Here is a 140,668-nt window from a genome sequence, read left to right as displayed (position 1 = left end):
GTAAGAAAAATCACCTGGTCCCTTCTCCTGTCTCTGTAAGTAAGTTTAGTAACTAAATAATGATATGCCAAAGCAATCACATTTCAAGCTTCAGACGATCACAAAAAACAATAAAAAAATTTAAGCCCAAAGGTTCTGGCTCCTGCAGTAGATGGGGAGGCTGGAGAACAGCAGCTGTGGCGTGGACCCGGTTTAAAAAAAATAATAATAATACTTGTTAAGATGCCAAAGAAAATATACATTCAGGAACCCGTCCCCAGTTGACGTGGGAAGTTCTTTAGGCATAGAATCACCAAGAGAAAAAAAAAAAAAGATAATAAAAGAAGCATGTTCCAAAAAGCAGAGTTTCCTGACTGTATGGTCAATGAATATTCCTGCAAAAGCATCAGCGATTTAAGCCTTGAACTACTTGGAATAGGGTTAATATGTCATCATCAGCTTCAAGGGTTTCATTTCATTCATTGTCCTAAAATATTAGGGGGTATAGCACGCCAAGTAGACACTTCCTACTCTAAGCACCTGATATCAACAAAGCAGCGAATAGACAAATACACAACAGTAATCAACGGACTCCTAAAAAATTTGAAGATACACACAGACAAAACAATGCTCTGCCAGAACCAATATGCTTTACAGGAAAATAAAAAGAAAATTAAGATTATTATAGACAAAGCAACTATTGACTCGTGACTGCATAAAAAAATTGCAGATACTAACCTTACCAAGCAAGGAAGCATTTAATAAGGATCAGGAGCCAAGATTACTTTACTTATCCTACGGTGCTACACCAATCGACTTAACCGTGTAGAAAGCAATGAATCGGCGTACTGATAAGACGGTAAAGGCGATTCACGTACCCCAAGGTGGCAGGCGCGGCCATGACTGTGAAGAGGTGCTGGCCACCGACTCACCGCCGACCCCAACTTTAGCCTTACCATTAGGCTTGTTATATGAACAGCAACAGAAAATTGATTCTTTTTTACAGGCAATAGGGAAATTATTGAAAGAATCGTACGATGGAGATCTGATAATGTAAGAACGGAATCCAAACTATCAGATTTGCGGGCGAGTTAGCCAGACATTCAGCAAGCACTTAAATGAGGAATAGTTCTAAGGGTTTACTGAACGTGATGGTGGGGGGCTTGCCCATCCTTCTACCCTACCATCCATCATTTATAAAAAGTAAAGGCCAGGAGCAAAGAGCGAAAGAGCGAGAGAGATGACTGATAAACATCGTTTCCCAATGGAAACTGCGTGAAATGGAAAAGTAGAGCTCCCTTCAATCCAAAAAGGGGCCTGACATGAATGATGCAGCTCCTGAATCATGCAAGCCACAAGCCTATCCGAGTCCTGATGCCCCTTGGGTAGGACAGTGGAATCCATAATTCAGCAGCTCTATCCATTCAGCAAGAACCTCATTTGGACTCAAAGGAGCTCTACCCATCGTCTTCATCATGTCATCACCATCTCAAAAATTAAACCACCGCCAACAGAAGAAAATAAAACCAGAAAAGCGAGAATAAATCTACAAAACTGAACCAAGGAAGCAAACCACAGGCAAAAGGGAAACGAAGAAACTGCTGAAAAAGGCAATAGAATAGTTAAATGAACTACAAGAAATTTCATCACCACCACCAGAGCGTTGAGAAATAGAATACTTGAAACTAAACAACTATGTAACGTCACTGCATATTGAATAAAGATGTTGAAAAAGCATAGCAGTTAAGGTTGAAGTTGAACTCAATCATTTCTGCAACAAAAAACTCACACCCACGAAAGGTTGAAGATCTAGAGGAGCAAACGCCATTTTAACTTCACGAAGGACAAACCCCAACCACATCAACAAAGCTAAGGCCACATAGAAATATCTTTGGGGGTTGGGGTTGGGCTGGAGCCCGTAACGACCAATGGAGGTCCACGCAAATCTCAGCAGCCATCCTCGACCACAAAGACAGGGGGAAGAAGACGATGAGGACAAGCCAGCATGGAGCTAGAGGACAAGCGGACCACGAGGCTTGACAACATCACTCAGCCAAACAAAAGAAAGAAGCTCTAAAGAAGACACAAATTTAATTTGGAGGTCGGAAAAACTCCCCTCCCCACCACCCGAGTCCCATCCACGCCAGAAAGAAGAAAACGAAAATTGTTAGGCCTCAGGAACGGACGACCCAAAAATCCTGCAAGAACATCGAGCGAGACCCGTGAAAGCGTGAAACGGAACTAGCAGGAAGGGGCGGAGAGAGAAAGAGGTGATCGGTGGGGATGGAGATAAACGACGCGACGGGTGGGCGCAAAGTAGGCCGAGTTTCGTCTTGCCACCGTCGACAGGCCTCGAGAAACGCCTAGATTCCCGGAAGAGTTGATTGGTGTTCGCATGTGATGAGAGAGAGAGAGGAACAAGGCAAGCATCAGAGACGATTTACGAAGCATCTGTCGAGGCGAGGGAAAAGAACAAGGACAAGGAAGAGCAACGAGGGTCGACCGGGTTTAAAAGAAGGATCAGAGAAGGAGGGAGAGAGACACACACCAGATGCTACGGTGGTGGAGGAATGGAAAGAGGGAGAGACAATGGGGGAAGATTGTTTCAGACACGTGTCCGAAGGTGTGGGGGAGGTGAGCGGTCAGGAAGCCGAACGGAGAGGGATGAGTTAAAAGAAGGAAGGGCAATCATGGCGTTCATGTTTTCGGTATCTTAGGGTTTCCCTGAGGCGATCTGCTTTAATCAAATTTAATTATATTGAGAAATGAAGAGAGGGAGAGACGTTGACGTGACGGAGTACAGTGACGTTAGTCGGCCGGAAAAACAAGGAGACCTGAGTTTAAGAGAGAGAGAGAGACGTTGGCACTCAACCTGACCAGCGCTCCTCCTCATCCAACGCCTTTCTCTCTCTAACGCCACCAAGGACTATTATTATAAGACAGCAAAATCCAACAATAGATTTTGTTGCCGGTTGGTTCCTCTCTCTCCCCACATGGCCTTCTTTTGCTTTTCCCCGCCGGCCGGTGGAGGAGAGGGAGGAAGGCAGACAAACGAACCCAGCAAACAGTACGTGGAGAACCCACCGGGCTTTATTAGGTTCACTTAGATCCTGCAACAGTGGTGCACACTGGGATTCGAACCATGAACCTCCTTCCTCTTTGCTTGTGCCTAAAATCTTTCCATGACTTTTTAAGTTTGGCGATTGTCGTCGCTGGATTAGGGTGGGGGTTTTTTTTTCATTTGTTTAAAGAGAAGCAACGGAGGAGCAGTACTTACATTTCAGCCGACATAACATGAATAAGGCATGGATTACGTTTGAAATGAAAATTTTTTCTGGGCAAAAAGTCGGCCCGGGAGTCCAACCCTTTTGTTTCTTCCCTGAAACTTTACGTCCATCGTACGCCGAAGGAAAAAAAAAAGCACCTCAAAACTTATCTCAGAAAACAACAGCAACGACCCTTTTCTCTTCCCCCCCCCCCCCCTGCGATATGGGCAGTCTTTGGCAACATTACTAGCTGTGGCTTCATTTCTAAATTGACAAGAAGATCGATTATCATTTCGATGTAGGGATGTAAACAAATGCAATTCGCATCTGCTAAATAAGGTGGTGAATGAAATCTACATTGCACAACGTGAAGACTAAATAGCTCTTCCTCGAGGAGATCATGTCTTATACGTTTTTGTTTTCAATATTTTGCGTCAATCCTCGTTATTCAATTTGCTTGGATCAGCACGGATAAACTGAGTTGCAAGTATTTGTTGTCTGATATATTTTATTTTGAACATGAAGGTTTTCTGATAAATTTTGTGAGGAATTCATTTGTTCTAAAAGACATGAGCTTTTTTAAGAGAAGGGTGTGGGTTATACCGATTTGAGCTGAATTACAAGTGCACACGTTGGTGGCTTATACAACCAGCTTCGCTATAGTGTCATACTTCAATGGGTTTTCTGCTAATATCTTTTATACTTCAAGTTTTTTGCTTTTGATTTGCTTCTCAACTCAAAAGTTTCCAACTCCAACTCTGATTTGATGTCACGTATTTCCTTATCATCGATCAATTTGGTGCTCTTATAGATTCATAACTACATTATAAATGTAGAATCGAGCTTCTTAATTTAGAGAGAGAGAAAGAGGGGGTAAATTTAGGAAGCAGTTGGATGACACCCTCAACAATGCTGTTCTGTAAAAATGAAGCTTCGTTACAACCTGGTTTTTTAATCCATTTTTAAAATTAAATTTGCAAGTTTGAATGTAACATCCAAAAGTAGACGCTTTTTGTGAAAAACTTGGGGTATCGTGTTATATTTATTGCCTTTTGAAAACCCTTTAATTTGCAAAATTGATTTTTCACGAGCCTAGTTCCGACTAACACCCAAACATTCCTTAAATGGAGTTTTGGAAGATTTGGATGTGTCTTCCTTCCAAATATCCATTTTAAGGTTTCCAAAAGCAGCCTTAAACGTTTGAATTAATAGAATGAAACAACAACAGTACTATGAGAGAGAAAGAGGAGGGGTAACCACAATCCAAAGTCCACATTCATCCTTATCTTTTTCCTTTAACCGTCAATGCCCACAAGAATTGAACCTGTGACAAGATATTCTTACACTACACCAATGTGTAGGGCTGCACAAGTTCGAGCCTACAAATATACTCGAAATGATAAACGAGTCGAGTTTGAATTTCAGAAACTCGACTCCTTTATACTCAACTCGACTCGCACTGTTACTCTATATAATAGTGCCAAAACATGTTCATTGAATCACCGGTTTTAACTTTCAGATAAATGCAATTTTCACAAGTTACACGAGTTAATAGTTAAACAAGGTAAATGGGTTAAATGAGTTAAGTTTCAACTCGATTTTGTGTAGTCAAGTCGAGCTGGAGCTAGCTAAGCTCAGGCTCGACTCGACTCGTGTGCAGCCCACAAATTGGTTGAAAAGAAAGAATCTTCACTCTAAAATGTCTCAGAAGGTGTTCTGGTAATACCCTCATCAGCTAACCCAAATTTATGAAAACTTGGTTCTAAGAGCTTTAAAAACTCAGGTTATTAGTGTGGGTAATGCATCTAAACCCTCATTTAGTAACCTTAAGAGGTTAGGTTTTTTACTCCCTTCTATAAAATAATGTTTTCTCAAAGCTAGGTTTAGACAAAAACAGTCTTAATGGCACCTTCATGGCACCCAGTGACTCTAAATGAGTAAAATTTGCTTCCAACACTTGGTTTTGAGGTTTTAGGGTGTCATTCTAATGCCCCAAAGCTTGGGTGAAGAAGAAATACTGACAGTAAACACGGAAAATCGATATGAATCTGGTGATGATTTAAGTGGAACACGCACGATTCAAGCTGTCTCGGATCTCAAAAAAGGAGTACGAAGGGCGATAGATGTGCGAGAGTAACTGTGGCTCCTCGGTTTTGGAGAACATTGTTGCACGGACGCTGTGCTCTCACCTCAAAGCATTCATATTTTATAAACCTGCACCATCTTTCACTAATTCTTTATTTTCGGTGCCTCCTCTCCTCCTTCTTTTATTTTACTTTTTCCTGGTTCCCTCCTCCTTTTGATTTGTCTCAAAAAGAAAAAAAAATGATACTTATCTTTAGTACTTCTAAAGAGAAGCCTAATATCATTATAATAAAACTTTTACAACACATGATTATGTTGGAGTCCAATATCATCATAATAAAACTTTTACGTGGGGTGGTCAGTCACACCAGTTTCATGGTAGTTCAACTACTGGGTCTTTGAACCCCTTCATGTGCTTCAAGCACAAAGAACATCTTTGGGTGCTTAAAAGCATCGCTCTTTGCTTTTATTTTTTTTTGAGAAAGTATAGTGTGTTCATCAAATATTAAGCCACATTTTGAGTTTAATTATGAAATTTTTTTTCAGCAAGCCACTATGAATCGATTGATTAGTTAAATGAGACACTTTAATTGTGTATCATGATCTATGAAGGCCTTGAAACATACTCGAGCTTGGGAGTAGGGGGTAGTGGGGGAGAGCTTTAGCCCTTCTTGGGGTGGCTTCTGCTTTCCCGAATAAAACTGAATTTGAACCTCAATGTTTTGGACTCATTGCAGGCATGAAATGTTTAGATGAAAAAAAAAATAGTAGTTATAAGAGGAAAAGATATATAATCTCATTTAAACTATTTTCATTATATATTTTGCCAGAAAAACTCATTTTTATGTAAAGAGAAAAATGTGTGAAAGATATGCAAAAGAATTTAATTGGTCAGTAGCAGTTAGGTTTGATTACCATATTCATTGGATGAGCCTAAGGTGACACGGGCACTAGCCCTGTTAAGGAGAGGCAGTCCATGTGTCTAGCTTGACCATCTATCAATGTTTTCCTCCATTTCCCTCATAACAGATAGGTAGTTATTTTCTACTTAAACAACTAGTATCATGGTGGCTTCAAGTCAGATTTTTTTTAGGAAATGTTGTGTCCAATGCAATGTCAGTCAAGCTCTAGATAACGAGCTATCATCTCTTGTCGCTACAAATAAAGTTTTCTCCTAAAAAATTCAATCCTTACCCTCCCAAGTGAAATATAAAACTCTTGGGGGTGTTTGATCATCCCTTATTTTAAATTTTTAGGATTTCAGATTCATGGAGTTGAAACCAGACCCTCTTCCCATTTTAAATCATTATTTTGTCAATGCAAAAAGATAAAATAAAGATTTCAGGCTAGATCTAAAATCCTTAGTTCCATAACTATAGATCTTGTCATAGATTTTTTGCAATATCAGCAAAAGCATACCACGTCGAACCTACATCAGATTCATTAATTTTAAATATGAAGTAATCCAACAGCCCTTTAGAAGGTGTTCAACATGAAGTACATTGCATTATTGGAATGCATGTTCTTAAGATGCATATTCCAAGACCACCATGTTTTAATTTTGGAAAACTGTGATTATGAATGTTGTTCCTAAATCTCATTGAAAATTTAGGGTTCTTGGGATCATGGATATTGCGGCCCAACTGCTAAAAGCTTTATTTGAAGTCAGTTTGAAAGTAGGTAAATTATTGCTAAAAGCGAAGGGACGTGCCAGATTTGATCCATTGTATCCTCACCTAAGAGGCTAAACAAGATTTTGTTTAGGTAGATTAAATCGAATATGATTAAATGTTTGTATAAGTTCCCACCGAAAGAAGACCAAGAAAAAGCTCAAACAACAAATTGGCAAGGCTAGCTCATGGTTTACGTACATTTCAAGTCCTTGCCACCATTGCCACCAAGAAGGTTTTCGAAGGTATATAGGATGACAAACGGTAAGGCTTATTATGATATAGCCAAATGTTGAGATAGGGGGGCTCAATGAGCGCATTCTCTTAAAGTTTAATTTAATAGTCTTATCCGGATAAATTCTTTGGACCGTTTGGTCTGGTCGAACGACCGTTTAGCCTACCCATTCTCTTAAAGTTTAATTTAATAGTCCTACGCGGATAAATTCTTTGGACTGTTTGGCCCATTCGAACGACCGATTAGCCCGCCCTTGAAAGAAATCCTCACTCCGCCCCTGGATATGAGTCCAGTTATATAGAACAACCCGACTAAATCTCAGGTCACTGCCCACGGCTAATTGAAAATTTGTTAACTATATGCTTAGTGTCTCAAATTTTCGACTGATGTAAGACCCACAATTTCTTTTTCTTTATCCTTTTGAAACTGTCAAGTTTATCTTAAAAAAAATATTTGTGAAAAAAATAGAGATAATGGCATATCTAACCACATTTTACAACAATTAACCTTTCATTACTGCTTTCTTAGAGGAGAAGACTCAACTATGGAGAAATTGAGAGAGAGAGAGAGAGAGAATGTGAGAGAAACGTCTTCATTCTTGCTCTCTTGTTGGGATTGAGATTGGTGGCTGCTGAAAAGAAACCAGAGGCAAGGAGGCTGATGAGAAGCCATCTCAGATTTTTCACGGGTATGGTGATATTTAGTTATGATTGTAGCATGAAGCCGTGTATTTTGATTTGGTATAGATACATATACATGAAGATTTATGTATGCTATGCCTAGATGTGAAACCACCCATGATGTGTCATATGATTGAAAGGATATATGGTGTTCTTCGTTCTAAAAAGCTCTGATAAAGCATGTTTCATACAGACATGAAGTGTAAAGTATGTTAATCCTAGTTGAGTTTTGAAAACAAAATCAACATTTACATGCACAAATAAGAATGACATAGTGCGAAGAAAAAAAAAAGGGGTACAATTAATACCAAGAGGGTTAGACGAAAATCCATGTTCTGTCATCCCCTTTTGTGAAGAACTTAGCCTCGAAAGGGGGTTGATTTTGTTCTGTTTTTGTTGGAGAGCAAGGCGTCTCCTAGTCCCTCACATCGGGTGCATAGAGGGGCCCTGCTGCTGCAGCGCCGATCTGGAATATCTCAGGAGGCTTCACTGCAAGTTACCCTCGATCTGTTGGATCGCTTGGTGAAGATATGTTCTGTTCTGCCCGTTAGTGCCTACGAGGATTTTTGTTGTTGCTCGGCACCATGACCATACCCATTGTAATGATAAGTCACGAATGAAAGTCTACGAATATTTGGAGGTTGTGCACACCTCGCTTTTTATAATGTGATGTAACTCTAATATGTGTTGAGATTTGGAGTCTTACGGTTGTTGTTCATAAGGCCATTATATGAATTTGTTTTACAAAATCAAATATTATTTTGTTGGGTCATGTTCCATTCATGACTGGATTTTTTCATACTCAGAGGAATTCCGACTCTTCTTTTATCTCTACATGTAGTTCTTGATAGATTTTGGCTCTTGGAGTGACGACCTCAGTCTTGTGATGGACGGACATTGACAATCTGGACAGTGCGTTGGTTTTAGGATTTGTGTTTATTTTAATTGTTTGGGTCCAAGTGTTTTTACTTTTAAAATAAACCAATGTATTTAATTTGTTTAAGTTTTGATCATGACTCAATGTTACTTCCGCTATTATTTATATTTAAAAAAAATTAGTGTCAAAAATTGGGTCATGACATTACCTCTGGGTATAGTTTAAGTAAAGCCATACGAAACACCTATAAGTTGTTAACAAAGCTTTCTCTTGAAAAAAATCTACAGAAAACGTTGGACTAAGCTCTCTCTAGAGCAAGGATAAATAGACTTTCTTTTGTCTTTTTAATTAAAAATAGAATTGGTTCTCTATTATAAATAAAGAGATAATGTATTGCCTGTCTTAGAAATTTTATCACCCATTATCTAATTTTAGATGATCAAGAAATGATATGCCCATTTTCATGTTTGACATGCCTATAATAGATTGATTTGATTGGTACCAATCTATCCTCTAGTAGCTTCAATTTCAGCCCAAAAATGGTTGAGAACCAATACTCTTAAAGTTTTACAAGATTTATCACAATCTTAAATATAAGACCAAACTTTTGGAATGTTACCATCTTTCCCCCTTAAGGTACACCCATCTGTACCTAGTCCAAGTGTTGAATGGGCTCTAATACCACTCTAACAACTCATCTATCATATCCCAACCTTCACCCTCGTGACTTCGGTTTCAACTTGAAAAAAGTTAATAACCAAGACAACTAAGCCCTTAGAAATCCTATTTATAAGTCCCCCAAAATTCTTGACAATGATAGATACGAGACAAAACTTTTACAATGTTACATGCATAACCATGTTTCTTATTCAATTCAAAATTAACAAGTTATTTGAACTAAAAGATACACACATATATATATATATATATATATATATATATATATATATATATATATATATATATATATATATATATATATAATGTTACATGCATAACCATGTTTCTTATTCAATTCAAAATTAACAAGTTATTTGAACTAAAAGATACATACATATATATATATATATATAATTGTGGTGCATAATAGAATGCTTATAAGCATAATTTATGCATCCTACCGATCATTTGCTAAATAGATTAAATTAAAAATCAGTTTTTCACATCCGTGGCATGTTTCTTTGATATGATGGAATATGTTTATATTCTACTTCATAGGGATTGCTCTTTCCACAAATTGAAATTTGACTTGGCAAACGTGCTGAAAAATGCATGTTCTTTTCACGATCCGGTAAACATATTGTTTGCAAAATCAAGAAGAGTTCAGTAATGATAAAAGTTCATCAAGTAAATATTTCATGATGAAGTAGGAACCCAGGAAAATCGAAAACACATATAAGGATTTATGTGCTTGAGAGACCAAAGTTCTCCTCCATCCCTTAACATGGAGTTTAGGGCAAAACAACGTAATAACGGTAAAATTACAATAACACCCTTATAAAATTAGGAAAATTTTAAACTTATTAAATTGGGATCACACTCGATAGACCAACGGGTGCATGAGGACAGATTGAAACTGTCACACCGGCAGTCAAGGTTCGATTCCCATGAGCAACATTAATGATGTACAACTCATTTTGCAATGCTCATTATATGGTGCAGACACCTCCCCACCTTAAACATCTTATCCGAGCAAGCTTCGAGTCTTTAGGAAAGAAATCTGGTCACTAAAGTACAAGTGAGAAGCCCTACCGCTGCACAAAGGAGCTAAAATTTTCCTCTACATGTGTGAGGAGAAAGGAGGAAGAGAAAAGTTCGATCAATTTATCATTGACCAAAAAAAAAAAAAAGTTTAGAACCAACATTCATGAAGGAATATAAAGCTCAAAATGAGAGAAGAGACGGGTGCAGTCTGACATAGTTGGCTGACTCGTCGAGTTGGCTTGAGAATCGCTCAAATCATTTTGGGTTGTTAGAAAACCGAGCCACGAGTCAAGTTTAGCCCTAATTGCTCCTGACTCAGCTCAATTCGTCCCTAACTCATCCAATTCAGGTTATTTTAAAACTCAATCAAATCAACAAGTAAAGTCACCAAGTCGAGAAGTTAACTTGCTGACCCGATAGCCCAATCACTTATCCAAATTTGAATCACGAATTTGCCAACTATAAACTTAGTAGGTCAATGGCACCCACTAAGTTTGCCGGCCATGTCGACTTGTACATCTTGTTGACCTTCTCAACAAGTGTTACGATACTGAACACTCCAACGTCAAGCGGAATGGTACATGCTGCCAACTAACGAAAAAGGTTAGAATTGCGGACCTCTTGCCACGTGGCATGAAAGGACGACAACGGCTTCTTTTGAGAATGTTTTCGCAGATGTGAAACTCAATTGTTTTCCTCTTGTTCTTGCTGGGCAAGCAACTTATAAATGCCAATCTTTTTTCATATGTTTCCACCTCCTCTGTCTTTATCTCTCTCTGTTTCTGCAGTATCTTGGCTCCCAGAACCCCCTGGCCACCGAATTACGCTGGTGAGCCTTCTTTTTCTTTGTTGGGCTTACCGGCTTGTGTGCTTCCATCATTTGTTTTGGTAGAGACGAGGTTTGAGGTGTCTCCCTCGTTAGGGTTCCGGGCTCCGACTTCTCCTTCTCCTTAGTGGTTGTCTTTTTCAGAAACTCCTGCTGGTGATCGGGAATTTCTCTTTTGGGGGATTGGGCTTTCCTGTCTTATTTAGGCGCAGTTATTCACATTTGGTTTCCGTTAGAAGGCGCGAAGATGGTCGGGAGCGCGTCGGCGGTAGGCATGGAAGAGGCTTCCATTCAATTGAACCATTTGCAGGTGGACCAACATCCTGAAACGGCCGACAATGGCGCGGTATGTGAGCTTTCCGGTCATGTAGTAGCGTCTTCCTTTCTTTTCTTGAATTTGGTTTGGAGTCGCGTTTCGCGATCTTATTGTTTTTTTGTTCTTCGTGGCGATTAGAAAAGTGGAGCATCCTTTGCGTTTCTAGTATGTTACTTTATTGGTAGATCATTTTTGCTTTACTGTGCTCGTGGAATGTGATTGAATGTTCTTATCGGCTTGGAGAGTTAAGCCAATAATGTCCGGATAGGCCGATTTCATATGTTTTTGGTATGCCACCTAGCATGTGCGAATACTGGAAGTTGAAGATTTTTTAGAATCTTTCTTGTGATTATTGCGAAGTCCTGTGGAGTGACTTCTTTAGGGCAAAAATAAATTGCGAGAGACTTTCAACCTTCAAAATTTTCTACCATGTCAAAAATACTATCCAACCAATTGGGATCTCATTGCTTCTGGAACTGCATTTCTATTGCTTATACAGTATTATGATGCACCATTTGACGATTTTTATCGTTGGTGTCCTTCCATCACTTTGTCAATGCATCTTATTTCGCTGTTCAAATAGGTCTGCGTGTTGCTCTTCTTCTATTATCGCTTGTTATATCCTCTTAAATTCGACGCTTCATGTTCCCATTTTTTTCTTTTTTCTTTTTCTTTTTTGGCTTGTGTTCATTACGGCAAATATATTTTAAAAATAGTTGAGGAAACTTATCACGTTCTTTTATTTGCTAGTTGCATAAAGACTTCTGGTTCGAGTATAGTTGCAGGAGTTCTATTTGCAGACCTAATAAACTTAAAGATCACTGGTTTAATTAAGTTGAGCAGCACTGCAGCAGGATAAACTGTTTTATTCTGCACACTGTTACTGTCGCTAGTTGACAGTTGTATTTATTTGATTCTTGAATGCTACCGGGATATAGTTTATTGATACCTTATGCTGGTTCCATTATTTTGCTTATTCCAGATACGTACACTTTTATGGGATGTCTTTCTATTAGAATTGTCAATTTTTTCGATGTCCTAGGTTTGTATGTCATGTGGATGGTTTCTTGAATCCATTTTCCTGTTTTTTCTTTTCAAATAACTACCTAAGTAAAGAAAAAAGATAACTAAAATAATCAGACTGTTGATTTCACCTGTAGAGTGCAGCTACCAAGAAGAAGAAAAAGAAAAAGTCTGTAGCTCCAGTGGTGGGTACAGTGAATATTGAGCCCAAAGAAAGGGATCAAGAAGTTGTCGCCACTTCGATATCCTTGCAAGATGATGAAGAAGAGGTCCAAGGTGATGGTGCAGGTATGACGGATATTTACTTCCAGCCTTGTTAAACATGTCAAATTCTGTGTCAGTAACGTGAATATAACATTTCTATAGTGCCTCGGTCTTTGACAAAATAAATATAGGATAACAAATGAAATTCATGCACCTTTACGGGAATGCACATTTTAACTGCTGGCTATATGGGTGCTTAGACATGTTGGTGAGGAATGTTATATCACATACCCCAAAAAATGTAACAACTAAGAGGCAGGTTTTATGAATGTCATCTTTCTTATAACTAGTGTTGTAGCCTGTAGGTAAAATAGCATATCGTACAATACATTATATAATGTAGTTGCAAGAGATTTAACTGTATAAGATGTAAGTTATGATGCATCCCCATATCATATGTTATGGTAAGACAATATCTTGTGTAACTTATGTTACACAATGAGAACATAAAAAGTATCAAAGATGATTTCTTTTTTTCACTCAAGGTTGAACCGGTGTTTAAAATCTCCACTGAGCCGACTGAGTTGGCTTAATAACTTAGTTCTAATAAATAAATCAGGAACTGTTAAGACTCAGTAAGTTATGGGTTGACCAGGCTGAATCATGTGAATTTCAGCTGAGTCAATTGAGTTATTTGCCAAGACAGTCGAGTCACGGGTGGGCTTAAGAGTCATTCATGAATTCCATCTCATGTGCATACTACTCAACATTGAATAATATATATATGCACACATGCACACACTCTCTCTAGTCAGATGTTATGTATATATGCATATACATTATTATACGTATAATGTGTGATATATCAATGTTATGTTTAAATGGATTTTATGTGAAAAATTGAAGTCAAATCCAGGCTGAGTCACTGAGATGACCAGTGAGACACTAGTCAATTGTCTTTGAAGTTGAATCACTGGGTTTGTAAACCTAGGCCTGATGTCAAGTTCATCATGAAAGTCATTCCTACATATCTAAAGTAGAAAAATAAAATTAGGGATTTCCTGCCAAAAAGAAGTGCTTTCATGGTTTTTCTGTAAAAGCTTTTCTGATTTTCCAAAATAAAAGTACAAGTTGTATGGCCATTAAATTGTGTCAAGATTCCAAGGAGTAAATCATATGTAGTAAAAAATTATTTATTTGACTCTTGTTTAAGTCTTGAAAGTTGAAAGTAATTAAAGCGGTCAATTTTGATTATTCGTAGTGAAAGAATGGTTGTTATAGGTTGCTTGTACTTGTTATTTCTTTATGTTTATGAATTCATGTTTTTCCACAAGGAGATTTTTTTTTTCCTATTCTTCTATTTTTTTCTTACTATTTTGATCTTAATGGTTTTTTATTACTATAAAATTTAATTTGCGACTTTTATGTTAGGTTATGTTACATGTTGGTACGTCTTTGTTATTCATTTCACTGTATTACCTGTGACATTCTACCACGATAAGATAATATCCCATTTGGCTAATATGTTTAAACATTTGGATAACCACCTATTTGTGTGTGCTCCTTTATGCTGCAATTACGGATCTGACCGTCCCAAAGACAGTCAAAGTTGCACCCAGACAAACTGGGTTGATGATTCTACAAGGCTACAAATAAAACGTTATTTGTCATAAGAACAAAAACTTTCGTAAATGCTTCTTTATTGTTTTTTCATAAAAAATGCTGAAAACTACTGTGCTCAGTTGGATGTTCCCTTTAAGACTGCAAATGGGGACAGAACCTGACCTGTCCGTTACATGATGTATTGGGATTCCTGTAATTTTTATGTTGTAAAAATGGAAAGATTGATTTTATGAATTTGACTATACCTTTTCGGATGAAAATCATGTTAATCATTTTCGGTTATCCTTTAAATATGTATTTTTTTTATTTTTAATAAATATATTTTTTTTTTGTTTCAAAATTTTATATGGAAATTATTTTTGCACCGAAAATATTTGTTTGTACTTCATCATCTAAAGAGTTTGTTGTTTCTGAACGAGAAATGCCAAAAATGGTCATGTTATAAAATTTTAAGTATCTTAAATATCTTTTTTTTTTTTAATCCTGAATTCTCCAAGTACTATATCATATCATAAAAGAAAAGTCCCCCTTCACAAGAAATTGCTTAGAATGATATTGATGATGTCAAATCAGGTATTCATTAATAGTCATTTAGTATTTTTCTGGCAAACATATGAAGAAACACATACAAGTTTTGTCAATAATAAAACAAACATTACAAAATGGACCATAAAGTTGACAATTATAAGGAACTTTCGTTTTTTGTTTTTAATTTGGGATGATACTATGGCTTCAATTCTATTGATTTGAACTTTGAAGAGGTTGTGACTTTACATAAATGCTATTGTATTATGCAAAATGACGGCAATATCACGATGTTTCAAATGTTGTCACATTGGCAACTGTGCCATGTTGTGGGATTCTTCATATCATACTTCAAAAGGATAGCATTTCATGCAGATAATTGTTGCTTCTCTTTTATGTAGAAAGTTGTTCTTGTTTGCTGTGTATCTTGTATGAATGGATTATATTTTTTTTTATCTCAAATATTTGGTGGAATGGCTTATAATTCTCTATATCTCAAATATTTGGCTGGTTGTGCTCATACTGTGAAAATGCTTACCACAGAAACAACAAAAAAGAAGAAGAAAAAAAACAAAAGCAAGTGAGTGCCTGTTCTTAGTAACATTTTGTGTATCTTTTTTGAGCATGTGTTTTTGTGGGTCAATCTTTTTGCAAGTATTTGTGATGATTCAATTGGCATGTTTAGGAAAAAGAAAGAACAACTTGAGCAGACTGATCCACCATCAGTTCCTGTGGTTGATCTATTTTCGTCTGGCGACTTCCCTGAGGGTGAAATTCAGCAATATAAAGATGAGTAAGTAACTAAGTATAAATATTTTATCGTTTACGTAATTAAGAGGTAGACCCAGTAAAGAACTTGATATCTGCTACATTATGCTGTGTTTACAAATAAATTGTGTTTGAATCTTGTGTATTAGTGGGCACTGCAAGTTTGTTCTTATCCTTGTTTACTTGCGAATTTTCTCTTTGTTATACTGTTTGTTTTGAAGAAAGCATGTGGCAAGTGATGGTAAACGAGTATATCTATATGGACAATTAGTCATTACAGTCATATTGTCCATATAGATATACATCCATATAGATATCCATACTTTGTATATCTATATGGACAATATGACTGTAACAACTAATGAACCTATGAGCATCAAGTTGGCCAAAATTTTTATACCAGAATCGCCTTCTCAGATGATGAGATGGTGTTGATAATTTCAAACTTTTCATGGATCTTTCTGAGAATTGGTTGTGGGTGGATGTTTTTGTTAAATGGCGAGTAAGCTGGTTATGTTGGGAAATCCTTGTCACTTATCTTCCCCATCTTCTTTTCAGAAAATTCTCTGTGCATAACTTCTATAAAAAGAGAGGAAAAGGGACTTTGAAGGGCGTTATCATGAGAGGTCAAGCCTTATCCGTTTGTTTTATCTCTGAAACATAAGGGTCTTATGGTTTATGGTGATTAGTAATGGCTCTTTATTGCTTTGATGATAATGTAAAAACTAAAAAATCAGATGGATGATGGGTAAAAGTGTATACTGCAAGAGAGGGATTAAATGGAAGAAAATGCTCTATAAGGTCATGAGTGTTCAACTATTTATTCAAGGATTTATAGGGTTGTTGCAATTTAATTATGCCCATTCCTGAACACGATAATCAGGTTTCTCAAAAAAAAAGAAAAAAAAGAAAGATTTAATTGCTTCTTGCACAAACTATTTCATAGGTAGTTGAGGAGGCTCACATAGGTGGCTTTCTATGCCATCTGGTTTCCACTCATCAAATAAGTCGTGAAGAAAAAGGGCTTTTAGCTAATCTCCTTTTATTTGAAGTTGAAAGTACGATCAGGGGTACATCATGAATTCAAAACAACCTTCTCATGGACAGCTGATGGTAGTCTATAGGAACTGTTTTACAGCTCGCAATAGTGTCATCATAGCTGTCTTTCAAGAGTCCTATTCTAGGCCTTCAAAAGATTGCAAAATTTGCGCTTGTTAATATTAATAGATAACTAAAGTCGGGGGTAATATACATTTGGTTTGCTAATCCCGATAATCTATGTTATCGTTGACATTGTTGGCATTGTTGTCACACCTTGGATAAGCTTTTTCTATGCTATCTTATTTCTAACAATGACTTCTTTACTTCAGTAATCTCTGGCGAACAACTTCTGAAGAAAAGAGGGAAGTTGAGCGCCTGGAGAAGCCCATATACAATTCACTTCGACAAGCTGCTGAAGTTCATCGACAGGTTGAGATGTGACTCTCTCTTTCTCTCTCCCCCGCTCCCCACACATATGCATCTGCTGCTACTTCTGTCACTTTTTCCTTTACATTATTCCCATGCAATTGACTTCTTCATATCTTGTCATTAGGTGCGGAAATATATAAGGAGCATTTTAAAGCCAGGGATGTTAATGATTGACCTATGTGAAACTCTAGAAAATACAGTTCGTAAATTGATCTCAGAAAATGGTCTCCAAGCAGGCATCGCCTTTCCAACTGGATGCTCATTAAATTGGTAATATTTGTCTCCCCAGTAAAGCAATGCTAACTACATTGTTCCACTTCAATTACATATCTATTATCTGGCGTTACAAATTAGGGTTGCAGCTCATTGGACTCCTAATTCTGGTGATAAGACCGTACTTCAGTATGATGATGTCATGAAGTTGGATTTTGGTACACATATTGATGGTATAAACTCTCTCTCTCTCTCTCTCTCCCCCTCTTTCTCTTTATATATACATATATATATACACACACACTCTCTCTTGTGCTTGATGCTTGTAGTCACCCTTTTTGGAAAAAAATGTCACTTTGAAATTCTTCAAAGTTTTGGTTCTTATAGATCGTCCTATATCTCTGCTTCCTGCCTAATGACATAGGAATTGATTTTATAATCTTCCTTGATGGTCTTGTTCTGAACTTTCAGGGCATATAGTAGATTGTGCTTTCACTGTGGCGTTTAATCCCATGTTTAATCCACTGCTAGAAGCATCAAAGGAGGCTACAAATACTGGCATTAAAGTGAGTATTAACTCATGCATGAGCCTTTTTTAGCTTTAATCTGTTTCATGTAGGGGAAAAAATTTAGACCAATTTTAAGATCACACACCAGCTTTTCACTTTAACTGAATCTTATGCAGAAATTCTTGAATTTGTGAAGAATGAAGGTAATTGTTCTCATGTGGAAGATCTTATTCTTTGTCTCCCATATTTGAGAAAGAGGCCTAGTTGTTTGGTGTGAAAATGTTTAAATAAAGGTTGTAAGGAGTGCGTCATCATCCAAATGCTTTATCAGAATTCGGAAGTAAAATCGTGACTGTATCATCCATACAGTTCTATTTGAAATTCCAAAAAAAAAAAAAATTGAAATACAAAAACAGAAGTCAAACGATCAGAACTTGAGAGATAATGATATTAATTGCATTATTGCAGTTCAAAACATTGAGATCACAATCACAAGGCGCTGGAAATCCAATAATCAACATAGTGTGCCATCAAGGACATTCATATCTTAAAAAAAATGCTATTATTTGGACACAGGAAATAAGCTATCCATGCTAAACTACATGAATGACTCTCTCTCTCGCTCTCTCTCTCTTCTTGTAAAATATTTTCTCATGTAAAAAGTATGGTAATCTTTGCCTTCATGTAAGAGATCATCTCCATATCTCTCTCAATTGTAGGATACTGCTAATAACGATTCTCACAGGTCTCTTAAGGACTTTAATGTCTAGAAACGGTAAAATTCATGCAAGTTCCTTTAAATTAATATAAAATGGATAATTGCATGGTAGTCGTGATCATAACGTGCCTTGTTGAGGTTTTTTATCTTGTGTCCCCTGTTCCTTGTCAGGAAGCTGGAATAGATGTACGCTTGTGTGATGTTGGTGCTGCAATCCAAGAGGTAATGGAATCATATGAAGTAGAGATCAATGGGAAAACCTATCAAGGTATTGCAGTCTTGTTTTGGTCACAGTTCACATATAGAGATTATTTTCTTCATGAATTTATTCTGTTCATGTTGTAGAGCTGTAAGTTGCTGAAATTGCAAGTGTGTGTTAACATGGGACCGCTGGGCTGAATTGTCTTCTTTTATTTTGTGGCAGTCAAGAGTATACGGAACTTAAATGGGCATAGCATAGGTAGCTATCAAATTCATGCTGGAAAGTCTGTCCCAATTGTGAAAGGAGGAGAACAGACTAAGATGGAGGAGGGTGAATTTTATGCAATTGAGACCTTTGGGTCAACAGGTAGGAATATGCTTGTCATGTGCCTTGCATTGCATGGTCTTGACATTACGCTTGTTCTGGTCACCAGTTAAAGACAAATGTATGTCCAAGAGAAAGCAATCACTAATGGGGTCAAATATTTTTGATTTCTAGGAAAAGGATATGTGAGAGAAGACCTAGAGTGCAGCCATTACATGAAGAATTTTGATGTTGGGCACATACCTTTAAGGTTGCCCCGAGCAAAACAACTTCTTGGCACTATCAACAAGCACTTTTCCACATTGGCCTTCTGTAGGCGCTATTTAGATCGACTTGGGGAGACAAAGTACCTGATGGCACTTAAGAACCTTTCTGATGCTGGAATAGTTCAGGTATGTTTTTATTTTGTCCATGCCTTAAAGTGCTTGTTGACTGTGTTTATAACAGTCATTCTGGTCATCTGGTGTCATTTGGTTTCATTTGTTTATCTTATGTAATATATGCTTGTGCGAATCCTGAATCGGTTTTCCAGGAAGTTAAAATTAAAAATGTGTCTTCATTTCATGTGGATGTAGGATTCTTATATTTTCACACATATCAGCTTGTAGAGCCACTGGCGCATGTCAAAATGCAAGTTGCAGTTGTGTTTAGAAAGATTGTTTCCTAACGATAACTTCAGCTCATTTGTTTGCTTGTATGCTGTAGACTTTTGCCTATCAAGTTGCATGCCGAATTTTTGATACCATTTGTGTGAACGATATATGTATAGGTTCTTGCATTTATTGCTCTTTCAGTATATAGGAACCTTTCTTTTTCTGTCTCCATTTTGATAGCATGTATTTGCAATTTTTTGTTAGTATCTTCTAATTATGCAATTGGTGTTTTATTTTTTGTGGTTTATCATAAACAGATGATACATCTGTTTTGCACTCCATAAAATGGTCTTTACGGTTAACTTAAGAATATTTTGCAGCCATATCCACCCTTGTGCGATGTGAAAGGCAGCTATGTATCGCAGTTTGAGCACACTATCCTACTTCGACCAACTTGCAAGGAGGTTGTATCGAGAGGCGATGATTATTAACAAGTTTTTAACTGTATATCCTAGATAGAGCTTGGCGTTTATTTTCGTAAATCGTTTTTGTCATACTGTAAGAGCAAGAAAACGACGGCCTAATGTTGCCTACGTTTGTTTAATGCTTTGAAGTTTGGTATCAACGGACTTATTATTATTTGGAATCTCCTTATAGATCAGGAAGTTTCAAGGCCTTGTATTTTATATGATTGTGTAGCGAATAGATTGGATTGGTCCTAGAAATCAGGTTTGACTGTGAAATACATGCAATCCGAGTGTTATGAAGTGGTCTTCATCTTCATGCGAGCAAAATGCGATCTTTTTGCAGCTCAAGACTGAATCTATTGGTTTAAACGTCAACCCGAACAGAAATAATCTATCAAAATTTGATTAAAATTCTTACTCGTATATAATTAGATAAATATCTAAATCGATGTAAATTTTTATAACTTTTATTATTTGTAAATTCCACCGTGAAAATTGTGAGGCCAAGTGTTTCTGCATTCGGCGAGGTCCAGTCATGTTGATTCCAGTTGCAAGATTAAGGTATTTCCTTTCGAGCGTGCTTTCCCGATGTCTGATATCCTATATACTGTGTGTGATGTTCTGTCATTGTGGATACAAATACCAAAGTAACATGTTGGATGCTAAGTGGTATTTTCACGATATTTCAATCGAGTCTGTCGGTACGTACACCTGTCCAAGGATTTGCAACTTGAAAAAGTTAATATCCATCACACTTTCAAATCCAGGGTTGTGTAGGCATAATCTGGTTGGTCTGCGTAACAGCAGCATATCATTAGTATCATTGGTTTTCCGAATATTGGAGCATGATCAATATGTTTATTAAGGCAGTCCTGAACAGGGATATGTTGGGAACAAGTTTAAAGGATTTTGACGTACGTTTAATTCTTTCTGCAACAAATAAGCGTGAACTCAACTTAGAGCAACTAGGTTATACGTGCACTCGGGATGCTTGTTGATACAATAGAAGCAATAGAAGTTAGGCTTCAGACAGATCCACCTGCGGAACCCTGTGCAGAGTCGTATTTGGCGAGATATATCGTCATAAAAAAGAAGTGGGGAAATATATCGGTTCTTGGGGGTAATGAGTTTCTTCTGGACTGACTAGTGTCGTCGAGTTCGGTAATTATTTGTATTTAGATCGCCAAGTTTCTCTTTTCTAGTTTTTCTTTCCAACGCGAGTTCAGATAGATCTGAGCAATCTAAGAGCCCTTTTTGTGTGCCATCCTGGGATACACGGAGTTTAAACCATACGTATAACATCGGCTTGAGTATGGATTGATATGTGATTCGAACCACGGCTGCCAAAATAACAGCTGAGGCACATCCTGCTGCAGGTATACACACTCCATGTGTTTCGATGCAACCCAAGCCTGCTGGGAGACAGGCTCCTGTCCATTTTTTTAAGAACTCAAAAATTACGTATGTACAAATCTACTCCCTCCAAGTATTGATTAGCTCATTTCTATGCAGAAATTTTGGACGCTGAGCATGACACAAACCACGGGTAACTTCCTCCATTTTCCAGCTTCATGATGGGTACCAGGTCAATCGCTAGGGGTTGCATGGTCCAGCTGAATTCAGTTATATGACAGGAAGGTTCTGCAGGGTGCAGAGGGTGCTAATGTCAGATGGCCGAGGGAGGGGCCTTAGCAACAACGACGGTGCTGGTGCCAGTTGGGTTCACATTTATTAGATCTAGCTCCCCTTGGCTTGGTAAAGAAAGGGTGAAACGAAACACTATGTGAGTATCCCATGAATCTGCATCAAAGATTAGAGGCAGAATTCATAAAACATTAGAACTAGCATGACATGAATCCACTCAGTCTTTGATGGACAGTCAGTGTTCATACTGCCAAACAAACCCTTAATAATACAGAGAAAATATAGTTGACCGACAACCAATTTGAAGTAGAAACCCTATACCATTGGATAGGATTCATGGAAAAATAGGATTCCCAAAGTTGGTCTCATCTAGAACTGATACAGCTCGAATGTTGATGACACCATGTCAAAAACTAAACCAGGCAAACGTTGAGAACTCGAGTGGAGATGGGAAAGAACAGAAAAAAGAATGCATTATATGCTAAAAATATACAGATTAGCTTCTACCAAAATCAGTTAAGCTACAACTATTTTTTCCAGATAATCTAATATTTATGATTCTTCTAAAGCACCATTGGCAAGGTCTTTTCCACCCTTCTGATACTCCTCCGAGGCCATGCCAATCATTCCATTTGCTGTTCTACCGGTGGCTTGTAAGCCCATAGAACTGGAATATGCAGCGTATGCAGAGACAGGGCTACCACGAGACTGTCGTTGTACAGCTGATGTACTGCGTGTGGCCTTTAAGCGTGCCTTCCGACCCTGCATCTCAGCAAGAAAAAGCAAAATACAAATATCAGCATCAAGGGAACAAGAAATGACATGTAGACGATGCCTTCTATTTTCATAGACATCAACAGGTAGGAGAAAGAATACACAAACATTCAAGACAACATTAACTGCGTGCCTAACTTATATACCTACCTGATTATAGAAAGCCAAGTTTTTCCATGAGTGAACTTCTGAATAGTTTTTTTTCAAGACAAAATCCTGCAAATATGAAGCTGCAAAGACAAACCCACTTGGTTCTAGAAAGATGGTCTTCTTTTGATGGATGAGCTGATCATTGGATTTAGTAATTCCACAAACCATGCAAGTTGCTCAGCTTTTCCTTCACGATGTGTTTGCCTCATCTAAAGACTACGCAATCTGAATACATTATAAAGTTCATTTCTACGACAATGACAAAGGAGCATTTATGTCCTTTAGCAGTGGCTAGACTGTCCCAAACAAAGGCATACTAATCTTGTTCTTTTCACACAGGTGTCAGAGATTTGAATGTTCTACTTAAGTGATGGAACAGCAGCTTTAGAGCACAAAGCTTAGCTGTAGGAAACGCAATTAATGGATAATAAGACACTAGTTTAGGAATTAAAACTTCATGAGGCCTGATATCCTCAATGGAGGGATATGCTTAACCCTAGGAACTGATTGTTGATATCTTGCTCAGTCAAGAACCTCGTGTAGAGCTAGTACCTCTGTCAAGCTAGCGTGGTTTATAATTGAAAGACCTGCAACCATTGGTCTACAGACTAGTTTGCACAAGGTCAAACTTTCTTCTCTGGATTACAACAGATGTCTTTCGTGTCCATTTCCAGTGCCATTGGTGTATAGCATTGTCTGCACTCTCCAGAGCTAGCTTGTTTGTTATTCTGCAATAAACTACCGTCTCCGTTCCAAGGAACAACAATAAATTATAACTCATGATTACATCATATTACATTCTAGTCGCATGTTTGTGTTATGTTGATTCACCATATAAATGGACTAATGTAGAAAAAGTGTGATTCATATAACTCTCTCTATTCCTGCAGTAGATCATAGTCTCAAATTGTTTGTAGTGTGTTTGCATATCCAATGATCTCATGCTATTTCTTCTCCACTTGTGTAACATAAACATGAATCTACTCTAAATGGCAAACCTGATGCATCACTTGCATATTCTGTTGCTACAATCTACTCTCAGCTCCATCTTATGACCATACCAACATCTCAACATTAGCTCTTGAAAGTTTCCTTGGCTTGCTCTACACCTCAGGTTTTTACCATGTGAAACAAACTCCACATACATGAAAAAGTAGAATTACACGCTGTCTTCTTTTCATTGACGAGATTCTACAACATTTTCGTGACTCCAGCCATCCAAATACATGTAAAACTAGATTTGCATGTTGTCTTCTTTTCATTGATGGGATTTTACAGCATTTTCATGACTCCAGCCTTTGAAGCAATTTTTTTTTTTTAATATTTTGCTTAGGCATACCCCTTACAATACTGCTCTGACTCTGAGAAGGAAGGGCTGCAGATTCCAGTCTTGATTTCATGAGAATGGTGACTATCCTTAATATCTTTTCTACACGATTTAATGAAATTATGAAGCAAACAAGATGAGATTATAGACGAACATAAAGAGACTCACCTTTCCCATGCACTTCTCTAAATGAGGAGCAAACCTCCCTGCCATAATTGAACGCCCACAATTCATGCACTCAAATATCTCATTGGCAATAGCTGGATGTGTATGTCCAAATATGTCAGCAACATATTTCCCATTTGTTTCTCCACTATTACTAGGATCTGCAACCATTGCACGAGCTTGTGCTGAGAGTCTTAACTCCTCTTCTTCATCATCCAAATTGCGGTCAAGACCCAGTCTTGCCACTCTGTGGCATTCAGATGCAACGTCTATGATTACAGAATCAAGAAGCTCCCCAAAGAGATGGGAAGTGAGCTGTAACAGCAACAGAAGTCAGATGAAGTTAGAACAAATCGCAGAATAGAAAAAACATCAACAGAATGAGTTCCGGAGATGGGATAATAAAGTAACAATGAGCATTATGCCGAAGTGTTTTCTAAAAGTTTAAAGTGCATGAGGTGTACAACTATGGGTTGTTCTAAATAATAAAGGACAAAGGAGGTTGAGTTGCCTTCACAGAATTGAAACCAACTTAACAGATTCATCAGTTCATGATGCTGCACACTGGAAGTTATGCATGTGCAGTTCCTAAAACATGCAGAAAGCATGTGTTTTTGTTCACCAACACATGTTATACATCAAAATGTAATCGACAATGAGCAACAGTTTTAAAAGGGACGGAGTTTCAAAAGTAGTTACGAGGAATGAAATAATTACTAGAAAAGGCAACACATCAACAAACGTGCAAAGGATAGTGTTACACATATTACAACTCAGTGAACTCACCTGAGCATGGGGAGTTGCATTTTCATCGTTAGGAGCTGACATTTCTATCGCGAGAATGGTCCCTGGAAGTCCGATCTTGCTTTATGTCAATAGTTTCTTTGCTGAACAGCTGCAACAAATGATTGCATTTAATCATTAATTTTAACTTTCTCTCTGCAAACTTTAACTAATAAAATGAACATCCAACGAATAAGAGATGAACAAAAATTCAACCTCATAATCCCCTTCTACTATTACTGGTGTCCAATTTATGGAACCACTTTTGTGCAGGTATTAGAAAGTGGCTTTTCAGATTTTTTTCAATACACTTTTCTCACTCTTTCCTGTTTTAGTTTAATCCAGAAAGCTCTAACCTTTGAGTTCAAATGCTCTTTTGAGGAAGAAAATCTCCAAAATCTTTGCCCACTTTTTTACCCAAATTTCCATATCAAACACAATCATGCTTCAATCCTTTGTCCAACTCTGAAAGCAAAAACTAACACCTCAAGTTGACTGCACCGTTTTCATGAATTCCATCCATTTGTAATAGAAGGGTAACTGTTAATCACAAATCCTTCTCAAAGCACAGGCATCAACCGGGGTGGCAACGGGATGCTACCAAATTGATGGATTTTCACCAAATAATGCACCAAAATTAATTGGCCTCTAAATGCAGAGGGCACAAAGAGTCCAAGTTGATACATGTTCAATGATTCAATTTAAACCTATGTCATGGTAACTGTCAAAGGCACAAAACATTCTATAAAGTGTCATTTAGGAAAAGCTAAAATCCAGTATTTCTATATTAAAACACCATCGGAGGAAATGCTAATCTTTGTAACTGTGTGGTTCTTACCACCGTAAATGCCCCTAAACAGCCACCAGGGTTATATGCAAAGAAAGCAGAAGATAAAAACGTTGACAATAGATAGCTAAATGTTCAATTTGGAGATATACTAAAAGCACATTTTAACCAAGTGGTTAGAATTAGACACCACTTGATTGCAAGATATAAATTTGGTGGACAAATTTCGGTCGACAATTTTTCTTCATCACATTCTCAAGAAAGTTTTTTTTTTTCCTCCTTTCCCTTTTCTCTGTTTGCAAAAACTTCTTTTCTACTTGGTTAAGCAAAAAATGGAAAAACCGCCAGTACAACGCAACATTTAACCATTATCCCCTACCACTATTACCACCGCCTACAACCATCCTCTATCAAGACCATCTCCTACCACTACCACCATCCATCCTTCTCAAGCACCACCATATCACCTAGTCCCTACCACCACCACCCTCTACTGCCACAATCTACCACCTCTAGCCACAAAGACTGCGTCCCACATTATCAGCGAGCAACCAGAAGGACGCCGCAAGAATCAAAATGAGCCATTTCCTCTGCTTCTTTCAGCCATATATCGGCAATGCAAAGAAAGAAAATCCTGACTCTTATCAAGATTCAATAACCATCGAACCCTCAAGGATTCTAACAGTTTCAGTCGCCACATAAGTGAAACTGAAAGGAAAAGAAAAAGAATCGTATCAAGGAAGACCCCATTATAAACTACAGGAAATACATAAAACAGGATGGTCTGATCCCAAGGTAGAGGGGGCATCAAGGAAAACCAGACCTTCCACCAAAAAAAAAAATTGATACTATGGACTTGTTAGGGTTCGATTCAGGGTCGGAGTTGGAGATTTCTCAGGAGAAAGGATCACCCGTCTGCCATCGCCACTGAAAGCCACGAGAGAAAAAGAGAGAGAGAGAGAGATCTTACGTGTGGCGTTGGCGAAGCAACGGGCAAAGGGGAATGAAAACCCGAGATTGGCATAATGACTTTTGCCAGAGATGCTTGAGACGGGAACACCGAATTTTACATTGTTATCAAAAAAGCCACAACAACATAGAGAACACGTGAAAGACAGATGTTCAAGACCCGGAAGGCCAGAACTCATGACATACTACAGAGCAGAGTTGCTAACCAGAAGTGGGCAAAGATAAAACAATGGGATGGCAATGATCTGCCACTGTAGGTTCAGTACAGGAATCAGATCACATTTGTGATTGTGATATGTGAAAAACAACAGCGAATTCTCCTATTGAATGAAAAGCAGGAAATGAGGGATCGATCGTTAACGCTAAAGACGAAAAAATTGCAGAAAAGATGAGGAAGCCAGAGATGGCGGTTCGTACCTTTCTTGGGACCGTGAATTGTGTAGCACATAGACGATTAACGAGATGAGTTTGGCCGAATCATGTGAAGAAACGATTTGGAAAGCGAGACAAGATGACCAATGTTGTAGAAACGCCTGAACGGTCAGAGACGGAAAGAAATGAAGAGAACCGGCTTCTCTTCCCGAGTCAAACTGCGCCTTCGGAAGGCGAATACAGAAATCTGGTTTGTTCTCAAAAACTCGGCGGCAGGAAATCAAGAAATTGGCTTCGGTTGGTCCTCTAGATGATGGTGTTTCACAAGTAGTCAAAGACAAAGATTTTTCTTCTTGGAAAGCAACGATGTTTACGAGTCCGAATGCGTGTTGGCTAGATCACACGACGGTAGATGCATCCTTTTCATTAGGAATTCATTCTTGCATCATGTTTTTTTAATAAAAGGCTGCTAAGTTTGCAAACTTTTCAGTCCTTAAATTTTATAATCTCTCAAATGCCCTACTTGTATCTTCTAGATGTTAGTAGTTGGTTTCGACTGAACGTATGATTTGATATATCCTATGGGGAAAAATGCAGTAGAACTTTTTTATTTCATCCATCAATGGGTGAACTTTTCACATAGAACAATGGATATAAATCATTTCCATGAAACGTTGAGAAATGTTTTTGCCAAATTTTAGTGAAATCGAAGACATTGGATTTTTTGTCAATTCTATAAGTAAGACTATTGATCTTAAAGCAAAACCAGATAAGTACAAAATCCAACTGCTTGAATCAATTTTGAAACACACACACATACCCTTTCGGAAGGTCCCAACAATAACTCATCTGATAACTTCAATTTCTCGGAAATGTGGTCTTATGATGCACATCAACTAAATAACCGACAACAAGACCAATTTACATGCATCGCAGTTGCAGTACTTTGCATGACTCTTGTAGGTAGGACCGTCATATAGTTCACTTTACTTCTTTAGCACTGTGCCACCATAGCTTTCAATAGTAAATTTACCCCCAACAAAAATTGCATCGAACAATTATTACCATTTCATGTGTTAGCTTGAATGGTACAGTGTAACTGGTTGAGCTGGTAGATCGATGAAAATATAGTTATCAATTTTATTTTTATAGGTGTTACTCATTTGAACTGCAAACAATGGGTATATTGCACTTCAATTGGTGAAGCATCTCGCTTTTAACAAGTCTCCAAACAGCCATAAACCTTATGTATAGGAGGAAGGAGGATGCAGCTTCAACGTCGCATCGAATCGCTACTATTTCATGCCTTAAACTTGAGTCTCCCTTATTTAATTAGATTATTCTTTTATTTCATGATATGTGCCACATAACTAAAAAAAAATAATCTAATGTTAAAAAATTATCCTTACATGAGCATTAGTGATAGTTTATAATAGTGTTCAGCAAAGATGTTATGGTGGTTTAGATATAGATTCTAAATTTTTAATCATTCAACAACATAACATTCGACACACGATAGTATAAAATTCCCATATATATATACTTACTTATTTATTTATACATTTATATTTATATTTATATTTATATAGATACACGCACACTTCAAAAGCACTTCACGTAGAGTATGAGGTTGTCAAATGTTGAACAAACATAAGATTTGATGTGATCTCTAATGTATTTTATGCCAACCAAATTCATATTTTATCCGGGATCCAATTGGTTTAAATACCTAATCCAAATGAACATAAAAACCAGTATATTCGTGCCTTTGACATCCTGGCTTCTAAAATTAATGTTTTATCAACTCATGAGAATCCTATCTACATGTACCTGTAAGACCTTGGGCCTTTCATTATACTGTCATCAGCTGGTAGGACAATGCTAGGCGAGAAACAAAAGTTTCTATGTATATATGTCGAGAGAGAGAGAGAGTAGTAAAAACCCGAGGACGCTTAGGTTAGAGATAAAAAAACAAAATAATTATTTTTTGCTAAAATAATTATTTTAAATACAAGTTATGATGGCAAAGACCGAGATAACATGAGGTTGAGAAAAAGAAGGGATGCAGAAGAGGAGTTATATGCCCATCTCAGATTTATCAATTGGTAGAAAAGTATTCAAAGCGTTTGACCTATAGCTTAAACAAATGCAGAACAACTTAAACATGTGGTCTTTAAGTTCGTCAATCAAACACGAGACCAAAAATATGTTGGAGCCACCACCAGGCGTTATGGTATGGGGTAGCGAAACCGAAGCATTCCGTCCAAGCAGGCTCGTTTGTCACTTGTCGGTTTAAAATGGGACAACAAATCCCAACCTGGTTAGAATATCCACACGGATCTGTAAAGTCTAGGTCAATACCCTCCCAACTCTTGCAGTGCTTCCAAATGTGCGGCCTCACGAAACAAGCCGCAGCCTGCAGCGTTTGAGCATCCAAGTTAGGGCAAAACGAGGAAGTGCTCTTCTTCCCTCCATATCCTCTGCACAGCCGTTGCATCTTTCCATCATTGGTTGCAGGTGAGTCATTGTTTCCGCCGATCCTTTTCTGCCTCAAGCGTCGGCTTGGTGCATCGTCTTCGCATATTTGCTCGAGGTTCGCTCGGTTGCTTTCATCTTCTTCGGTAACTCTCTCTTTATCTCTCTCGCCCGATCGACCGATGCAGGGGCTGCCGGTGGCAGCCTCTTCCGCCATTTCTCATTCATTTTTTCTCCCAATCTCTCTCTCTCTCCCGTCGACCGGCCATCTACGGGCCGACGCAAGCAGGGGCTGGTGGTGGCAGCGCCTCTTTTGTTTCTCTCCAATGGCTTTGTACCTCTCTCTTTACTCTCTCTCTCGGCAGCCGGCCATCGCCCGGCCGGTGGCCCTTTCTGTTGTTTTTTTAACCTCTCTCTCTCTCACTCTCGCGATTTCTCTTTCCCTCTTCGGCCGAGTAATGGCTACTTATGGCAGCCCTTTGTAACCGTTGGGTTATGCTTCGGCAGAAGATCCACGAGCTCCCTCATATTCCGCTTGAATTCGGTTTTGTTTAGTTGGCGTGAGGCTTTGTTCAAGAGGTGGCTTCATTTTCCCCTCTGCCCAATATTCTGCTCTTTTGGGGGTTGTGCGTGTCATGGTTCTTTAGTTGTCCGACTCAAGCTTGCAGAAGAACAACTATTTATGACTGGCTTATTCAGTTGTGCGATGTGGAAGGATTGTTGAGAACGACCCTTTGAGTGGTTAACAGCATCTGAACAGAGTACTCTGTCTGTGGATCAAATGGCTGATTAGATTCAACCAGATAAGGAAAGCAAAGAGCATTCATCTCCGCCTCTCATTCATAGCTTTCCCTGGAATATGGTCGATCAGCAAGAGAGAGAGAGAGAGAGAGCGAGAGAGAGAGAGAGAGAGAGAGAGAGAGAGAGACCATTTAAGAGTTTGTTATTGTTGCTTTAATCATTATAATAAGTTTGTTAGACGAAGGTTCAGGAGATAAGGTAGATGGCAAGCATTGCAGTGGCACGATTCTTCCACAAATTACTTTTGGAAGTTAATGTGGCGAAAATTAATTGCCAGATTTTTGTTAATCGTAAGAAACAGTTTATGTAAACCTAATACGTGTTTGATTGAATTTCTAGGTCCTACAGGAAGAAGAGATGTTTTTGTTGAAAACCCTAAAATATGTGTGTGTGTGTGTTTTTTCTCGGGGGGAGGGGTTGGGTGGAAGGTTAAAAGTATGGCATGGGTTAAGGTTTTGAGCTTTTCTGCATTTTTTGCTTGCTACAAGCCCGGACTGATCCGGCTACACCTAAAGTATATCGACATCTGTATGAATAGATTGGTTGGTAAGTCTTTCTATTTTGTTTTGGGAGCATGCTAAGAGTCTAACATTCTCTTTTACTGTGCTTGTTTTTCTGCCAGATTGAGATAGTTGTGTTGATTGATCCCTGTGTGGTTCTAATACACATTTGGTGATGTGAGCTCTTCCTGTAACCATCAAGAGGAGCAGTTGGCTGGAGAGAGAATATTGCTTCTTATTGTTCTTCATTTGTTTAGATTGTTTTTTCGGTTTCAAATCTCGTCCTTCTGGTTATGGGGGATTACAATGATGCTTTCATGCGGGGGAAGGATGCAGCTGTTCAGGCTCGGACCAAGGCACAGAATAGAGCAACTGTCTTGCAGTTGAAGCTGGTATGTTGTCCTCAATCAGCAAGAATATTTTTTCTTCTCTTTTCCACTCTGTTATGTTTTTCTCTTTAATCCTTGTTTATTCTTCCTTGGGCATTAACCATTTTATTGGCCTCTTTATATGTTTCCTGTAGATTGGGCAAAGTCATCCAACAGGCCTCACTGCAAATCTTCTAAAGCTTTTTGAACCAAGGCCTCCTTTGGAGTATAAACCCCCGCCTGAGAAAAGGAAATGCCCTCCATATTCAGGCATGTGATTTGGATTATTGTCTTATGCTTGACCTTTGTTTACATCTGATTATCCTTCACTTAGCTGAATAATGATTTGATGGATTCTTGTCCATGAAGTGTATCCATTACTCCACTACTTGCATTGCTTCTCTGGTTCAGTCAATGGAATTTTGGTCCATTTGTTTTATTTGGATTGTGCTATGCTATTTTCTTATGGGTGATGAGAATATCTTGTTTCACTACCAGGCATTGCACAGTTTGTGAGTGAATTTGCTAAACCTGGGGACCCTGAATATGCCCCACCAGTGGTGAAGGGTGAAACACCGGTAAGATATGCTTACTTAAAGTAATGACTTGCGTATATAGAGCACTTCTACTGGATCAACTTTCATAGTGCTTGCAATGAGATTAGTTCATGTATTTTTCTTGGTATAATACTTTTGTGCCAGTAAGGTGGGTGCTTTGAACACTACAGTTGAATTTGTGACTATGTTGTTACAATTTGGTTGTTATTGCTTCATCTCCTGCATGGTTATGTTTCTTTGTTAGATGTTTTTTCCTGGGGGTGCTATCAATGGTTAACTGGAATATTCTTATATTGCTTTCTACATTGTTGTGCTTAGGGCTGCACAACGAGTTGAGCCAAGTCGGGCTCGACTCGAACTCGCTCGACAAAGCTCGGCTCGAGCTCGACTCGTTTATAAACGAGTCGAGTTCGAGCTTAAACTTAAACTCGAGTATGTTAATGAGTCGAGTTCGAGTTAGTCGAACTCGACTCGATTAAACTCAACTCGGCTCGATTTTAATCTCCTTTCACGTTTTCAAAATCTTCCCCCCCTTTTTTTTCTTTTAAATTACTTTTAAGTTTAAAAGTTTCCCTCTCCCATTATTATATTCTACTTTTCAATCGACGACTTTTTTCCCTCCCCTTTTTCTCTCTCCTCACCACGTTCATTTTTCTGTTTTCTTTTCCCAACACGCCGCCTTTCTTCCCCTCACGCCCTTTTCTTCTCTTTTCCCAACACGCCCATTTCTTCCCCCACTTCGTCTGCCCTTTTCCTCCTCTCCGCTTCGTCTGCCAGCCCTCGAATGCAGCGAAAAAGGAAAGCTGAACAGTCGAGCTGCTCGAGTCGAGCTCGAGCTAAACGGCAGTCGCTCGAGTCGAGCTCGAGCTGAAGTTTTGAAACTCGTAACGAGTTCGAGTCGAGCTCGAGCTGGCTAAATATGAGCCGAGCCGAGCTCGAGCCGGCTGAGCTCGAGCTCGACTCGGCTCGTGTGCAGCCCTAGTTGTGCTGTATGCTTAGGCTAGCCATATTGAGTTGAGGTGCTCATGCACTAGTCTGAATAGTACTTGCAAGGCATGACTTTTCTTGTTTTGTTTTCCTTGTTAGCCTCCATCCATTGAAACTTGTAAACTTCTGAACCAGTTTGCCTATTTTTTGGGGTGAATGCCTTTGGATTTTTTGCTGCATAAAGAAATCACATGCAAACAGTTACATTTTTGAGCCTGTTTGTTCAAACCATCTGCTTATTTTTTCTATTGACTATTTTGGCAATTCGGGGCAGCCTGTTTCTTTGGATTGCTCAGATGTGATCATTTTTTTATAACTATTATTTTCTTTATCTTATTGATTGGTGCTTCTGTGATACAGAGATTATCTGAAGCTGTAAGCCTGTGGGAGTTTTGTTTGTGTTATGTTTCAGTATTACCAAATTATATGTGTTTGTCCATTAGTATGCATCCTTCAGTGATGTGGGGCTGTCTAATGTTGAACTTCTATGAACAGGCACAAAGGAGAGCACGAATTCATAAACAGCGACTAGAAAATGGTGCTCTAAGGGCCTCTGAAGAGCTTCAAAAATGTAAAAAGATTCCTTCAATTCTTTATATAATTATATTTTTCTTTATATTTAACCCAAACTGAACATTTCAATGACATGATTTGTATTTGATCATCCCAATCTTCTTCCAATGTAGATGACCCATCAAACGATCCCAACGTATCAGGCGACCCTTACAAAACGCTTTTTGTGGCTAGGCTTGTGAGTTTTTTTCCTTTATATTGTTATTGGCTTATTGCTACTTAACTAATTCCCATTGACATGGGTTTTGGGTGAAATTTGAATGTTCTTTTTGGTGGTTCATATCCAGAGCTATGAGACAACTGAGCATCGTATCAAAAGGGAGTTTGAGGCCTATGGGCCAATTAAACGGGTAGGTATTATGAGCAACTCTGAGGGAATCGGTGTTTGCTCTTGAAGTTGGTAAGAGGTTCAGTCAATGTGCCATAGTTTTATTTTGGCCACTTTTAAGGATGTCGATCTTTCATCCTTTAAGCTCTGAAAAGAGGTTTAATTATCCTCCCATTTTAAAACTACTTGATGGTGGGTAAAGAAGGGGTAAGATAGCAGATTTTTCTTTTTCTTTTTGGCCACTAATGGCATTGTGGGTGATTTCTCAGTTCCTCATGCAAATTTCTATTTGATTTCCGAGGCAATAGAAATCTGTTTCCACTTCCAAAGGTATTGCTAAATTCTCGTCATATTTCCTTTTGCTTTTTTTAAGAAATATCCCTGGTAAGGGGGTGTGGTAATTTTGTTCAACATCTGGTAAATCGGTCTGCAAGCCTCGATAAATCTGCCAACTCAATTACAATGATGGTGACACGTCCTGCCTGGTGAAGCTGTACACCTTAAAAGGTGAGCACGGCCAGTGAGGCGTAGTGCCTGTCTGCCGTGCCATTTAGGTCTTAGAGGTTTGGACATGTTTTTTAGGTTGTGCAAGAAAAAAATTTTGATGAAAAAGAACTTCCTATTTCAGAGTCTTTTATTTTTTTTGGGTGGTCATTTATGAATATTGCGCATCTGCTGCCTCACTGTCTCAGGTCCGTTTGGTTACTGACAAAAATACAAACAAGCCTCGAGGCTATGCCTTCATTGAGTACATGCACACTAGAGACATGAAAAGTATGGGAAGTCTCTCTCTCTCTTTCTCTTTTGCACTGTAGGTTAATATAGTGTACCTTATGTCTTTTTCTGTTTCATGCAGCTGCATATAAACAAGCAGATGGACGAAAAATTGATAATAGGAGAGTCCTTGTGGACGTAGAACGTGGTAGAACAGTTCCAAATTGGCGTCCTCGCAGGCTTGGTGGTGGACTTGGGTCTACCAGGATTGGAGGCGAAGACTTGAATCAAAAGCATTCTGGCAGGTGATTCTATTTTCTAAACTTGTGTTTACTTGAAGTATCCCAATGGCAAGTGTGTTCAAGTACCTTGGAATCTTGGGGGAAGGAAAAACTGGAGCAATGGTATCCCCTTGAGTGGTTGAAACTACCTATAAATTTATCCTTGTGACTTGCAAATTAAAGTATCATGAAGCTGGGTTGCTTTGTAATTATTAAAAACAATGAGCTAGTTTTTAAATAAGGATTCTTAATGTGGCAAAACAAGCACAAAGATGCTTTTGGTATAGGTTCATAAGGTATGTCGCACAGACACTCCTGGAAAGGCACTGTACCCATTTCAAACACCGCTGGAGACGGTGCTGGTACGGGACACAGCTTGGACATTATGTATGTATGTATATATATATTATACACATATGTTTACATTTTATATAAATATATGTCCATCTGTGTCCCTGCACCCAAGATTTTTGAAAATGCCTTGCACCACTATCCACACCAGCACCCGTGTCGACAACCATACCCACAACCATGTGACCTAACCCAGAAGATGGCTACAATTCTATGCATATCTCACTCTATTTCAAAGAACTGCTCAGGATCACTCCCTCTTTGGGTTGTGACTTTTGCATGAGCTGGTTTTTTTTACAAGACAGACTCATAGGTGGTGTCACATTAAGCTTTCTGTTGTGGCCCGAATTCTTAGACAGTGTGGTGAAGTTAATTTAACATGACGGTTAATTTATTTCAAGTGTTTTCAGCCTCCAATAGTTTTTGAAGCTGTGCCTGTTGGATCATACTCTTGACATGTATATGTTGCTACAGAATGGAGATACACAAATAATTGAACATGATCTTCTAAATTGGAGATGAACCAAATGTCTCTTTTTTTGTTTAATCAAACAATTGCAAATTTATATACATGGAATTGGAGGTACATCTCAGTGTCACTAACAAGTGAAATTTGATTCCCATACTCTCAAATGTGGAATTATTCATCGTAATAATTGACTTTCATGCACTCTCAAATGTAACTATTAGATGTGATAATTAACTTGCATGCTCTCTCTCTCTCTCTATATATATATATATATATCTATATCTATCCACACACACACACACACAAAGCACAGTGGATGCATTCACATGCACAAAATACTGTAAGTTGTTATGGCCATGAAAATTGAAATCATGGGCCCCATGATTAACGTACATTTTAGCTGCTTAATGATTTTCTTTCCCATCATCTATTTCTTGAAGTTGGCATTCTGCTAATAAGTCGAACTTTATTGTTCTTGGTGGACGTATGATTGAATACCTTCTTCTAGTTTCCCTGGTTCTATCCAATTAATTTACAACTCAATTTTGGTTTAGTTGATTCAAGGGAAAAACACTGATTTATGATGTCTTCTCATAAATAGAGAGCCTCAGCAGATCTCAGCCGGAGGTGCTCGGCGGTCTGAGGAACCAAGAGTTAGAGAAGATCGGGTCTTAGATCGGTAAGCTATGAGCCTATGACTCCTTTTTTGCTTCTTGCAGTTTTTTTTCTCAATTTTCTTCAAGCTGCATTTTGATTGCTGATAATTTGGAAACAGTGACAGGGAAATGTCTCGTGAAAGGGGGAGGGATAGGGAGCGAGGAAGAGAGAAGTCCCGTGAACGCTCACATGAGAGAGGAAGAGATCGTGATGTCAAGGAAGATAGGCATCATCGAGACCGTGATCGAAACCGAGACAGGGAGAGAGAGAGGGATCGTGGCCGTGATCATGATCGTGACCGCGACCGTGACCGTTCCCATCGTGGTCGAGATCGTGATCGTGATCGTGATAGAGAGCGTGACCGTGACCGGGAGCATGACCGTGACCGAGACCGTGAACGTGAACATTATAGAGATAGAGATATGGATTATGAGCATGGCGAACTTGATCGGGATTATGAGCAGCCTAGGGAAATGAAAAATGATTATGGGCAACATGTGGTGCCTGAGCATGGGCATGATCGATTTGGGTCTATTCAACCAGCTGAGAAGTATGATGTTTCGAATGACCATGGACATGAACGCTATGCACGTGTTGAGCCCGGCCATGCTGATGAGCATTATGGTCATGATCTTGATCATGAAAGGTACGAGCAGGGGGAGTTTGGACAAGATGAGCGTGAGTGGTCTCCTGATAGGGATCGCAAATATGACCATGACGAGAGACCCGAGTGAGACTGCTGATTGTAAGCTGTGGCAAGGTTAAGCTGTCCCTCTCTCCCTCTTCCTGGAAACGTCCATCTCGTGCCTGCAGTCTAACTGTTTCCAGGTGTAGCTGAATGTATTTTGAGGATTCGGCCTCTCGAAAAGGCTGGTTATTTTCCTTGTCTGTGGTTGGTGATGTTAGGTGGGTAAACTAGATAATTTGCGTAATGGTTTTGTTATCTCTTTTGAGCACTGTAAGCAATACTATTGCTGTTTTGATGATGATATGGTACTATAAAATCACTATTGTCCTTGTGTTTTCCTCTTAAGGACGTATACCGGACTACCGGTTGCCCGTGGCCTTGTGGCAGAACGTTCAGGGTTCGACAGCTGGTATGTGGAGGCGAATGAAAAGGACTTGCGGGAAATTTGTTTTATGCCTAATAAACTCAAGTTATTGGTCTCCGCAGATTGTCGTGAGCCCGTAATCCTCTACCTGGAGATATCAGATGGTTATGGTAGCTGGGGTTTGTTACTCAGATTAGAACTGACCTGAGCATTTTCATAGTCAGGAGCTCAGATTTCTATCACGAGGTCGGTGGCTGAGTGTCCTCTCTTGCTTTACATGATTAATTTTTTTATTAAACAGCTGAAACAAATGTTTTTATCTAGTCATTGATTTTCTACTTTCTGCAAACGTGAACTAGTGAAATGAACATCCAACAAAAATAAGAAATAAAAAATCCAACCTCATATTCTCCGTTTATCACTGGGTACGATTTATGAAATCGTCATTGGCCAAGGTCTGGAAAGTGGGTTCTCAGATTTCTTTAATACTTCTTCCCACTCTTTCCTCTTTTAAATAAATCCAAATAGATAACGCTAGATATACTCTTTCCTTGGTGGAAGAAAATTCTGTGGAACTGTGGTTTCCTGCTTTTGCTCAACTTTAGAGATCAAAGAGATCATGCTCAGCCTGTCCACCTATGAAGACATCAACTAATAACTCAAGTTACTGCATAATTTTCAGGAATTCGACCCAAATCTTTCTCAAAAGACGCGTATATTGGTGGCAGCTACGCCAGTCCAACACAATATAGACAAGCTGCCTGATGCAGCGAATAACAGGCGATGGAGTTAAAGGTTGACCTCCAATCAACGAAATGCATACTTCCCATGACCCATCCATGTCTCAGTTGTTCATTGTCAGTATTCAGACGGTAACAGCAACATTAACATTGCAAATGGACTACATTTTTTAGTTTGCACACTATCGATATACCAACCAGAGTACCAAAGGCAAAGCAAGAGTTCGTGATTAATTTTATTGGAAAAAAATTGTTATCACTTAATTACATATAGAAAATTTTCATTAAGCAAGGGGAGAGAGAGAGAGAGAGAGGGCCTAAACGAGATGAGTCGAGTTGCTAAACCACGAGCCCGGTAACCCAAACTCGCTCATTAAAGCTCAATTCCAACTCGAGCTCAAGCTGGTTCTTCCAGTAAATGAGTCGAGCTCGAGTACATGTTTCAACTCGTTTATTTAGTCCAGTCAAGTTAGAGTTCACTGAACTTTGCTCATTTAATTTTGACTCTGTTCAGGTCATGTACCCTTCATCATGTAAATCCTGATTCTTTGATTTCCCTAAAAGTAACCAAAACTGAGCTTGTTCACTGTATTAACCAGTTAACAAGCTTTATCAATCTGGTTTAAACGATCTTCAAACAAGCTCCATTAGTCGGGCCAAAACATTTAAAATTTAAAAGAAACAAGTCTATCGAGCCGAACTTGAGCTCGATGTTGTCCCATTGAGTCGACCTCGACCAGTTTTGTGGAGCTTAACTCGAAGGTTCAGCTGAGTTCCTCGAGCTGGAGCTCGCCTTGGCTTGTGTTGTGTTCAGGCCTAAATTAGGCAATAGCTTAGAAACGAAGAGTCGAGTGTGGCGCAGTAGACCGCCTTTAAACTTTTCTCCATCGTCGAAACACGCCATTGACCATCGCCGATAGTATGTTCAGATTTAAATGCAAAACAAGGAATACCTAAAAATGTTTTTCTCTTAATTTAAGCATGTACATGTGTTTGGTCGTGCTTACTTGTCATGTCACAGGTCCACAATGTCTTCTTTCTTGTTCTTCGTCCTTCACCCACTCTATTCCTTTTATAGTCTGAAACCCATGAACAGAGGTGCTTCCGTGGACGAAGCACCTACGTAAAGTTTCATCTCCTTCTCCAAGTTCCTGGTAATCCTTTGCTGTTGTTTGGATTGAAGACAGATCCTAGGTGGTCTTACTCTCCAGGCATTTAGCATTTTGGTGGATGCCGCCATGCTGCCCTTTTTGGAGTTTTATTGATTACTTTTTCTTGGTTTTTGACTGAAACCTGTCCCTTGGATTGAGGCCCTTCCTGTTTGTGTGTCTCTTCCTCTTGGTAGGGTCATGCCCGTGGCCGACCAAAGTCTGAAGCCAACGGCCATGCCTACCCCACGATTACCTTGGACCAACCAGAAGACTTTCCTAGGACAAATTAAATACAGAGACACTACCCAGTCGGATAGGACCCCGACTTAAAAATCCCAATTAGGCAGCGGAATACAAGAATGGCTAATCCCAAACCCAAGCAAATCCTACTATAAATGACTAAAAGCTGTGAGGCTAGTACAAGCGAAAGCGATACATTTGATGAAAACACTCAAAACTTACTCTAACAAACCATCAAACCAAACCTAATCGAATCAAACCACACCCACCCGTAGGAGGCTAGGTTGGCTAGAGGGCGTGTCTTCGGCTTGGAGCCTCCGAGGTACCTCTTCGCACAACGAGGGCCGAAGCCGGGCTGAAAACAAATACGAAAACAAATACTCCCACCCGCGGTTCTAAAGAGAGGGGGAGAATGTACCGGCCAAGGCAAGCTTGGCGAATCAAGTCTCAAGCCACGAGGTGAGATTCCACACTCGGGCACTAACAGCAACACAAGAGGAAAGGCTGGCGTAGGGCTGTGGATCCAATGATGAAGACGCCGGCCGGTGGTTGAGAGCGCTCCAAGGGTCGCGCGATTGAGGAATCTCCTTGCTGAAATCGCCTAGGAGCTCTCCATGCACTTGCTGGCTGACTTGGGGACCTGCTGGGATCCACGCCGGAGAGTCGTCGGAAAAGTAGCAGAGGTGGCCGGCGGCGGCCTGAGGATGCCGGAGATGGCTGGGACAAGACCCGCCGGTTCCAAGACTCTCAAGGATGCACTAGGCGGACTTCCTTGTGGACTAGGGTTGGAACCAACTAGGTGCAGGTCTTGGACAGGGTGAGCTCGGGCTAGGTGGGACCAGGTGGGCTCGGGCTAGGTTCGGCCAATGAGCTGGGTCAATGGAAGGTTAGGCAAGGTGGGACCTAAGGTTCAAATCCTAGGTTGACCTGGTGAAGGGAAGGGCCTAAATCGTGGGTCCCTACAAAGTAGCTAGGGTAGGTTTAGGCGCCTAGATTGAGTGGAAATGGAAATGGGTTGTGGTGACTTGAGGTAACTCAAGTGTGGACTAGGTAGGCTCGACTTAGGGAAATGGTGGCCAATTATGTGGAGGAGGTCCCACGGTGGAATTCATCTCCAAATTGTTTGGGCGAGGTGGCGACTCGAAGTGGGCTATCTCCCAAGGAAATAGGAGAGAGGCTAGGTGGACGATGAAGGTGGGGTGAGGTGGCGTCCAGATTAGTGAGGTGAGTGGCTATGATCTTGGAGAAGATTCCAGATGAGATTGATCTCCACGATTCAAGGCTAGGTGGTGACCTGTAGAGGCTATCTCCCAATTGAATAGGAGAGAGGATAGGCAAATGGTGAGGTGGAGGGGCGAGCTGGCCTTGGGTAGTTGGCTAAGGTGGTGACGAGGCTGAGGGAGGGACAAGTGGCGGAACTAGGAGGGTTCTAAATCCTAAAACGTGGGATTCTACCTAGCTATTTGGGATCTCAATCCTCTATAATATTTACAAATGGTGGCCAAATCCACCAAATGTGGGACACTCCAAAAAGAGAGGGATTGAATCTCCAAAAGAATCTCCCAAAAAGGAGATCGTCCCACCAAATGTGGGCCACTAGCAACAATTGTGGAAAGGGGTGTGCTTACTCCACTTGCTCTCTCTCTAATGCTCTAGATCTTTGCCACTTGGCGAGGATGTAAGATGGAGATTGCGAAGGGCCAAATGATGAGATCCACTTACCTCAATTGTAGGGATGAGGCTGACTCACCAAATGCACCGGCGGCTAGGTGGCGTCGCCTAGGAGCTCCTCCACAATCCGCACGGATCCTTCCCCAAATGATGCCAAGATCTTTGGAGATAATTTCGAGCAGCTCGAGTCCAGCTGGAGAACGTGGCTGGATTCCCCCAAATGTTGGCCGGAATTTGCCAATTGAACGCCGGAAAGATAGCAGCGGTGGTCGAAAATTCCCAATTCCGACCAGCCCCTAAAACGAACCGAAGTGAACCGAACTTGCCGTTTTTCAATTCTGTTTATGGGCGTTTTCTTTTCTTTTTGTTTTCTTTCTTTTCTCACCTCTTTTCTATCTTTCTTTTTCACTTTTCTTTCTGTTTTTCACGGCAAGGGGACCAGCTGAACCAGATTACAGAATTCTGGCCGGGGGTCTCCAATCACACGGAATTGAACTAAAATCAAATCAAAACTAGCTCGAGAACTCCAAGGGATCCCTTGTGAGTCGTAAAAGTGGATTTGGGAAAAGCTTTCATCGGAGAATGAAACTACGGGTCACGGCTGAAACCGGGAGCGTGTCTTCCTAAATCGGGTCACGGCTGAAACTACGGGTCATGGCTGAAACTACGGGCGACGTCTAACCACGTTGAAAACACCAAATCTTAAAATCTGTCGCTGTGTCTTCTGCTTTAATCCTGAAATCTGAAATCTGTCGTTCGTGGAGCTGTGTCGCTCTGATACCAAATTGGTAGGGTATTGCCCGTGGCCGACCAAAGTCTGAAGCCAACGGCCGTGCCTACCCCCACGATCACCTTGGACCAACCAGAAGACTTTTCTAAACAAATTAAATACAGAGACACTACCCAGTCGGACAGGACCCCGACTTAAAAATCCCAAATAGGCAGTGGAATACAAGAATGGCTAATCCCAAATCCAAGCAAAACCTACTACACAAATCTAAAAGCTGTGAGGCTAATACAAGCGGAAGCGATACATATGTAGAAAGTACTCAAACTCACTCAAGCAAACCATGCAAACCATGCCTAAGCGCACAAACCACACCCACCCGTAGGAGGCTAATGTCGGCACGAGGTCGTGTCCTTGGCGCAGTGCCGCGGAGGTCCCTCTATGCACAACTACGACCCCAAGGTCGGGCTGAAATCAAAGTGCAGAAATAAAATGCTTCCTCCCACGATTCTAAAGAGAGGGGTAGAGGGTACCGGCTAAGGCTAGCTTGGCTAAGCGGTCACACGCCTCGAGGTGAGATTCCACACTCGAGGACTATCAGCAACACGAAGAAAAAGGCTGGCGTCGTGCTGGAACTCCAAAGAAGAAGACGCCGGGTGTGAAGGCAAGCCGCTCCAAGAGACGCGTGAAGGAGGATCACCTCGCCGGAAACGCCTAGGAGCGCTTCAACGCCTTGCTGGCTGTCTTGGGGACCTTCTGGATTTCACGCCGGAGAGTCACCGGAAAAAGAGCAGAGGTGGCCGGAGGTCACCGGAAAATGCTGGAACAAGGCCCGCCGGTTCCAAGGACTTCAAGGATGCGACCAAGAATGCCGCGGTCTTCCTTGGCGCTAAGGCTGGAACCAACTAGGTGCGGGACTTGGACTGAGTGGGCTCGGGCCAGGTGGGACCAGGTGGGCCCGTGCTGGGTTCGGCCAGTAAGCTAGGTTAAGGGTAGAGTAGGCCAAGGGGGTCCTACGGTTCAATTCTTAGGTTGACCGGGTGTAGGGAAGGGTCTCCAATGTGGGTTCCTACAAAGTAGTTAGGGTAGGTTTAGGCAACTCGGTTTAGGGGAAATGGGAAATGGGAATGGGGTTTGGTTAAGGCAGTAACCAGGTGAGTTCGGGTGGGCCTAGGGTAATTCGATAGAGAGAGGAGTGGCTAGGAATGTGGAGGATATTCCACAAGGGAATCGTACTCCAAGATACTAGACGAGGTGGCGTTCTAGAAAGGCTATCTCCCAAGTAAGTGGGAGAGAGGCTAGGGATCTCGGTGAGGTGGCTAGGTGAGGTGGCGGGTTGGTTGCTGAGGTGGGTGGTTGGGAAGGTTCCTAGCTAAAGTGAAGGCTAGGTGGCAAGCTACGATGGCTGAAACTCCAACAAGGTAGGAGAGGATCCTAGCTTTTAGGATTCTCACTCCTAGAATATCTCCCAAAAGTGATATCGCCCCCTCCAAATGTGATCCACTAGCTGCCAGCTAGGGGAGGGGAGGATTTCATTCCAAGGTTCTCTCAAGTGCTTCCAGATCACGCAACGTGTGTAGATGTGTGGTGGAGGTGGCGAAAGGCCCAAGTCAAGCAATCACTTACCGATTTGGGTGAGACAAATGAGGAATCCCAAAATGTGGCGACGCAAAAGTGCTTTTCTCAAATGAGGCCGGATTTCCCCAATTGAAGCCGAAATCTCCCAAATGCACAAATGGATAACTCGAACACTTACTGCCCTGGCCGGAATTATGCCGGAAACAATGCAGCAGTGGCCGGATTTGGGCAATTCCGGCCAATTCCAGAACTGGCCGCGCCTAGTCCTCTTGCCAATCATGTCTTTCTTTTGCTTTGATTTTTCAATCGGGCGTTTTTCTTTTTCTTTTCTTCTTTTGTTTTCTTTCTAATCTTTCTCGCCCTTTTTTCTGTTTTTCTTTCTGATTTCGACCAGCAAGAGGAAGGGCAAGGCAGTGGCTAAATCTGGACTTCTTTGGCTCAATAAACTCAAACAAATCGAACTAGACTAATGGAATAGAACGACAATAACAAGATGGAGGTTCGTGACTCGTAAAAGCAAGTTTAAAGAAGGTTTCCACCGTGGGAAAAGCTATCTTGCCGGCTGTTATTCCAGTAAGAAGTCCCCTAGGCCGAACTCTTCCCTAAACTCTCTCAACGTCGTTACACGCACCTACACTCGTGTTATGGACGCTTACGTCCAAAAGTCCGAATCTGAAATGACACTTCACGCTTCGAGTCGCCTAGACGTGTGAAGTCTTCCCGGTACGAAGAGGCCTCTAACCTTCACGGGTGGAGACGTGGAGGCTGCACTTCTATCGCTGGTGAAGACGTGGGGAACAAATCCTAGGGAAGAAGCACCTTGCGCCGGACGCTTGGGTGTTCTTCATATGGCTAACCCTTCGGCTGAATGATTGAGGAAGAAGAGAAGAAATTGAGGCTAAGAGAGAAGAATACCGTCGGGTTTAGCTGCTGCTGCTTGAAGAATTCCAGCAAGGTGCACCGAAAATCCCCAAATGTGAGACGGAGAAGAAGAGATCCGTGGCTTGGAGAATATGCGAGCTCCTGATAGCTCATCCAGAAGTTCATCAATAACAGGAATTGGATGTCTATCCTTGACTAGAGCTTTGTTTAATGCCCTGTAATCCACACAGAATCTCCATGTGTGGTCCTTTTTCTTGACGAGAAGGACTGACGATGAGAAGGGACTAGAACTGGGCCGAATGATATTGATCTCTCGCATTTCTTTGACCAATCGCTCAATTTCAGATTTTTGAGCGTACCCATAGCGGTACGGGCGCACGTTAATAGGCTCTGTGCCGTTGGTCAATACGATCCTGTGGTCATATGACCGAGGTGGTGGGAGTCCTTTAGGTTCCTCAAATATATCCTTGAACTCATCCAACACTTCCTTAATCTGCCCGGGTACTTCCTCCTCTGACCCTTCTTGAGTGACAACTTCCTCTGTCACTGAAACTAACCAAGCTGCTAGACTCTGGACTGCTATAGCCTTCAACGCTGTTTTGGGCGCCAAACTAGGATCAACTGCCCTTAGCACAACTTCCTCTCCTCCACCCTCTTTAGGCAGGCACATCTCCATGGTAGAGAAGTCCCACCAAATGTGGGCCACTAGCAACAATTGTGGAAAGGGGTGTGCTTACTCCACTTGCTCTCTCTCTAATGCTCTAGATCTTTGCCACTTGGCGAGGATGTAAGGTGGAGATTGCGAAGGGCCAAAGGATGAGATCCACTTACCTCAATTGTAGGGACGAGGCTGACTCACCAAATGCACCGGCGGCTAGGTGGCGTCGCCTAGGAGCTCCTCCACAATCCGCACGGATCCTTCCCCAAATGATGCCAAGATCTTTGGAGATAATTTCGAGCAGCTCGAGTGGGGAACTTTTTCTTTCCTCGGTGTTTAATCTGCTCAGGATCGTTCTTTCAGATTCGGCTAGACCTCTTGAGAGGCCCAACTGGATAGCCATTTATTTTGCTTTCATCTTTTCTTTTGGGAGGGTTCGACGGAAAAAGTTAATTCTGGTTGCTTTTAGTAATCAGTGGCTTGTAGGTGCTGGTAATTTGCCATTTTCCACTGCTTCTTTAGCTTATTGCGCTAAGCTCTAACCTTGGTTGGACCATATTGTTGGAGTTCCCCCCTCCCCCTTTAATTGGGATTCTTCTGCCTTTTTGGACATTTATACTAGTTTTATACTCCATATCAATCCACTTAGCAAAGTTGTTCTTTCTTGGTTCTTTTATAGTTGTATTTGATTGTCTTGCGTTGGCTTTTCTTATTTGCGATTGATTCCCTTTAAACTCTATTACTAGTCGCTTCCTAAACATCTTTCTGATGTAGAAATGGCCGTACCCTGCTCACCCTTCCTCTACTTGGAGAAATTCGCAATGATAACTCCATCTTCTTCCTCTATTTCTGTTGTTCCTGTTCTTACAGAAAATGATCTCAAGCGAATTGCAGCTTATAAGGCTGTTGAGTTTGTTGAGAGTGGCATGGTTTTAGGATTAGGCACTGGCTTAACTGCTGCCTATGCTATTGATCGGATTGGTGAGCTTCTGAAACAGGGCAAATTGGAGAACATTGTGGGCGTGCCAACTTCGAAGAAGACAGAGAAACAGACCCTTTGCATTGGGCATTCCCCTTTCAGACCTGCCGTTCACCCGGTTCTCGATTTGGCCATTGATGGAGCTGATGAAGTCGACCTTCAACTCAACCTGATAAAGGGCCGAGGTAATTGACCATGGAATGTTCTTGGACATGGCAGGCTACAACTGTCATAGTCGCAGGTTCCCTTGGAGTGACAGAAGAACAAGTAGTTTTTAATTTTCAAGTTTTAATGCATATTCTTTTAGATTAGTTTGCAATGGGATTAACTTATGTTGAAGAACATTGTTGATGAATTTTACTTCTCCATATATTTTTCTTCAAACAGAAAGACCTAACTCTCAGCTAATTAGATACTGCAAAATTGTGCATCCAAGCAGGTTGAAATTAGTATATTTCTTTTTCAACATAATAAGTTGGGAACAATTATTATGGCGAGATGTGTTTTAGTATGTATCTCAATGTTGGTACTCGTTTGCTTGTTTGTTATCTCTATGAAGAATAAAGTAATTGTCAAAAGAAGAAGAGACAGGAAAAAAAAAAGACTTAAAACTAATAAATTTGTAAAGCCAACGATCGACATTTATTCCGACCATGGAAATGTCTTTGGATGCTTTCAGAAGTCGGAAGCCGTCTCAAGAAATATGCAGTCTGCAACTTTGTCCGTGGTGTTAAAAACTCTAGGAAGACATTTAACTACATTGAGATGATCCACACGAACAAGCGGTTTGTCCTAGGGAGAATAAAAAGGTATACATTCCCTCCTAAAGCGAAATAGGCACAACCGCACAAGGGAAGTAGCAAAAGAAGGCCAGCAGAATTTTTATTTTATACACCAGAAGAATCCATTTTGCTGATCTCATCATTTCGCTTTATTGCACAGCAGGAATATGAGTTTACACATTATATTGCACAAAATTATATCATAACTTACGTGTATGTAGATACATCTCCTCATCCCACTGAGAACTGTCATAAACAAGTAACATGATTGCAACAAATTAACTAAGAAGTTCACTGCTCATACATCAGAAGAACAAACGGTACCTTGAAAGGCAGGGAACAAATTACCATCTCTACTTCCTCCTCTCATGAGTAGTTCAAAGCTTCACTAAGTAGATGAACCAAGCTCTGAACCAATCCCTGATGTAGTTGAGCTCATTTCTGGACCCAAAGAAATGCTTCTGATATTCCAGGTAGGAGGGGCAAGAGGCAAAGTGGACAGAAGAATCAATGAGCTGTTTTCAAGCATCGCAACAACCTTGGACATTTTTGGCCTGCTTGATGCATCTTCCTGGACACATAGCAGGCCAATATGGATGCATCTTAATATCTCATTTTGGTTGCATCTTCCTTCCATTAGTTGATCCACAACTTGTAGAGCCTTATTTTCCCTCCAGAGTCTCCAAACCTACACCAAAATGATATTTTGTTATTGTTTACTATGAAAACTTGTAATAATACCTTTACCTATGAGGGAGAGAGTTTTTATTAAGTTTCCCATCATTTCTACATAAATTACGTTTACATTCTTGATATCATGACGAACGAGCTCTTTGGTTGTAAATGGTTTAGTTAGACACCAAGTTGTCAACCATATGGTGCTATTTATGCAGTAATACCAGCAACAACAAAACTTACCTACTAAATTATAGAAGCACAAAAACAATGTTAATCACTTACATAATTTAGCATATTTTCATCTGTCTCTTGCTGAGTTAAGGAGAAGTTTTTTTTCCCACTTATGATCTCCAGCAGTAAAACACCGAAGCTGAAAATGTCTATCTTTAGTGATACCTTCCCTTCAAGAAGATACTCTGGTGCCATATACCCACTGCAGGGAAAAACAAAAATTTGAAATAAATAAATAATAAATAACTATATACATACATACATACATATAGATTAAAGCTAAAACTGAGTAGAATACATGTAACTACCAACTTATGGGAGTGAATTGGGAAATAATTTTGTAATACAAAATTTTGCAAAAAGTCGATAATCATCTAACCTAGTTCTAAATTTGTAGCTTCTGATTAGTTATTAAATTGACGCACGTGAGCAGTAAGTTAGGATGCCTGAAACCGAACATTTGGGTCAATTAATTATTGGTTAAGCCATTACAGATGGTATCGTGGATAACTCATGAATTTGTAGAGCCTACAGAAACACACGTTCCTTAAGGGAGGTAAACAGCAAAAACTTCACCGTGGAGGTGAGTTAGGAATATGCTCATATCCAATTTCTAAACAAAAAGCTTATGATATATATGCTTGAAGCTTATTATTATTTCGCATTCTAGTTCATAGCCCATTTAGGTGTCAACCATAATTGGGATCGAATTTGCTTGTCCTCAGATCAGTTCCGATGCCAACCTCCTGGGAAAAGCGCCCCCCGACTCTTTTATTTAGAAAAGGAATAACAGAAACACAAACAAATTGTACAGAAAGAACCAGAAAAGAAAAACTTACCGAGTTCCGAGAATCTCAAATGTTTCGGCTTGTGTTTGGTCCATGTGAAAGATCTTTGCAGTGCCGAAGTCTGAGATCTTGGGGTTCATGTCTTCATCTAGTAAAATATTGCTTGCTTTCAAATCCCTGTGGACAATTCTCAACCGAGAATCTTCATGAAGATATAGAAGCCCTCTGGCTATGCCAATTATGAGCTTGGCTGCCCAGTCGAATTCCATACGCTTTGTTGGCTCTCCTTCCAAAGTAATAAAATTTAAAGGTAATTTTTACTTCTCTATTTTAGCAATTTGAACGACAACACTTGAAATTACAAATCATTTGGCTACAAAAAAAGTTACGTCTCAGAATAGGCGGTTTTAAGCAAAAAGTGAAAAAAAAACTAATATCTAGCAGCAGTAACTTGATGGTGAAAAACAAATTAAGTTATCTGCGTATATTTTTTTTTCCGATCAAAACCAAAATATGGCTCGTAATGAATAAGCAACGTCAGCCACAAGCATGAATGAATAAATAAAACTATGTTCTTTTATTTTTGGCATCTAAATATGTCTAAGATACGAACTTAGAGTTTACCAAATGCTGTGTGTGTCCCTCCCCGTTTTCGTATTTGGAAGCAGTTAAAAGTTATCCAAGAACGACCTTATTATTCTTAGAACAAATTTTCATCTTGTATCGCAAAATCAGTTAGATTTCTTAAGGAACACAAAATAACAACAAAAAACTGAGACAAGCTTACCTAAGAGAAAATTGTCCAGGTTACCATTCTGCACATACTCATAGATCCATTCTGCACATACTCATAGATGAGTATCTTCTCTTCACCTTTCAGAAAGCCACCTAAAAGCCGAACAAGGTTTCTGTGTTGAAGTTTAGAAAGTGTCTGCACCTCATTGTCAAAGTGCTTCGCACCATGCCTTATATTTCGTGATAATCTCTTCACTGCTATTTCTTGACCATCCGGCAGTTGGCCCTGACAAATTAGCGAGTCTTCATTAAGGAAATTAACAGTCGCAGTAACTCAGTTTCAATGGCAGCTCTATCCAATTTCCCAGATGCTTCCACATAAACTGTAATTTTCCAAGGCAGGGAAAATAAAAAGAGTACTGAATTTATACCTTGTAAACTGCGCCAAATCCTCCTTCGCCAAGTTTATTTCTGGGTGCAAAACTGTTGGTGGCAGAGTTGATAGCGGCCAGGTCAAATATTGGTCCATTTATTGCATCTGCTCTCTTAAAATCTGAAACGAAGGACAACACAAGTAAACCTGGTGTTAAAAAAAATAAGTTGTCCGAAGATTGGTGATTCGATCTATAAGTTGTCCCGAAGATTTATAATGATGTCTTATGAATTTTCGACATACAATTTTATATATTCTGCACTAATTGACGCAACTGAATTTGACAATATCAACTAGAAAGGGGTGATTAAGACCTATGTCACATCGGTGCGGGTGCGATACGGGTGCGGATACGGAGATACGGGTGCAGATACATCAAGTTTCACAATTTCCGGATACGCGGATACGACAAATATAATATTCTCAAAAAATTTATAAATTGAAAAAAAAAACAAACAAACATTGTTTATCACAAAACATTAACATTGTTCATCAGTCATCACAAAACATTGTTGATTATCATCATTCTACTCATTGTCAATGCCCACATCGTCCTCAGACTCATCTTCATCCACAATTTCACATGTTGATGGAATAGAAGGTTCTTCGAATCTTGAATTAACAACTTCAAGTTCATTGTCGCCTTCTAAGTTAAATTCCTCAACATTCATGTCCCAAGATTTAGTTTCTCCTTCCCTATGAGACAAAAAAAAATTGTAATTATTATGATATTAGCTAATAAGAACTCATAAGGAAAACATCTAAATCAATAAATCATATACTTATTTACTTGTATTCTTTTTTGCCTCGTGATAGAAGTCGAAGGTTAGAATGCACATAAACCAAATCTTCTGCACGTTTGCTTGAGAGATTATTTCGTTTGATAGTATGGATTTGTGAATATGTACTCCAATTTCTCTCACAGCATGAAGATGTAGCAGGTTGAACTAGTAATCTGAAAGCAAGGTTTTGAAGAGTAGGATAAGTAAATCCATGTTTAATCCACCAAGATATAGATGGATAATCATCTTTATCTGCAGTTGCACACACATCTTCTCCAATTCCGGATGCAAACCTTTCAAACTCATCGTTAGCTTGGCGATTTTGATGTACATCAATAAAATTCTATTAATACATGCCAATCTGTTTTTTGATAATTCTGCATCCATATGTGGCGGGGTTCTCCCAATAACCTCTGCAGGCCACTTTTTTCCATAATATTTAGGATTTAATGTATGTGCCATGCATTGAAGAGGATTGCTACTTTTATCATATTTTATGCACATGATAAAAAAATGCTGAATCTTCAAGTGCAATATTTTTTTTCTCATGCTTAAAAATGACGTCTTGGATTTTTCCAATCATAGTGTCCCACATGTCATAAACACAGTGCAACGTTGAATTATCATAATCAAGAACTCTCAACATCTCCCAAATAGGCTCTGTAAATGCAAGAAAATAAAAGATTTTATCCCATCACGTGTCTTCAAGAATCAGTCTTTTGATTTCTTGAGCTTTGCCATCATCTGCTGCACGATAAAAATTCTAATCATCATCAGTCACCATACTGATCAATGCACTTTTAACCCTTTTTATCCTTTTGACCATAACAATTAAGGATGCAAAACGTGTTTCCGCAACTCTTAACAATTTTAGATCAAAATGCTTGTTATAAATGGAAAGTGCACGTTGATGATTTACTATGAAATTTCTGATGTTCCTCACTTCTTTTTCCAAGTCTTCAATCCATGAACATAATTCATAAGCTTGAGGATCTTGCTCTTTACTTGGTGGATTGCATATACTCTTTAAAGCCAAATTTAAGCTGCGGACTGCACAATGAGTGCAAAAGATATGAGGGTACTCACATTCTATCGCAATTCCAGTTGCTTTGCATACAGGTGCATTGTCTGTTATTATTTGAACAACCTTCTCTTTTCCCACTTCTTCAATCATTTCCATAAACAATCCTTTCAAATATTCAGCACTTTTGTATACACCAGATGCATCTATTGCTTTCAAGAAAATTGGCCCATTTGCTGATGTTGCAATGAAATTAATAAGAGGGCACCTTTGCAAATCTGTCCAGCCATCAGAAACAATAGAAACTCCATGTCGCTCCCAAGTTACCTTTGGATACTCTAACAATTTGTTCACTCGAGTTTTTTGTTGTTCTAGTAGTACAGTGCGAAGCCTTTCAGAACTAGGGGGAACATAACCAGACAAGTTAGAATTTGCAATAAATGTAACTAAATCTCTCCAAAATGGACTTCTTGCTACATTAAATGGTATGCAATTAGCATAAAAATATGTTGCCACTTTTAGATCTAATTCTCACCGCCCTTGTAAAGTAAATGACTCCTCGATTGATTTTTAATTCTGAGTAATGTCAATAGCTTTTCTTTTTTTCAGACCATCATTCACAACATCATTTGAAATTGAAGCAATGTCAATATAACCGGAAGATGTTGTGCCTTTTTTCATCTCAAAGGCTTCCTGTTCCATCTTCAGCTGACCCAAACTCTCCTTACTGATTTTTTTACATACTTGAATTCCTTGTTTAGAGATTTTTTAAAAGATGCGCTTTAACTCTTGTATATGATCCAGTGAAATCATTCCCACAAAAGAACATCGAAAAACTGAATTTCCACCACCTTTTGGAGCTTTCTCTATTATCTTCACATATGACCATAATGGTAGTCGTTCTTCTTATGCAATAGATGCAGCTGATCCAGATCCACAACTTGAACTTGTAGGTTCAGAAGAGACTCCCTTTCCTTTGTCCACCATACTACATTAAAACATATAATGAACATAGTCTTGAAGTAATAAAACACAATAGTTCAACAAACAAACAATCAACATAGCTGAAATAATACACTGTACAAGTCTATATTTCATCGCATCATATAGTATATAATGCAGCAGTACTGCAGTCGACAGTCGATGATGAGCAACTTAACTCTCTAGTCTCTTGCTGTTGAAGATCTCTAGTTCACAGAGATCTTTAAATATACATTTGTATGCTCTGATACCTTATCACGACACACGGGCTCGTTAGCTGGATCTTACTATCTAAATGTACTTTGAATGAGTTGTATAACTCATAAGATGCTAATGCAGTTAATTATCTTCAGTTTGTCATAAGATCTGATCTCAACGCAGTGAAAGATCTGAAAAACCCAACATTTAAAATGGTTTTAAACTCGCATTTCTGAAGTTGTTCAAATCCCGATTAGTAGCGCAACTCATAATCCACTTATGTTGGCAAGAAAGAGTCGTAGAAAATGTGTTGAAGCAATCCAACATAATCACGAGTGAAGAGGAACACATTAAACTCGCAACGAAGGAGCTCATAATCCATTTGTGTTGGCAAGAAAGAAAATGTGTTGAAGCAATCCAACATAATCCATTTATGTTGCAAGAAAGATTCGTACTTAGACCACATTAAACTCGAAACGAAACGAAAAGAAAAAAGAACACATTAAACTCGAGTGAAGCAATCAATCTGAAAACCCTTAAAAACCCCCAAATGAAGAAGAAGAACACATTAAACTCGAAACGAAACGGAAAAAAGAAAAATCCACTTACCTGTCCGTCGCCAGCTGTTGCCGGCGACGACCGGATGTCGCCGTTGGTCGCCGGAAGTCATCACCGCCGCCCACCATCGCTCGTCGGGTGAAGGTCTGCCATCGGGTGAAAAGGAAGAACGTCAGGTGAAGGTGAAGGTCGACTGTTGAGCGGTCGACCTAATTTCATTTAACGGATCACTTGTTTAAAGTTTGGATCGGGTTTGACCCAAACCCGATCCAAACGTATCCATGAAGTATCCGTATCCGGATCGCCGTATCGGCGTATCGATACGGAGACGTGGGCTAATCCCACGTATCTGTGTGACATAGATTAAGACAAATGGGATTTTAAAGGTGACCATTTAGGTAACTTATATAACATATATGGGAAATGCATTGTAAATGAAAGAACTTTAGGATAGTTTTATGTAAAAAATTGGAGAAATCTTTATATATTTATGCACATGTAATGCTATTTTTTCTGGTTCTAAACAATTCTGAGATACAAACTGAAGCCGGCCAAGGGGCATCTTGACATTAGCAGTATACAACTTGGTTTTGAATATGTTACTAAGTTTGAAAGATTTAAAATGGAAACCAGCCGTCTACCAGCTCCGCTATCAACCTCCGAATCTTGCGAAAAAAAAGTCGCTCTTTGGTAGTGATTTTTTTTTTTGGGTCTTTATGTTATTAGTTTTGACTTGGCCATATGCAAGTCAACTGTGGACATTTGTGTCTTTTACAAAACTCTTTCTTTTGCTTTATGAAAGGGCTCTACTTCTTTCCCCTTTTTTTGGTACTCGCCATCACTTTGTGGTATGCGATTTTGGTGGAGCGTCTCAAGGAGTCGCCGTAAGCATGGAGCCTTCACGACTAAGTCTCTCACTTGCTGCAATCTCTTTTTTTTTGGGCAGTTATTCTTTGGTGTCTCTAGAAAAATAGGTATGTTTTTCAGTTCATGTGTGAGTGTGAGAAACATACATAAAACAGAGAGAGAGTTTTGGGGCTGAAGGTCACATAGTAGCATTGTTATTTTGTAAGGGGATTTTGTCTGTTTTGGCTTTTTGAATTTCACTGTATTTTGATGCTTCATATAATATGAATCCTGCTGGTTTCTCCCCGTGGATGTAGGAAGACAAACAGTCTATCCGAACCACATAATTTGGGTGTCTTCCGTGCGACTGCTTTCCTGTTTTGCTCTCTGCCGTTCATTTCACTATTCACTCTCTTGATATCACATACACATATTTTTACAGAGTGGCTGTTTTTCACCTTACTTTGTTTTTGCTTGCAATCTGGTCCTCTCATTTTTAACATCTGGTATTAGAGCCAGGTTGCAATATTCGTGTTTGTGATAGTTGGTTTTAAGGACTGTGACGTCAAATATGTCAATGACTAAGTTTGAGGTGGAGAAGTTTGACGACAAGATTGATTTTGGCCTGTGGCAAAAGCGTGTAAAAGCCATTTTTGTTCAGAACAACCTGCATAAAGCCTTGCTTGGAAAAGAGAAATCAGGGATTAAAGATGCTGATTGGGATGAGTTAGACCTGAAGGCGATGAGTACAATTCAGCTTTGTCTAGCTGATGAGGTAATGTATAATGTTGCAGATGTAGATACTACGACTGATTTGTGGGTTAAATTAGAAAAATTGTATATGTTGAAGTCTCTCACAAATAAGTTGTATTTGAAAAAGCAGCTCCATAGTTTACAAATCTGCTTGAGCATCTGAATGCCTTCAATAGGTTAATTACTCAACTTCGCAGTGTTGGTGTTAAGGTAGATGAAGAAGACCAGACCCTTCTTCTTCTTTCATCTATGCCTAAAGTGTATGATCATCTTGTGACTACTATTCTCTATGGCAAAGTGTAATCACCCCAAATTTTTCAAAAAAAGGGGCTATTAAAATTTTGGTCCTATTATTTTAAAAATAAATTTTAAATCCAAATTTAGATCCAAAATCCAAATTTAGATCCAAATCGAGAATTCCAAACTCAAATTCCAAAGCCGAATTCGAATTTTGAATTTTGGCTCCAAAACTACTTCCTCTCGAATTCAAATCTTGAATTTAAATTTCAAATTTTAGCTCTAAAACTCTTCCCTCTTGAATTCAAATCCTAAATTCGAATTTTGAATTTTGGCTCTAAAAATCTTCCCTCTTGAATTCAAATCTTGAATTTGAATTTCGAATTTTGGCTCTTAAAAGTTTTCCCTCTTGAATTCAAATTTCAACTTTTGGCTCCAAAATCCTTTATAAATACCCCATACTTCCCCCCTCTTAGGCAAGAGTTTGCCTTGGAAGAAACCCTAGAGTATTCTCACTTGAAGACTTAGGGTTTCTCTTGAGTTCTTCTTCTCTCCCTCTTCTTCTTTCCATTTTTTCTTCATCTTCAACATCTTGGGAGCTTCATTCAACGTAAGTCCAAGATCATTCAAAAGAGGGCTTATTTCCAATATCAATCACATTCGAGGTATTTAATCTTCCTCTATTTCTATTTTCATTTTCTCTTCTCTCCATGGCATTTTCAATATCATTCATATCCGAGTTATGTAAACTTCCATTTTCATTTTCTTGTTTTCTCTCTTCTTCTTCTCCCAATGGCCATATGAAATAGCCCTAAATCTCTATTTAGACAAGAGGCTATGCTCAAGTGCACCGGGAACAATGAGAAGAAGAGATGATTTTTTATTTTCATGTTTAAATCATGCAATCTTTCATTTTCATATCTTCATTTTCCTCTTGCCTTCACCCCATGGCCATGCAAGATGGCTCAAATGATTCGAAATCAAGAGCTACTCTTGAGTGCACCGGGAGTATGAGCAAGACAGAACAAAATCTATATCTTCATTTATCTCCAAAAATATACTTGATATATTGTCTTCATTCATCATTCACGCTTGAAATGATGCTCATGCATGATATTCTAATTTTCCATTTATATGAGCCAATGCACGATGAGAGTGAGTGTTTGGGGTTGGGATTTCTTCTTGTGATTTTTGAGGTTGGGACTTGTCCAACCCGGGAAAACCCTCACGAATATGTACATGTTAATATGCATTTGCATGTCATTTTGCGCTAGTTTCTTTCCTAATCACCCTATTAGGAACCCTAACGAGTGCCTCGTTATATTGCTTGATTTTCTTTCATACCCAACGGTGGAAGAAATATATCCCTTGTGGCAAACCAAATCATAACATTCCATGCTTAGATATGAATCATATTTTCCAAAACATTTTTAAAAGCAACCTCTCTAATACGGCCTTGGAGACTTAACTTAGGTTCTTGCATGAGCCCAAGTTCCCCTCCGGCCTACATAAAAAATTAAAGTCGGTTATTGTCAATTCATTTCTTGATTTTAATACTCATGAAGACGTATGCGTATATACATGTTATATACGTATGTGTGCACATGAATATCTTTTTTTGTCATTCTCTCTTTATGATTTAACATATCCTTTTACGAATTCTCATATACGTATATATAAATATATTTTTGTGTATTCCATTCTTAAATCTCTCTTCCTCTCTTTCGAAAATGATCTTTTCTTCTCTATTTGATTTAAACATCATTTTTTACAAGCTTTCATATACGTATCTATACATATATATATATACATATATATGTACATATATATACGTATATGAATACTTATCTCTCTTTCTTTTAAATCTTTGATTTTATGATTTTCAAGATCTCTTTCTCTATATCTCTCTTGGGATGTAGTCTTTCATATTTTCCGTTCTTTCAATATCTTACTATTTAAGATTTTAATTTTTCATTTGCCGACTTTATCAAGACCACAAACCAAGTAATGACCCAATATTGGATTCATGCTTGATAGGTCTACAATCTCAATCCATTTTCAAAAGCTTTTCCTTCATATATATGATATTTACAAAAACAAAATTCTTAGATGTATGTTGTGGTATGAATGACTTTAGATGAATGTTGTGGTAGGAATGTTTTACATTCTTCTAATCATATAGGATAAATGCATTCATGCATTGTCACCCACTTTATTTCACTTATTATCACAAGTACATCTCCAAAAGAATTTAAGCAAGAGGGGATGGAGCTCTAACTAGGTGGTAACTGAATTAGAGCAAAATCTCAAACCTACTTAAAGTCTTAAAAGAACACTAAAGTGATTTCAAAATGATTTCACAAGCTTTTCAAATGATATTTATTAATTCCACTTTTTCCTCAAAATATTTCACATTCTCAAACGATTCTTCAAGAATCTTTTCAAAAGTTTGAAACACCAAACTTTCAATATTTTTCAACACTGCATATAGAATCAAAAAGTTGTTTAAGTCAAAATGAAATGCATCAATGATAAACATAGCCCTTGGGTTGATTACCCTTGGCAAAGGCGCCGGGAACGGTCGATCCTCGTACCGACAGACGAGTCTCTTTCTTCCCTATTTCAAAACTAAACCTCATTTTTCTGGAGCACTCCAAAACCAATGAAAATTTTGGGATGCAAACACAAAGACACTTTAAAACTTGAAGAGGTCAGAATTATTTTGCTTTCAAATGAAGCTAGACATAAGCCAAATCATGGAGAAAATTTGATGGTGAAAGAACATGGTCATGAGAGAGGTCGTCAAAAGCATAAATTCAGTAAGAAATTCAGATCTCGGTCCAAGTCAAAAGGTAGAGACAACAGATGCAGGTATTGCAAAGAAGAGGGTCATTGGAAAGTCGATTGTCCAAAGCATAAAGAAAAATATAAACAGAAAAAGAAAACAGCCGAAGAAGCAAGTGTAGTATCAGATGTCGATGGAGATGTGCTAGCCGTTTCTTCAGGTAATAATCTCCAACGTGATGTATGGATTTTAGATTCTGGATGTTCATACCATATGTGTTCTCATAAGTCATGGTTTGATTCTTATACATCATGTGATAATGGAAAAGTGTTGATGGGAAATAATACAGAACGTAAATCAGTTGAAATTGGAACCATAAAAGTAAAAATGTTTGATGGTGTCATTAGAACTTTAACAGAAGTTAGATACATTCCAGATTTAAGAAAAAGTCTTATTTCTCTTGGTACACTTGATGTTAATGGTTTTACTTTTAGTGGTGCTAATGACATATTGAAAGTGAAGCGAGGAGCTTTAGTTGTCATGAAAGGAGAAAAAGTTGGATCTCTATACAGGCTGATTGGAGAAACTGTAACAGGGACAACTGCCATCTCATCTTCTTCATCCCTTTCTGATGATGATACTGCATACTTGTGGCATGCTAGATTAGGCTATATGAGTAAAAGAGGGATTCAAGAGTTGCATAATAGAAAGCTACTCAAGGGTATCGAATCATGTAAACTTGAATTTTGTGAATGTTGTGTTCTTGGTAAACAGTGCAGAGTTAAATTCTCAACCTCTACAAAAAGAAGTAAGGACATCCTTGAATATATCCATTCAGTTGTATGAGACCCTGCACCAGTTACATCTAAAGGAGGAGTTAGATTTTTTGTTACCTTCATTGATGACTACTCTCGAAAAGTTTGGGTATATTTCCTCAAATATAAGTCCGAAGTATTTGAGACTTTTAAAGAATGGAAAGCGAGGGTGGAAAATCAAACAGGTAAAAAGTCAAACAGGTAAAATGTTAAAGGTGCTAAGAAGTGACAATGGTGGTGAGCATACGTCTTCTCAGTTTGAAAATTTTTGCAAAGTTGAAGGGATTACTCGACATTTCACTATTTCAAGTACACCACAGCAGAATGACATGGCAGAGAGAATGAACAGAACTTTAATTGAGAGAGCTCGTTGCATGAGGTTGTTTGCAGGTTTACCAAAACAGTTTTGGGTAGAAGCTGTTAATACTAAGCCTGGGCAACGGGCCGGGCCGCCGCCGGGCAGGCCCGGCCCTGCCCGATCGGACCTGGGTCCGGGCCGGGGAAAACCTGGCCTGGGCCCGATAGGCCTGCCCGGCGGTGGTCCGGCCTGGCCCGACTCCCGCTCTCCCTCTCCACTCCCTCCCTGCTCCCCCTCCCTCTCTCTCTCCACTCCACTCCACTCCCCACTCCCCGCTCTCCCTCTCCACTCCCGACTGCCGACTCCCGTTCCCCCTCTCCCTCTCTGCTCTTGTTCCCCCTCTCCCTCTCTGCTCTCGCTCCCCCTCTCCCCCTCCCTTTCTGCATCCCCTCTCCGTCTACCTCTCTGCTGATCCACTCCCTCTCCCCTCTCCTCCGTCTCCGTCTCCCTCTCCCTCCTCCTTTGTCTCCCTCCCCCCCTCCATCGGAGCGTGACGGGAGGGTAGGGAAAAGGGGCCAGGAGGGCGACCTGGGCCGGGTCCGGGTCGGGCTGAGCGCCCCGTCGGGTCGGATCGGGCCGGCCCGGCTCGGCCCGATGCCTAGGCCTAGTTAATACAATGTGTTTTTTAGTAAATAGATCTCCTTCTACAACATTAAATCTGAAAGTGCCAGAGGAAGTGTGGTATGGTAAGACAGTTGATTATTCTGACATACATATTTTTGGTTGTCCTATTTATGTGTTATTGCAGGAAGGAGAAAGAAGCAAACTTGATGCCAAATCAAAGAAATGTATCTTTCTTGGATACAAATCAAGCGTGAAAGGATATAAAATATGGAATCCCGACACACAGAAAGTGGAGATCAGCAAAAACATAGTCTTTGATGAAGCTTCATTGTTAAAGAAAATTCAAGATTGTGATAAAGGCATTGAAAAACAAGCAATCCAATTCAGTTAGAGTGGAGTAATGACAAGATCAACCAAAATTTAGAAGAACCATCACAAGATAGTGAGGAAGATGAATAACCACTTGAAGAACCTTATTCTATTGCGAAGGGTAGAGAAAGAAGGGAAGTTAGATTACCTTTAAAATTTTAAGATACAGTAGCATATGCATTTCCAGTTATGTCTACTGAATCATTGACTTTTTAGGAAGCAATAGAAGGCGATGATAGTAAAAGATGAATGGCTGCTATGGAAGATGAAATGAAGTCTCTTCAAAAGAATCAAACATGAGAATTGGTAAGTCTTTCAGAAAGAAAGAAAGTTATTGGTTGCAAGTGGGTGTTTAGAATAAAAGAATCCTCAAGTGCAGAAGAACCACCAAAGTACAAGGTCAGACTCATGGCAAAGGGCTATGCTCAGAAAAAAGGAGTAGATTTTTTAGAAATTTTTTCTCCAGTTGTGAAACATTGCTCAATTAGAGTTTTGTTAGCCTTGGTAGCTATTGACGATTTGGAACTTGAACAACTAGATGTTAAAACTGCATTTTTACATGGTAGCTTAGAAGAAGAAATATATATGCAGCAGCCAGAAGTATTTATTCAAGCAAAAAATGAAAAGCTAGTGTGCAAATTGAAAAGGTCATTCTATAGTTTGAAGCAAGCATCACGACAGTGGTACAAAAGATTTGACACCTTTATGTTGGCACAAGGCTACAATAGGAGCAGTTATGACAGTTGTGTTTACTTTCGTTTTTTGAATGATGGTTCTATTATTATTTTGATGCTCTATGTGGATGACACGCTTATAGCATGCAAACACATGCTAGAAATTGTTAAGTTGAAATATGAACTTAGAAATGAATTTGAAATGAAAGATTTGAGGGCAGCTAAAAGAATTCTAGGTATGAAAATTCGTAGAGATCGAGAAAAGAAGAAATTGTGGTTGACGCAAAAGAAGTATGTTAATAAAGTATTGGCTAAATTCAATATGAAGAATGCAAAATTAGTATCTACTCCACTTGCTCAACACTTTAAGTTATTTTTGAAAGATTGTCCTCAATCTGAAAAAGAGAGCAGCGTTATGAGAAAAATACCATATGCTAATGTAGTTGGCTGTCTTATGTATGCCATGATTTGCACCAGGCCTGATTTATCTCATGCAGTAAGTGTTGTCAGTGGATATATGGCAAATCCAGGTCAAAGACATCAGGAAGCAGTAAAATGGATTTTGCAATATTTGAAGGGCTCAGCAGATGTTGGTTTACTATTTTAGGCAGGTATAAATATTTCTGATACTCTAATTGACTATGTTGATTCAGATTATGCAGGTGACTTAGATAAAAGAAGATCTACAACAGAGTATATATTTACTTTAGGTGGAGACCCAATCAGTTGGAAAGCTACATTACAGGATATTGTTGCTTTATCAACAACTGAATCAGAGTATATTGCCGCAGTAGAAGCTGCTAAAGAAACAGTTTGGTTAAGAGGATTTGTTAATGAACTGGGTATTATGCAGGAAAATGTCAAATTACATTGTGTCAGTCAAAGCACAATATGTTTGGCTAAAGATCCAGTTTATCATGGAAGAACTATACATATATAGATGTCAGATATCATAAAATCAGGGAGTTTGTAGCAAATGGTGAAATTCAACTGCAAAAGGTGGAGTCGCTACATAATGTGGCAGACATGTTGACGAAATGTCTCACCATAACTAAATTTCACCATTGTCTGAGCTTGGCTCAGATTTGTGCATGTTAAACATGTTTGGAGTCCAAGGGAGAAGGAACATTCATATTGAACATGATTAATCTTATATATTTTCTGGATTATGACTAAGCCAAAAAGGTGGAGTTTTGTTATTAGTTTTGACTTGGCCATATGCAAGTCAACTGTGGACATTTGTGTCTTTTACAAAACCCTTTCTTTTGCTTTATGAAAGGGCTCGACTTTTTTCCCCTTTTTTTGCCTCTCGCCATCACTTTGTGGTATGCGATTTTGGTGGAGTGTCTCAAGGAGTGGCCAGCGACTTTGGTGGAGCGTCTCAAGGAGTCGCAAGTGACTTTGGTGGAGTGTCTCAAGGAGTCACCGTAAGCATGGAGCCTTCACGACTAAGTCTCTCACTTGCTGCAATCTCTTTTTTTTTTGGGCAGTTATTCTTTGTTGTCTCTAGAAAAACAGGTATGTTTTTCAGTTCGTGTGTGAGTGTGAGAAACATACAGAAAAGAGAGAGAGAGTTTTGGGGCTGAAGGTCACACAATATCATTGTTATTTTGTAAGGGGATTTTGTTTATTTTGGCTTCTTGGATTTCACTGTATTTTGATGCTTTATATAATATGAATCCTGCTGGTTTCTCCCTGTGGATGTAAGAAGACAAACAGTCTATCCGAACAACGTAATTTGGGTGTTTTTTGTGTGATTGCTTTCCTATATTGCTTTCTGCCGTTCATTTCACTATTCACTCTCTTGATATCAGGTTTAATTAAAAGCTTTGCCACTTGTGAAAACTTGAATGACTAAACCATGCACTTCCAATCTCTCTTACACGGCCAAACCAATCTCTCTGTGTCGCTCCTTTGTCTACCAACCTTGTCCTTCCAAGCACTCCTCCTCTTCATTCCTCTGCAATTCGCCAGACTTCAACTTCTTTCTCCAAAATCAACGAAACTCCCTCTTCCACCAGTAAAAGCCACAAGTTACGAAAGCAGTAAGAACCACAATTAAGACAGAGATGATGATTATGACAACATAAGCTTTCCAGGAGTCCCTGCAAATATAAATTCTTGCAATGTGAGAGAGAAAGAGAGCCAATAAACTGGCAATTTAATTACCATGGAGACAAGATGTGCTTGAAATTACTAAAACAGCAAGAGAGAGAGAGAGAAAGAGAGAGAGAGAGAGAGAGAGAGACCTGGATGGATAAGAGGCGAAGGGCTTGTATTTGTTGTGGGAAGATAAAAGAGTTGTCTGTCAAACCTCAGACGACAACTTCCAGTGGCAATTTCACAGCCATAAGAGTTGTTGCAAGTCGATTGGATTTGGGAGGTGGTGCTGTCCAGGCACAACTTGCAAGCATCGAGGCTGGTGTCCCTGGTGCACTGCACCAGCCCGTATATCACTTGTAGATCGGTGTACGGGATGTTGCCGGTGGCAAACATGAAGCTTGAAGGCTCTGTTGTAGCTAGAGAAGTGAGATTCTTCTATAGAGTGCCCAACTTCTCGTAGAAGGCTTTAGGGTCTTCCACTTTACCGTAGGTCCAGTGCCAATCGCCAGAATCATCTGTGTTTAGTTGGCCAAAGAGGTCGGTGTTGGAGTAGCGAAGCTGACATTTTTCATACCATATGATGGCATCTCTTGTGTTGGGGCAGTATTTGACGACCTGTAGGGTCGAATTCTGGATGCACTTCCGGCAGTTGTCTTCACCAACGTCGCCCCTAGACTGAACCAGGCCATACACTCTTTCCGATGTTCCTTGCCCTGCGGTGGCGTTGGCAAAGAGAACGGGAGGGGCATCGTTTGTCAAGATGGAGAAGACGCTCTGCATGTTCGCTTCGAACAGGCTGAATCCGGCCGTGTAATTGGCAGTGAAGGAGCAGCAGCTGTTTATATAGTCGTTGCTGCCGTGTTGCACGTTTCATGGTGGACATGGAAGGAAAGGAGGAAGGAGAGGAAGAGGAGGAAGCCAATCTTCAACCTAATTGGCTCCATTACAGAGTAAACCATCTCTAGTTCTCCAAACCAGGGCATGGGGCAGAAAAACCGTGGTGGGGAGCATTGGTTTCTTCAACAAGAACACATTTCTGGATTGGATACAGCAATTTGGCGATGTGGAATATATAAAAGTAATCTAAAATAGATATATCCTTTATAACCCAACTTCTCTTCATCCTCCATTCACTAATCACATGCAATAATGTTACTTGGGTAGACCATGAAGTTTAATGAGGTTGGTTGGTAGTTGGAATACTACGAGAATGTTTCATGAACTTACCTTAAATATTAAGGGTAAATTCATGAACACCTTGTGTCAAACATCGGTAAAAACTTTGTCGGCCAAAACTTTCACAGACATTTTTAAACTATGCATTGGTGTAAATTACGTTCACCAAAACTTTATGGGTGAAAACTTTTCACCGACACTTTGTCGAATACATTTTCAACATCACTTTAAGGTTGCATTTTAGCCAATTTCATCATAGTCGAGTTCAACGCATACAAAATGGGGAAATCATGTGCGTGAAATGACATAAAGAATGAAATATTGTTTCCGTTGGTGTATCACGATCATGCGGTCTGAACACTCTGCTGTAAACCACATATAACATGTTATGTTGTTGTGATGTTCATTAGCGAACCATTGAAAGCTATTGAATAAGTTTTCCTTAACCCAAATGAAAAAAATTAAATGAAAGAATTCAATTTAACAACTTGGCATGGAATAAATTTAACAATATTAGAAACATTCAAAGAAGTAAATCGTATACTGATAGCTTTCCAGCTGCCTGCCACCTTCCAATTGGGCTTTTCTTTTATGGTCGGATAGACTGGTGGCAATCACACCCTAAATTATTACGTTTCTTCTGCAACTAAAACTATTTTTTCCCGAAGCTTGACCACGCTTAAAGTTCTGCAGTTGGAACAAGGAAGTTGGGAGTTTGCTTGAGCTTTCCTCTTTGCATATATTTAATTGTTTCCCTAGTCATATGGGTACGTTGTATCCGCATATCGAAGCGAAATGCATACGAAATACACTTTACATACGTTTTGGATCAAAACCAATCCAATAGACTTTTACTTGATTTATAAGCTTGTTTTCAACTCAATTTTTTTTTTAACTTTTGCAGGAAATTATTAGTCATTAACATGTATTTTTTATTTTTATTACTTATTTACTTAAAATTTACTTTAATTTTGAACACACACACATATAATATATATGATCCTAGAATATTGGTGACTGTAATTATAATTGGATATCTAGGGACATTAAATCCGGACCATTTGATTCGGACAGCCTAGATCTCCACTTTCTCCCTCTCTCTGCCCATGTGAACTCTCTCTCCCTTTCTCTTTCCATCCCTCAACTTAAAAACATTAGTAAAATATGTGCGGTTATTTTTGCCGAAACACGTCAGTGAAGGTAAAGCAGTACCGACGATTGTGGTAGACATTGATAATTTTTTAACAGAAAACAATTTTACCAGCGCGAGCATGGCCACGTGTCGATAAACTAACTTATTTTCATCGATATTTTGCAACATGGACAAAAGTTACCAACGTTCTAATCGAGAGGTTAGAAAAAGTAACATGTTTACCAACGTTTACAAACCGGATATCGGTAACAGTCCAATTGCAATGATATTTTCACGGCGAACGTCAGTGAGACAATTTTTCACCGATGTTTTTTTTCAGGCATCCTTAAAAGTGGCCTTTCAATGACATGTAGTTGCATACGTCGGAAAAAATTGCCTTTCACCAACGTCCGTATCTCCACGCGTTCGTGAAACCACTACCAAAAAACTCCAGCCGCAGCTCATCTCCCAGCCTTTTATATATACTTTTTTCAATTTAAAGAAATTGGGGGAAGTTACTTCTCAAGCAGGAGAAAGAGAATTTGGCACCTTTGGCTTCTACTGCTCTCCTTAATGGATTTAAACGGCATCGAGGAGGATGGGTGGGACTTAAGAAACCCGCACTATTGGGCTTAAGTCTTCGGTGTTCTTCACGAATTACTTTTTCTAAATTTCTTGAGCTGCATTTCTTCATTTGTGATCAGTTCTTAACTATAACCCACTATTGAGGATAAAACTGCATTGTCTATCTTTGTCGCTGTTCTTGCTCATTATCTTGATTGTATTCGTTCTTGAGCACTGTTTGTGAATTTCAAGAAGTTTTCTTGTTTTTCATGTTAGTGACTGCGATGAAATTGTCGACATAATAACACTAAATCTAGATGATGTGACGATTATCTGGTTCATATATTAAGAGCATTCCTTTTGTAAAATTGTCTTAGTGCAGTGATTATGGTAGTAGATATGCTTCCTCATGCTTCACGAAAATTATATTCAATCGTGTGAATCAGTTGAGTCTTCTTCAGTATTTACTGATGCATTCTCATGTTAGGACTGTCGCTCTTTCACAGAGAAATATGAAGAAGACACACTGCATAAAACGGTTTTTTATTAATACAGAATAATAATAATACCAGCGAAGATTATCTCCTCACAACCATGAGAGTAAGGCAAAACGCGTAAAGAAAAATGACATAAATGCCCTTATAAAAATAACTGAAGCTTCAAAACACCATAAATGCCTTTATAAAAATAAGTGAAGCTTATTAAGTATGGATGAGGCTCCACACACGAACATTCTCATCCTGTGAAAAATTATATGTAAGATGGGGGCGATGGCATAACACTGTAGTTCAACACGCTCACAGATAAACATACTCCCTCTGTTCCTCTCCCTTCCTTGGTAACTCTCTCTCTCCCTCTTTCACAGTAATGGTGATATCTACTATTTGAGGGTCTCTTTATGGACGCTCCTAACCGTTATTAAAGTCTGTTGCTTTTCCAGGTGCTGCCGGTTTTCTTGTTGGCTTTTTATGGTTCATTTCTTTGGGATGTCTTTAATCATTCTTCACTCCTGTAGATGGAAATATGGCGGGAAAAGGAGCTTCTGGAGGTGAGTATGGGTTTCTCCCAGTGCCGCTTTTTATGTTCACATGAATTGCAATGTAATGCTCTGAAACCCGTCGATGAACAGTTTGACCTCTTTTAAGCCGCTAATATCATCTTCACGTTTGCATTCAGTGGTTTCACGACCATCTTCATAAGAATCATCTCCTGAATTTTGTAATTGTTTACCGATTTTTATGGTCTTCAACTGCAGTGCAGTCTTTCCTGCCAAAATTCAATTTATTTAGTTTCTTTGGTTACTGCATGATTGATGGGGTCTATACTGATGTATTTACATTTTCCATTTCTTCTTGATGCGATGTCAGTAGCAGTTATCGTTTATATTCGTTTTTCTCTTTTTTTTATTTTCTATTGGTAGAGTTGGTTATGTCCTCCTTTCAGTTGGGCACGATGGTTTTTGCAAAGAGGTGTCACGAACGCTACATTTTATTGGGAATCGGTCAGATTTTACAGTTCCACAGCCTTAGCAACATCTCAGAATACCTACCTCTTGGAAGGTCCATAAATGTTGAGCAAGTGCTTCTTCCATCAAAGGCCAGACTGTAATTGGCAAGCTAAATGGTGAATTAGGTAATTCAGCAAATATGCCTCGCATGCATACAGTTAAAAATTCGGAAAAGAGTACAGGAAGCTTATAAAGCTGTGTAAGTTGTATTCAACTAATGTAGGACGTGGTCTAATTATTTCAAGCTTTTTTTTTACCATGATAGATATTGTTTCTGATGTGATGCAGGAGGTGTTGGTTGATTGTTATGGCAACTGTGACGCTTCTGTTATCTGTGCTCGGTCTATGTTTGTCCTCAAATCACATCTTCATCGGAAACAATTCTGCTTCTTACAATAATATCTATTTATTTGAACACTTATGAGTTGTGTCTATTTCCGCATGAGCCCCTAAAGAGAAAGGGTGATCCAGAATTCACCATATAATGTCTCATCATTTCCCACTAAAAGATCTACTTCCATTTTCTGCTATCTAATGCTGACAATGTCGAACTCATGTACCACCCTAGATTGTTCCATGTAATATTTGTCTTTCTTGGGATTTGATACACTTTAAATTTGTTCAAATTCAATAAACCTGAGATGTTGAATAACCATCATATGGATGTAAAGTTGTTAACTAGCAGCTATTTGTGGTTGGTACAGCTCCCAAGCTTGAGAGTCGGTTTCCTTTTTATTTTGTTGGAAACTAAATTTGTCTACTCTGAATGATTACCTAGGCGCTGGTTCTTCTATGACTGGCCTTTCTTTTCTGTCTTTGTAATTTTTATTGTTTTACTTTTTATTGATTTGTTGTTGGCATTTTTTGTAGTGGTTGTATATCTAGTGGTCTACAACCTCAGACACCGGCAAGCTGGGTACATGTAAGCCTTTTGCTTACTTTTTACTGTTTTCTTTTTTGATGTTTGGACTGCTAATTAATGCTATTCCTCTCTGATCTTTCATCCTGTGCTCCATTTATCCAGCTTTATATTGATAGGCTCGCTAGTTGTGGCAATCACTTTTATTGTTCATGGAGCTTTTGCCACTGTTGACAGGGGACTAAAATTAAGGACCTCCTGGTGACATCGTTAATTCCCTTTTTCTGTGTTTCCCTCTAGGTAGTTATACTTTTTCTTTTGTTGGTACTCTGCAGTTTGCTTGTTAGAGATTTCCTTGTTTGAAACTTGCCACTGCCATCAGCTTGTTGGTTGTGGCGGGGGAGATTCCCTTGCTGATATATATGACTAGAAGATTACTAAATGGTTATGGCTTAGCAGACCATCTGCTATTGGTACTTAATAAGAAAGCACAGCCTCCCAGTCTAAACAACGTGGCAAATTAAAATATCATGTTTCTTTACACATTGAATTTACTTATGTGCTAAGGCCCACCAGAATTTCTTTTGTTTTTATGCACATCCATTTGATGTTCTAGCCACCATATGGTCTACATCACAAATGGAAAATCATGAGCTGGTGGCTGAAGTAAATCACAGCGTATTGTGGTTAATAGCAGAATATTGTAGTTAATGTGCAAAAATAATTGATATTTATAAATGGAAGAGTCAATATTAGCTTTCAACTATAACCAACTTATTATTTATTAAGAAAAAGGGGAAAGAGAAAGATGAGATTTGTTGGTGAAGCTGGAGTAGGGGAGGCAGAACTCTCTACTGGACAATCCATACTGCCTCAATGCTTATCAACAGAAAAGCTGAATACCATTCCCTTGATGTCAGCTACTTCGTTCAAGGATGGCAGATAATTTGTCTTTTCATGACGCTATGTTACTGGAGCTGTTTTACCATTGTTTTGCTCTGTAAAAACAATTTGAGGTCTAGCTTTGTTTACACCGTACATCAGTAAGAATTTACCGAAATGTTGCCTTTTTCCAACAAACTGGAATGCCTGAAAATGTTCTTGCATTTTAAAATTTCTGCATCATGTTTCATCATTTAATATGGAAGATCTCGTGTGATTCTTCTTGGATATATTTGTTCCAGTGTTGTCACGGACGTCTGCGTTTCTATGAAGGAATGGCTCGACAAACCCCAAGCATACTGCAGAGAGTGCTTTTAACAGTATTATTCCATGTGTGGATGAAAAGACTACTAATCGGACATTGTATCAGAGCAAAGAAATCATTCATGAGCTTGTAAATGTGGTAAATGGTAAATGCAGCAATAATCACAACTGCAAATTCAGACCCAGTCCCAAAACAGAAGAATCATGACTTCCTACAATCAGTCTTGTCTACCAATCCCTATTCTGTACTCTCTTTTTGATACACAGCTGAATGTTAACCAGTGTCATCCTGAAGAAGTTGCACTTACCAATGCATCAAGCCACAGCCTCATCAGGTTTTGAGCAAGTGGTCTGGTTACACTAGTTGATCTCCGGATTGTGCGTACATATTATCGTTCTGGACTTCATGTGCATATGTGCATGTCAATTTCTTTTAATTCTTGATCTTATCTTCAATGTGTAGAAAGTGGTTTCGATTGTACTGCATGACAACGGCAGAGATTTGGCATTGGCACAAAGTCTGTTCATGTTCTGAGTTTGTGCTTGTTTGGCTTCTATGGCATAAAATAAGTCAGTTTGTATTGTCTAAGCTTACAGAAAATCCCTTTCCCGATTAGCTCCTTCTCTTAGAAGTAGTCACTAATTTTTCTTTTCTATGTCCTTTTGAGGTAGAAAAATCTCTGTATCAGTCCAGGAAGGGCGACCCCAAGCATATACCAGCAGTTGATGACAGCCGTAAATGTGACCTATGCACTGTATCATTACACTCCTTTTGTTTTCAAACCTACAGAACTGTAATTTCGTAAGCGACACTTTTCAGAATCATTATATCATCACACTGTCCTCCCCTCAAGCATCTGCTGTGACTAGTAATTGTTGGGTTGGTGCTAATTGCGGTTGGATTGCTGCTTTCTTTAGTTCTGTGGTTACTATAATCGACCCTTCCCCAGAGCCAGAGGAGAAAGTTCTCGTTACTATGTCAGTGGTGAAATCATCAACAGACAGACAGTCATATAGTCGGCAAACCGGAGCCTGAAAAATGAGCATGCTAAAGTTTAAGGTACAGTTATTTTTGTGTTAGTTTTGGCTGGATTTTTTCCAGGCGGGAAAGTCCTATCTGAGAACCCTGCTTGTTTCCTCTTAACTGTTTTGCTCTTCTATACATAAGGTTTGGGGCATTTTTCTTCATAGTTTACTTGATTTGGTGGTAATACCATTGTTTTTGCCATTTCTGAAATGGCGACGAACCTCCAAGGAGAAACCAACTTACTTGGTCCTCTCCTTCAAAGGTTATAAGGCTGGATGAGCCCTGACCAGTCGAGAACGCTCTAGAACTCTGAATCTGCAAGGTGGCAGAGCCGGACCTTGATTGCCTCAAAACCTTCTTCTCGACTACCTTACCAACTATGATCTCATGCTCATTAAATTTTCTTCCTCGTATCATGATTCTCATTCACATAATCCTCAACGTGAGCATGATCCATGACATGTCATGCTTGGCTAATGGTTGCGCATCGTGAGGTGGAAGAAGTTCCAATTGGATAGTATGCCATAGGCATGTACTTAACTTATGATGACATGATACGCACATTTGGCATGTCTAAGATGACGTCTCCTCCTTAGCTTTCGTGGCGTACCGTTCACCGTGCTCCCCACACGTTTGTTAGCAGAAACTGGTGCCAGAAACTGTTGTCTCTGACCTCAAGGCTTCCTTTGGTGAAATGAATAAGATGATGAGTTTGCTTACGTGTGCAGTATTATACACTTTGCAAGTACATGCAGTCCGATTTGAGTTTTTAACAATGGTTTGCTTTCTATGAATGCTTTTGAAATTTTGTTTCTCTTGGTTGTATCAAATTCATTCGGAAATCTGTGATGTGCCCATCTATCAACAGAGTTTGGCTGTGTTTTCTGGTCCATTCATTTCAACGGCGAGATTTGCTGTTAACCTGAGGCCAGATCTCATTAGCTTTTATTGTATAATGTCTTCTCCTTATATGTGCGTATGTGTGAAAAGCAAACTAATACAAGGAACGATCTTCTTAGCTTAATCCACAGGATAAATGAGTTCTTGATCCACACAGATATCATGATATTTTCGAAAATATTGTGATATTAACATGAAAAATAAGAAAAAAAGAAGGAAAAAAATCATGATATTTTGTAAAGAATGGGAAAAAAAAAAGTTGTCGCATTATTATCTCCTTATTTTCACCTTCTTTTGTGATTTTTTCGTATTTTTTTTATTTTGCTATTTTTTAGCATTGATATTATCATGGGTTCAATTTAAACTTAAACTGAATTATTTTTCATCATTTTTACCATCATTAAAACATTCATTTTATCACTTTTCTATAGTTTTATTTATGTTCTCCTATTAGTTTCTGATTTATTTCGTGTATTCCTACTTTTTTTATTTTTTAAAGTTTTTCGAGTTTTTTCCAAGGTTTTCTAAAAAAACCGTTAAAAACGTGAAAAAAAATTTCACCGTTAAATTGTGAACTAATTTCTCATTGGTTGAACCAATTAGGCTGTAACACCCGCATCAAGCATGGCCAAACTACATTGAAAAATCTTAACAACCACAAGAAATTGTCTAGCGGGTTCAACAACTGCTGGCACAGGCTGGACCATATGCTGGATGTCGGCAATCTAAATGTAATGTAATTGGACAATCCAAACGGAATCAGGTCGGGGGGGGGGGGGAGAGAGAGAGAGAGAGAGAGAGAACATGCGTCTGTTTGTGTGCATATCTCATATAAAAACAGACCTAAAAACAGTAGATCTGGGCTTGGTGCAGATCTTAGAGAACTATTAATCTCTGTATCTCCACATGAGAAAGATTCTGATCATCATTTATTAAAGCTGCGTAAATATGAACATTATATTAAAGGTTAGTTACATGGATCACAGGGAATTGCTACCGGAACTCCGAAGTCCAAAGGTCTCTCTCAATCTCTCACATGAACAGCCATGTAAGGGCTGTCCCCACGAAGGCACTGTACACAGACCGATGACTATGAACATGTAGGATGACTGCCGAAACCGTTAGAATTTTGAAAATAAAATCTTCTTTATTAGTCATGATATTGTTTCCAATTCTGTTGTAACAGAGAATCCGTTGTAACTCCATATCCCTAATTTCTTGCTACTGTGTATATTAAGATAGAAAGTTGTCAATAACAAAGTACAGAACATACGATTCTTCCTCTTGAGCCTCTTCTTCTTCTTTCTTACTGTTAATTTCACATGGTATCAGAGCACCCGTGTGGGTAAGAGAGTTGGCTTTCTACTCTCTTGTTTCTCTGCTTTGTGCCTTGTTCTTCATTCTGCTGTGCCCTGTTTTTCATCCTGCTCTCATGGCTAACGCATCGGGTGTTCATAATAATGGTGATGATCAAATTGAAGCCAACACGTCACCCTTTCTCCTGCACCACTCGGATAATCCTGGTGCTATCCTTGTGACCAGTCCTTTAGTCGGTGACAACTATGCAACATGGCAGAGAGCAATGAAGACGGCCTTAAGTGCAAAGAACAAATTTGGGTTCATTGATGGTTCCATTCCCAAACCTCCACTAAACAGTCCAGACCATAAAGCTTGGATCCGCTGCAATGATCTGGTACATTCATGGCTTCTCAACTCACTCTCAAAGGAAATCGTTGACAGTGTTATCTATGCCAATGAGGCTCGTGAGGTATGGAATGACCTACAAGATCGTTTTTCTCAAGGTAATGCTTCTCGTATTTACCAATTGAAGAAGATGGTTTCTGATCTATGACAAGAGCAATGCTCCTTACCAAATTATTTTACTCGTCTAAAGACTTTATAGGATGAAATTGCTTCATATTCTACTGTGCCTACATGCTCATGTGGTGCTTTTAAAGAGTTCAATTTCTATCAAGATCGTGAGAAAGTGTATCAATTTTTGATGAGACTCAATGAATCGTATGGCAACATTAGAAGCCAGATTCTTGCCAAAGATCCATTACCCAATATTAACAAGGTTTACTCCCTTGTGCTGCAAGAGGAAACTCGGCGACTACTAGTTCCACAACTCTTAAGTTCTGAAAATACTGCGTTAGCAGTAAACTCACTACCTTCTTTTAACAAAAACTTTCAGCCAAGAGGACAGCAGTACACTAGGAACAGGCCACGTCCAAAATGTGACCATTGTGGACAACTTGGGCATATCCAAGCACGCTGTTATGCATTACATGGCTACCCGCCTAACCATCCAAAATCTAAAGCTTCACCTGAAATGGCTAAAGGCGGACACACTCAAAATGGATCCTCGGCAAATGTCACTACTGCTGCAACAGTTCTCTCCCAATTGACTGAAGATCAACTCAGCAAATTAACGGCATGGCTTAGTGCTGATGATAAACCTGCTGCCGCAAACGTCGCAGGTAAGCATACACTCAATTTCTCCAATCATTTACCATGGATTATTGATACCAGAGCCTCAGACCATATGACTCCCCAACTTCATTTGATGTCCAATGTCATTCCTCTACCCAAAGTGCGTCTTATTATTCTTCCAAATGGCCAGCAACTTTCAGCTACTCATACAGGAACCATTAAACTCCAGCCGAATCTCATACTTATAGACGTCCTTTACATACCAGAATTTAAATACAATCTATCGTCAATTCCTAAACTCACCAAAACCACTGACTATGCTGCTGTTTTTCTCTCATCTTGCTGTCTCTTTCAGGACCGTTTGTCGAAGAGGCTGATTGGAGTGGGTAGCTTATGTGGCGGATTGTACCATCTACGATTACCGGCCAGTTCTCATGCTCTTTCCGTTTCTTCTCTTAATAAATCTCTTGTTTGGCATATGAGACTTGGACACCCTTCGTTTGACAAAACTCAATCTTTGAATTCTGATGTTCTTATTTCCAAGCATGAATTTCTATGTGATGCTTGTCATAAAGCTAAGTTCTCCTGCTTGCCCTTTTTTCATAGTAGTAGTAGAGCAAGTTTCCTATTTGCATTGCTTCACTGCGATATTTGGGGAGGATATGCCACGCCCTCACATCCTGGAGCACACTATTTCCTCACTATAGTTGATGATTTCTCTCATGCAACTTGGGTCTTCTTGATGCGCTTTAAGTCTGAAACCTTTTCTTGTTTCACTCGGTTCCATGCTATGGTAGAAAACCAATTTCATACCAAAATTAAATGTCTTCGAAGTGATAATGGTTCAAAATTTATCGCAAATAATATGCAAGAATTTCTTTATATACATGGGATAGAACACCAAACTTCATGTGTTGCGACACCACAACAAAATGGAAGAGTTGAAAGAAAACATCGTCACTTACTTGAAGTCGCCTGAGCGCTTCGTTTTCATGCACACCTACCTATTAAATTTTGGGGCGAATGCATTTTAACAGCCACATTCTTGATTAATCGTCTCCCATCCCCTATTTTGAATAATAAATCTCCTTTTAAACTATTGTTTCATAAAAAGCCCATCTATGAAGATTTGCGTGTTTTTGGATGTCTATGTTATGCTCGAAATATGAGTGCACACCGAGATAAATTTACCACACGTGCATATAGATGCATTTTTGTAGGATATCCTTCAAATAAAAAAGGATATAAAGTCTACAATCTTGACTCCAAAGAAATTTTTATAAGTCGTGATGTGGTATTTTATGAAGACCGGTTCCCATTCTAATTTCAAAATGATGATGGTTTGAACTCACCTGTGTTGCCAACACCACAAGAAGACTATGTGAGTGAAGAACGTGACTCTCCAATTGTAAGTGCGCATGAGCCAGTTCCACCAATGTCACCACCCATTCCACCTACCCATCTCGTTTGTACTGAACCAGTCAATCATCATAATTCTTCCATTTCATCCCAACCTCAACCCACCATACGAAAATCAAGTTGCCCAAGACACCCACCTTCCTATCTCAGTCAGTATGTGTGCTCAAACGTGATGGTATCAGATTCGATGCCTAAGGATCCTCACTCCATGACCCCATCTTCAGGTACACGGTATCCCATTCAGAATTATCTTTACCATTCTAAGTTTTCCCCACCACACTTTGCTTTTTTGACCTCTATTTTGAGTGATGCTGAACCTAGCTCGTATGCGAAAGCGGTGCAACATCAACACTGGCGCCAAGCTATGGCTGATGAGATCCACGCTCTCCAACAAAATACCACTTGGTCTCTTACTACCCTACCTCCAAATAAAAACCCAATTGGATGTCATTGGGTATATAAAGTCACACGGAGGTCTGATGGTACCATCGAACGCTACAAAGCCCGACTTGTAGCAAAAGGGTATACTCAAATTGAGGGTATCGATTTTCATGAGACTTTTGCTCCAGTCGCCAAGCTTACTACCATGAGGACTTTACTTGCGGTTGCTGCAACTCGTCAATGGCCCCTATATCAAATGGACGTTAGTAATGCATTCATACATGGGGATCTGCACGAAGAAGTTTATATGACCATTCCTCCAGGCCTTCTTCGTGAGGAGGAGTATTCCAGTACTACTGTTTGTCGGCTCCATAAGTCCTTATACGGACTTAAACAATCACCACGTAACTGGTTTTACAAGCTCATGACTGCCCTTAAGGATGCTCATTTTATTCAATCCAATGCAGATTACACATTATTCACTCGGCACTCTGGAAATCAGTTTATTGCTATCCTAGTGTATGTGGATGATCTTATTATTACAGGAAATGATGAGCATGGTATTTCTTCAATCAACATCTTTTTACACTCCAGATTCCATATAAAAGATCTAGGAAATCTCAAGTATTTCGTAGGAATTGAGGTTGCTCGAGCGCCATCCGGGATATTTTTAAATCAAAGAAAGTATGCATTGGAGATTCTTTCTGACGCTGGTCTATTAGGAGCAAAACCAGCCGAGTTTCCTATGGATCAAAAACTGAAACTAACTCCAGATGAACGTGAACCGATTAAAGATCCAGCTTTGTATCGAAGGTTAGTAGGGCGCTTGATCTATTTGACTATTACTCGTCCAGAGATAACATATTCAGTTCATACGTTAAGTCAATTCATGCAATCATCACGACTTCCACATTATGAAGCAGCTCTTCGCATACTAAGATACTTAAAATCATCTCCTGGAAAAGGTATCTTTCTATCATCATCTAGTGAAATGCAGTTAAGAGCGTATTGTGATTCTGATTGGGCGAGCTGTCCTTCAAGTCGAAAATCAGTAAGTGGTTTTGTGGTTTTTCTTGGCAAAAGTCCAATCTCATGGAAGTCAAAGAAGCAAACTACCGTAGCCAGATCATCCGCAAAAGCGGAATATCGAGCGATGGCTACTGCTGCATGCAAAATTGTATGGTTGAAGGCACTATTAAAGGATTTGGATGTACACCATCACAAACCAATAAGTCTATATTGTGACAATCAAGCAGCCTTGTATATCTCCAAAAGTCCAGTTTTCCATGAACGAACAAAACATATAGAATTGGATTGTCATTTTGTTCGAGAGAAGGTTCAACAAAAAATAATTCAACCTCAGCATGTGTCCACGTCATTGCAGCTGACTGATATTTTTACAGAACCATTGGGCAGAGATATGTTTCAAAGCTTGAAGGCCAAGTTGGGTGTCATAGATCTGCACACTCCAACTTGAAGGGGAGTGTAGGATGACTGTCGAAACCGTTAGAATTTTGAAAATAAAATCTTCTTTATTAGTCAAGATATTGTTTCCAATTCTGTTGTAACAGAGAATCCGTTGTAACTCCATGTCCCTAATTTCTTGCTACTGTGTATTTTAAGATAGAAAGTTGTCAATAACAAAGTACAGAACATACGATTCTTCCTCTTGAGCCTCTTCTTCTTCTTTCTTACTGTTAATTTCACAGAACACGTGCGTGGCCCGATGCCATCGGAAAGTAATGAGTGCTTTGCTGTTTGTATCTATCAATAAAAGGCTACGGGAAGACTGTAAAACTGTGACCCTTGTGGTTCATCGTCAGGTTGCTTTATAAACCAACGTCACCATAAAGAGGTGATCATTCTTTTAGGTTGCATTAAGGAAAACCCACAAGATAAAATTAAAACTTATTTGCCATTTCGAATTGATAAAGACAAACCCTCGAGTCATCGAATTCCAACTTCCACACAGACTTCTACGATGACCAACGGTTATAAAAGTTTAAGGTTTGGTAAGTTTGAAACTCACCCTTGCAGAAAATAAACGACGACTTAAAACCTTGATTTATATCAATTGGACCACATAAACTTTCCCCCTGTCCCTAAGGTTTAGGGTTGATTTGGGTCTTGAGTGGTCTTATGATACACCATTCGGTTTAAATATCGCATGTCATTATTTGCAGTTTATAAGAATAACATCTATGAGAATCAAACCAAAGATGTATTGTCTACATGTTCTTCAGACCGACCAGCTATGCTATATGTATCGGGGTAAACTTTTTACTAGATCCCAACTAATGGTAATTCTGTTCTATTATTTTTCCTGTTTTTCTTAATCTCCTGTCGTCTGCATTTCATAACTTTCAGATGCAAAGTAAAAACATGCACAACACCAACAGAGAAAAACAATGATCACCAACCAGTCCAGTCCAGTCTCTTTCTCACACACAAGTCACAAAAGGCACTTTGGTGCACTATCTTCTTTACCCCAAAAGGAAATCCAGAGTCCTTTTGAAACATCAAAGCACATCTAATTTACACGCTATCTGGAGCTTTTATCTGTAGAGCACATGAACGACTGCTGCCAAGTGCTCCCTAATTAGAAGGGAGAATGGCCAATAATGGAATGGGTCAGTATAGAAGCCAATTGGGTTGCATCCAGGTTATGGGTTTCTGTGATTCTTGATTTTAGGGACCAGATCCGACTCATCATGTACAGTTTTCAAGTTGGAAGCATCAATGATTCAATGTCCTTTTACCTAGCGTGACGCGTGCTGGTCTATAGATACGTCCATTTCTCCATGGTTGAATATTCTGCCTGCAATTAGTTTCCATTCTCACGTGTGGAGGTGGGGAAGATTTTCCAATCTTAATGGAAACGCCTCAACATATGGGAACTTGAGAATATTAGGATCCTCGGGGAGCCAATCTATTAAATAATTACATGGAAGCGGCAAAATGTTGAAGGTGGTATTTAGAATTCCATTAGCCTCGCATGAGAAGCAGACAAGCAGAACCTTTCTTTTACTACTGCTCTGGAAAATAACTTCACAGAAATTTTGTAATCGACACAGTGAGTTACATCAGACTCCAAAGGAGGCTCTCATTAAATAAAATCCACTTGTTACCTAAGGCTACGGAGGACTAACGGCTCATGCTTCATGTTGACAAGACAAATTCAAAGTTCCACGGGCCCTTTGGATTTTACTCTTCTCACAGTTTTCTGTCAGTTGGTAGTTCGCAATGAATGGGATCTTCATCGATCTTGTCATAATCTGAAAATGAGCCGTCACAGTATTTCACAATAGAGGGGTTGATACTTGATAGTAATACGTTTACATGCTTATGTTGGATTTTAGCTCACAGAGGCTCTTTACATAGGACAACTGTGGCCTGTGAAGTATTCCACCAAGTTGGTACATAACAAATCTAGAGCCACCAATCTGGAGGTACTTTGCTAGAGTACTTGCAGTTTCCTGTGGAGATTACAATCAAACAGAGTATATCCACTTCCTTCTGGACTATATTTTCACAGGGAAAAGGGAGGGAGGAGGGAGAAATATACCATACGATTTAATTCCACACCATTAATATTAGAACCATTAAAACTTGCAAGTAAATTATGAAGTAAGTATTACTGGCAGCACGGGCCTTATTACTTGTAAGCGTCACCAAATTGAAAGAACATCACAAGTTTGAATCCCACGACTATGTGTTTGCTGCCTTCATAGGTGTCTGTCAACATTGGTAAAGATGGAGATGAAGGGTTTTGCTAACAACAGACTCCTACAATGTTAGATGATGATGGTAAAGCTTTTGCCTTGACCTAGCGTGCAAAGGAAACAATTGAACGCTTTCTTCCAACCTACCAAATAAGAATCAAGAAAACAAGCTTCTTGTGATGAAGGGATGATGTAAGGCAGGTTTGAATTCAAAAGGCCTTATAATATTTTCTCATAAGATTTGATGGCAATTAATTTTAAAAGTCCGTACACTTCTTCCTCTTGAAGCTATGCAATAGTTTCTTGTTGAATAAAGAATATTGCAGACATTAAGAAGCAGGTGAGGCAATCATCCTAGACACCAGTAGACAAAGAAAGAAAGGACCTGATTCTTGACTCTGGAAGAACCTAACTCTATTTATTGCTCGATTGACTTTGAACAGCAATTTGAATTTTAATTTGGCAACTCACTAGACAGGGAAAAAGTTACAAGCGAGCGCACCCACCTGCCAGTGTTGGTAAAAGTCAAGAGGGAGTGGGGACATGCTCTTAGATTATATATTAAATTTAAACTTTCGACACTGTTTGACTATGACATGCAAGTTTTCTTTCCCATTAAAGTCGAATCAACTTGGTGAAGGCTTTATTTTGCCAACCACCAAACCAAAATCATTGAATGACCAACAACAGAAAACTGCCATGCATATATATACATATATATAATGGAAGAGCAAATTAAGCATTCATATGGAAGAGCAAACTTCTAAGGTCGTTATATATCAAGACATATTTTAAAGAGAATCCGCCATTGAGCTCACCATTTGGCTGCTGCTGGTGAAGCTATTAGCATGTACTGCCAAGATAGAGGTAGACTGTCTTCTCTTTACTGCGAGTTGGCGCCATGAATGATTCAATGTTGGGATGGAGCAGGTGAGAATTTTCACCTTCTTTCTCCGTATCTCTAGCAAACGTCATAGGTTCTACTAGTAATGACAGAATCATAACGAAGATTGTTCGACTCCCATGAGTATGCATGTTCAAGCTATGGGCTTCTAACCTGTGAACTGTCGCAAATAGTGTTTGACATAGTGTTTAATTTATTGCCACTGTGAAGAAGGTTCACACATTTAATGCTCTTTCGAGTTATTTTTCATAAAAAAACACACGTAAGTGTTAACTGAAGATACTTTTGTGACCATAGAAGCATTTTCGTTGAATAATTTTTTCTAGAGTAGGTGGTGCTAGAGATAGGTTTGTGCAGACTCCCTATAAATAAGACAAATTTGAATTGAATTCTGCGAATGGTTGCATCTGCCTCTCGAGTGGAGACACTTTCCCTCTTCCTGAATGACACGTTTTATGATGTTGAATGCAATTCACTGCTATTTTATCACTCTATTCCTGCTTGGTGGTGTACCAGAAAAGTTTTTTTTGTTTTTGGTCGGCCATCTAATTGTTTGAGGCTCACTTTCTTTTACTCCCAATAAAAGAGTATTTTTATGATGGTGCTTGTCAGATTTTAAAATTAAGTATCGGTCTTTTATTTATTTACATTTTTTTTCCCTGAGCCATAACGAATCCCCTCAAGTCAGATATCCCTCGTTAAAGCACAGACTATCCACATTTAAAAATTAAAAAGGATCATGCAGCTGTTTATTTTAGCAAAAGTTCCCTCAGACGATTAATTCAATATAAACGAAGACAAAGTGCTTTCAAGAATAACTATGAAAAATCTAGCACTAACAACCGTGCCAATTGATTTTTGTTGTAAGTTAATATGATTTTTAGCAGAAATAATAGATAAAGATAATTCAAGTGAATGGGGTTTGACCCACCCATCAAAGAAGGCCGAAGTCAAGACCTCATCCCTCAAGATATAGGACTTGCTTTTGGTTCTTCCAAATGAAGCTCCACCGCACTTCAACTTGTGTGTTGGTAGTCCTATTTTTGCAGCATAGAGAGTTGACCTTCAAAGATTAAAAAAATAAGGCTGGTCACTCCAAGCTCTTACTCAATCCCAGGTTGGTCACTAGAAGCTCTTACTCAATCCCATTATACTAACTTCAAGGATAATTTAGAGATAATATGAGAGAGAGAGAGAGGGAGGGAGAGAGAGAGACAGGGAGAGAGAGAGACTATGTTATTAATGCTCAGCACCAAGCTCAGTACCGGTATCGGGCCCGGGTTGGCCCAATATTTCTTTTTTAATATTATTTGTATTAATATATATATAATTAGATATATTTTATTATGATTAATTATGTTTATGTATTTTTTATAATTAAAAATATATCTTTTGTTATAATTGGGCTGAGCCGGGCCAAACCCGAGCTCGGATTTTAGGTGTCGGGCTGTGTTCATGCCGCAATTGCAAGTTATAGCGCTGCCCGAACCCCAACTCTTTATCAGGTCGGGTGTGTGCAGTGTGTGAATAAAAGAACCAATATGTCCCATCTATACTTACCCCTACATCATCTTTTCTTTTAACAAATTTGATTTTCTGCTTTTTTTGCAGGTTCGGCATTCTCATCAGCTATGCATATTGTGGTTCATCCTTTTCGTTAATTTCCAAGTAGATATGGGGACCCAATGTCCCACAAATAGACATATTTAAATAAATTATAAAAAGAACTTGAAAAGTGGAGAACACATTCACGGAACTGATCAGAATGGCATGCACGAACGCATGAGCACATGCCCATATCTGCGTTGATTATAAACATGGGTTTTTATTAATGCTTTTATTAACAACCACTCTTTTAATTTATGGATATCAACCACAAATTGGCAGATGATATTTAGCAGATGATAGTTGACGTGCTGCTAATCTGCTCATCCCCTTGTCCATCTATTCCTCTAATCTGCAAGCAAGCATAGATGATGAGCGACGTGATGTGATCTGATCAACAAGGACGTGAGCCAAGCGAGTCCACATAAAATCGTCTAAGTCGCTCTCAGAAGCCAAGTTGTTAGCCAAATCAACCAACCAAACGGATAACACAAATCCTTTTCTTCAACATCTTTCAATTGAGCATGCCCCACTATACATCCACTCCCCCAACAACAAATTCAATGGACTTGTTTGGCTCTAGAAAGCCAACCCAAGTTACAAAAATATACATATACATGTCCTACCATAAACTTTTTCATTTTTTAAAATAATATTTCGCCTTATAAAATTATAAAAGCTTAAAAAAAAGCTATTTTTAAGAGTTCTGGTTTTCCTTTTTCTTTTAAAAAAAACCCGAGTTTTGTTTTTCTTCTGGATGTTTGAGAGTAGGTGGATGACCAAGAGCTGCACTCTCGCTATGTCTTGATTCCATTTGTCTTCATTTAACTGTGCCTTTTTGAGACAGAGAGAGAGAGAGAGAGAGAGAGAGAGAGAGGGAGAGAGAGGGAGAGAGAGAGAGTAAGTTAAGGTATTTTAGAGACTTTTTAAAAAGAAATATTTTTGTTTTGGAACTTTTAATTTTTTCACTACTTTTTTTTTGTTCTTGTTAAGGGGTTTTCTCTTTTTATGACTTGAGAAAGGGGTGTATATAACCAGCTTCACTTGAGCCTACCTAACACAAAGTCACTGGGAGAGGAGCCAATATTTTTTCGTGAAGGATATTTTTTCGTGAAGGGAGCTGAATTATAATTTGAAAATATTGACATGGCCGAGGCTCCTTTCACCACCTCCCCTGGTTCCGCCCCTGGCCCCACACTTGCCTAAAGAATTTTGTGCTTTGAATATTGAACTTTCTAACTTCTTTTTAACTTAGATGCTTTACGTCGTTTGTATCAATTATTTAGGATAATAAAGGTCTAGAGCCTATCCCTAAGCATTCACTATATAACTTGAAGCTTTTATGCAACTTTGTTTTGGTGTATCACCTTTCATGAGTTACTAAGGTTTACCAAGAGGAAGGGCAAAGTTCACTGATTCAGATTGGATCCGTCATTTACTGTATTTGATTTATTCAGACCCTATCTAATTGGATTCGCATTCAGTCTCAGATTTGAACTCTACTTTCTGGAACCAAATTCAACCGAAGTAGTGTAAGATCCAGCTTTTATACGCAATGACGTCTCAGTCTTCTTTCAATCCAAATTTGAATAAAAAACTGCATGTCAAAATCCAAATTTATTGTTCTACAAAGCATACGATGCCCGATCCGTTTAAGTCTCTGGGGGAAGTAATGTTGGCGTTCAATCATTGTATAGGGATTGATGTATGTCAAACATTTTGTCAAGTAAAGTGAAACTAGGACTCTTGTTTCAAAGCATGGTTCAATCTCCGTCATCTGTCCCTCATGTGGTGCGTAAAGACTTTTGGTGAGTGGAAGAAAATCTCATTGCTCCAGTGAAAGTCGAAGTCCTCTTTTCCCAACCTCCTCCAATGCCTATTATATGTCTTTTCCAATGACTGGTTAGATCATCTAATTAGAAACAAGTGTTTAAGTTGGATTTAGTAATCAAACCGAGCAATTTGTGTACTAAGCAAGCGAGACAAGTGCTTTGTTGATTTCTGTTGAGCATGGACGATTCATATGAGCTTGTTTAAACATATATTTGATATCATAATATATTACATTACAGCAAGGTAATATTACAGTTTACAGATGGAAATGCCAACTGATCATATAGAAAGATGAGTTGCGGATAACATAGCGGACTTCTGTTTTGAGATGAAAGCGCCAAGTCCAAGCAAAGCCTCTGTTGCACGCATTTACCAAGTCTAATTGAATGAAAATAAGTTCAGTTTTCGGAAGAACATGCCTAAGGTGGAAGCAAGTTGCAGAAAGCAGTCCAGTATTTTGGTCATTAAATCTGACAAAGCAACTTTTGATAGCTTCAAACCACGAGTAGTCCTAAAATTGATCTTTTAATCTTTCTTTATCCAAGAATAGAGCAAAGTGCCCTTGTTTACCATTTAAAGGGAGACCATAGAGTAGCATAGCGCTAGGTGTTTAGCAGAAAATGGAGAGTGGCCAACCTCTGCCTTTAACCTCCAAAAGAGGCTCTTTTTTGTTTTTTGGGAAATTTCGACTATATGTTATTACTTTCTTGCAATTTTGCTTAGATTTTTACCTTCAACGGCTAGGCTTACTAAGTGGTATGATTCTTGGAAGGTTTATATGATAATAGAAAAACTTAATGGCGCTTATAAAACAGAGGACATTACTTCAATGCATGATCACACTCAACTGGGATCTGTCTTCAACGGAATAGATGAGGGTAACAATTAACAGTAGTTCGGTTTTTGAGTTTGCCATCCACAAAAAAAAAACAAAAAACAAAAAAACTGAAAACACAAGTGTTTCTTTTCTTTGGGTAGAAGACAGAAAAATTGTCTCTTCAAATGCAAGGGAAACAAAAGCATAAAGATTGGAACTTTTTACAAGTAAAAGTACCTGAAATATGTTCAAATGATATCTGTTTGGTGTTCTTCATACTGTAGCATTTAGCAGTTTTTTAGAATTACTGGAGAAGAGAGAGAGATTCATGGATCGCGAAGAGGGCGACCACAAACAAGAGCGGAAGGTGAACCGGCGTCCATTTAAACGGAAAAACCGGTGAAAAAAGGGGTCGTGATCAACGTGGTGTTCTTAGTGGTCATGATGTTCCTGCACCCCCACTTAATACCCATGATGTGAAATTAATTTAAATAATTATATTTTTTATTATAAAATTTAATTTTGTTGCTCCTGGTTGGGCACCAATACCATGCCCAGTTAAAATTATTGCTCAAATGTTTAGACAAGAAGGAGCCACAACACCTAAATAAGACAAAAAACGAATTTTGTTTCTTTTCCTATTTTTGCTAACCTTAGCAGAATTAGTGGAAAACCATAATTAAACAAAGCAGAACTGAAAATAAAAATATAAGCACCAGGCACCAGCTTCCCCAGTTTCTCCTCCCTCTCCCTCTCTCTCTATAGATGTCTGGGAAACAAATTGAAGAAGTAACAATCCCACACTCCATCTCTTGCTTCTCTTTCCCTCTCTGCCTCAGAAAGCCCAAACACCCAAGGAACCCTTCATTCTACCACAAGTGAAGGTAAAGGAATCCTAATTCCATACTTGTAAGTCGCTTCTCATTCCATGCCTTCTCTCTTCGACTTCCTTGTTTTCCTTGGTCCTCATGGCTCAAGTAGCTGTTTTCCTTATATCCCAACCCTTAAGCTCCTTAGAGAAAAGCGTTTCCTTATCTGGGTCATTCTTCTTCTCTAAAAAAATCTTCATCTTTCACATATATATGGGTGAAAAAGTGGGCTTTCTCAATGGGATCTGCGTTGTTCTAAGAATTGGGTTTTGCTTTTCCAGGGTATTCTCTGACGAAACTGAGCTGAGAAGAGAGTGCGATTCTCAGGATGGGTGATCATTTTGTGCTATTGGTGGATCGTTTGATCACTGCATCGACGCTGGAGGCGGCAATCCAGAGCCGAAACATGAGCCAAATCCAAGTGGCGGACGAGAAATCGTCGACGGGTTTGGCCACACAATGGAATTCCGGCGACGGCGATGCTGTGTCTGCGGTGCCCAAATTGGTGGAGTGCCGGATTTGCCAGGATGAGGACCATGACTGCAACATGGAGTCTCCGTGTGCTTGTTGTGGTAGCCTGAAGGTAATTTTTTTTTTCTTTTGATTTTGTGTTGATATGGTAAAACCTATTTACATACCCTAGACACTTTACTGCAGAATGATGCTGGTTGGTAATTCCTTCCACCTTTTCCTTGTCCGTTTGTATTCCTGAAACCTCTTTTAAATCCATACACCGGAAAGATTTCCCAATCTTCAAATTAATCTGGATTTGACTGGGTAGACCTGTCTGCTTATTTCTTTTCACTTTACTTCGTCTGATTTTTTTTCCTTGGTAAAATCTTAATTGAAATTGAAACCCTTGAGATGATTCAAATAGGATCTTAGCTGCTGTGTCATGTAACTGTGACGCGTGAAGCCTGAACTTCAGTTGTAAACGTTGGAACTTTTGTGACCGTCCCCGTTGTTTATTTTCGTCTTGGATTGAAGAATTACTAAGGTAGGTTAACGCTTACTTTGTGGTTCTAAGATAATGTCAAAAAGAATGTGACGGATGCTAATGGAACATCAGAAGCATGCGAACAAATAATACTGAAGCGAAAAGATCCTGGTACACATAGGAACCAACCAATAGTGTATCATAAACCAGAAAAATGGCAAAGGCGGTGGGCTGTAATTAAGGATGTGAAGACTGCAACAGCAGCTGATGGGGCCAGGTTTTGTGTGCATCACCTATAACGCGATTGTTTAGTTTAGTTGAAGCACTCAATAGCTTCTTTTCGCTTGTAAACAATGGACAATTTTTCGGATTTGCTAGTTCAAGAAGTATTAAATGCTGAAATATCGCTGGTGCTTAACTTGTTCTACTCTCGCGTTCCTGTATTGAGTTTTCGAGTCCCAAGAGGCTTCTTGCCATCGTATCGATTTCCTCAATCTCCGTTCACGTGTGCTTTCTTAAAATGGTGGCTTTTGAATATTTTCTCCGTTCTTCGTGGAATTAATTCATCTTCATATACTTTTTCAGTATGCGCATCGCAAATGCATTCAGAGGTGGTGCAATGAGAAGGGAGACACCACTTGTGAGATATGTCATCAGGTAGTTTAACTGTTTGGAAGTCTCTGTGCTCCATATAGTTCATACTTCTGTTCATTCATTGTTATAATGCTATTTTGAGATGACCTTTTCACTGAGCGGAGTAAAGCTGTTATGATGCAGCCATTCAGGCCCAATTACACAGCACCTCCTCAAATGTTCCATTATGGTGGCATTCCAATGAACTTTCGGTAAATCACCTCTTTTTTCTGGTTTGAAAATGTTTTCTTCTTGATGTTTATTCTATAAGTGAATGCACACCTGCTACTTTGCAAAACTTCGTTCTCAAGGTGTTGTTCTTTCAGGGGAAGTTGGGAAATCTCAAGGCAGGACTTGCACAATCCACAATTTATAGCAATGGTTGCAACTGACCGCAGCTTTTTGGATTCTGATTATGATGATTTTACTGTTTCTAGTACAAGAAGTGCGTTATGCTGCCGTGCTGTGGCTGTCATTGTGAGACCCAAACCTCTTGGAACTAATTGAGTTCCTTGTTTTTCGTTTGATTGCTGACTGATATGTTAATACTTTTTTTCTGTAAATGATATCAGTTCACAGTCCTGCTGCTCCTCAAACATGCGCTGCCCATCATAATTGGTGAATCCGATGAGTACGCATTAACGATGTTAACAGTAAGTATCCACAGTCAGCTGTTTTGCTGAATGAATTAGCTGGTTGGTGTCACCATGATTCAAAGTGCCGGTTTTCCACAGCTATTTCTGTTGAAGACTGCGGGAGTCCTCATTCCTGTCTATGTAATGGTGCGTGCAGTAAGTATGTTTTACCGCAGGAGACGGCGTCAGGTAAGATAGTTGTCAATATTTTTGTTTTTTTCTGTTGTCGATAGAAGTATGAAAGACTTGAATTGAATTTCATGTGCAGGGGGCTGCAGATGAACCACTTAGTACATCTGAAGACGAAGATGAAGAACAACGTGTACATGTAATACATGTAAGCTAAGCGAATGGATTTGCCCCTTAAAATCATAGTTTCTCAGTAAGATGGTCCACCCTTCCCTTTGTGGACCGCTTCCCAGCCGAAAAAGAGGCCCAAGATTAGTGAGTGTTGGGCTCAACTGGCAGGGTAAGCTCTCTAACATTCACTCAAGCGAAGCTGTGCGATTATGTAAATAACCGAATATCCACATCGAGAAAATACACATGTAGCTCGAATCCTGTAAAGATCCCTCCTCTTTATGTGACAGCCCAAAAATTTATAAAAGAATGCTATCTTTCTCTTATTGAGAGTGATCCCCCGATGCCATTTCGATGATTTTTTTTTTCTTTTCTCCGATCTCTCCAATAATTTAAGAACGAACAGCATTCTGCTGAAAGTTTAAAAAACTTGAAGATTGACAAGTTTCGTGCCATTATTTGGTGGAATACAGATGTCGAATCGACCAACTCAGCCGTGGTTATTCGACTTGTTGGTCTCGGCTTTTAAGAATTGGCTACGCTTTCAAGATAGCACATGAACATGGAAAGATCGTTTTTTCGGGCCATGGGGTGCGATGGTTCCTGGAGATCAGCTTCCAATAACGTGATAATCAACTCATTTCCTTTTTAATTTCTTTCTCAGAAGCTCATATTGCTGTTGGGTAGAACAGATGCACCCTGAGTATTAAAATCTCGACGCCCTGCAACTTCAAGGTTCAAATCGAACGACATTTAACCACGACCGTGGTGTGTGTTTTAGTAAAAGTGATTTTACATTTCCTGGATTTGGTAACGGCTCTTTACTCTCTTTCTTTTTATACGGCGTTTGAGTCTTCTGGGCACCCACATGTTCGGGGCCGGAATGTATAAGATACTTATGATTCTATTGGTTCATAAAGACATAAAGACAAGTAAGAAAAGCCAAGTTTCTCCACGTCATGGTATGAGTAATAAAACTACTACATTCTAGTCATGGTAAAAAAAAAAAAAAATTTCAACACTTACTCCATTGTTGGGTTCCAAGATATTGGTTAACTTGTACAACATAACGCCAAGTAATGCGTGCACTCGTGGGTACACACACTCTCTGTACGTTTCATTAAATAACTTGTCCCATCTCAAGGACCAGCCTGCTGGACCTATTATGTTTTCGACTCTCTGCAGCTTCTGTTTCTTTAACCTTTGGATACCCTCTAGTAGTTTTAGCTTTAGACTGGTCGTCGTAAGTTCTACCAATTGGGCGATGCCTTTTTCTAGAGCATATAGCCCAGTCATATAGTGCCAGACTTCATCTTGAACTAATGATCTTGGTTGTCAACCAACTAGATCTATTCTGGTTGGAGGTTAAAGATTAGGCATGGCAGCTCAAAATTTTGGCTCATGGAGTCAGGAAGATGATTCTAAGGTTCAAGGATCTTTTCTACATTTATCAGTAATGAAAATGGAATGATCTATGGTGGGTTCTTTTTTAGCTTCAACAAAGTTGTTTGATTTCAAAATCCTTTGTTGTTCTTGTAATCTCCCAAGTTGGTAATCCAAGATCCTACCATACAGTTAAGCCACACTAGAGAGGCTTCATGTATGCTAATTGCTTTTGCCACTACCTGGTCATGCGATTCAACAGGGTTGAACAATCACTCAGCCCGAGCGATCCATGAATAGCCTTACTGCGTCTGTCCAGGCACACCTATAAAAAAGTCATTTTTCAGCAGACATGCAAACTAAGAAACTGCAGGAGATACTAACTGGCAATTTGCCATTTCATAATTTCTCAAATCATAAAGGGTAAGCACACACACAGAGACACACACATATGTACATTGGGCAAGAAACAGTCACTTCGAACGAACTTTATCTTAACAGTACTACTTTAAAAGAATAAATAAATGATTAATTAAGCATAAATAGTCTCCAAAGATCTTCCGAATGATATCGTCGTGCACATTTTAAAACTCAACAAGTTGATACCATTGTTATAGGAACAAGTATGAGAACGCATATAATCTCGTTAGAAAATGAAAAAGCGACTGTGCGAGCTTGGCAGGATGTCACGTTATTCTCGTTTTGCGTATAGAAAAAAGTGCGTCTGCACTTTGGAGCACATACGATGATATTACACGTCCAAGCCAGTGAAAGGAAACTTCTTCATACTGACCTATCGTTTTGCTTAAAGGCGGATATTGAAGGTTCCAAGTAAGGTTTATCAATTTAAGACATAGGAATACTCCATATCTGTTCCTTTTTCAATGGAAAAGCGCAAAAAAAAGCACAGAAATTTTTGTTAATTCACACGCTATGAAGGTCAGACTATAGGGTATGCTAGTATTATATAGAAGAAAGGGAAATTAATATACAATAATGGATATATTTTTGCCAAAAATCAAAGGAATATGGCACCAGACCAAGCCTAAGCGTCCCAAGATTGTCGAATAACTTTACATCACCGGGAACAGGTTTGTTCTTGGAGCTTATTCCACGTACAGAACTATATCTGCAATCAGTCGGGTTCTTCCCATCAGGACACGAACTAAGAACATATGAACTCCCATACGTTCTCCAATATTGACTGACGCATTTGCAGACAGAGCTAGAGACGACTGTGAATTCAACATGCCAAAATGATGGCTAAAAATGTTCCAAATGATGTGCAAAAATTCTTCAAATGAGTGTGGAGTTACGTGTTTCGATGTGCATGTAGCCGTACACGACATTGATAAATTGGGACTTCAACCCAAATATAACAATTCATGACAGATTTTATAACTGTGCACTCTATTAACTGATTTAGTGTACATACGATCAAAAGCAGGTGCCCTTTTTGGCCGATGAGCATCTCAAATCCCAGTAAGCTGAACTCCAAAACTGATGGTTAGTAAAGAAATCCGATGCTTCAGGCTTGCTGTCGAGAAGAAATTTTGCCAGGAAGAGTAACCAGCTCCCATCTGGAAATCACTTTAAAGAAATGATATTTTGTTCCGTATGAGCCCCTGCACTTATGAAAGAAGCAGTACGCACCCACAAGTAAAGCTTTGTTTCCAGAAACCACATCACTGAATGCTCCTCCTCTGCCTAAAAATAAATAAAACATATGAATCAGCCATTTTCTAAGGCCATGAACTCTAATATCTACCGTAACACACTAGCAGCAATTACCACTCCTACTACTCATATGTTCTTTAAAGAGTGTAGTTGGTGGTAGTACTTCCGGTTTTTTTGCTGTGATCGCCAGAAGCAAGCAAGCGCTCCAAAGGCACAGCTGGCCAATGCAATAGCTACTGCGGCTCCAACAGGCACTGCAACTGCATTTGATGTGGTCAGATCATCAACCATTTGCAGGTCACTCTTTTTCCCAGTCAGATCAATTCCGTCTGAAGATGACTTAATCATCTTCCCATAATAATCAATTAAGAAACGGAACACTTCCGCTTCATTCCACTCAACTTCCGTTGTGCTATTTTTCTCCCCGCCCACAGCAATATAACAAGCTGGGCAGAGTAGCCTGGATGGCCAGACTTTTTTTGGGAATTTCGGGTCTCCAGTACCAAGAGCTTCTTCTTCTTGCTTTAGCCTCAGATTCACCTTGTTGTGTGTTTTCCATAGCCACAAGGCAAAATCCCTGGTTGTATTGAAGGGACTGGAAACACTGCAATCAAATAACTAAAAAAAAAATTACATGTCTAAGAAATTTTGGAATGAAATGACACAAGAAAAAATATCTGAGAAGTACCTGGAACACATGTCATAGAAATGATGGCGACATTCCTCACAAATAAAAAAGTTATGAATGAAGTTGCATATGGTAGAAAAAGCCAAATGGCTCTCTGCATCGTCAACTCTAACAGACAGAGAGTGGAGAAGTAACCACAAACCACAGCTGCCACGACAAGAAAAAGTATGATAAAATGAATTAAGAATATGGGTTGAGGCATATGATCTTATAGGTCAGATCAAATAGGAGAATCTCTGCATCAAGTCCAGAAGCATCTCTCTCTCTCTCTCTCACACACACACAACATATATATATATATATACACATAAAAAGAAATGAAGCTGTGTTATCTAGAGGAAAGAACCCATGTACTTTGGTGTTAATAATATGACCATCGTAATTCAATTATTCGATATAGACTAGCAGTCTTAAGTGCACCTCAACTAATAGTCGGACATGTACGCAGATGACAATGAACAGTTACAAGAGTTTTATTTTCATTATTATGGGCATAACTGTCTTTATTCAGTAACTCCAGAAGGCATTTTTTAGATATAAACAATTCACTGAAACAGGGAGATAATCTAGTGAAAAGGTTTCTAATTTGACTAAATTAGCAACGGCCTTAGCAAGTGATCTGCATTCAGGAATGCCATCATCTATATCATGCTATCTGGATTCCCAAGTGGTAGGCTAGATAGATAGGTGTACATGTAAGTGGATAACATCACAAGCCAGGACAGGACAGAGACAAAACAAACAGAAGAGACTAAAGATATTGTCTAGATGGTTGCTCCTAAACTCAGAGACTTAGTTATAGTCAATCACAATAAAGCAACAAAAGTATCAAAGAGCATGTAATAGAGTAAAGATGCAAGACAAGTACATGAAAATGGAAATCACGTAAACCAAAAGACATTCAATACAAAACTACAACAAAACAACTCAACAAGAGAGAACTTACAGACCACAAAAACTCAATATATCCCTACCTATGAATTCTTTTCCAATTAATCATTTCGTCTGTTTGAAACTCTATTTTTCACAGGGATATGATAATGAGTTACAGAATGTGCATGACAATCACGAAGCTAATAAGCATAATCAAATAAAAAAGATGAAACAGATTTGACACAAGACATTGACAAACCTGAATCCTCTGGTATCATTTCTGCTGCCACGACAAAATATCTGCAATGTAATAGAGAAATAAATTTTAAACATCTTACAGAAAAAGGACAAAATGCAATGTCAGAGTAACATGAAATAACAGAAATTTAACAAGATTAACCAACAATGAAGCTTCTAAAGTGAAGCATAAATGAGTGAATGAACAAATCCTATTCACTTAATAAATGAGTCACCAGAAATAGAGAACCTCATACATTTTCATATGCTCAGATGTAAATATCGCAATAAAATAGATGACATGGAAAGGCATGGATCCATGGAACAGAAGGACCAATCTTCTTAAATGAATTTAAAACAAACAGAGCAGCAGAACTAAACAAAAATAAGAGACCTTGAGACAGGAATAAATGCAAGCCCATGATAGATTCACTTTGCTGTTTTTCCCCATTTGCCACTTCCTCACTTCTAAATAATCATATAAATTAAGGTCGAAGGGGAAAATAGAAAGGTAATTGTTCGACACTGATAAGACATTCTATAGTTACCTAGCTGTGTTTATATAATATGTTATAGGAAATTTACAACCAACGGCTGTCGATGTTCTAGAAAATACCTAGAAAAGCTGAGCATTTCTCCTTCTAGTTTACATAGGATGCTCCAGGAAAATAACCCACCCACGAACATCAGATGATATTCTAGAAGATACCTAGAGGAAAGAGGTACACATTTTTTCCCCTAAGGTTGATTAGCAATTTCTTCCAAATGTCACTAGCTCGGTTAAGTGTGTGAAGTGTGAACATTTATACACCTCATCTTTTATTTGTAGGTCATAGGCTTCACTTTGGGACTTGATTCATCCTGATCATGTCCAGATGAGATGTAAGGTTATAGTTAATATTGGTTCTAAGTCAACGGAACATAGACAATGTCTTTAAGTAATGTTCACCAAGCACAGTAAATGTTACAACATGCTTAGATATAAAAAACTACAAAAATTGTGACCTGCAGCTATTCAGAGCAAGAACAGTCAGAAACATGGTTTATGAACATGTAGAGTAGAAGTCTATTGCAATAAATATCAAGCATGGCTATTTAAATGAATTTCATTCTCTAATGGCCAGTCTGACATTTCTTGCAGGGTGGATGAGAGAGAGAGTCTCTGAATTCATTAGATCCCCTGTAAGTTGACATAATGATTTGATAAGTGCACAAGAAAAACAAATGTGTATATTTTGTAGAGATGGTGCAATGGCTGCATATACAAGCAATCAACTTGATCAAATAAGATCATATCTAATATAAGAAGGATCATCACCCGCGAAAGAGCGATATACAATGATTTACACAATCCATATTCCCATAATTGCAAGAACCATGTAAATTTTAAACGTTTATTTTATATGTCTGTGATCTCAGAAAGTCCGAGCATGAGTATCTGAAGCATTAGAACTTAAAGGAGAACATGATTCTCAACTGGATTCTTTGGCAGTTCAGAAGGCAGACAAGGTACTATCCAGGGTTTAGCTAGGAAAAATTAGCCCTTGAGCTGAATATTGCTTCATGATAAAACAAACATGAAGGCATGATAATGTTGTCAAGGGATATCGTGAAAAAAAAATGCTTAGAAGGAATGCTTTCTAGAGATACTTAGATGAACCTAAATTTCTTCAAACCGAAAGCTATAATTCAATAAAAAATGTATATCTAACTATACTGACAAGTAATAGTTTTTCATATAAGCTTCTACTATGAAATGTAGAATGAGAAGTACCATGAATGAAAACACCACACATTGCATTCTGAAAGAAGGAAGAAACAAAGCTGCACGTACTGTTCAGTTTAACTTCAGAAAGAAGGTAAACTATAATATAGGACAATTAGTAATCAAAATGTCCCCTAAAACCATGAACTCACAAAGTGCTGTATCTGAGAAGGCATAAAAGAAAGCAAAGTACCCAAGAACCATGAGGGACCTCTTCACCACAAATGCCAGTGTTTGTGAATGATGTGTTTCCAGAAGGAACAGATTCCTTCTCTGCATGAATTGACCACAGATTTGAAGGCCAAGAATAATCAAAGTTGACAAGCATCTCAGAGCTGCCTCTTCGGCACCTAAAAGTATTACTCAATGTGAAAAAAGGAAAGCGAAGTCATATGTATTATGTACTATAAGCAATTCTGATGAATCAGATCCTAAGGCAACACACCTCTTGGAAGGATGATGGGCCGCTAAAAGTTGCAGAAACTGTATTAGAGGAGCTCGAGTATCTGCTTTTATCATCTGTGCCACAACCAAGAACTTGCAAATATGAATTAAAGGAAGGGATACGAAAAAAAAGCTGATAAGCATGGTTATTTGCTACCTTGTGTTCCAGGATGATGTCAAAAGCTTTAGCTGTTGCTTCATCAATATCAAATGCAGCTTGCAGAATCTTCCGCATTTACATGCCACAAATTTAAGCAATATCATAAAATGGGCAACAGTATTCTAACTTTCTAAGTAAACTATACATGATGAATTTGCTTACAAGTTACAACAAACGTTATTGCTAAAGTACCTGACCAGAATCAGAAATATTATGCATATGAAGAAAAACCTTTTCAGCTTTCTCGTCATCCAATGAAAAAGCCCTGCAATATTGACATTCTCATCAAAGATCTACAGATGATATAGAATTAGTATATGGAAAAATAAGAGTGAAGACACCAGCTCCCTTAGAAAGTTTAAGAAAGGGACCAAGGTGAGATTCCAGTTTCACATACAAAATAAAGTACCAACAAGCAATTTTTCACCACATGGTCTAAATATTCAAACATAACAAAGAAAAGGAAAAGAGAAAAGGTAAGCATTCAAAGAAACATGCCTGTCAAGTCTTTTATTTATCCAGTTAAGCAAGCGATCAGCTGTGTGTGCGTCTTCAATAGCTTGAATTTTACCTTTTCCATCTTCAGGTTTCCAGTGGCCAGACACAAATTCATTTGGAGGACCCCAAAGAAGCATGGGGTAATGGCCAACAGAAAATTTATCACATAGATTTGTATTTATCTGCACTGTGATACATTCAGAAGAGAACTTAGAGCACTTATCAGATAAATAGATCTATACGCTTTAATACACTCAGGCCATTGACTGGTAAAGCACTCATATATATATGTGTGTGTGTGTGTGTGCATATATGGGAATTAGAGAAAATAAAATAAACTATGAGATACACGTGTATCTGTTTTTAAGGATGAAAGCACCACACAAATGCCAGCATTACCACCCTCAAATGCCAATACTGACAAATGTGTGCTAGATGAATGTGCATACAGAGATGCAATGTAAACTAAGATACTGTAAAATCCTGGTTCCATATTAATAATTATTTAAGTTGTGGAGGCTGAATGCACCTATAAGAGTCTACTTTCAAAGTTCAAACATAATTATCAATATCTCTCTGAAGTCTAAACTAAGTCCTGCTACAGACTCCGGAGATTGTACCAAAATGTTGGTTTTCTGCTGCAACCTTGCCGGGGGATGTCCCCAAATGTAGGTTTTGCTTTTTCGTTGGGGAAACATGAGACTTCAAAGTATAGTTGCAATATTTGACCACCTTACAAAACATACTGCAACATTTAAATGCATGAAGTTCAAGTGACTTCTCATGCAACAACCACAGATCATAGCCACAAATATTGTTCTCGGTTTTATAGTGGCAAGGTTTTTCTTGGGTATCTTTCAAGTTTCAACAAATTTTTTTTCTTGAGAAAATTAAAGGAAAATCTCTGCAATTTTTTAAAAAAATGAAAAGAATTCTAAAAATTAGGCAAAAATAAAAAAAGGAAACAAATACGAAGACATTAAAAAACAAGATAAAATGATAAAAATAATGTCCTAATGACGATAAGAATGATAATGAATAACCCAATTTAAATTTAAAGGTGAATCCATCATGTCACTAACCTTAAAAAGGATAAAAACGAAAAAAAAAAAACAAAAGGACGGGAAAAAAACACAATAAATATATTTTTCAAGGTTTTTCTTCAAAAGGATACAATTTTCTTGGGGTTTTTTCGTTTTTGTCATTTTCTAGTTAGTATCGCAATAGTTTTCGAAAATATCACGATATGTGTGGCTACGGTTCACAGATATACCTAGACCAAAAGTAGCATCCACTAATTAGTTCTTGGATATGAATTGCCATTTGATGTAGAATAAGAATGAGAATAGCTACTAGAATTCTATAAAGCAACCTAAATTACAAGTTTCAGTAAATCAACTTGTTGAAATATACGAGATGGCATTTCACATGATATCAGCAAAAATCAGGCATCATACCTTTAAAGCACAATCAACCCTTCCCATAAATATAATCCCAGAGTGTGCAGCATCTGCTCCATTGAAAAGCCTAGCCACTTTTTCATAATGGGGCTGCAGAATTCATCACATATGAGATATTGTTGTAGCTAATTCTGATTTACGCCTTAAAATAATTTATCCATTAGATTACCTTGTAATTTCGACAAGCAGGACACCTGAACAACAGATAAATTAAATCAAACTCCTATTATATAGAGAAAGAGCACACGTACACTCACTAAACATCTGTGTTTCAGGAAATGAAGTTTGACAAACATTCCTTTCACAAAGAGAAGCTGAATCAAGAAAAGATACAAAAGGACCCCGAAACCTAATTATATAATTAACGAAATCCATAACTTTTCCATCATATACTATGTTGGTGAATAACTCCGAAGGCAAAAAGGAATAACGAAGAACGCAAAATCAGTCATCCCAGTTTCAACTGAAACCATCTTACTTAAACCTTAATTTGCACAACTAGGAACCTTTCTCGATCTAAATCATGAAATCCAAATAACCGAAACAGAAAGCACTCTAAGCAGAAAATTAAAGAATAAGAGAAGAAGAAGAAGACGTTAACTTACCAGTGTGCAAAGAACTCGACGATCACCCAAGGAGCAGGTACATCCTTGAGGACCTTGACGAAGTTAGAGCTGTCCAAATCCACGGCGAAATCTTTCGAATCCGGCTCGCTTATTGATCTCAAAAGAGACCTCCTCATCTGAGAACCACTGTTTCCTTTCCCCCCGCTCAGGACGCTGGCAGATAGGACGCCTACTGGAAGAACCGCCAACAGAAGTAAAGCTGCCATTTTCATAATGATGATCATCTTCCTCGTTCTAGACGACACCACCGAACCAGGACAAAAGAGAACGAGAAAGCACGCGCTCTCCCTCATCTCCGTTCCGAAAACTCTTTCCACCTCCGAATGAATAAACCAAAGGCTTCTAAAAGGTATCAAAAGAACACCACCATCGTTTTTTCTCCTCTCCGGTCGATAGGGGAAGCATGAACTGAGAGAGAAAGGGTGAGGATTACACCTTTCCTTCTTCTTGGATCTCTACGCCTTCGAGTCAGAGAGAGAGCGAGAGAGAGAAGGTCTAAAGGAGATGGAGCGTATTTTTTACCCGGAAATTATCTGCAAAAAATCGGTCATGAAAAAGGAACCGGTCGCCTCACGGCAGAGTCGTGACTAGTGGAGATCCGTTTTGACTTTTCAGGCCCATGGTTTTCTCGTTTTCCCTTTCAAAGAGTCCAAACCTGAACTGATCGGTTCTGATCTCCCGCCAAATCCATCGTTCTACCCCAACTGGAACTATTTACTTTGGAGTTCGTTGAATCTGCTTCATTGAACAAGGGAGTCCAAATTTTCCAACATAGAATTCCGGATTCTGTTGGATCCAAATACTGGATCCAAGTTATAAAGTCTCAAAACAGAACGGTTGAGTACATTAATTTGGTCAGCTCCCCTGAAGGTTTCTCATAATAACATCAACAATGAAATTACTGGATGTTATAGCCTTTACTAATGATAATGAACTACGTTTCAAGAGATATAAAAATGATACTTAAGTTGTGGAATTCGGGGAGTTTTTAGGTTAAGAGAACACTTCCGTTTCAAGGTCTGGAAGTTACATTCAATTTTGCCATTCAACGGCTCCAAGTGCTTGAGTACATGACAACTAAACCATCATACCTTTTCCGGATAATTATATTCTTGAACCCAAAATTTATACGAGGAAATAGGCCAGTAAGAACTACAAAGTAGGTATAGACCTAAATTGGAGAATTCGGAAATCAGCAGTGCTGTTGTCCTCTTGCCTGACCCCTTCAAATTCTCTCTCTCTCTCTCTCTATATATATATATATATATATGTATATATATATTCTTGTCTAAAGTACGTATTGCATTCTAAACCTGGCTTGGATAAGCGGATGCTTCGAAAGAAGACAACCTAAGAAGACCAGTAGGTAGATGACAAGATTGGAAGCAACGCTTACACTGGATGGTTAACGTAGAGGGCGTAACTTTTGGCTTCCTTTAAAAGTATCTTAGATCTATCGCAATTCTTGTGATTGTGAATCTCTTAATCAGGATATCGGGATTTGGTGCAACAAACTTTTAGGAGAGCACTCGAATCCTTTGGACCCTCAGATCCAAGAAATCTGGCAAGCTAATACTTCTTCCTTCTTCCATTTATTAATGGAACCCTGCGGGGGGAGACGGCCCCTGGCCTTTTAGTGCCAAAGAATGCAGTTGAGTTCTCATATCGAGTTCAATATTTTGAAACTCCAATGTTTTCATTCCTGGGATAAAACTTGGATATGGAGAAACAAAAGAACATCAAGGGGTTCCATAACGAGAGAAAACGTGGATCCTAATTGATGTCACAGTTCGACACCTAGAGGCTTCACTCCCTTGCACAAAGCTGAAACCAGGCATAGGCCCTTAAGAAGACAGTCTTAACCTCAGAGTTCTACTATCTAAGGGATCGATGGGTGCTCAACTAGTTGCATGTCTCTAGGTTGCTATAGCCTATATGTTGCTTGAAGGCCAAACACGTAGAGGTTCAAAATCTAGCCAACTAAAATGCCTCTAGAAGCTTAATTTCTTATTGACAAATCCTATTGACTTAGCATCCATAAACTCTGTATCAAATTTCTGATGTCCTGAAATAAATTTAGTAAGTGGGGAAGAGGACGAAAAACATCGAATAAAGAAAAGGTTCATGGGAGAAAACACCATGATATGCAAACCCTCTTTAAAATTATGAGAAAAAGTACGGTAGAATGTTGCAAATTGAAAAAGGGACAAAGATCAGCCAGTTACAATTCTTGAAACAGAAGATCACAGGACTTTTTTTTTTTTTCTTTTTTCTCTTAAACATGATCATGAATGTACATTGGATTTCCTTCGCATGAAATAAAAGCATTCTACAATTGTCAAAAGAAGCATCTGAAAGACAGGAAAATCACAAGATAAACAAGGTCACTGCCAGCAACCAATGATGATGCAAGCATGTACTACCAGATTGCACCAATCAAGTATGACTCCAGTCAAGAACCAATTCTTCGCACAAATGTAACAGTTGCCACCCGCGTCCCTTCAACTCCTCCAAATCTAAATGTTGGATATGACTTGACATGGTCCAGATATCTGAAAGGAGGGAGTGTAGGCTCGCTTCCCTGTGTATCCGAGGCCACAGCTGCAGGCAGTCTCGGCCTGAAGCTCTCAGCTTCTTGCACCAATTCATCTTTTGTGTTATTACAAGAGGTGATCACCTATAACCACAGTGAGACCCTAAGTTTAACTGGATGAGCTTCCACATGCATACACACACTCAAAACACAAAATACTCAAAATCTTTTTAGCATGTCTAGCGGGCAGGGTATGGAGACCTTTCAAGAACAGATTGTAATGGCAAGGCATCATGAAACCAGATACAAGATTCAACAATCTTCCAGGCTGACTTTCAATGAGTCAATCCCATGCACCCACAGTTTAATAGCCAGCAAGTGATGAATCCTCATACCCACCAGGCCAACTCACATGCAGAAGGGATAACAGAAACACTGACTTTCCAAATGTTGCCAAGAATATCAAGTAGCTCAAGGGAATGAAAAATATGAGGAGCTTATTGAGATAGAAATAGTACCAGCAGTCCACCAGGCGCAACCAACTTTGATATTGATTCCCAATACAAATTCCTGCCATATTGACGTAAAAATGCCATCAATCACCTCATAGAAAGCAAGTATTCTATCTATATTCTGGCTGCACAAGCAGGAATACATCATGAATGAACAGACCCCTACGTAGCTCCGAGAGACGCTGCATGAGTTATTAACTTGGAGCAAAGTAAGCTCACCAATGAGATTTATCGACGTGAATACCAAAGCTAATGGTGTAATGGCAGTTTGGATGACCAACCAAACGTACATTTGAAATGCATTTACAGATGACATTTTCTCTTATAAAAAATAATAAAAAGTTTGTCAGGAAGACAATTTTTGAACCACAAGAAATTTCAGAAGCTAAAAAAGAAAAGCCAACAAAAAAGGGTTTTGCAAGCAAATATTGGTCACCAAAAACATCATAATTTTAAAAATAGATTAAAAAAACTTAGCTTTTCAGACTAATATATGCCAGAATGAATTTTTGGAAACCGTCAGAATAATGCCTTAAAAACATGACGCCACATCGTCATTTATGTGCTGGCTGCAGATTTTATGTAGGCTATAATACAATAAAAAAATTAAAGTAGTTTGAACTCTCATACATAAGCAGCTAAATAAATCACGCAAAGGCGATCTACAGAAAACAAGTTATGCTTACCGCCTGGCAGGGCCATCAGGATGCAGCCCGATTGCATCAAATGTCCCTTTATCTGTAACAAGTTGGAATTGCTTCTCTAGCTTTGTCTCAAGAACATCATCAACCTGCAATTAAAAATGTTGTCTATTTTCATAAAGGAAAAACATCTGATATGAATAACAGGACATGTAATTAAGACAGACTTAGCAAAATACAGATACTTCGGCAATACAGGTAATTACTTCACCAAACAACCATGCAGCACCAAGGCCTACGAATTGCTGGCTTACCTAAAGGAAATAGGCAATGCCTAGGAGCTATCTCCACAAGTAAGAAAAGGATGACCTAGCTACCTGCTCATGTTACCTGGTCATTCTCCTAGTTTAGCAAGCCCATGCCTAGTTTCTGTTAAGAAGGTACGCATCCACCTATTTTGATGACCATTTGATTAGCAAATAAAGCAAGTCCTAGTTGCAACAATCTGCTATGGTGGACTGGCAATGATGAAGTTTTTACTTTTTCTTGGTAGCCTGCAGGCAATAGCAAGCAAAAGCCCTACTTTTTGAGAATTGCTGGTCCATCTACATCTCCAAAATTCTACAAATTGAATTCATTGATGTACTGGATCCTCACTTTCTTCTATTTGAGATACATAAGCAAAAGCAAAAGCAAAAGCCAAGAAGTCTTTCTTTAGAGTGAATCAGATCATAAGCCACTCTACACCAAGTGCAGAAACTTTGACAAAAGCCATGAACAAGGTAAATTAAAATTTTAGAAACACATACCTGAAAGTGGATATGAGGAAAACCATCACGGTCAGCAAGATTTCTTGCAAGGTCTACTGCACCTTCACTATAGTCAGTTCCAGTCAGATCAGAGAACCTGGACAAAGAAATTAAAGAAAAGAAAAAGAAAGGTCCAGTGTTACATTATGCCATCAATGTGGTCACTGAACTAATAAAACAATTATTGAAAAGGACACAAACAAGAACTGGACTCCTCAACAACCAATGCATTTTAAATTCCCACAAGCAACAGACACAAACTTGTGGAATAACCTAGAGCACTTGAGAAGAACAGGTAATTTCTTGGTTGTCCATAACCTCCTCGACAGTTTCTTCCTAAGTGGACCTTTCAGATAAAACCAAACTTTGGGATGCCTGTGTTGAGGACCAAAAAGCAGTTATATAAACAAAGGATGACTCCAAAACAAGCAACGAGAATGAGAAGAAAGAATTCAACATATTGTGCATCACCCTGGCCTTGCTTGACAATAGTGTAAAAAATGTTGTACATTAGCACCATGAATTGAAAATCATGTTCTTCATTCTTCAAAGCTTCACGTGTATCAAACTCTACATAGTTATCCAGCTCCAATGCAACAACTCATGTTATCAAACCTTTATTTCATTAATCTTAAAATTGCTTAAACAGTAACATGGACATCCTTCCCAAGTCCCCCTGAAGAATAAACTAACGTCAATACCCTTGCTGAGTGACTAGATCCCCTAAATATGCAAAAGCTATACATAAAACAAAAGCAACTCATACCCTTGCTTGGCAAGTTCTTGAAGAAACAGGCCATTTCCAGTACCAATATCAAGCACGCTCCATCTAGCCAAAAGCTTTGCAACCTCTTCACCAGGATTCGATTTGGGGATGTTTTCACCACTGAGACTCTTACAATGAACTTGAGGAAAATTGACGCACAGATTCTTTGTCCAAACAGCCACAATTTCCATCACTTCAACACCAAACCTACGTGAATATCAGAGGCATCAATAGTTGGCAACACAACAGGGAGTTTTTAATAACAAGCTCTGATGCATAGCCTGATCATATTATTTTCAGTTGCTTCAAAACACTAGTTCTTATTGAGTGCCTTGTTTTCTTAAAATCTTTCTGAGGCCTCCATAACTATTGCACAAGATAGGACTCCTGGAAGATCCTCTTAGGAAAGAGCATTGTCATTATAGACCTTTTTGACTGCTTCCTTTGTCAAAGAAACAATATGCAGCAAATTTGCACTGAATGGATCTTCACCAAAAAAAGTGATGATGCAAGGTTCCATTAGCTAAAAATTCCTTCATTAAGTGATAGCATCAATACAGTGACACCAGTTGTGGGGTGTGGAGAAAAGACTAGCATGATATTGAATTGGGAAGACTGACCAAACATATAGGACTATTTTCCGTCTATTACCATAAGGCATAAGCATTGATATAATTTACATACGTAGTGTACAGAAATGAAGGAAATGGAGAAAAGGGTAAAGGAATGGGTGCATAACTGAGAGAGATTGCTTCACTCCTGAAAGCTTTTACACAAATCGCCAAAAAGAAATAAGAGAAAGGATCAAAAGGCACCAGCAAGAGATTCACCATTATACACGGCTTTGATCATTCAACTTGAAAGGATCACAACAATCACTTGAAAGAAAATAAAAAAAATGAAAAGGAATTGTAAAGAAAAGAAACCCTTTCACTGCCCCACCATCCCAAAATCAATTGAACCCATTAGAATTCTCTTGGAAAACTTCCATGTTTTCAAATGACACCATGCTTGCTCTAGGTGCATCTATGAACAATGTCCGCAATCCCCTCACAGCAGCAGGACAAAATTATGTACTTTTTACATTAAAATGCCGGAAAAATTCGTGTTCAAGGCATCAATCAGACTAAAAGGCTTTCATGTTGGGATTAAGTGCATAAACATTGGGCATCTAAAAGCCACAGTAAAGCCAAGGGGAAGGATAGCCAGAGCGAATGACATTAATTCAAAGGCCCAAACAAATGGCTAGAAGCCTAAAAGTCAGGCCAAAAATTTTAGTTGGTCATCTGCGAAGTTACGTAACCGTTATTATCAACAAACCAAAAGAAGTACGTGCACAAAATAAAAAATTTTAATAAAATAATAATATAACACAAAAGAGCAGGCAAAATTTTGGGAAATCTGTCCAACTTCAAATAACATAATAACACAAAGGAAAGAGCACGCAAAATGGAACACTCCATCCAAAACCACCTAATTCATGCTTAGCCACATATAAAACAGTGATTGCCCGTGCCGGTCAAAGTCTACAGCCCTAAGAGCACAATCATGAACCATAGACGTAATCAACGAGAAAAGTGACGCTCAGGAGTAGGGAAGAATAACTCCACTTGGTAACGCAACTAAGACATCAGGAAAGAAAAGGAAGCAGAACAGAATCGGGATAATGATCTGCAAGCAGTGCCGCAAAAGAATGAACCAAGAAAGAAGGATCGAAACAGTGATACAAAATAAAAAGGGCGCTATCGTCTACATCTCTAGTCAGTCACGATCCACAGTGTCTTACCAGACTTCTCCGGGATGGCCATGCTCATGGAAATTCACAAGCTCATCAGCATACGCAGAATCCCAGTAACTCTGCAAACCTAGCATTGAGTTCTCCGTTTCCACTTCATCTTCCTGCTCGTCCTTATCGGAACTGCCCAGAACCATCAAACAATAAAAAGGAAAAACAAGAAATTAGAGAGGAAAAAAGTGAAATTTCTAAAGCATACATAAAATCTCCACGAAGACGCCAATGTGGCACCAAAAACCCCCGAATAGAAAACGAAGAAAGCCCGAAACAATAGAATATAAGAGGACAACCATGAATAGGTACCAAATCCCTACTGAATGAAATGGAATGAAATCCCAAAAGGAACACCGAGCGAGATTGAAAAAAGTGAGGGATTGTCGACTAAAAAAGAAAATAATAATAATAATAATTTTTTCCTGAAAGCCAGGTGAAGAAGCTGAGGGAGGAGGCGACAAGATCCATGAAGAAATTGACGGAAGGAGGCGACGAAATGGAAAGCAGGAGAAGAGCAGGACAGACGATATCGTGATTCACCTGTAGTCGGAAGCCGCGCGGAGGGCGCCAGCACACAGGGCCTCGGAGGCGTCGGCGTGCCGTTGGTCGTCGTCCAGCGTGCTCCCGTAGTCGCTCTTTATCGACCACGAGTCGGCCGCGACGGACCGGTCATCGTCGGAAAACAGTTCGGACGCGGCCAGAACGCGCGCCTGCGCTATCGCCGGCTCCGAATCCTCAGGAGGCCACCTTATTCCCGCCATCGCTCTGGTTCTCCGATCGCCGGAAAATAAGCGAGAGAGAGAGAGAAAGAGAGAAAAGAGAAAGAGAGAGAATGGCAGCGGTCACAGGCTGATGTTGAATGAAGAGTCGCCAGTCCAATTGCCATTCACGAATTGCATTATTACGCTCAATACCATCTGTAAAAGGTAGATCACACTGAATATTTTCCTGCTATCAAGCTCCAAACTGAGCACGCCCCACCTGTACGATCAAAAGTGACGGAGCCCGAGCTCATTGAGTTCGAGTCTACTTGAACTTGACTTGATTAAGAAGCCTGAGCTCGCATTCGAGTGAGCTCACCTCAACGATACAACTTGGTTCATTTAACTCATTTATGTTAAACATGTCTCAATTTTTTTACTCTTATAACTCCATTAACTCATTTAGTTGTTACTTGTTTAATTATTTTTTTTATTATAATTCAATACTGATTGTGTAGTGGAGTCAAGTCAAGTTTAAACAAGCCAAGTTCTTATCATTCGAACTCGATTCGTTTAACATTTCAAACATAAATTTGAACTCGAGCTTGAACCAGTCAAGTACAAGTCGAGCAAGTTCGAGCTGGCTCCAATTGTTGCGTAGCGCTATATACGATTATGAAAATATAGGATGGACCAAAAAATAAAAAAATAAATCTAAATATTTTTTATTTTTTGAGTATTTTTTTTTCCTTAATAATTTAAGGCTACTTTTGAGTGGATATAACCTACTGATAAAAGAGGACAAAAGACCCTCATTTTCTCTCTTTACTTTTAAGGTTCTAAACTGTTTGGATGTCAGTGATGGTAACAACATGGTTCACATAACGCCCCAACTGAATTTAAAGTTGAAAATCGTAAGTCCATTTTTAAGTTATAATTTAAATGAGATGTTAGCTTTTAATGTGGTGCAACTAGAAAACTTCATTTCATTAATGAATGTACTTAGTAAAAAAAAAAAAAAAAAAAAAAGTATAACTACCAACGTTGCAATTGTCGGATTCGATGTAGAACAGACCCATGTTTAAACGCTACGTGCATGGTTAACAAAGAGAAGGAAAGGTCTAAAGGCCGGGTTCTACATGGAACTTGTGTAATTGTATCTGCTTTGAACCGTGATCGATTTAGTGCTTGAATTTAAACCAATTTGGACACGAACTGCTTGTGAGGTAAATCATGGTTGATTAAAGCATGAGATGCAGGTGAAACGTTGCTTTGTGTTAATAAATTGTTGTGCATTGTGCTTGTATATGAGTGAAGATGTCACCCTGATCAAGTCCCAACCTCACTAGTCTCCAGTTTAAGCTTTCTCATAATTTTATTCTCCAAACGAGTAGCGGTCAGAACTCAACTAGGGTTAACAAATTCCTTATCATTGCAACAGCATTCATACATAAGAATTTAAAAACCCACCATTTGATACAACTAGCATACATGTAATCAAAATGACCAAATTACAGTGTCCTATGGCTTCATTCCAAACAAAAGTCTAGTTCCTTAGAAGTTGGTTTACATGCTCTACTTTTAACTATAGCAGCAAAAATGAATCCTGTATCAGAAAAACAAAACATAAAGCCTGTTCTACAGATTATGTTTTTAATATGTAGAGGCTGACTCCTCAACAAATGATTAGCAAATTTGTGCAACATGATGGATCAAAGGATAGTCGAATTGATGTAGATAAAATCATGAACATCAAACAAACATCTACAAGTTCTAATCAACAAAATTAAGTACAGTGGCACTGCATAGACATTGCAACTGAACTTAGACTCTTGAACAAGGCGATTGCGTTTAAGAAGAAACCTTTGAATTTTTTTTTTTTATGTTTCAACTTCAAAATAAGCTGCAAGAACCTTAGGGACTGAAATTCGTTAAGCTTTTGTTCGGAATAAAAGTGTCGAACAAAGTCTTTGAAAGCTTGATAAGGTTTCGAATGAAAGAATAGAAGTTAGCTTCTTGCTAAAGAAGCTCTGGAAATTCACCTGTATCTTCTGTTTCATGGTTAAACAAAGGAAAAGTTGCTGTTAAATCCAAAAGTTGGGCTTCACCCTTAATTTTTCACTCAAACTCATCATTTTAAGGAAAAACAGGGGGAGACAGAGAGAAATCCATGTGCTTTCATAGACAGTTATAACATTCTCCAATAAACCAATTATATACAATCTTAACAAGTTAATGTTGAGAGGGGGAGAGAGAGAAAGGTGGAGGGATTGATTATAAAAGATGTCTGTGCGTCTATGTATATAGGCAATCAACAGACACCCAAAAACAAAATTAATATCGAGGATCATGACTAGCCATTTTTAACACAAGGACTCTTCACTGATTGTCTCTAACAATGGCCTCCTAGACCTGCACACGCTCAATCTTCGATTAAACTGATCCATGGCCACGTGATCTGCATCCTCCAATCTAAGTCTAGGCATCGTGAACTCCCCTGAACCATCACCTCCACAACTCGGACCACCACCAACCTCCGGCAAGATCTTCGCACCTCCAGACGTACCATGCTTCTTCCTCATCTCACTGGTAGCCGTCACGAACAAGCCCCCCATGTCGGCCGGCCGAACGACGGAATTCACCCGCGACATCGGGAACAGGACATAGACGCCGCCCATCTCGAGCTCGTCGTCGGCGGACAATGGCAGAAACCGCTTGCCGATCTGCAGAGACTGCAAGCCGACCACGAAATGGTCGGGCTTGTCGAGCATCAACTCGGCCGCGTTGACGGGGCCGTCGATGTGCCTGACATCGCCGCCGGTGCCCAGGATGACTTTCACGGCGGAATTCCGGGAGGCAGTTTCCGGTGAGAGTGCGCAGGAGAGGTAGGCGCCCATGGTGGTGGACGTGAAGCCCTGCTGCGGGCGGCCTTCTTAAGTAGAGAGAGGGGGAGATGAAGACAGCCAGCTGTTATGTGAAGTTTGACCAAAAAGCCCAAGATACGCGTTGAGGTGGAGTGCAAGAAAAAAGTAATGGTCGGGTTCGAGATTTTTCCACGGTAGTCCCCGTTTTGTACGTTATATTCTAAAGCAACCTTTTTCTTTTATAAATTTCAATTTACTGCAATTCATTATGTTTTTGTACATTTTTTTCTCTCTACCTGGCGGTGATTTGGTGCCTCTTAATCTTATGTTATGTTAGTGGTTACGTTAAATTTATAATTCCAACAAACTGTTAATTAAGTGGAGAACTATTAAAAAAGATTAATTGTCTCAAGTTAATTTGCATAACTGGTTTGGACCACTGGCTGGTAGAAGGCATTCTGGGAACGAGTTTCGAGAGAACAAAAAACTTGTAGAGTTATTTTGGTTGAACATTGCCAAACTAAAGAGGCCCCATGTTGAACATAACAGTAGGAAGCTTCCTAAAATTTGCAAGGAAAGGCCAAAAGGTGATTATTTTATGTGTTCAATTTCTCAAGTGTTTCAATGTGTTTCCTTGAAATCCTTGATGAGCAATCAATATTATAAAGTCATAGATATCATAGAGGGATGCCACGATAGCCTAAAGTTTGATTGAAGATTATATTGGAGGTACACCTTCTCACCCCCTTCGTCCTCTTTCCCTTGATTTAAGGTATAGAGTTGCTTTGAGCCTTGGTTGAAGATCAGAACACCTGTCAACTAGAGTGTTCATATCGACACATAACAAAAAGTGGGTTTTGACTCTGAATGAGTTAGTGGAGATTATGCCAAACTGGTTTAAGCAGCAAGTTGCATGATTCTTTATGGGTATTGTAAAACGATTTCTTCCTTCTTCTTATTTTTTCTTAGGCCTAATGTTTCTGTTCATGGAGGCGGCAGGTTTGAGCTCGATATTGGTGAATGAACTGAGACAAGTTCAAGTTTCAGGCTATGGATTAGGCAGATCCTTACCAGATTATGCCAAGAAAGTCTTGGAGATCCTTCGTATCAGTGCATGTACAGATTGGATGCATGTACCTCTTAAAGAAATTTGGATTTAATTATTAACCGGATTTGGACTTATTGTGCAGTTTCATAATTGAATTTGAATCCCAGTTTGATGTTCAACTGAGTTTGATGAAAATCTGACCCTACACACACACACACACACATACGATCTTGTACTAGACATATTTGAGATCGATTTAAAAAGGGTTCCAAATCCAAGTCTAATCTGAGTTTCATACATATAGGCTGGATCTGACCTGAATTTGAAGGGCTAACATCTCAGTTTTGACTCCAGAAGTCAAAGTTTAGGCGCAGAAATCGCGTTACTAATAATGTTTGATTGTTGGCATGAATCCAAAGTTCCATTGGTGGGGAATAAAACAATCATGCCTGTTATCTTTCACCTTTTGTGATTTGAAAAAAAAATTGTATATTTATCAGAAAATAATTATATTTGCTGCTGTCGTAAAAATAACTATTAATGAACGATCGTCTTATATGACAGTGCATATACATGGGCAATTTATGAGAAACATACAAAATATTTTTGGAGTATCGCAATGCAGATGAGATGTCCAGAGTCGCAGTATTTTGAAATCTGGCTTTTATCTGGCCCTAGCAGTGGACAACAACTTAAAAAGTTATTTATTTTTAGAAAAATTGGTAGATATGAGACCTTTAAGTGGTGGCGGACTGACAAGGAATCATCTTGGCTGTTGATCTTTTCAAAATGAATGGTTGATAAAAAATGAAGGAAAAAAATATGATAACTTTTTTCTATTGATTTTCTTTCCACCATCCATGTTATAAGATGTTTTATAATTTGCACCTAAGGGTCTCGTACGTACCCAATCCTCTATGATTTTGTATTTTATTTATCGTGGGGCAGATATTTGAGGAACTCTTCGGTTAGTCACGTATTTCACTGAATGCCAAATTCTTGAAGCTGAATGGATGGTACCTTGACTGAAAATTTGGCAAAATTCTTATACTAGGAAAGTATCTGGTGCATGGAACACAGCCTTATGGTAGCACAAGCATTTTGTTTTTGTTACGACCAATTCAATATTCATGAGCTTAAAGTTATATGTATAGAAAATTGTTCGAAAGATAAAAAACCAACTAGATAGAGCCTAACTTTAGCAAGGTAAAAAGATTAATACAATCAAACACGTGAAGACGAAAGAGTTTATTAGGCCAAGTTTTTCTTAAAAATAGGGTGTGTACGTTGCGAATAAGAAGTATGAAAAACAATCGTTTGATTGCATAGTTTCAAAGACGATCATGCTAAAAGTAGATTTTAGAATCAAACTGCTAGTACTTCAATTTCTAATATGATAGTTTGGGAGGCAGGCTAGGGGTAGACATAGGTGTGGGTTATGTGCGAGAAATTCTCTAGATGAACCCCAAAAAACTTTTATTTTATATTGATATTATTGAATAATTTTTCTCTTTTACATACTGGTGCCACTTAAAAATTTAAAATATTATACTTAGTTTCCCCTTAATGAGAATCTTCTCATTGTCCTTAAGGCAAGTCCTTGATCAAACTACTCTAATGACTCGTACTATTTCTAGGCAAGTCAGACTGCTCTAATGACTCGTACTATTTTTATTAGTGTGTGTATAACTAGAAAAATTGAATGACAACTCTTGTTTTTTAGAGTCATCCAATCGTACAGTTCCAACATGATGGACGGTTAAGACAAAAAAGTGATGTATCATCTAATACTAATTTGCACCTTTTTCTTTATTTTTCTGGTGGCATTGGTTAGATGCTGGATGAATTTAGATAACCCGAATCATGGTTATATATATATCTATAACTAACTAATATTAATTTATACTTTTTTTTCTTTATTTTTCTATTAACGGTACATTTGCTTTAAATGGTGATATATATATATATATATATATATATATATATATATATATATATATATATATAAAATGTTAGTTTGTATTTTTTTTCTTTAATTTTCTATCAACAGTTCATCTACTTTAAATGGTGGCATTGATTAAATGGCTGGATAAATTTAGATAACCAGAATCATATATATATATATATATATATATATATATAAAGTGAGAAAAATTTGCTAAACAAAAGCTGTCCTAATGTCCTAATTTATTTGTTGTTTTCCAACGAAAGCCAGAAGGCACAATTTTTTTTTCTTTCTGCGTGGCTGGTGCTGACAAATGCCATGTTCTCCTTCACATTAACTTTGCTGACCTTTTTTTTGTGGGGTCAAATCGAATGAAGTCCAAAGTCTATGACAACTTCTGTTACCATGTGCTTTTGAAAGACAAAATGATCGGCTAATTAAAGATAGTGGAAAATGTACCTACTTGTTTTTTTTTTTATCTCCATCCTTAGGTAATTTCTTTAATAAAAAAACCTCAGCAGACTAAATTTTGGCGATTTGTTGTTTAAGCAAGTATACATGACATCAAATTATATATCATAACCTATCTAGATTTTTTGAACGTGAAGATAACACTTAACCTGCCCAGGTTTGTCCAATTTTATCAACATAAGCAGGAGCGTCCGAATTTTCCACGATGGTGATAATCTGATCATGGCTTGCATCGTTCTCATAATATCTTGATATTCAAGAGCTGATGATCCTTTATCCTTTTCCTAATAAGGCCTTCTGAAAATTTAGGACTTGCATTTTATACAAAAGTATTGCCCACGAGAAGGTCATGCATCATCACCATTGCTATGCCTTGCTTAAATGAGGATATTCCGACCAAACTGCTTTAAATAAACTAGATACAGAAAAAAAAAAAACATCAGATTAAGAAATCAGATTGGATTCAGACATGAGAAATGACATACGTTTAGATTTAGAATCAAATCCGGTTTTAAATAAATAAATATTGAATCCCTATAAATTTTGAAAGTCAATTCTTGGCATTTCAAAATGCGGTTTGGGTTCACATATGAATTTAGAAGTTCAGTTCGAGCGAGATTAAACGATGAATTTGCAATTAATTCAGATAAGGTGTAAACTTTTTCTTCATCCAAATTCAAATCTGAATATGTGAATTTTAGATAAGTCAAATATGATAATATGGTACATTCAATTTAAATATTTTGTGTTGACATCCCTAAAAGCTACCCATCCATCGATACTCTATATGGGTATGCAAATGGAATCCTCATGCCCTTGTTTACAAGATTTGATCGAACACTTGAATGGTGTATTCAACACAAACAAATTTAATTAAATGCCAAGACAATGGGACTACTTGATCAGTTTCTGGGACTTCATGTCTTACCTCAGCTCGTTATGGATCGGGTCTACTGGACCAAGGATTTGATCCCTCCATTTCCAATATATATATATATATATATATATATATATATATAGAAGAGGATAAATATTTAAAGATGCCCATTTAAAAATAAATTTTTTTAAAGAGATTGTTGTCCACACCAATCACCATGTGGTTTCACCACTGCACATGCAAGTTACCCTGTTTCCTTTCTTTTCTTTTCCCTGTTTGACAATGGGAAAGTGGCTTAGTCCCAGTAAACAACTTTATAAATCTTAATGGTCCTCACTTAACCAGCGTCTAATATTACTTTTACAAACTTATATTGCGCCGTTTTTCTTCAGTATCCGTGGATGACTGCGGATAACATAAATTAAACAAAGTAGACGAATGAGTGAAGGAAAGAAGACATAAATTAGTTATGGTGCTGTGGAGAGAAAGTTCGTTTGTTTTGGTAGGCTAACTAAACTGCTGACTTTTGTGATAGAGCTTCCAATTCATGTCTTTCTTTTAAATATTCCTAATGACGATTGGATGTTGAAATTCAAAGTTCATTGAAACTGGGCCGCTTCTCCAATCAATGGTTTTCCGGCAGAGTTCAAGAAACATTGACCAGGCACACTCAAAATTTCTTGGTACCCGAAATTTGGTGAGCAGAACAGTCAGAGAGAGAGAGAGAGAGCGAGAGAGAGAGTTTTGTTTTTGATCGGGGGACTTCTGCTAAAGTCGAAGAAAAGACGGACTGGAAGTGGAGAGACAACAAGAAGCAGCAGAATCGAAGAACTTTTTGACAACAAGCCGATTGATCACATGGACGCCGGCGGTGCAAGTTTTGACGTAATTTGATCATTGGTTGCTATCTAATTAGAGACTAAAAGAAAAAGTTGTGGCCTCTTTTGATAACACTAAGGCCAAAAATCATGTCAGGAACCTGGTTTTAGCATCAGAACTAATTAAACGGCCTTGTGTTGACTCTAAAACCAGGTCTTAGTTGGGATTAGAATGTTTCGAACTTTATGCTGCCAGTATGAGTTTTGTATGTCCACATCGAGCCATTTAAATTTGGTTACATGGTGAACCAACTCTATGACTTGTTCCCATTACGAGTCAAACCAGCAGATGATTTGGTATGGTTTCATTATCATTTCGAATTTGGCTTCATTCCTCAGGGCGCTAAATCCAAACGTACCCCCAAAGGACAATAAAAACAACTAGAAGAAGGAAAACTGGATGGTGTTCTCAAAGAGATGTGGGGAGAGTTGAGGGTTTGCAGCGCAGTGATTGAACTTTGAATCGAGCTTGTTAATATCGGGCATGTATTTGCTTGCTTACCTTAGAACTGTAGATCCATAGATTTGATGTCACAAGCTTTTATTAATGTGGCAAAAAATACACATTAAAATCCATCAATCGCTAAATTAAAGATCTTAGATCAGATGTAAGATCTAGACTTGAAGTCTTCATTCTACCTTATGCATTGGCAATCAACGGTGGTTTAGCTTTTGTCTTTCAGTTCTTGAACTTATAGGTTTTTGCTAATATCGCTTCTTAATACAACAAGTACTTCAAAGGAAGTGTAGCTTGTGATTCTTCCTTCACCAGCTCTTTCGAAAGCAAATGACTTTAAATCCGTTGAAATTCAGAGACTAAGAATCACACCTATGATATTCAGCCTCTAAGCTCTTAAAGTATGATTAAATCAAGGGTGCCCATAATTCCATTTTCATGATTGGCCATTTGTAGAAGCAGAAAATTGTGACGGGTTAAGCTTTTGATCTATTGCAGAGAGCAGCTTAATTTGAACACTTCCAATTACATGAAAGCAATTTAGTGAACCTGAGCAATCTCAAACAAGCAATGATGACGGCGATGCTGGCGGCATTGATGATAATCACAAGGATGGTGGTAACCATATATAGTTGTCAGAGCCTTCTTGGAGTTTCCACGATTGTATACAACGAGGGTCTCCACTGCTGAGAAGACCTCTGCCTTGTTAAGCATACAGGGGCTGCCAACAAGTTGGCATCTTTCTTTCTTGACCTGCACTGAGAAGGGAATATGCAGGACTCGCCCAGCATAGGGAAAATGCCCCCGAAGCCAATCCTTCTTGTAGCTGGGGAGACCTTCAGAGAGAGGGACTCCATGTCTTTCTGGGACAGGACAGAGTAGAGCATCTCCATGGGTAAGAGGAAGTAGACTCGCTGTTGCTCGAGCTCTTGGTCCGCTAGCACCACCGGAATCCGGTGACCAGCGTGAAGGTGACGGGCATCGCAAAGGAAGTGCTGAGGGTTTTCCAGCATTAGCTCAGCAGCCATGACCGGCCGCATGTATTCCTCGACCTTTCCTTCAGTATTCACAACCTTGACAGATCTTGGTGAAGAATTGAATTGAATTGGTGAGCAGGAAAGGGAGTTCCCCATATGAGTGAGAAAGAGAGAGGGAGTTTTATCATCCAACAGTCAAGGCAAGCATGGATTGGAGCAGGGCTCTTCCTTTAAGTTGTGAAAAATCATCCAGGGGAGTCCTTTGAAAAGGAATGGAGGTGGTTCTGGCACATTTTGATCATATATAATATTGGTTTTCTTCTTTGGTCATGTGTTGGTTTATCTACATTAGAATTCCATGAGCATGTTCAGCCATTAACAGTAAGCTGATGGGCGAAGGTTTGGCAGCAGTTCACCATCAAAGATGGTGAAGATTGGGGCCCATCATAATAAACAATTTCAAAGTTCAAAGAAGCCAAACTTCTGTCTTCATTGGTTGTCGACAATTTAATGTCCATTGATTTCCTCCTGATCTTAACTTTACCAGCCAAATCAGGACTCATGTTACCACCTTTATGGCAGTTGAGAAAATGTTGCAGAGCTGCCTTTAGATTCAGTGCATTTCAGCTTGTCTTCTAGTGAAAGAAAAAAGTTAGCTAGTCAATTAAAATGGACCTCGATCACAATGGTCAGATTGGGATTGGATCCACCAGTTCAGTCATGTTCTGGATCCAGGCAAAGGGCCTCTAGAGGCTCAAACCTGAACTCCAACCAGCACAGCCTAATGGTGGTGCACCATGGGAGGCAGAAACATGGGAAATGAATTCCATCATTCTAGAAATACCCATCCAAATTTTTCCAGCGGAGGTGTTTGACGAATTGAATTTTGATTCTAAAATTAAAATTCTAGAAGCAAAATTCCACCTCCAACTCGAATTGGAATGAAAATTCCAGTTCCAGTTTCCCTTTGGTTTGATAATGTGCAATTTTGATTCCAGAATTGAAAGCAACATGTTTGATCAAGCGGGAATTGAAATTCTAAAATTGATGAATTAAAACCATCATGACATGTGTTATAAAAGGAAGATGAAAAAATACTAAAATTTTGGAATCACAATGAATCACAATTTCAGACTTTTGATTCAAAAATGAACTTATAATTCCAGAATCAAAATTCTTTGTTTGATAACGCAATTCTCATGCCATCAAAAATGAGAATTTTAATTCCACAATTCCAAATTTCGAGCCTCATCAAACACCCCCATTAGTCTATTAGATAAAGGGTCATGGGAACTGTGTCTTCGGTTTGATTAAATTGTTTTACACAAAATACTGACAGAATTTTTATTAGTTTCAGGGGGTGACCTAACCTTGAAACTGCAGGACTGGAGGCACAAGTGTATTATCTACACTCAAACGATGGTACAAACATCTGGGAACATGGGGAGCTGTATGTGGTAGACTCGCATCTCTTGATTTTTAAAATGCGCTTGTGGGAACCAGTTCATATCTAAATAGATTTTAGAACATCTACACTGCTTAATAACAAGATCCCCATTTCCACTTGATTCGTGTTCGCGTGGCGGTATTCATGAGTAATCCAACTAGACAACCACAACAAAAATCATTTTATACCTCTTCTTCTTCAAGGAAACTTTCAAGGTTCATGCCACCGTTTTTTTTTTCGAATATTCAAGTTATTTGAGGGTAACTGCCTTTGAATAAAATCCCAATACTATACTCTCACGCTTCTTCTAAGTTTTTGGTTTCCCAATACTATACACTTACGCTTCTAAGTTTTTGGTTTGGTTCAGGACTTGGGTAAACCTACAGTATACCATTTCATTCGAGTGTCAAGCTTTTTTGGTTTGCTTCAGGACTTGGGTAAACCTACAGTATACCATTTCATTCGAGTGTCAAGCTTACTACCATTTGTAGTCCAAAGAAGTAAACTTAACGAATCGTGACAACGTCTATGGCCAGTAAGCTTGGGCATCGGGAAACTCGGGCCCGGGCCCAGCCCGACTCAAAAAACCCGAGCTCGAGCTCGGTTCGATTATATTAAAAAAATATTTTCTTTCATCTTTCCGCTATAGGAGCAAGAAGGCCAAAATCCACGCCATGTCAGAACAAAGCCCTCTTGTCAATTGCACAAAGCACTAGTGGCACATTTTTAATATAAAATAATACATAAAAAATAATTAATGGTAATAAAATATTATAAATATATATAAAAAATTAATAAAAAATAAAAAAAACCATTATCGGGCCCAATCCGAGCTTATCGGGCCCACCAAGACCAATAACAAGTCGGGCCGGCTCGGGTCACGTTTTTCTCGGCCCATATCCGGGCTTGAGTAGGGCCGGGTACAGGGTACCTAACCGCAGCCTAGCTCGGTGCCTAGGCTTAGTGGCCAGAAGGCTGCTTGCACAGCCTTACTGCCCAATCGCACTTCGAGGCATGGTTCATGCCACTCAATACTGCCCAATCGCACTTCGCTCCTTGAGGCATGGTTCATGCCACTCAATACTTGTGGAAAGCACATAAAGTACTGTAAAGAACTGCAAAAGCAAAAGATGAGAGACTGCACATTGGCGAGTTGAACCCAAAAAGCAGACGCCATTAGAGAAAAAAATTGTCCTCTCCCTTCGGTTCTTATTTTTTTTATGGATCTAACACCTCAAATACATATTCATGTAGGCCCTGGATCGTTATTAAAATGTTCATCGACAAAATATATTAATAAGTCACCAAAAAGGCAAACCAAAGTAAAAACCGACACGGGTGGCAAAAGCCAAAAGACTGAAAAGCGCCCTCCGTAAAGAGCAAGCTAAAGTTCTTAGAGCTCCTCAGGAGAAGATTCAGGTGAAACCTTTTTGTCATATTCATCTTTATTCTTATAAGGCATTAGCAAATATGGTCCGAGACTCCATCCATTGAAACCTGCACATCCTTGAAAAATGAAGCTCCCTAGGCAGCAAATTCTTTTTTTTTCTTTTGTGTTTTGCTGATTTTTGTGTTAATTTAGACCCACCACAGCCCATAATTAGTAAAATGTAATGTGAATTCTTGTATAACGTGTTGGAGTTGTCATTAGCCAAACCGGCTATTTATTGGTATACGTTTGAGCAAATTTCTGCTCCTCCCTCTCCCCTTCCCCCTTCTCTCTGTCCCTCTTTTTCTCTCAAGAGAAGACAAATGAACACCAGTTGCATATAAGTTAGAATGCCTCGATCCGGCCACATATGTTGGATGCATGTCGCCTTGCTACTTGTGAATTCCACCATTTTTTTTGGCTTTCTAATTGCTCAAGTCCTTCTCTGCTTTCTTACCGCATCCTTGCCTTTGTTACCATAAATTTATACATAAACAAGCCGCTAGATAATTCACGAGACAAATTTCATATGATAATTTCATTTACTAAATAGATTTTTCATATGTATTTTCCATGAGGACGGTACACATAATATGTAGTTGTACATTTGACGGTCACAGTACTTTTCATGGATCACATACTGTCAACGTAATTTGAGAAATAACAGTCGACACAGTACCTCATGACAGAAAGGAGCAGACAGCTGGGGAAGGAAAGAAAGAGGCTAGCCAGAATGAGGCTTTCGTTGCAACACAAAGAAGGCAGTTGGTGGAGGTGCAGGCATATGAGGAAGAGACGTGAAGTGGTGGTAGATTTTGCTTGGGAGCCTCTGGAACAGCTCCTCAACTATCTGTCCACCAAAGTGATTGTTCACCATGATTTCGAACACTGCTCTGGCGGCCTCGCCCATGCCGCTTGCCAGAAGCTGAAGATCAATGTCACTGCCTTCGTCCCCTCCTCCTTTCAGCCCCCACCCTTTATTGACAAGCTGCGCAACGTGGATGGTGAAGCAGCCGTTCAATTCCACCGCCTCTTTGAACTCTGCGAGGGTTGGTGCATAAATTGGCACCTGGAACGAGCCCAGCTCTTCTTCTTTCACTTTACCCTTTAAAACCAGGAAAGGGAGAGTTCTGATTTAGACGTCGACAAAAATGAATCTTCAAATTATTCAGAGTTTAAATCCAATTTAGAGCCAACCATTCATGAGCATTTGTTTTTTCTTATCTGTGAGGATCGAAAGGTGAAAATGAAAAACGGAAGGATTTAGCCAAGAACATACCTCGCAGACAAATTCCTGCAGGAGGGGCTCGAGAAAAGCAAACCACAAGTCATGGCGTGCTGCATCTGGCGCCACCCATTGAGGGCGACACAAGAATTGCAGGGCCATGAGTCCTCCAGGCACAAGCTCCTCAGCTCTCGCACCTAAAAACTGTTCCATATCACTCCTGAATTGCGAGGAATAAGCATTTAAAACATCTTGGCCACCGCCGTAGATGTGCACCCTTCCCTTGTTGGCCACACCATCCGGGGCCTTGGAGAGCCACTGGAGAGACAATGAAGAATTCACGTAGTGGATTGATGCTCGAGGAAAGAGTCGCGAATAGAACGATCCAGGCACTCCTGCCACTAAATAACGTGGGTCTGAAGGGATGGAGCTGAACAGTAAGTTGAAGTCGTTTCCAATCTGATCATTGAAGAAGACTTGGAATTCTGGTGTCTCTCCATGATCACCTGGTAATCTGTTGAGCTTCATCAAGACTGCATCAATGACTGCTTGGATGCTGTAGAATGTGTTAGGTCCAACCGAGCAGCCTAGGTCGGCAATTCGAATCGTGCCCATATGAATTGGAATGTCGAGTTTGTCATGAATCACTTGATTTACCATGTCTTTTACAGTTACAATCCTGCTCTCCTGCATTTACATATTGAAGCAGTGTTGTGAAAATCAGGCCCTAAACTAAATTAATGGTACCTCTGCCGATTCAGCAGGTTCAGCTTAATTGGTTCTGAATCAAGCAAAAATATAAGAAGACATTATTTTTGGAGAAAAAATACAAAAAAATAACTAAAATATTTCAGAATAATCAAAGGTACCCATTAATCCGCCACATTCCTGACAACTGTACACGTGAGGGAATTCTATTAGATTAATGTAAGACATTGGTCATACCATATCGTCAGTCTTCACAAATATTGGCAAGATGTATATATAATTAATCATTTGCTCGTTTTCTGCTATTTAATCTCATTTGTTAATGGGCCTATTTCAAAAACTAGTGGTGACAAGCACATGGAAAACTTCAGACGTGAGATTTTCCTCAGCGAAACAATCCTCTGATTATTAGCTGTTGGCAGGGTCTGTAAACAGAGATGGTTAAGCTGGTTGGCAATTTTGAGATCAAATAACCAGATTTTTTGGCACTCTAAGCAGGACAAATAATCATAAAAAAGTCAATGTGATAGATAGATTTGACAGAACATGCATGGTAGTAAAATCTCAAAACTTCTATGCCTGTGATCCTGTCTACAACACAGACAAAGAATTGCAGGTGAAGCTCTCGCAGGCCATTGATTTCATGACAAGTGCATGGTTTAAGAGGGCAATTAGTTACATACTGGAAACGCAGAGTTGTCGAAGTAGCTGTTACCGCCACGGCCACCAACCATGGGAATTGCTCCTCCTTTGCCCATGATCTCCTGTTGAGCTCTCTCCTTCACCGACTGTGTTCCAAGGCACGATCTGCTTTGGTAGCTTTGTTGGTGACTTGCATGGATTCCACCTCGCAGGCAAATTTATAGAGCCTTTACGACGCGTCAGCTACTATTCATAACAATTTCTTGTAGAATTTTTTAGATTTAACACGTGGTGCACAGTGTTATATCTGTACTTATTTGGTATCTGCCTCCGCTAACGCGTTGCTGGTTTCTTTAAATTTTTTAAAATTTTCTTGACACAAACACCACTGAGTTAAATTTTCTTGACACAAATCCAAATATTATTTTTAGTAAATTTTTTAAAAATTTACATATGAATTAAAAAAAAAAAGGTGGAGCCATGCGACCCTCCCCTTAGCTCTGTCCCTGTCACCAACTCTGCATTGCCTAAAAAAATGGCAAGTGTTTGGAATGACATGCCTTTTATCGGAAAAATGAAAGCCTTTCGTCATAAAATTCAGCCTATAATCAAGTCATTGATGTTGCCGAGAATCACTATATGATCTTCACGTCAATTGCACAAGCTTGGCATGTTGGTTATTGAAGGTTGCGTGCACCGCTTACTTACGTAGTAAAAAGGGAATGTTTTTGTAACTTAAAAAAAACGTATATTTTATAGTCATTTCATTTCTTGTTTTTTTCTGTGTAAAAGAGGAGCACTTTTGTCGTTAAATTTTATGCACCAATATGTTTGGTATATGCAGCTTTGCATCTTGAAGGGTGGCTAACTTTTTCACTATCGACAGCAGCTGCACATGGGCGCGTACATGCCGGCGCATTATTAATCAACAATTTGGAGGAAGAAAACAAATTGGTGAGTGAATGGAACCAACTAGACAATATATAACAAATGATTCCGGCTATTTTTCTCGTAATAAAAAATTCTGGCCCAAGTTTTCCTTTAAAAAATTAGAAGGTTTGATTCGATCGGGTGACTGGGAGAGATGCAGGGTTATATTTTACGAAGAGGAGTCAGGTTCAGACTACTGAAAGAGAAAGTAAAAGTTGAAATATTATTATTTTGTTGATAATATGTCGTATCGTTTAGGCTTTCGATACATGGAAGCATCTGATTTTCAAGGCAATGGCGATCGAAAGCAGCAACCTCGATGATGACATTAAGCTTAAATTATTAATTATTCCAACTTCATTCGTGGAAATTGGGCGTCGTCATTGTTGAATGCTGATTTTCAGTCTTCCTACATGGCCTCCCTTGTTAATTTTTCAGTCTACATAATTCCACAAACTTATATAATGCGTAGAGATCCTTACGTACTATATAAGCTTGTGGAATTATGTAGACTGAAAAATTAACACGGGAGGCCATGTAGGAGGACTGAACATCAGCATTCAACAAACAATGGCGACGCCCAATTTCCAAGGATGAAGTTGGAATAATTAATAATTTAAGCGATAGCAGCCCTTAATTTGACGCTCTTTCGTACGAACTAAGCTTATAAAAATGTGAAGCCATTTGGTAAGCTTATAACATCGCGTGAATGTGTTCCTATTTTTAGGACATATCTATAGAATACTGCATCCTAAAAAACACAATATTAATCCTTGTTACCAAACACCTTCTATATACATAATGGGTAGAAAGAGAGTGGGAAAAAAAAAAAAAGATCAAAGCAGTCCATCCGAAGCGAAGCCATCAGATGGCGTTACTAGAGAACTGAATAATTCTAGAATTGATGATAGAATGGCATATTTAAAATTTTTATTTAAAACAAGTAAAATTTTCAAAAATTTACATATAAATTTTTATTTTATTTTATTTTTTTTAAGGTGAGGCCAAGACCATGCGAGCCTCCCCTGACTCCGCCCCCTAAGCATATTTTGGATTGAAAATGATGAGACACATGTGACCATTCATGGTGACATAATGGACATGGCCGTCTGTCTACTCGATGATTTTCCTCCATTCATGGTGTGCGATAACGGACATGGCCATCTACTTCAATGATTTTCCTCCTTTTTTTGAAACTAAAATCCTTGTGTACCCAGTTGATTACATGTTGGGAATTCAATATTTTAAATTGAGCTGATAGTTCTAACTGCCTTTATGCGGCCTTAGTGAAATTTTTATAAAACATACGACTTAATGGTCTTCTATAAATATTTGTATTGTACTGTGCTAAACATGTTTTATGATGTCAATTTTATGATTTCTTAGTTTCCTATATATAAAAGAGTATAAACGTGTTTGACTGACATGGGCACATGGAGTCAGTCAAAATTTTCTGCGCAGGTTATACATCAGTGAACAGTTGCTGTCATGAGAAAAGTATTGCATCGTCCTCGCCCATTTCTCGCATGTTTTTTCCATCAACAATTGTCAATTTCTCCCATGTTTCTTGTGAAAATCTGGTGAACCTTGACTAAAAAGCTTTACAAACCAGATGCACGAGAATCTCATCTTTGTTCCGCTGATTCTTTTTTGCTTTTAAAATTTTAAAGTTGTATGTTAATTTATGGTTTTGATTGCATCTGGCTCGGGGAAACAGTCGACTCCTGCCACCAAGTACCGTTGGACTAAAGGGATGGAGCTGAAGCGTAAGTTGAAGTCATTTCCCATCTGATCGTTGAAGAAGACTTGGAATTCCGGTGCGTCTTCATGATCACCTGCTAATCTCTTGAGCTTGATCGAGACTGCATCGATGACAGATTGCATCGCGTAGATTGTGTTAGAACCAACCGAGCAGCCTAGATCGGCAATTCGTATCCTGCCCATATGAACCGGAATATTGAGTTTGTCCTGAATCACATGATTTACTCTTGTCTTTTACACTTAAGATCCTGCTTTCCTGCATTTACATATTGAAGCAGCGGTATAAACCGGATTCTTCGCACTCAAACGCAAGATTAATAGCTGCAACATAAGTCATTGTTGAATGAAAGACGAATTTGAGACAGAACATGGCAGCAATCTCACAACTTTTATGCCTTTGATTCCGTCCATAGAACAACAGACAAAGAACTCTAGACCAAATCCAACTGCAGGTTGGCCGCTAAAAGCAAGATGACATAAATTTCATAGACTCAAGATCTCTTGATACAAATGTCAGACTTAGTTAGCTATAGAAAAGTGGTGTTTTCGAAAATAGATAATTGACGAAATTTCCAACTTATTATACTGTTATCCAGAATTTCTTAGAATCTCATGTGCACCAAATTAATCCTTGAGTTTAATTTTGCCAATTGGAAGCATCATTTAGAAAAGAAATTATACAATCAGTTTCTAAGTTTATATTCTTCTTAATCGATATAAGCCAATTTCACTAATTAATTTACGTATGTGACTAAGGCGGGCTGCTAGCAATGACAAAAAAAAGCATGCATTAATGTCATAAAAACATTGCAAATGAAGGGGATGGGTTTATTAATCACAAAGTTTCTAAAGGTAAATTAAACTTGAAATAGATAAAAACTAAGCCAAAAAAGTTTCAGTTGCACAACTAAGACTACGTCGAAATCATTATTGCTCATAATCCTACGGACGATCTGCTCGATTTTCACATGATTTGACAGGATTTCTCATTAGGACGGGCCAATGAGAGGATATATATATACATATATACATATACACACAAAAGCTATATGTTAGCACGGCAGCTTTGACGGAAGATGTAATTTAGACCACAGCAGAAAAACATGGCTGAAACATTATTCAAGATACTATTGTAGAGAAGATGGCGACATATCAAGGTGTCTAAGTGTGGTTTCCTCTCGTTAAAAATGAAAAAAAGCACATATTAAAAACTTCAAGTGCGTAATTATTTTCAGCTTTTGTATTCCAGTAATTAGGATGCAATGGAAGTGCTTCCGTGCTTCACTCAGTCCATGAAATTTTATGATTTCTTTGACCTAAAAATACGATAAATTATTCATTATTCTTTGTTGTTCGACTAGTACCTTTGAAAGTAGTGACTAATGACTCTTGGGCTCGAGTGACGAACCTGGTTATAGGCCTATAGGCCTGTAACAATTCTTTTGATAATATAGAGGAGCTCCAAGTTTTGAATTGCAGCCGAGAGTCTTTGATTCTCCCAAGACAAATTATTGGTTTCAAGAAGAGATATGTACCACATGAGGAACTCCTTCGATCAAGAGTGTCCCAAGTTAAAGTAACGGGTTCGATCTTGATCACCAACTTGTGAAGCTTCTTGACAGAACTTTGATATTGGAAGTGTCATGCTGTCCGCCAATATTGAGCTAGTCCATGATGTACTTCTTCTTCATGTAAATTTAACTAATTTATTTTCCATAAGCAAAATAATCAAACTCGTTTAATGGTGATATCAAAATTTTAATTTCCTTCGCATTGTGAAATTCAAAGCCTTCGATCGAAAGAAGACAATTGGAGGCGAGTAGATGACTGCATGAGATTAATGTTTTAAAACATTGTTTATGTGACGTTTATCGTTTGGCAAGACCAAACTATGTATGGGTTCTCCCACTTACTCATACTAATTCAACTCATACGATGTCAACAGATCATATTAAAAAATAAATATATGGTTAACTGTATTGATTTTTGGTATAACAAGTTGGGATTCAAATGCTAATGAAGAAAAGGCATATCCAAATCTGAAATCTGATTTCAGAATCCGAATTCAATCAGAATCGGAATACAAAATCTGATTTTACATCCCGAATTTGATTTCAATTTGATTTTATAGAAGTTCAATACTGAACACTGGTTGATGATGCATGATACGAGCTAGATGGAACTTGCTTGATCTGCTTTGATTCCGTCATGAGACCAAGAGGGGGAGGACTCAGGCAGCAGAATGCGGTTTCTTCTGCAGAACAAAGAAGGCAGTTGGTGGAGGCGAAGGCATGGAATCAGAAAGAGAGGTGAAGTGTTGGTACACTTTGCCTGGGAACCTCTGGAACAGTTGCTCCAAAATGTCTGCCGAAATGATCGCTCACAATTTCCTCATAAACTGCCCTCGAGGCAACGCCGACGCTCTGTGCTAGCTGCTCGAGATCAAACTTCGGTCCCTTCATCGCCTCCTCCTTTCAATCCCCACCCTTGATTCACATGTTCCGCCACATGAATGGTGAAGCACCCGTTCTTCTCTACCACCCCATGAGGTAAAAAGATTTTGTGTCCGATCATTTCAGGGATGAAGGTATACTAATCACATGTCGTCTTATTCATTTCACAGGATGAATGGGATCTGATAGAGCAAGTACCATATTGAGTCATTCGAATGCTGCTTAGTTAACTTTGAAGGTTACTTGGATATGAATTAACAGAAAATTTCTTACACAATAATTCACATCGAGTTACTAATGATTTTTTCAAACTCAGCCAATTAATTAAATTTGGAATTCAATGAGACGTCAACTACAATGTCCAAGCCAATCAACATCCTTATATAGCTTTTCAAGTTGAGAAAATATTCTCAAGCCCCACAAAAGGCATTTCCCTCTCACTATTAGCATCACTTACGTAAGACATGAGGTGGTGGCCGAGAGATGGTTACATATACCAGAGGGTAGACTCTGTACACAGTCCTTTCCTCCTGATGCATGACATGTGGCCCCTGGCCTACTTTTAAGATGCCCTTGCCCGCACATGCGATCATGTACAGACCTGAACATATAACCAGCTTCTTCAAATAGTCTCGCTTTCAACTTTACACGAAATCTTTTCAAAACACACTTTTTTTTTTTTTTTCACATCATCATCCCATCACATCAGGGTAGTTGTCTCCAAAGAAGGCGACCTTGACCAATAATAATATATAAGTAATTTCTAGAAGGTTTAATTTCTCAATTACCCACGGCCAAAAAGAAGATGAAAGTCGCCTTTATACAATATTCAGGCGTTTGATAAGAAAGAAAGGGCCGGAAATAAAATACATTTTTTTTTTTATAGCTTTCTTAGTTAATTTGTTTCAATACTTGAAGTTAGAAAGAAAAATACCATACCTTAGAGGTATTATGCCCACGGCGGCTATAAGTAAGTAAACATTAAAAAGAAAAGATATCAAGTGGGCACCCTTTGTTTCCCAGCCTCCAAATCCAGCTTTGGTTGAATAGTTAAATTAGTTGATAATTCAAATAGATGGGAGAATATGCTGAACAAACGAGAACGAAGAGGTTTCCTTTTCGTGAGATTCACAAGTAATTTTGGTCCAATGCTTTTGAGGATTGCTTGACGTCGAAACCTATAATTGAAACTGACTCATGTGCACGAAATTAATCCTTGAGTTTAATTTTGCCAATTGGTAGCATCTTTTAGAAAAGAAATTATACAATCAGTTTATAAGTTCGATATAAGCCAATTTCACTAATTAATTTAGGTATGTGACTGAGGAGGGCTCCTAGCCATGACAACAAAAGCATGCATTAATGTCATAAAAACATTGCAAATGAGGGGGATGGGTTTATTAATCACAAAGTTTCTAAAGGTAAATTAAACTTGAAACGGTTAAAACTAAGCCAAAAAGTTTCAGTTGTACAACTAAGACTACATCAAAATCATTATTGCTCATAATCCTACGGACGATCTGCTGGCTATACGCTTTTCACATTATTTGACACGATTTCTCAATAGGACAGGCCAATGAGAGGACACATATATACAAAGATACATATACACACAAAAGCTATCTTTTAGCACGGCAGCTTTGACGAAGGATGTAATTTAAACTACAGCGGAAAAACATGGCTGAAACATTATTCAAGATACTATTGTAGAGAAGATGGCGACATATACTAAGTGTGGTTTCCTCATGTTAAAAATGAAAAAAGCACATATTAAAAACTTCACGTGCTTAATATATCCTTAACCATGTTGTTTTTTTGGATATTCATATACTCGGATTCAAATTTGGATTCAAATGCCAATGAAGGAAAGACATATCTGAATCCGAAATCTGATTTCAGAATCCAAATTCAATCCGGAACTGAATCCAAAATGTGATTTTACAACCTGAATTCGATTCCAATTTGATTTTTTCGAAATTAAATACTGAACGCTGGTTGATGATGCATGATTCGAGCTAGATGGAACTTGCTTGATCTGATTTGATTCAGTCATGAGACAAAGAATCTCTACAAATTTTTTATCGAAATGATATGAACCCATTCTCATGCTCGTCCAAAACTTTCGACAATGACAACTTTTTTTTCCTTGACAAGTAGAAATTCGACCATGTAGTAAATTAATGATATTTGCCAGCAATATCCATGTCACGTTTTCCCTTTCAATTCCCTCCACAAATATTTATCATGAGTAATTAAAACTCGTTCTAGCCATTCGTTTTCAATTTCATGTGCCTGTTCATTTTTGGGGTTATCTTATAATTAATTTGCCTCAAGGGGCATAGTGGAACTGGGCACCAACAAGGCTTATACTCAAGAGATCTCAGGTTTGAATCTTGTGATCGTTGTCACACGTCAGTGTGTTACTCTTATGTGCTGTAAATAGTAGGTGACACCTACTTAAAGGATAATCTGTAGGTCCACCCAAACCCCAAAGCCTTGAATGAATAAGGGTATGGCACTAAGGTTTTAGGGATTCTACACCGAAGGTGGTTTTCCTAAGTATGACTACCATTCTATATACAGCAAAAGTGAATTGCATGCACATGCACATAGACATGCACTACAAAAAAAAAGGGGAGCTTTAAGAATTTTTGAAAAAGAAATATCTTTTTTTTACACTTTTAGCTTTCTCATGGCTATAAATGAAAAACTTTGCAAAATGTTTCATATTATGAAATTTTAAATTCAATCACATGCACCTTTGTGTCTTGACTATACGAGAGTATATAGGTTTTGCGCACGAAAACTATTAAGTATAGATTCAATGCTAACGCACCCAAACTTACTTACTTTATTGAATATCTGGTTGGCAAAAGAGGAAATAAAGTCAATTTCTTTTGCAAATAAATTCATTTTTGTTCATAAAACGTTATAAGCATCTATGAAAATGTCTTTCCACAATGAGCAAATAAAGAAAACTAATAATATTTGTTTGCCCATACCTGCATTAAAAACCACCAACTAAACCTCATGTCGATCATCTTACGTGGTTACGTGCACAGTACGCAGCCTTTAGAGGTCGTTTGATTGCTGTCCGTTGGGACAAGATAGACAGGACGTCCTGTCCATTACACTACTGTCCTGTCCTATTGGACAATGGTGTTCATTGTCCACCGTTTGATGACTTTAGGTACAGAACACAATGTTCCTTTTGTCCGACGTTTGTTTTATGTGTGTCTGTTCTGTCTGTTCTGTTCGTCTTGTCTGTCGTTTGTTCGCATAATAAACAAAATTAATTACAATTATGAAAGATAAAATAAGAATTTGTCTGCAATATGTTTTATTTATGCCAATCTAATGTAAATTGGGATATGTCAATGGATCCAGATTTGTAAATTTCTCTCATTCTCTTCTCTCTCTTTATATATATATATATATATATATATATATATATATATATATATATATATATATATATATATATATATATATATATATAGAAAGAGAGAGAGAGAGATAGAGAGAGATGATCAATTCAAAAAGACTGTTGATCTATCAAAGCTTGCCATGAAAGTTAATTCAAAGAAAGTTCACCCGAACAGTTTTCCAATTCTATGCTTAAGTTATAGGACTGAATACAATGATCTGCTGAGACTTGAACGAAGTCATGCCCTTTTTACAAGAATCCAGAGTATAAGGCACAGTACAAAAGCACGCATTACACAATTTTTGTTGGTTTATCACCAAATTTTCACTAAGATTCCATACGGACTGCATTCAAAAGAAAAAATAAAGAACATAGTATTTTACAGTTCTGACAATTCGTAGAAGGGTTGACTGTTTCAATTGGAGACATAAAAACACATATCCATGTTTTTTTTCATCATAGAAGGGTTGATTGTTCCAAATGCTTCCATCATTTTTTGTTCAACCACCTTCATAGTTGTTTCTTTTAGTCCACCTGATGTCCGCATTCCTGGAATCTTAGCTTGCTCTAACATCATGTCAAATAAAAACTGCACTTGCTCTTCATCCCACTGTAGTTTGTCATGGTGGCTACTCATCTAAGTTTAACAAATAGAAGTATAAGAGATCAAGCATTTTAGTTACATGAAATAAGTTTAAACAATTGACTTGTACGAATAAACAAATATATAACAATAATATAAAAAACAAAAGTTAAACATAACTCTTCATGTATTCTTAAAAAACATATGTTCTATAAGAAAGAGATAGACATCGTATTTAGGTTGTCTTCGTTTTGCATGAGAGGGAGACAGAGAAAGATATTATGCTTCTACAAATAAAGATATTTGAGCTTAAACATGGACAATCATTGCAACTGGTTTAAGATCCTAGCTGCACACTACCATCGCTGTATAAGAATGTAGTCCTTTTGTTTAACATGTAAAATATCTGCTAATTGGGATATATCTCATTCTCTGGCTAACGTAATCTCTGCATAGCATTGTAAAAAAAACAAAAACTGTCTCGTGAAGATCTCTAATTTTAACTGCCAACAGTAAAAGAAAATTATAATAAAATAAAACATAGAAGAATAATGTGGCATAGATGTGCTGCCCAAGAACCAATTATTTAACCATTAAGCTTATGAAAGACTTCCCAAACAAAACATGATAAACACGTACACATGAAAGAAGAAAAAATCAGAGCAAAAGGGCACGACTCCTAGGAATCATCTGGTTTTGTACCAGAGGAGGAATCCCAAGCTGCTTCTCCTCTCAAGTAACTAGACTGCTTAATGCATATGCCCTTCATCTTACACTGACATGAGTGACAAGAAAAAGTTTTACCCAAGTCCACATAACTCAAAAATGGAACCGAACTGAAGATTGATCAATAGAACTTTAAGGAATCTCTCAGAGACAAACATCTCAATACACACAATCTCTCTCTTTCTCATGATTGAGCAGTGGAAAGAACAGCCGAGCGACCAATTCTTTTTGGTGAAACATGTCACAGAATCTAGAGCTGGCAAAAGAGGGCATTGTTGCTTTTTTAAGAGTTATGCGGGAGGCCATTGTTGCTTTTTTTTTTATCAGTAAGGGCAAAGCCCATACTAGAAATTGTTTATTATGTTAGTGGAAAACTCATAGTTTCAAATTGTTTATTATTCTTTTTTTGTTTTAGCTTTTTGAGTTCCTGAGAGTTTCTTATTGAAGCAAAAAATTTTGAAACCTTTTTCAGAAGCCTTCCTGAGAACAATATTCATTACTATGATATGTTCTTGAAAGAAACTATTACTGCAACATGGCTGACACAGAGAAATCCAACAAGAACAATGCTCAGCACCTGCACAGGCCAAAAAATCAGCCGTCGATACTATGCCTAGACCTCTATCAACTTGGAGTGGCCGGCCTATACAAGTTCAAAAAGATGAAGCTGCCAATAAGCCTCTATAAGCTAAAACCATGACATTCCTTTCAATCAAGCCAGCAGATACTGGTTGGACAGAGCATGCATATAAACATCTACATCAACACATGGTTCAGAAAAGGCCTCCTTTTTTGAAGAAAGAAATATTAGATTGGGTAGAGTTGCATAGAGGACTTGACTGCACACTTGTTTCCCATTTCTCGCTATTAAGTGTAACAAGATTTAAGAGTTAATATCTAACATTATGATATAACAACAGATGAATCATGTTCCATAGAGAGAGAAAGAGCATGTGGCTTTTGAGAAATCTGACTAAATCAGGCCCCCTCATATGTCCTTGAGCTCCTCTTCGAAGTTTGACAGTTTGTTGCGGATGTGTCTAACATCATGAGAACCAACAAATGAATCATATTCCATAGAGAGGGAGAGCCTGTGGCTTTTGAAAAGCCTGACTAAATCAGGCCCTCTCATCTGTCCTTGAGCTCCTGTTCAAATTTTGACAGTTGGTCACGGATGGATGGCAAGAACAACCTAACATCCTTCAATATTCTTAACATGTCTAGCACCATCTGATCCTGTATCAGATAGATCATGAAATGCTGCAGAGCTAATACCCTAAAAAACATTTGTGCCCTTTTCGGCCCCCATGCTGACGGGAAACAGACCTAAGCAGCCTACAAAAATTGCCGTTCAAATTGATCGCCTTACCCAACCTACGACAAACTGTGAGGCAAGGGAGAATACAATCAATTTTTTCTGCGACAAACTCATTATAGACCAGCTCTTAAAAGAAACGGAGTTGCGAGGCAGTTTTTGCTGAATTCCTACAACCAGCGGCAGGAACCAACTGCCATTTTGATCGACTCAATTTTTCCAGATTAGAGAGTCCAAAGACGATCTACCATTAGCATAAATGGTTTAAGTTTTTAAAAACAAAAGAAGAAAAGCCTAGCCACAGGGCTAATAAGATAAAACCTCCGCATTACAGTGTAGGGCATCAAAATAATTACAATTCAGAAAAGGATTTAGGATACATAAAAACCAACTCGCATACACTCCCAAAATATACATATATTGAAACGAAGAAAAACATTCAACGGTCATAAAACTTAATCGAGGGAGAAATCGCTGTTTTTGCACATTCAAAGTTTACTGATTTAGTAAATGGAGAAGGAGCCGTAAGACAGGGACATACCTGTGGAACGGGCATGGCGAGGGGCAGCTTCCTCAGGGGGAGCAAAGGAGGTGCGGCGACGGTTCCTAGGGTGGAGCAGAGGACTCTGAGACGTCGACTAGAGGAGGACGATTGCTAAGGCAGAGCAGATGAGTCTGCGACGTTGAGAAGAGGAGGTGTGACGACGATGCTCAGGGGCCGCTGCAAATGCTCTCCTCTTTCTGAAGATAGAAAATTCGTCTGATTAAGGCACCCAAATCCGGCAGAGAGGGGAAGGGCGATGGGCAGGTAGGGGAAGTGAAGATTAACAAAAACAAAAAAGAAGGAAACACTCACCTATTTCTGTTCGACGAAAGGCAGCATGGGGGCCGAAAAGGGCTAGGGCAGCTTGACGGTGAAGGGCTGGGGCAGCTTGACGGTGAAGACGGGGGCAGAGACGGAGGAGAAAGGCAACACGGGGGCGAGAAGGAGGAGAAGGAGAGAAAGACAACGGGGACAGGCACAGAAATGAGGAGAAAGGCAGTTCAGGGCTGAGATGGAGGAGAAGAGAAAGGCAACGGGTCGAGGGCTGGAGGTCGGGGCTCGTGGTCGTCGGGCGGAGGAGGAAGTGTTCTGTCTCGTCCGTTCCGAGGGTAAGCTTGGAACGGAAGGGGACAAGAAATCTATTTATACTTGTGTCCAGCTGTTCATTGTGTCCAGCCTGTCCGGTGGACGGCGTTTGACGAAAAATTTAATAGACAGAACACGCCTGTCCTGTTCTGGGTGTCCTGTAGCCATCAAACGACCTCTTAAGGCACAATACCTCCACGTTCACTTTTATTAGGACCCTACCTCACTTTGAAGGGTATATGCCATGAATAACCTGTGCAGAATGCAAAGGTAACCACTTGTGTGTATGAGTAGATTGGTCGTTTCACTGATCCCAAAAGTGCCACACAAGAGTCCAAACAATCAGTCTTTTTTTTGAAAACGATAATATATATTTTATTTCAACTCCAAGTTAAAGTCTAATGCCATAAGGGGCGTGAATTTTTATGGAATTCAAGTATTTGAATTCAGGATGAAATCAAATGGCAGATTGTATCTGAATCTGGCCTTTGCAACACTTTATTTATCAGTCGAAGCCATCATCCTGTGTAAGATGAAAGCAAATCAGGAAAGCACACATTTCTTAGTACCCATACAGATAACCAGACACAAGTGAAAGAAAGAGAGAAACAAAGAAGGCAGTTGGTGGAGGCGAAGGCATGGAATCAGGAAGAGAGGTGAAGTGTTGGTACACTTTGTCTGGGAATCTCTGGAACAGATCCTCCAAGATGTCTCGGCCGAAATGATCGCTCACAATTTCTTCATAAACTGCCCTCGAGGCAACGCCGACGCTCTGTGCTAGCTGCTCGAGATCAACTTCGGTCCCTTCATCGCCTCCTCCTTTCAATCCCCACCCTTGATTCACATGTTCCGCCACATGAATCGTAAAGCACCGGTTCTTCTCTACCACCTCTTTAAATTCCTCGATGATCGGCGCAAACATTGGCACCTGGAACGAGTCAAGCTCCTCTTCCTTCACTTTACCCTTCAAATCAAATTACAAAGGCACAAGTTTATCGGATAATCAGCCATCAACGCAAGGAGAACACAGAATATTTTTCAGACAACGTTTGAAGATATAAAGCAAACACAGTTATGCTTGAACATACTACATTTCCCACTTGCACTTGACATACATGTAAGAGAAGTTAAACTACTTCATTTCAAATTTAACCGTGCTTTTATGTATTGCTAAAAGGCTAATGCGTAAAATTGATTCTTGATCTAGCTGAAAAATCAATAATGCAATTCTTGAAAAAAAGAGTTTCACTTTTAAGTGATTCAATCTATTTTTTTTTTTTTTAAATAGGTTGCTTCACCTGATCATTGCCATTTGCAGGTATGACCTGACTAAACCTTTCATTCATCAAAATGGTGCAGGTAAAGTGGTTGGTGTTCACACATGGATTTGGGATGACATATAACCAACTCGTTCTACAAAACAAAGGAAGCACGTGGACGTTTGATACTATGTATAACTGGGTAAGTGTCAGGAATTCCTCACATTAAAAAGAAGTGATCATAATTCCTTTTTAGTACTAATAATGCAACCGGAACGAGATATATATATAGATGTGCAAAACAATTAACGTGGGTTACCTGATCTCCACTCCTTTTTACACCATAGTATTGCCTCAAGATTCAATTGTTAATTCTCCAGTTACTACAAGTCTACAACTACTTAAGCTTCATGAAGAAACAAATTAAATAGTAGCAGCAATCCCACACAGTTTTTGGGCATCAGAAAGGAAAATAAAAAGAGCTTTCGATCTTCTTAATGCCAAAGTATACTTGGATTTCAACCATGTTCTTAGAACGTACCTCACTGACAAATTCTCTGAGAATGGGCTCAAGATATCCAAACCAAAGATCAAAACGTTTAGCATCAGGTGCCATCCATTTGCGGCGACATAAAAATTGCAGAGTCAGCAGTCCTCCACTCACCAGTTCCTCCGCTCTTGCACTTAAAAGCGCCATTGCATCCTGCAATATAAGCATTTAGAACATCCGGCCCGCCGCAGTAACAGTGCACCCTCCCCTTGCTGGCTACACCATCCGAAGCTTTGGAGAGCCAATGTAGGGACAGAGAACAATTGAAGCAGTGGATTGATGCTCGAGGAAATAGCCGCGTATAAAACGACCTGAAGGCATGGAACTGAAGAGCATGTTGAAATCATTCCCAACTTGATCATTGAAGAAGATTTGGATCTCTAGCTCGTCTTCTTCACCTACTTGCTAGTAGCAGCTCCGTGGATTTCAGAGACACTGCATCCGCAATTGTTTGCATGATATAGAATATGTTAGATCCAACCGAGCAGCCGAGATCCGCAATTCGGATTGTGCTGGCACGAATTGGGACATCCAATTTATCAAGGATTGCTTGATATACCATATCTTTGACTCCCAAGAAGCTGCTTTTCTGTAAGTTGTAGGTAAAATTTCAATCGCATTACCTCTCTTGCATTTCGACAATAGATACTTGCATACAACTAGCACTGCTTAGTTTCTCTATATGATTTCCCGAACGGCTACCCGTGTCTTATATGTAAAAAGTTAGGTCGTACGAACAATGGGACATTGATAACATATTTTAAGTGGTCCAGTTTCTAAGTGGTCTGGAATATACACATTCCTCTCTCTCTTTATTCATCCCAATTTAAAGGAAATATGATCTAACTGTACTATGCCATTAAAAAATGAAACTTTGGTTTGTTAATTAGATTTGACGATATGTAATTGAAGTGAGTGAAGAAGCTAGGTGCGGAAATATGGATGGTGATCAAAATGAAAGAACACTACAAAAAACTAAGGATTCCCCAATGGCTGAAAAAAGTTGGTAAAACATGACCACGCGTCGATAACAGTTTCACCAACGTCTTAGGTGGTCAACGGTGAAGAAATTATCAGTGAAAACTACCATCGACATTCCAGTGCACGTGTCGGCATAAAATTTTGTACTGATGCGTCATGTGCATAGGTATGTTATCGACGTTCATGAACGTCGGTACAGACATGTGGTGGGCATCGATAAAACTTGTTATCGACATACAAGTGGACATTTGTAATACATTTATTTAATGCGTTGGTAAAGAAAAGATTCATGGTAAAACTCATAGTTCATCAAACTATATAAGATTCTGATTTTACTTCTTTACATCGAGAACAAGCCGATTTGCGATTGCAAGGGGAGAGTCTGACCTTACATCCATAGTTTGTTCTAGTTTGCTCTAGAATCTTGATGATCTCAAATCCAAAGCTATCAAACACTCCTTAGGAATAAATTTGAAAAAAATTCAAGAAAAAGAATTTGACTAATTCACATGGAAAAAACACAACGGTCCATTAAATTAATCAAACGACTCTCATGAGTGAGTTCTATATAGACATACAACAAGATAGCACAAGTTAACTTATTGTTTTGTCTTTATATATATATATATATGTAGCCAAAGTCAAAGAGTTGGTCCTTAGCTAATGAATAGTCTCCATACTCAAACCAATTCACTAGATTAAAGCCCATAGAAATGGAGTCACATCTGACAACCATAGCTACATCGTTTTCATCCAAATCCAACTAGCCATGAACGTCAAGACTTGGGGAGATATAGATGCTCTTCATATAAAAAGGTGAATATATTGAAGCGTTTGTAGGTAGATGATATTGTTCTCATTAGCAACCCTTGCGTTTGAAACAAACACACAGTGTATAAAACATAGTTGGCAAACCTTCAACAACTTGACTCATCGATTCTGACTAGTGAGGTCATGAATTTTTTAATGTATTTTTATTGCATATGGATGAAGTAAAGTTTCCGACTCTCTAAAAGTAGTTGTACTTTTTCTACAACAGAGACCGGCAATTTTAAACGAGTGAGTTAGGTTCTTTCTCTTGAAAACTTTGACTCATGGTAGATTTGTAGGCGATCCCAGCTGACTAGGGTGATTCCTTAATCAGCCTCACAAGAATCACTCCAACTAATTTGCCAACTATGGTATAAAATGTAAAAAGAATAAAAATATTTTCAAAAAAACAATTTGTAAAATGTCTATACCAATTTTCTTTAAATTAAGATTTTACTATCTATAAACACAAAATTAATTAAATTTCATTGTTGTAAATATTAGAAAGAAGGACCCGCACTCCCAGTCGCCGTCTCTCGAGCGGTGATGTGATTCTACTAAATGCTGGCTTCGTCGCAAGTGTAAACAACCGCTTCATTTTTCAACACTCCCAACCAACATCAACCCAATCAACCTCCTCTCTTTCAAAGATTTGTGAATCACACGTTTGAAAACGGAGAATGTCAAAGATTTGTTAATCAACCCAGCGACGATGCCTTGGTCGGTCAATGGATGAAGTCGCGAGCCTGCTAAAATCAGATCTGGGCCCATTAATTATCCCAGAGTGTGATAAGCTAATTAGGATATGTATATCCCGATCCATGAAGCTAGTGGGTTAGGTATTGATGATATGACAAAGTTAAATCAAGGCCATGAAATTAGACGGTCTATGATCTTTGCTGTCCATTTTATGCTTCAAATTTTGCTGTCTCTCTAATTAAGGCGCTGCTGATATATATATCATTATTTCTGTCAATGCCGTTATGAAACACCTCATGCATGAAGAGATCTTTCATCATAAATCTGCAATCTTAAAAAAATTATTCAACTTGAAACGTCTCAGTTTTCTTTACCTGCTAGGTAAGTTAGGCAGGGACTGCCTTGACATAACAATATATATATATATATATATATATTATATATATATATATATATAGGTGTGAAAGTCTTGAACTCCTTCAACTCTAAAGGTTCATCTGAAACCCACCCAGATTTTAGTGAGCTAAGATTGAATTCAGTCCAACAACCTGCATTGGCGTCATGGAGGAAGAAGAACGCAACTGGCATGCCGCTGCTACCATTGCCGTTGCTGACAAGCATCACTATCAATATCGTATGTGTATCGTCCGATATCATAGCACACGCATCATATCGGCGCCTCGCCGCCACCATGCGTGCACCGATAAATAAGTTTTTATTTTTATTTTTTAATTTAATAATTTGTATTTTATTATTTTAAAAATTATTTTATAATTTAAAAATAATTTTACTCTTTTTGTGAAACAGAAAACCTAAAATGATTACCTCCAGTAGAAAACCATCGATATTATGATTCAAGAAAAAGAAATAATAAATAGGATCATGGTTAAAAAACAGAATAGAAACAAGAAGAAGATACAAAAAACATGAACCAAATAGAATAAACAGACATGTTGAGGATAATGAGCTCCTGTTGTAGAAGATACAATCCATCAATACACGCAATAATCATATACAGGCTACAAACACAGCATCGTTGACAAAAAACACACCAACCTATAAATTGGAACGCAAAGCACACAAACTTGAAGTAAAAAACTTAAAATCATTATCTTTAAATAATATGATAACCTAAAATCATTCACAAATAAGAAAAACTTAACATTAAGTTGGAGCAACGTACATTTTTATCATTTAGGCATCAAAAATTGATGAAGAACACTTGAAATCACCCAAAAACTTCAGTAAATGCCAGTGGAATGAAGAGAGAGGAGAAAGGAAAAGAAGAAAGAAGAAGAAAGGAGAAGAACGGCTCAGACAAAGTTATAGTGTCAGGGAAGCCTTTACCAACGGGATGTGTTAGTAAAGGCGATACTTAAAAACATCAGTCACAGTTTTGCGGTAACTTTTACTAATGTTTGACGCCGAGTGTCAGTAAAACTAATTTCTTTTTTTATCGACATCTGCAAAATGGATGTCAGTAAAAGACTTTTTACCAATGTTCTGTTTTGAACGTTAGTAAAAGTAACATGTTTATCGGCGACACTTTCAAGCTGGACATGCTTAACTTCAATGACATCTTCTAAGCGGTACGCATTGGGAAAGGCTACTTTTCACTATTTTTTTTCAATGTCGGTAAAAGTGACATGTTTGTCAACATTTTCGAGCTGAACACTAGTAAATGTTCAACGTCAACAACATCCTAGTGGCATGTGTTGGTGAAAGCTGCTTTCACTGACGTCTTGGTATGGATGTCGTTAAAAATTAACTATTCACTGACGCCCTATTTTCCCACGTGCCAATGAATCCGTCTTTTTTTTTTTTTTGGTAGTGGAAGCGGAGCACAGCTGGGTATCAAGGGAAAAATTAAGTATAACTGAAGTGAGCTAAAGATCGAATAGTTCCTAGACAGCGAAGGGGGGAACTAGCTGGAACGAGAAATATATATAAAGATAGCAAGGGAGCATAAGTGACCCAAAGAAAAAGGCAAAGGAGCATAACCGATAAAGATAATGTAGCAAGTGAGTACGACCTGCTATGCTAGTCAGGTGAAGAGCTAGCCCTGCTTGGCAACCAATTGTAAATAAATAATAATACCAGCAAAATTGCTAAGGCATATATAATGTTCATAATTAAATGTAAACATGATATGCCTTGGACATAAACTATAAGTAAATGCGCACCTGATAGGTTGAGTTGTTGTTATAGCTATACTGGCCTTCACCACCAACCATGGGCAGTGCTTCGCCTTTCCCCATCTTCCCTAGCTGTGGATCGATCTACTTATAATTACTATCTATAATAATCGAAGTATATTTATCTACTCAAGCTATGGATGGTTCTCACTGAATTGTATGGAACCAAATTTATAGAGGTAGCTAGATACCCTTTTCCACTGCCTCATAAAAGCGAGCTGGAAAGGCAAACGAATACAAAGAACTCTGCCTCCTCATCCAAAGCTAAGCATTCTGAGCACTTTAATTTCATGTGACTGAGGAGATGGCGGATGGTTACAAGGAGTACATGCTAACTAGCCGCTGCACCTAAGGAAATGCGGCATGAGGTCCATACTTTTTCATAGTGGTGTGCTGTCATCAATAACTTGTCACTGTCCATACCAGCAGCTATCAGTCTGCCTTGGAGATTTGGTTACACCGCGTGCACGTCTCTTAAGGGTAGTTTGGCAGTAAAGATATTTAGAAAAGTGTCCAATGAATCTGCATTAAAAATATAATAAGTTCATGAAATAATAGTTCTCGTGTTCCACAAACCTCTCCCAACATTTGAGAAAGATTGATTGTACAGTGTATCCAATGAATCTGCATTAAAAATAGAATAAGTTCATGAAATAATAGTTCTCGTGTTCCACAAATCTCTCCCAACATTTGAGAAAGATTGATTGTACAGTCCTTAAGTGCTTTTTACCACCAAACAGCCTTTAGTGGAAGACATAAGTCTCCCTGACCCACTTTCATTGGGTCCCTGGTCCACTCGTAAGAGTGTGTGTCATGCACATGAACTTATGCCCAATGCAAAGGTGTATAGGCCTTATGTATAACTAACTTCCGTTCGGCTCCTCAGGTGTGATTAAATACACTGCCATCGAATGCTTTGTTGTGAGAGACTGGAGGATTTCCCCATCAAAAGTCCCATGAGGTAAAAGAATGTGTCCGATTATTTCAGTGGTGCAGGTATACTAATGACATTTTTTTCCAGCATCTTAGCTACCTTTTTCTACCCTCCCCTATTAGATCGACTTACATAATAAAAAAAGCATAATCTTTCTCTCTAATTGCTATGACTAATAAGAGGGAATAAAGACAACTCCAAAAGTTTCCCCCATCTTCTGGTTTTTACAAATTAGTCCACAGCTTTCGTGCTATTTAGTTATACCTCTTGTCATTAAACAGGGTTTTGCCCTAACCTCACTCAAACACCCTCATCGTAGCTAGTTTTATACAAAAGACGAACATCGTATAAGCCATCATCAATCTTAAATATCTAACTTTATTTCAACCAATTAAGAGGATGAGATGGTTACTTTGGCAAATTAAATTATGTTAGTTTGGCAAGTTAGCCTCATGATATTTTCTTTGAAATGGTTATCTATATAACTATCATGCAATATTTTTATTTTCTTGAGAAAGAATAAATCGTAACCTCACAAAAATGCAACCGTCAAACCAAGGGGCAGCAAGATATACTCTTCATAAAGGTTATCTTCTACGAAGGACAAGACTAATCCATGTGAACTAAAAGGACACAACACCTACCCAATTGTTGTTCATAGTGGAGCAAAGTTGCTGAGATTCGCCAGTGGGGCGGTCTAGATGCACACAGCACATATCACGCACACAGCACGAGACAATGCGTCATGCTCCTGTGTGGCCGGATAAATACAGGTCCTGGTGTGGACCATATTGAAACACTAGACTCCTGGACTTACGGGCCCTGAGAATCCTACGTGTGATTTCTCCC

General features: G+C 38.8%; 13 protein-coding genes, 2 long non-coding RNA genes and 1 pseudogene across 25 annotated transcripts; 6 read left to right on the top strand and 10 right to left on the bottom strand.

Moving 5' to 3' along the window:
* Positions 1-11,217: 11,217 nt before the first annotated feature.
* Positions 11,218-20,496, top strand: LOC116264737 (methionine aminopeptidase 2B-like). Of its 4 annotated transcripts, none has more exons than XM_031645107.2 (13): positions 11,218-11,325; positions 11,562-11,668; positions 12,799-12,949; positions 15,557-15,593; positions 15,699-15,806; positions 17,152-17,251; positions 17,376-17,521; positions 17,606-17,697; positions 17,936-18,030; positions 18,863-18,959; positions 19,116-19,259; positions 19,392-19,609; positions 20,191-20,496. In XM_031645107.2, exons 2-13 carry the CDS (start codon positions 11,570-11,572, stop codon positions 20,299-20,301), a joined length of 1,398 nt encoding a protein of 465 aa, XP_031500967.1. In that variant the 5' UTR covers positions 11,218-11,325; positions 11,562-11,569; the 3' UTR covers positions 20,302-20,496. The 4 variants fall into 4 exon arrangements, with proteins under 4 accessions (XP_031500967.1, XP_031500965.1, XP_031500969.1 ...); XM_031645109.2 differs by having other exon boundaries at positions 11,243-11,325; positions 11,559-11,668; XM_031645106.2 differs by having other exon boundaries at positions 11,256-11,325; positions 11,467-11,668.
* A 1,880-nt stretch (positions 20,497-22,376) lies between these two features.
* LOC116263778 (SAGA-associated factor 11) lies at positions 22,377-27,612 on the bottom strand. 4 transcript variants are annotated; one of them, XM_031643560.2, is made up of 5 exons: positions 27,294-27,612; positions 25,477-26,615; positions 25,124-25,232; positions 24,341-24,652; positions 22,377-22,683 (listed from the first exon to the last, which is right to left on the bottom strand). In XM_031643560.2, exons 3-5 carry the CDS (start codon positions 25,163-25,165, stop codon positions 22,474-22,476), a joined length of 564 nt encoding a protein of 187 aa, XP_031499420.1. In that variant the 5' UTR covers positions 25,166-25,232; positions 25,477-26,615; positions 27,294-27,612; the 3' UTR covers positions 22,377-22,473. The 4 variants fall into 4 exon arrangements, with proteins under 4 accessions (XP_031499420.1, XP_031499418.1, XP_031499419.1 ...); XM_031643558.2 differs by lacking the exon at positions 25,477-26,615 and having other exon boundaries at positions 27,294-27,611; XM_031643559.1 differs by lacking the exons at positions 25,477-26,615; positions 27,294-27,612 and adding an exon at positions 26,878-27,287.
* Positions 27,613-29,599: 1,987 nt separating this feature from the next.
* LOC116264188 (U1 small nuclear ribonucleoprotein 70 kDa) lies at positions 29,600-37,342 on the top strand. 3 transcript variants are annotated; one of them, XM_031644267.2, is made up of 11 exons: positions 29,600-29,765; positions 31,147-31,416; positions 31,548-31,662; positions 31,891-31,970; positions 33,432-33,507; positions 33,623-33,687; positions 33,797-33,859; positions 34,530-34,611; positions 34,694-34,856; positions 36,254-36,331; positions 36,428-37,342. In XM_031644267.2, the coding sequence occupies exons 2-11, from the start codon at positions 31,318-31,320 to the stop codon at positions 37,041-37,043; spliced, it is 1,437 nt and encodes a 478-aa protein (XP_031500127.1). In that variant the 5' UTR covers positions 29,600-29,765; positions 31,147-31,317; the 3' UTR covers positions 37,044-37,342. The 3 variants fall into 3 exon arrangements, with proteins under 3 accessions (XP_031500127.1, XP_031500129.1, XP_031500128.1); XM_031644269.2 differs by having other exon boundaries at positions 29,600-29,841; XM_031644268.2 differs by having other exon boundaries at positions 29,600-29,869.
* An 8,346-nt stretch (positions 37,343-45,688) lies between these two features.
* LOC116264901 (probable ribose-5-phosphate isomerase 2) lies at positions 45,689-46,361 on the top strand. Its single transcript, XM_031645354.2, has one exon. It carries the CDS (start codon positions 45,785-45,787, stop codon positions 46,178-46,180), a length of 396 nt encoding a protein of 131 aa, XP_031501214.1. The 5' UTR covers positions 45,689-45,784; the 3' UTR covers positions 46,181-46,361.
* Positions 46,362-47,157: 796 nt separating this feature from the next.
* Positions 47,158-53,302, bottom strand: LOC116263602 (cysteine-rich receptor-like protein kinase 44). The gene is made up of 7 exons (XM_031643338.2): positions 53,226-53,302; positions 50,179-50,330; positions 49,633-49,754; positions 49,292-49,487; positions 48,518-48,752; positions 47,730-47,880; positions 47,158-47,457 (listed from the first exon to the last, which is right to left on the bottom strand). The coding sequence occupies exons 1-7, from the start codon at positions 53,300-53,302 to the stop codon at positions 47,158-47,160; spliced, it is 1,233 nt and encodes a 410-aa protein (XP_031499198.2).
* Positions 53,303-63,113: 9,811 nt separating this feature from the next.
* Positions 63,114-63,458, bottom strand: LOC116263601 (cysteine-rich repeat secretory protein 38-like). The gene has a single exon (XM_031643337.1). It carries the CDS (start codon positions 63,456-63,458, stop codon positions 63,114-63,116), a length of 345 nt encoding a protein of 114 aa, XP_031499197.1.
* A 2,808-nt stretch (positions 63,459-66,266) lies between these two features.
* On the top strand, positions 66,267-70,310 carry LOC116263845 (uncharacterized). Its single transcript, XR_004174707.2, has 4 exons — positions 66,267-66,388; positions 66,491-66,598; positions 67,928-67,979; positions 69,795-70,310. It is a non-coding gene; the product is annotated as an uncharacterized LOC116263845 (long non-coding RNA).
* Positions 70,311-73,012: 2,702 nt separating this feature from the next.
* Positions 73,013-73,958, top strand: LOC116264966 (uncharacterized). Its single transcript, XM_031645449.2, has 2 exons — positions 73,013-73,529; positions 73,838-73,958. The coding sequence occupies exons 1-2, from the start codon at positions 73,052-73,054 to the stop codon at positions 73,870-73,872; spliced, it is 513 nt and encodes a 170-aa protein (XP_031501309.1). The 5' UTR covers positions 73,013-73,051; the 3' UTR covers positions 73,873-73,958.
* Positions 73,959-84,891: 10,933 nt separating this feature from the next.
* Positions 84,892-87,863, top strand: LOC116263910 (uncharacterized). Of its 3 annotated transcripts, none has more exons than XM_031643732.2 (8): positions 84,892-85,072; positions 85,314-85,615; positions 86,555-86,626; positions 86,747-86,814; positions 86,929-87,079; positions 87,175-87,255; positions 87,337-87,426; positions 87,506-87,863. In XM_031643732.2, the coding sequence occupies exons 2-8, from the start codon at positions 85,361-85,363 to the stop codon at positions 87,581-87,583; spliced, it is 795 nt and encodes a 264-aa protein (XP_031499592.1). In that variant the 5' UTR covers positions 84,892-85,072; positions 85,314-85,360; the 3' UTR covers positions 87,584-87,863. The 3 variants fall into 3 exon arrangements, with proteins under 3 accessions (XP_031499592.1, XP_031499593.1, XP_031499594.1); XM_031643733.2 differs by having other exon boundaries at positions 84,893-85,047; XM_031643734.2 differs by lacking the exon at positions 84,892-85,072 and adding an exon at positions 85,077-85,202.
* Positions 87,864-90,190: 2,327 nt separating this feature from the next.
* LOC116264000 (sulfhydryl oxidase 2-like) lies at positions 90,191-97,866 on the bottom strand. Its single transcript, XM_031643872.2, has 12 exons — positions 97,328-97,866; positions 96,892-96,916; positions 96,720-96,812; positions 95,263-95,444; positions 94,957-95,029; positions 94,762-94,830; positions 94,606-94,679; positions 94,354-94,510; positions 92,418-92,458; positions 91,286-91,432; positions 90,712-91,201; positions 90,191-90,627 (listed from the first exon to the last, which is right to left on the bottom strand). Exons 1-11 carry the CDS (start codon positions 97,639-97,641, stop codon positions 90,724-90,726), a joined length of 1,653 nt encoding a protein of 550 aa, XP_031499732.1. The 5' UTR covers positions 97,642-97,866; the 3' UTR covers positions 90,191-90,627; positions 90,712-90,723.
* A 1,764-nt stretch (positions 97,867-99,630) lies between these two features.
* On the bottom strand, positions 99,631-105,266 carry LOC116264001 (uncharacterized). Its single transcript, XM_031643873.2, has 7 exons — positions 104,939-105,266; positions 104,396-104,527; positions 102,610-102,816; positions 101,844-101,940; positions 101,080-101,183; positions 100,400-100,451; positions 99,631-100,025 (listed from the first exon to the last, which is right to left on the bottom strand). Exons 1-7 carry the CDS (start codon positions 105,157-105,159, stop codon positions 99,801-99,803), a joined length of 1,038 nt encoding a protein of 345 aa, XP_031499733.1. The 5' UTR covers positions 105,160-105,266; the 3' UTR covers positions 99,631-99,800.
* A 2,103-nt stretch (positions 105,267-107,369) lies between these two features.
* On the bottom strand, positions 107,370-108,000 carry LOC116264731 (uncharacterized). The gene has a single exon (XM_031645093.2). The coding sequence runs from the start codon at positions 107,994-107,996 to the stop codon at positions 107,463-107,465; it is 534 nt and encodes a 177-aa protein (XP_031500953.1). The 5' UTR covers positions 107,997-108,000; the 3' UTR covers positions 107,370-107,462.
* A 6,115-nt stretch (positions 108,001-114,115) lies between these two features.
* LOC116264826 (uncharacterized) lies at positions 114,116-114,868 on the bottom strand. Its single transcript, XM_031645236.1, has one exon. It carries the CDS (start codon positions 114,770-114,772, stop codon positions 114,275-114,277), a length of 498 nt encoding a protein of 165 aa, XP_031501096.1. The 5' UTR covers positions 114,773-114,868; the 3' UTR covers positions 114,116-114,274.
* A 3,202-nt stretch (positions 114,869-118,070) lies between these two features.
* On the bottom strand, positions 118,071-120,245 carry LOC116264755 (farnesoic acid carboxyl-O-methyltransferase-like). The gene is made up of 3 exons (XM_031645131.2): positions 120,109-120,245; positions 118,772-119,404; positions 118,071-118,597 (listed from the first exon to the last, which is right to left on the bottom strand). Exons 1-3 carry the CDS (start codon positions 120,181-120,183, stop codon positions 118,217-118,219), a joined length of 1,089 nt encoding a protein of 362 aa, XP_031500991.1. The 5' UTR covers positions 120,184-120,245; the 3' UTR covers positions 118,071-118,216.
* An 8,693-nt stretch (positions 120,246-128,938) lies between these two features.
* On the bottom strand, positions 128,939-132,390 carry LOC116264909 (uncharacterized). The gene is made up of 3 exons (XR_004174939.2): positions 132,119-132,390; positions 131,804-132,003; positions 128,939-129,275 (listed from the first exon to the last, which is right to left on the bottom strand). It is a non-coding gene; the product is annotated as an uncharacterized LOC116264909 (long non-coding RNA).
* A 420-nt stretch (positions 132,391-132,810) lies between these two features.
* LOC116263600 (farnesoic acid carboxyl-O-methyltransferase-like) lies at positions 132,811-138,948 on the bottom strand (annotated as a pseudogene).
* Positions 138,949-140,668: the final 1,720 nt, after the last annotated feature.

Source organism: Nymphaea colorata, chromosome 11 (assembly GCF_008831285.2).
Source record: "Nymphaea colorata isolate Beijing-Zhang1983 chromosome 11, ASM883128v2, whole genome shotgun sequence".
NCBI classification, from domain to species: domain Eukaryota; kingdom Viridiplantae; phylum Streptophyta; class Magnoliopsida; order Nymphaeales; family Nymphaeaceae; genus Nymphaea; species Nymphaea colorata.
Note: the sequence above shows the minus strand (reverse complement) of the source record. Positions and strands in the feature narration are given on the sequence as shown.

Excerpts from the sequence above, each read along its gene's own strand:
- LOC116264737 (XM_031645107.2), top strand. The coding sequence starts at position 11,570 with ATGGTCGGGAGCGCGTCGGCGGTAGGCATGGAAGAGGCTTCCATTCAA. Across the intron at positions 12,950-15,556 it reads GGTCCAAGGTGATGGTGCAG|AAACAACAAAAAAGAAGAAG; the intron begins GTATGACGGATA and ends TGCTTACCACAG. Across the intron at positions 18,031-18,862 it reads CTACAAATACTGGCATTAAA|GAAGCTGGAATAGATGTACG; the intron begins GTGAGTATTAAC and ends GTTCCTTGTCAG.
- LOC116263778 (XM_031643560.2), bottom strand. The coding sequence starts at position 25,165 with ATGTCAGCTCCTAACGATGAAAATGCAACTCCCCATGCTCAG. Across the intron at positions 24,653-25,123 it reads ATGCAACTCCCCATGCTCAG|CTCACTTCCCATCTCTTTGG; the intron begins GTGAGTTCACTG and ends TTGCTGTTACAG. Across the intron at positions 22,684-24,340 it reads TAGAGAAGTGCATGGGAAAG|GGTCGGAAGGCACGCTTAAA; the intron begins GTGAGTCTCTTT and ends GCTGAGATGCAG.
- LOC116264188 (XM_031644267.2), top strand. The coding sequence starts at position 31,318 with ATGGGGGATTACAATGATGCTTTCATGCGGGGGAAGGATGCAGCTGTT. Across the intron at positions 33,508-33,622 it reads CTCTGAAGAGCTTCAAAAAT|ATGACCCATCAAACGATCCC; the intron begins GTAAAAAGATTC and ends CTTCCAATGTAG. Across the intron at positions 34,857-36,253 it reads AATCAAAAGCATTCTGGCAG|AGAGCCTCAGCAGATCTCAG; the intron begins GTGATTCTATTT and ends TCTCATAAATAG.
- LOC116264901 (XM_031645354.2), top strand. The coding sequence starts at position 45,785 with ATGGCCGTACCCTGCTCACCCTTCCTCTACTTGGAGAAATTCGCAATG.
- LOC116263602 (XM_031643338.2), bottom strand. The coding sequence starts at position 53,302 with ATGGTGGGCGGCGGTGATGACTTCCGGCGACCAACGGCGACATCCGGT. Across the intron at positions 50,331-53,225 it reads CAACAGCTGGCGACGGACAG|GGAAGGAGAAACTAAATCTT; the intron begins GTAAGTGGATTT and ends TTTGTCTCATAG. Across the intron at positions 49,755-50,178 it reads TGAGTCTGAGGACGATGTGG|ATTTTAAGAGAGCAGATGCA; the intron begins GCATTGACAATG and ends CCTTCGTTTCAG.
- LOC116263601 (XM_031643337.1), bottom strand. The coding sequence starts at position 63,458 with ATGCAGAGCGTCTTCTCCATCTTGACAAACGATGCCCCTCCCGTTCTC.
- LOC116264966 (XM_031645449.2), top strand. The coding sequence starts at position 73,052 with ATGAGACTCAATGAATCGTATGGCAACATTAGAAGCCAGATTCTTGCC. Across the intron at positions 73,530-73,837 it reads TGCTGCCGCAAACGTCGCAG|GACCGTTTGTCGAAGAGGCT; the intron begins GTAAGCATACAC and ends TGTCTCTTTCAG.
- LOC116263910 (XM_031643732.2), top strand. The coding sequence starts at position 85,361 with ATGGGTGATCATTTTGTGCTATTGGTGGATCGTTTGATCACTGCATCG. Across the intron at positions 86,627-86,746 it reads CTTGTGAGATATGTCATCAG|CCATTCAGGCCCAATTACAC; the intron begins GTAGTTTAACTG and ends GTTATGATGCAG. Across the intron at positions 87,427-87,505 it reads ACCGCAGGAGACGGCGTCAG|GGGGCTGCAGATGAACCACT; the intron begins GTAAGATAGTTG and ends TTTCATGTGCAG.
- LOC116264000 (XM_031643872.2), bottom strand. The coding sequence starts at position 97,641 with ATGAGGGAGAGCGCGTGCTTTCTCGTTCTCTTTTGTCCTGGTTCGGTG. Across the intron at positions 95,445-96,719 it reads GGGTTGATTGTGCTTTAAAG|ATAAATACAAATCTATGTGA; the intron begins GTATGATGCCTG and ends ATCACAGTGCAG. Across the intron at positions 95,030-95,262 it reads ATAAATAAAAGACTTGACAG|GGCTTTTTCATTGGATGACG; the intron begins GCATGTTTCTTT and ends TCAATATTGCAG.
- LOC116264001 (XM_031643873.2), bottom strand. The coding sequence starts at position 105,159 with ATGGCGGGAATAAGGTGGCCTCCTGAGGATTCGGAGCCGGCGATAGCG. Across the intron at positions 104,528-104,938 it reads CGCGCGGCTTCCGACTACAG|TTCCGATAAGGACGAGCAGG; the intron begins GTGAATCACGAT and ends GGTTCTGGGCAG. Across the intron at positions 102,817-104,395 it reads GGCCATCCCGGAGAAGTCTG|GTTTGGTGTTGAAGTGATGG; the intron begins GTAAGACACTGT and ends ATATTCACGTAG.
- LOC116264731 (XM_031645093.2), bottom strand. The coding sequence starts at position 107,996 with ATGGGCGCCTACCTCTCCTGCGCACTCTCACCGGAAACTGCCTCCCGG.
- LOC116264826 (XM_031645236.1), bottom strand. The coding sequence starts at position 114,772 with ATGGGGAACTCCCTTTCCTGCTCACCAATTCAATTCAATTCTTCACCA.
- LOC116264755 (XM_031645131.2), bottom strand. The coding sequence starts at position 120,183 with ATGGGCAAAGGAGGAGCAATTCCCATGGTTGGTGGCCGTGGCGGTAAC. Across the intron at positions 119,405-120,108 it reads TCGACAACTCTGCGTTTCCA|GAGAGCAGGATTGTAACTGT; the intron begins GTATGTAACTAA and ends ATGTAAATGCAG. Across the intron at positions 118,598-118,771 it reads TGCAGGAATTTGTCTGCGAG|GGTAAAGTGAAAGAAGAAGA; the intron begins GTATGTTCTTGG and ends CTGGTTTTAAAG.